Raw genomic sequence first — 144,179 nt, 5'->3', positions numbered from 1 at the left:
GGGACTGTGAGATTGAGTTCCAAAGGGTGCACAGAAATGGCTACACATTTTGATCAAGCACCAACATGTTCCAATATCATCATCAATAATAATCCATGCATTGAAACACTTCATGGGAATTGCTGTCAAGTTTAGTGACTGTGTGAATTGGGGCTCACTCAGTAGTCAACAACAACGTTCCAAAAACAGCCATGAAGCGAATTATCATATCTTGGACCGTTGTCCAAGAAACTCCTTTCTCTTTTCCAACAGCTTTGAGGGATCTTTAACGTCCAACTGAATAGGCAGATAGGACTTTGGTTCTCTTCCAACTCTGTAGTGCTCCACCAACACACAAACACACCAACAAACACACACACACACCAACATTGGGTGTTTGGTTGGAATAAATTGTGAGTTCAAGTCCTTATATGAAAGCTTGAACCTGTAACCATATAAGATCTTAGTGATCACAAACACTCTAATAAACTACTAAGCCGGGTCAAGGTTGGGGCGGTGGGGAGGAGGGAGTGAAAGAAGACAAAGGGGAAACAGATACAGCAACTTAATCGACACCGAAATAAATAAGAATTAAACAGCTGAAAATAATTCACGTCAGTAAAATGGAGAAGCCACAGAGTAACATTTTACTGGAATAGCTCCAGCTTCAGTTGGGTCAATTCCCTTTTATATTTCTATTGCACACCTCTTAGTGATGTTACAGCAGCGATGTGTGGCAGGATTCATCCAGTCAAAGCTGAAAGAAATGGCCATTTATCAAAAAGAAAAAAAATGACAATTTGGTCACTCAATCCACGACTGTTTGTGGGGAAGTTACTGTGCGCAATTGGCTGCCGCGTTTCGCCCACAAAATATATGCAGTCGATTCACTTGACAGCACATTCAGTCTAGCGCTTTGAGACGTCTCAACGACTGGATAAAGCGCTATATCAAATGCAAGGATTATTATTGTTGTTGTTATTCCCACACACACACACACTCCTGGAACCACCGAATATTGGACCAGATTCCCATTTGCTCTCCATCTCACCTCCCGAGAAACCACCCCATAACATCTCCCCCATCCTCTCCTGAGAACTCCTCACCCGCCCCCACCCCACACACGCACACGTACTGTACTTTAATCTTCCCAGGCTCCGCATTTATCATTATGCAGTGCGCATATCATTGCAGAAGCAAAATTGCAATGGAATATTTCTCCGCACAGCAAATCCCCAACAGAGTTCCCGTAAAAATGCATCATAAATAAGCTCCGATGATTAACGGTCTAAGTTGTTTTTTTTTTAAACATTCTGGCTTTTTTTTTATTTTAACAAAAAAATATATATAGAATTTTTTTTAAACACAAACACTGCGCTATTCCCCAGCTCCCCCCACTCCAAACCCCCCACCCCCCACTCCCCACCCTCCCACCAACTCCCGATCGTTGTCAAACGAGGCGAACGCCAAAGTGCGTTAACATCACGTTCGACGGGATCCAGTGGGGTGAGTTTTTTTTCCCCGAGCAATGAAACTGGAGAGAAATAACAGGGAGAACGTCACCTCTTCTCCTTCAGACTGCGAAGCGAAATCTGGGTGCGCGGGCCAATTAAACTAGAATCTTTCGGGAGAACATTTTCGTTCAAATATAAATCCATATCCCCTCCTCCTCCCCTCCTTATCCCCTCATAACCCCCTCCCACACCCACCCACACCCCCGCCTCACCTGCACCCACAACCACAGATAAGCAGATAAAGCTGAAAAGACTGGCATTTTGTACTGTTTGTACGTGTTATTTTTGTCTTATCGCTCGACTATTTTTGTTAAACACACATACACACAGCACAGTGTTTATCTGTCCATCACAAGCTGTAACTCAAAGGGTAGAACAAGGGAATGTTCTTGTTTCTTGGAATGCAACCAATTTCTGGACCAGTATCTGCATTTGTCTGAGCAGCAGATATAAAGTGCGATGCATTCTACATCCCATTTACAATTTTATTTGGAGAATAAGAAAGGCCGCATTAATCATATAGTAAAGAATAGCCCCCCCCCACCCCCCCAACCCACACACACACACTGATGCCCAACCAGTGAGGTCAAGCGCTTTGAGACATCCTAACCATTGAGAAAGGTGAACAGCGCAAACGCAAATTGAATTGTAATGTGATTTACGTTGCTTCGTCTCTCCTGCAATCAGACCAAAATACTACGCACATCCACGGACACAAACAAAAATACCCATCATTATTCGAAATACGACACACATGAGTGCAGAAAACCTGCCCCGAAAACAGCCCTCGCCACAATTATGGATCGTTGTAGTGTTTTCACATCTCTGATTTTTTTTAAATAGATGGTACCCNAAAAAAAATGATATGCTAAATAATCTACATGATGCACAGACACACAGCACCGCTGGAACACACTGCAGCTGGCAATCAGGCTGAGGACCCGGAGAACAGATCGAGACTTGTCTATTTAAATGGCAAAACTGGAACCACAGGATGAAAGCAAATTGGAATATTAACATTATTACTGTACGTGGAATCGTTGGAGTCCAAACAGGCGATATGCAAAAACAATAATAATAATAATAATAATAATAACAATACGTGCATTTCATACAGAGCCCCGAGACGCCTCAAAGCTCTTCGCAGAATAAATTGTAAAGTGACTTTAAATTGACTTGAGTATTTGTGGGTAAAAACTTGTGCTATGTCCCTGATCACCCAGTCACAGGATACTGGTTTTGGGGCAGTCACTTGGACAATAATAAAAAGTAACTCTCTCTTCCCTCCCCATCCCCCTCCCACCGCAATCTGAATTATTAACTGACAAAAAACATACTAATTAATCTGCGTCTGTCTGTGTCGGTCACTCTCTGTGTTTTGTGGTGTGTGTCTGTGTTTTGAGTGTGTGTGTCTGTGTCGTGTGTGTGTGTCTGTGTTTTGTGGTGTGTGTCTGTGTGTATGTATGTGTATATGTGTCTATGTTTTTGTGTGTGTGTCTCTGTTTTATGTGTGTGTCTGTGTGTCTCTGTTTTGTGTGCGGTCTGTGTGTATGACTGTATATCTGTGTATGTTGTCTGTGTTTTATGTGTGTGTATGTTTGCTTAGACCCTGAAATCATCCCCAACTCAATCCTTGACGCTTATATAACACGTGGAACCGGTACCATATGTGCGATGCTAAGCTGCACCTTTGTAATTTACACTGTGTAGGTGAGTGTGTGTTGTGTGTATAGCAACATCTCTGCAATAATAATAATAACAATAATACACGTTCTTGTTTAAAAAAAACAAAATACACATTTCACACGATTGCGCTGATCACTTTGCCCCTTTGAGTGGGGGTTTATTGTGGGGGAGGGAGGGAAAAAGGGGCTAATAGTTGTTTTAAAGGGAACAGGGGTGAGAATGAGAGGAAGGAGATAGCGACTGATACAAGGAAGATATAAACTGGAAACCCTTTTATCTGCCCTCCAGGGAGGGGGGAAAAGGGGGCAAAGCAGATGTGAGTCTTCAATCAGATACATCACTTTAGTAATTGGGATTGAGAAACGAAGGAAGCTGTTTTTTTGTCAGTATTTAGCTTCACCCCATCAATAAAAGATTAGGGTCTAATTGGATCTAAAATGCATTGTTCAGTGAAAGACATCACATCCACACACAAAACCGACCGGATTCTAATGCAAACCCTTTTGAGACGTAAAATAGTTCCCTTCTTTTCACTTATTTGGTTCCAGATAAGGAACTCTATCTCTCTATCTTCCAACCGACACACACATACACACAGAACAGACAGAGACACAGACACACACAGCACAGAGACACAGACAATACAGACAACAGACACACAGAGACACAGACAACACAGAGACACCGACAACACCGACAACACAGAGACACAGACAACACAGAGACACCGACAACACCGACAACACAGAGACACAGACAACACAGAGACACAGACAACACAGACACACAGAGACACCGACAACACAGAGACACCGACAACACAGACAACACACAGCTTTTCTGAAAGGAGATCTCTCTTTAATATGATTTTAATTTTCAGCGCACGTTGGATGCGATGCATAATTCAGATTAATTTTCAGATTGTGCAATCGGTTAACCCTTTCGGGCGCAGTTCCCAGTGAAGGGGGAGACAGAAAATACAGCATCCCAGGGTAGGGGCAGACACTGGGGGGGGGGGGGGGGGTGGGAGGTGTATGGGTTGTTCCTCATTCACAAGAGGGAAAGAGTTATTTTAAACAAGAACGAATAAAAAGTGTCAATACCTGGACAGGAGAAGACAAGACACACATTTAGTTATTTAAGGGTTAAATCAAATTGTTCTTGGACAGTTTCAGATCTGCTGCCAAACCTTTTCTCAACCTTTTTTTTGGGGGTTGAAAAGAATCAATCTGATTAACACCAGAGGATGGTTTAAAGGGATGAGATGTTACACACACAAAAAAAAATCATAGTTAAAAGCATAAAAACTTTGGGCAAAAAATGTTTTTTTTGGGGTTCGTTTATTTTATTGTATTGTTTTCTCTCTGAACAGCTGGAGTCTGATGATTTTTTTTTTTTTGGGGGGGGGGGGGGGGGGTCCCTGGCACTGGTATCCGGCTTTAGAGCACTATAGCCCGGGGAGCGAGTCTGACTTGGACCCGAGAGGCAAATACAACAGAGGCGACACCTGCAGAACAAACCATCAACACACACACACACTCCTCTTTCTCCCAATATCTAACACTCTCTCTCTCACACACTCACTCACTCACTCACACACACACACACACACACAATTAAATTAGGATTTGCTAATAACACAGAGGAAATTCCAATCAATCAATTACTACAAATCCCAACTTATCAATTTCACCTGAAATCTATTTGGGGTTTTCATATTCAATATCTCTTACAAATAATGCACAAATCATTTGGGTTTTTTTGGGGCAAACAAACACCACAATATTGCTGTGTGTGCGCATCTGTCCAGGAAGAAATAACACGATCTGCGATTGCAATGATTTCAAATGATTTCTCCTTATTTTTTCTCTCTAATTCTCTCTCTCTCGTTCTCTCTCTCTCTCTGGAAGTGAGATTTGTCTCATAATTCTCTCTCTCTCTCTCTTCAATCTGAAGAGTTGTTCTGCAATAATCTGTTCACTTCTGCAAAACCCACAATCACATTTACCAAATCCCCCAAAATGTGTTTGGGATTTTTGAAAATATAGGTTTATATATATATATATATTAAAAAGTGTATTTAAAAAAAATAAAATGGTTTATGTTCTAATAACTGTGCCCAGTTTAATTAGACTCTGAAAGGGTTAGAAAAAACAGCCTATAAAACTCTCCCCCTATTCCAAATTTCGATTCATTTTATAATTTTTTGCAGAATAATAATTCTCAGTGTGAAACATATTTCACACACACACAGCACACACTCCACACACACACACCCCCATCCCCTCAAAAACAAATCATGGTTTTAAAATACATATATTGCAATGAATTAACATGAATCTTAACCTCCCCCCCACCCCCCAAAAAAAAGAAAAATCATATGAGAATAAAAACTACGAGGTAATTAAATAGCACAGTGCAACATGATTAACTATGAATTATCATTGGAGCAAATTGCATAAAAATAACGTACCTTGGATTAAAGAATACAAGAGGATTACAGTATTCAGCCACATGCCATAAACAGCACTTATTTTCCCCCTCTGTGTGTGTTGTGTGTCTTTATCTCTCTCTCCCCCTCTCTTGTCTTTCTCTTTCTCTCTCTCTGTGGAAATTGCAGGAGGCTCTGATCTGTTTCTTTATCAGCTTGAAGTCTGGGAGGTGAAGGTAGAAGGAAGCTTGCACTGCTACCATTCCCTGGGACATGTCATCAGATAGGTGGGATGAGTTGTATGACACCTCAGTCCCGCCCAACTATACATACACACAACACAAGAGAGAGAGAGAGAGATAAGCCAACACAGGGCTTAACAACCATCTGACACCCATCATCACTCTAAATCAATACTTATTTTATTGGGGGTGGTGGCAGGTGGAAGGAGAGAGAGGGACAGAATTTGATGGCAAAATGCTCAATTATTACACCCCCTTTCTGCTCTCTCTCGCTCTCTCTCTCTCGCTCTCTCTCTCTCTCTCTCGCTCTCTATCTCGCTCTCGCTCTCTCGCCTTCAAAAATATAACTATTTATTTGGAATTTTTAATCATTCCAAATAAATACTGGGTTTTTTTCGGGGGGGTGGGGTGGGATGGGGAGAGAGGTCACACTCGTCCGATACACAAGTGGAGCGACTGTGTGTTTTGTGGGCGAAACGCAGCAGCCAATTGGGCTTTTTTCTAATTAACAACACATATATATATATATTGATTATATAAGGATATACTGGAAATAATTCACGTACAAGGTGGAAACTGTTTCGTCTGTGTGTGTGTGTGTCTGTGTTTGTGTGAAATGAACAGGTCAACAATGAGCAAAGTGGTGAAATTAGCTCTTTCAAACGCAGTGACTTACTGAATTAGTTCCTGCTAATTTCAGCCTCAGATTTCTATTTAAATTCCCACCCAGATCCTTTCAGAATTGCTCCAAATCCCATACCAGCTTATTTTTAAAGATTCCCCCCACCGCAAAATCCTCTGCATTTGGCAGGACGTCTTTTTTAGGGATGTGCCCTAGAATTCGGCGGACCGGCCTGGCTCAGGAACCGGATAGAGACAGGCACATAATCTCTTTAAATAACAACAACAACAACAATAATAATAATAATAATTTGGTTACTCAATCCATGACTGCTTGTGGGACGCTGTGTAGGCAACTGGCTGCCGCATGTCACCCACAAACACGCACAGGCAATTCACTTTAAAGTGTATTCCGAGAAGGGCTTCGAAACGTCTCGAAGACGTGATAAGGCGCGATATCAAATGCGAGATTATTATTATTATTTGTCCGTTTATAAAACACATAAATAAACCTCCTGAGAGAGAGAGAGAGAGAGAGAGAGAGAGGGGGGGGAGAGGGACAGCGAGTGGACATTCTCCCTCTCTGGTCACCGACTCTGAAGGGATGAGGTTTCTGATCCCGGAAGACCGTGTAGTCAGACGCCCTCTGCTGTTGGATCGGGGAAGCTTTCAGTTCTGTAGGGGTTAAAATGCCACAGCAAAAGAGTGGGGGTTCGGCTATTATCTTATATTAATAATTTCTTGCATCCGAATAAATAAACGGATCGATTTAACTTGAAGCCCCTCAGCTCAGTGGTTAGCACACCCCCCCCGAGCGCGAGAACCCGGGGCAGGGCGAAACCTTAGGCACGTTCCCTTACTCCACGGCTCTGTTCGTCTGGCAGTAAGCAGGAACCCGGTTGTTAGTCGACTGGCGGAGGTAATAATCCCTCCAAATAATAATTTGGTCACTCGATCCACGGCTGTTTGCGGGACGCTGCCGGGCGCAAATGGCTGGCGGGTTTCGCCCACAAAATACACAGTCAATTCACTTCACAGTGTATCCTGTGAAGCGCTTGGAGACGGCTCGACGATGCGATAAGGCGCTGTATCAAATGCAAGGATTGTTATTATAAATAACTTCTGTTGTGAAGTGGGTTGACTGTGTACCTTGTGCAAACACAGCAAGTGATATGAACCGGGGCAACAGAAGTGGGAGTGTGTGTAACTAAAACAAATGTTAACAGAGAGAGTGGGGAAGAGAGGGGAAAAAGACCATTTATTTGTAGATTTAACTTGGACCCCTTCCAAATTGCTTTCGCAATTGGCTGCTGCGTATCGCTGACATAATACAGTCGATCCACTGTGCAGTGTATCCTGCGGAGCGCTTTGAGACGTCTCAAAGATATGATACGGCGCTGTATCAAATGCCAGGATTATTATTATTATTATTATGGGCTGCGCCGGCCTACAAAATACACAGCATATCCTTGCGAAGCGCTTTGAGACACGATTCCAGACCGTGAAAGGCGTGAGGGGATTATGATAATTGTTTTGAGTCTGTGCACATAGCTCTTTCCCTCTTGTAATCTGCTTGCCGAAAAGTATTGAGGCTGTCCTTTCATTAATCAGTATCATACTTAATACTTTACTACACACAGCTGCCGGCCAGTAAGTCCACACAATCGATCCACGTTTACAGCTAAAAGACTCTTACCTGCAGCTCCAACAAAAAAAGGTCTGGTTGCATCGGTGACCTATTTAAAGAGACAGTCCAGTTTTACTGGTTCTATTCGCCTTTCTCTCTCTCTCTCTGTCTTTCCCTCTCTCTCTCTCTCTCCCTCCCCTCCCCACACTCACCTCTTTGACTGATAATATAATAATATATATATAACAATCCTTGAATTTGATACAGCGCCATATCACGTCTTCGAGACGTCTCAAAGCGCTTCACAGAATATACTGGAAAGCGAATTGACTGTGTATTTTCTGGGAGAAACACGGCAGCCAATTGCGCACAGCAATGTCGTGGATTGAGTGACCCAATTAATATTTGTTTAAATTTTATTTTCGATGGGTTTATTACCCCTGGAAAAGTGATCCACCAATTGACCAGGTTCCTACTTACCGTGAGGTAAACAGAGATGTGTGGAGTCAGGACATTTGTCTAAGGTTTCTCCTGCCCAGGAATCGAACCCAGACCCTCCTGCTTGCGAGGCAAGTGCTCTAACCACTGAGCGACAGGACTGCACCTGTCAATAATTAGATTCTTAACCCACAAATTTGACTTTTTTGCCACACAAACAGCCGGTTTACAAAAAAAAGCAGGTTTGGCAAAAAAAAATGTTTTCAACAAATATCTATTGAACACATTCCCTCTCACCCCAGTAAGGAATTATAGAGTTTTTTTTGTGGTCAGCCACGTGTCTGACACGTGCGGAAACCCATCACCGTTGCTTAAGAGTCTCCAAACCAAACTGAGGTATCCATCCATCCATCCCACCTACACGTGGAAATCCCCAAGTTAGTCATTGGAAAGGAATGCGCTCTCTCTCTCCCTAGAAGGACTCATCAATGCCTACCTAATTCCAGAGAGTAATAGGCACGGTTGGCACGTGCCAAGCCTTGGGGTGGACCCCAAGTGTGCGTTGGGGTAACTGCTGGAGGCAAACCAGCTAAAGCCACATAGCTTGCCATTGATAGCTCGGACCACCCTACCCGTTAGGGCTTTGGCTGCGGGGTTAACAGGAGCTGAGGGGGAGGATTCCCTGCCCCCAGTGACTGGTCGGCCCTTCCAGGTCCTGCCGATGAGCCGGGACGGGCTGTGCTGCCATCAGCAGTGAGTGCCCTGGAATACTACGGACCCGCCTGGCTCAGGAACCGGAGAGAGACCGGCTCAGCGGGTGGAATTGATTCCAACATTCGGTGGCCAAACGTTAAAGCAATTGTTTTGGTGGTTAAGCTTAGATTTGTTTTGAAAGGAAAACGGCAAACCAAACCATTACAGCTTTAAGGCCGTGAATCTGTTTAGGTTGTCAATGTTACGCGTTGTAAACAATATCCTACGTGTGAACTGGTTGTCAATGGCACATTTGGTCATTAAGTCAAGGCTCATAAATGACGATCACTGTGGATTCAAACAAATTTAAAAGCGGAGACATGGAGCCACGTTTGAAGACAGCCGGCCGTTTAAAAAGAAACGTTGGGGAAAGCCAGAGCTCCGACGCCAGTTTGTTTGATCAAGAAATGAGGCGCGAAATATGAGGTGACCTGCCTGCCCGGGCTTGTCCAGAGTACAGGAGGACAAGAGGACACATCACTCATTCAGCCACAGCCCTGTCCCGAGCCCTTTGTCCGGGTACATAGGAACAGGAGGAGGCCATTCAGCCCCTCAAGCCTGCTCTGCCATTCTATAAGATCATGGCTGATATGTACCTCAACTCCAATTACCTGCCTTTGCCATCTCTTGATACCCAGAGCTGAGAAACATCTCTCCACCTCAGTCTGGACAATGTGAATGGATCCACAGCCATAATCCACAGCCTTTTGGGGGGAAGGGAGAGAGTTCCAGAGAATTCCCACCGGCCTTTGCGTGAAAAACTGCCTCCTAATTTCACTCCTAAGTGGGCCCTGGGTCTAATTTTAAGATGATGCCGCCTTTGTTCTGGATTCCCCCCCCCACCCCGCCACCCACCAGAGGAAATACACCAGAGTCTGTGCCTGTTCAGGTGGACGTGAAACGTGGACATTGCCCCCACTCCAGGCGTTGATGGAAAAGAGGGGCGAGTTTATCCCTATGTCCTACTGCCAATCCCCCCCCCCCCCCCACCATATATACACACACACAGATAAAAATTGGTAGTTTACTTCTCGCCTGTTTGTGGAATTTTACAATGTGTGTGTATTGCGTGCGTGTGTTTGTACATAATTCGATCCCGTGTTTTACCCATAAAATACACAGTCACTTCCCTTCCCAGTCTATCCTGTGAAGCGCTTTGAGACGTCTCAAAGAAATGATAAGGCGCTGCATCAAATGGAAAGATTATTATTATGTTATTGCGTGTGTGCGAGAGGATATTCTTTCGGAAATACTTGGAATGGGAAGAGGTGGAGGTGGTGAGGAGGGGGGAAGGGGACGGGTTGAGGAACCGAGGGGAGGAGGGGGAGGAGGGGGAGGATGTACTCGATGCAGGGAAATTCCCTGTTGATGTCATCCGACTACATCCGCTCCACTTATACGATGAAACAGCAGTTTCCATGGTGACTTGCAATTAGGATGTTTTATATGTAAACATATATACGGTGTAGAGATATATATCTATATATACAGCTGCGGAGAGAGAGAGAGAGAGAGAGAGATAGAGATGATGTGAAAATCTCGCAGGTGATGACGTCTGACGAGGATCGAGCTTCCTGGCTCCTCAGACCCCGGGGCTGGATCAGAATCTTTCTCACCGACGTCAAAGGGCACAGAGATACGCAACCATTGACTGTATTTCTTGCCACTTTGCCCACTTGAGGGGTCAGCCACAACAACAACAACAACAACAACAACAAGATATTACATTTGCACAGCGCGTTTCACGTCGCCTCGCAAGCGAGAGGACCCGGGTTCGATTCCCGGGCAGGGCAAACATTAGACAAGTTTCCTTACTCCACATGGCTCTGTTTACTCAGCAGTAAGTAGGAACCTGGTTGTTAGTTGATCGGCTGATTGATTTCCAGGTACAATAATCCCTTCGAACCCAAAAAAAATTTGTTGCGTGTGTGTGTGTGTGTATATATGTGTGTGGATTAAGGAAACTTGCCTAAGGTTTCGCGCTGCCCGGGAATTGAATCCGGGTCCTCTCGCTTACGAGCCGAGGGCTTTCCCCAGAGCTACAGTCCCAGTGTGGTCCCAGTGCTCCCAGGCTTTGTGGTCACTTGTCCCGTTGGGATATTGGGAAGTGGGATGAGAAACGGTTAACTCCCAGATGGATATCAGGTAGGGTGCAGATGGCCAGAGCACAGGCCTGTTCCAATCAGCCTCTCTCTCTGCTCCACATCAGATGCAGCCAAGCAGATTTCCTTAATTATTCATCCGCGTGATTTTGATGCGTTAAGCTGATTTAAATATTCATCGCTGTGGAGTCATTGTCCCTCGGGGAGGAGGGAGGGGTGCGGGGGGGAGAGGGGGCGGGGGGGGAGGGAGAGAGGTATATATTCAGGTGAAGTGACATACACATTGACAGACGAGTAATACAGGAAAAAAAATCCTCTTAACTTAGGCTGCGTTATCTTGTTTGATTCCCCCTGCCCACCTTTCTTTTTCTCCTCCCCCTCCCCCCACCCCACCCATAACTCCGCCATTTAAACCTCCTTGCATTTGATATACAACAACAAGATTCCATTTATAGAGCGCCTTTCACGTCAGGAGGACGTCCCAAGGCGCTGAAAGGACGTCCCAAGGCGCTGATATAGCTCCTCCTCACAGCGTCGAGACGTCTCAAAGCGCTTCACAGGATATACTGTAAAGTGGAGTGACTGTGTGTATTTCTTTTGTGTGCGAAACGACGCGGCAGCCAATTTGCGCACAGCAGAGTCCCCGCAAACAGCCATGAAGCGAGCGACCAATTTCTTTACACATGAAGAATAAATCTGCCCAAAGCGTAAAGCAGTGGAATTAACAGCGTTCTTCCCCACTGGAACCACTCTCCTAACCCTCCCCCCACCCAATCCTTCCCTTCCCCCATTTATTGGCAATTTGTGCGGGTCAAAAAAGGCAGTTTGCAGACACAAAGAAGCAACGGTATTAAACAGCCGTAAAGTCGGACACGGTGACATTTTCATGTTGTACACTCTCATCATTTGTCAGACGGAAATGAAAAATACAAGCTGTGTGAGATATGGATGTGGAACCCAAGGCTCCCGATGGAGTATTAGCTCAGAGCTGTAGCGGAGTTAGGTACCAGAGATCATTGGCACAGCTATTAATCTGAACAATCACACAGACCTTCTACACACATCCGCTGGGATCTCACCTGCAACGTAATTGGTTCCAAACCATCTCGCCGACGGAACTGTTTTATAATCGTTTAATTAAATCAGAGGCAGGGTTGGCGGGAAAAAGGGGGCGCGAGCCAATTGGGTCATCGTGGGTCTGGAAGAAATCCGAACACGTTTGGGTCCCTTTCCCCTAAACGCCCCGACTCCCCCTCCCCTCTCTCCGGGCGAGTATCGCTTTCCCGATCTCTGACCGACTCTACAGCAAACCCCGTCCCCTCCTTCCCCCATCTTCACTGGGGAACTGCCTACGGCCCCCCCTTTCCCACCCCAGCCCGGTGACATGCTCCGCCACTGTCAAGCGCTCTGGGACGCTATCCAGTGTGGGGGGCACAGTGTAAATGCAAGTTGTTGTTGTTGTGGTACTCATATAAAATGTATTTTAAGTTAGGGGAATTTTTTTTTTGCTTAGTCGGGTGTCTGACACACGTGGAAACCCATCACCGTTGCTTAAGAGTCTCCAAACCGATCTGAGAAATCGGGGCCTCCCACCTACACACGGAAATCCCAGAGATAGGTTGTTGGAATGGAATGCGCTCTCTCTCTCTCTCTCTCTCTCTCCCTCTCTCTCCGTAGGGACGCATTCTGCTTACCTCATTCCGGAAAGTATTAGGCGCAGGACATTCGGAAACCATAGCTCCAAAATAAAACTGAAATCATTAGTGAAAAGGTTATGACGAGATTAGGATTTGGGGCATTTAAATATGACTTGAGAGCAGGAATTCTCTCTGTCTCTCTTCAGGCAGCGATAGGAGAGGAATCACGAAGGACTTGGCTACTTAGTCGGCTCTGACGTTTGTTTGTTCAACGCTCTGTCTCGCGCACGGCAGACGGATTCTTTGTGAAATCACTAATAATATTAACAGTAATTTTGGCATTTGATACAGCGCATTATCACGTCTTCGAGACCACTCAAAGCGCTTCGCAGAATATACTGTAAAGTGGAGTGACTGTGTATTTTGTGAGCAAAATGCGGAAGCCAATTGAGCACAGCAGCGTCCCACAAACAGCCGTGGATTGAATATACTTCGCCCGCAAAGCATACAGTCAATTCACTCTACAGTGTGTCCTGTGAAGCGCTTTGAGACGTCTCGAAGACGTGATAAGGCGCTGTGTCAAACGCAAGGATTATTATTAATATTTTTTATTCTAATAAGGAGGTTGTTCTGTCATTCCCATGGCTTGGCTGTGCTGATGTTATGATGAGGAGCTGTGCATTACTTTAGATTCTGTTGCTGAAAGTAGATTTAGAGATTAATAATGTTAGATTAAAAATGGAGGGAGAGAGTTGTGGGGTAGGGGGGAGGGGGGGGGGGATTAATATCCATAAGGTTAACTCCACTGTTCGAAATGAGATGGCGTAAGCGACTAAAACATTTTAAAAAAATAACCCATCTCGAGAGAATGACCCCAAAACGATTCAAAATGTACATTTCTTTTTAGAAAAAAAAAGACAGAAAGGTTGTGATTACGAATCATCGGTTTCCTTACATTACATTACCGGGGAATTGGCACATTCCACTCCACCTCGGAAGTGCAATTTTGTTGAGAGATAATAACAGATGATTTCTCTCGACGGCGTTTCGAGTCGAGAGATTGCAGGTTTAGGGCTGGATGTTGGATGTAATACATTGTCCTTGTGTGACGTTTCCTTTCCCTCTCCCCCCCTCCCCCCTCCCCAGAGACCCCAGGGGACTAACTGTGCACAGTCTGGCTGTATGTTTATACCGTATCTCGTCTACAGCGAGCACTGCGTAGTCGGGGACACCGCCTTTCGGATGAGACGTTAACAGGTCCCGTCTGTGCCCTGTGCGGTGGACGTTAAGGAGTTTCTCTCTCGCTGGTTCTTTCTCGGCTGTGTTTGTTGGGGACTTTGCTGCGGGCAAATTGGCTGCCGCGATCGCCTTCAAAATACGCAAGTCACTGAACTTTACCCTGCAAAGAGCTTTGAAATGTCAGGAGGCTGGCTCTGTATCGAAAGCCAGCGTGTCTAATCTGCAGCTCTGGGGCTAAACGGTGGTGATTTCACACCCCGAGGAAACGTGTAGCGTAAATCAACCTGTGGTCACCTCTCGCTGGTGTGAACATTACCTGCAGGACATGGTTTCAGGAGCGAATTTGACACACACTCTCTGACCAGCTCACACCCACTGCGGGTTCTGTCGAGAGCTGAACTGCCGAGGAACTGTCATAGAGGATCGACTTGTGACGTTAAGGGCAACTCCTGTTAAACCTGCAAGTCAACGTCCTAACGCGTAGGGTGGACAAGCGGTGGGAAAGCTTTCCAGACAGCGATACCAATGGCAAGCTGTGTTGGTTAGACTCCAGCAGTTACCCCAACGCACGCTCTGGGCTCCCCCCCAAGCCTTGGCTCTCGCCAACCTGCGCCTAATACTTTCCGGAATTAGGTAAACAGGATGTGTCCTTCCAGAAAGAGAGAGAGAGAGAGCGCATTCCATTCCAACAACCTATCTCTGGGATTTCCGTGTGTAGGTGGGAGGCGGGGAATTCTCAGTTTGGTTTGGAGACTCTTAAGCAACGGTGATGGGTTTCCGTGTGTGTCGGATACCCACCCGCCTGAGCAAAAAAGAACCATTAAGGGCATCGACAGCAACAAAGACTCAGAAACAGACAGACGCTCCCACACACATCCACACTCACACACACTCAGGCACACACACATTCACACACACACACACACACACACACCGTACAAAGAGTTAACAGCCGCGGAATTAATGAACCCTTCCTCTTGTGCATTTGGGTCATTTATTATCATTGCTGTTTGATCAGACAGCTGCAACGCACACACACTTCAAATCCCCGTTATCATTCCCGGCAGCAAAACTGGCACATCGCCCCCACCCCCACCTCTCCCCCGTTTTCTCTCTCACCCCCCCACCCCAAACCCCCACCCCCCCAACGTTATAGCACTAAACAATCTGAGTGTGTGTCAGTGTTCGAACCAAACAAACAACCACATCCCGAATGAGCTTCAATCCCTAAATATATAAATAATATATTTATACATAACAATAATAATCCTCGCATTTGATACAGCGCCTTATTACGTCTTCGAGACGTCCCAAAGTGCTTCACAGGATACGCTGTAAAGTGTAGTGACTGTGTGTTTTGCGAGCAAAACCCAGCGACCAATTGCTCACAGGAGTGTCCCACGAACAGTGGTGGATTGAGTGATGGCAATCTTATTATTTTGTGTGTTCGGGGTCAACTGCTGGAGCTTAACCAACTAAAGCCCCACAGCTTGGCTCTGTTGTAGTCATTTCGCAAAAGATATGTGGACTTGATATGTGATTGAATTTTTTCTTCCCAAATAACTAACCCGAAACAGAGTCCCGTTACAGCGTCAGGCAATCCCAGCGCGGATAGGAGGACCGACGAATAGACAGGGGTGTGTTAAAAAAAATAAGAGAGAGGGTCTTCCACCAGCAAATCACTGGGAGCGCAACGTGGGCAGATAATGAAAATAATCCTTTAAATTAATTTCACCGAATGCGAGAGACACCGCCCCACGTGGTTTCGCAGCAAGTCATGAATTTTAATATTGCGTATTGGGCGTAAATATTATGCAATAAAATAATACTGCGGGGAGAGAGGGGGGGGGGGGGGGGGGGTTTGGTTTAAACGCACGTTGAGAGACGTCTCTTTAAAGCACTCCCCACCCCCGCCACGAATGAGCCGCTATCCTTAGAAACAATGGTGATTTATTTCATGACAAAGCGAGAGATATTGCAACTCTCTGCAAGGGCACTCCTCTGTGGAGCAAAAAAAGGAGATATTTTACAGCATCATTTTTAATTTTAATACGTACATAAAATTCCATTTTTTTCTCTCTCTCTCTCTCTCTCTCTCTCGCTATCTCTCTCTCTCTCTCTCTCGAGCCAGCCAGCGGTGGGTGAAGCCAACAGATGAAATATACATTGAATTCATCATGCTGACTAGGCTGCAAAACATTACTTTGAATGTCGTTGACAATGCAGTTATCATTTATTTATTTATGCATAATTTGTATTGGGAAGCAAGTTCCCCGGTGATCTGTAAAAGGATGATTAATGTTATATGCTAAATTCCCCGGCATCGCAGTGATTTGGTTGAATGTAGATGCGTTGGGGGGGGTGGGGGGTGGGGGGTGAAATGTGGGGGGGAAATGGTCTTAGTTTGCAAACACAAGCTTCCAACTAAACCCTGTAAATTATGCTCAATCTCATCAACTATACAATGCTGGTGAGCAAAAGGGAATTTGAAATCACTATTTATGGCAGATGTGGTAAATTTTGCAATAAATGTAATATTCATTCCTTTTATTACGAATGTAGAGATATATATATATTTTTTTTTTCCGACACAATATTAAGCAATGTTCTGGCTTGGTCTGTGCTGGAGGTTGAGTTTGATTACTTGCAGAGGGTAATTAATGAGTGGAACAGGCTTTGTCCGGAAAGGTGGTTGAGGCCAGGAGACTTGTTCAACAAGCTGTTTGATGCTGTGTTGGGAGGGGGGTATCCTGGAGCAATGAGATCCTGAGATGTCCATCCTTTGGACGAGACATTAAACCGAGCTCCCCGTCTGCCTGTTCAGTTGGACGCTAAGGGTCCCATGGCGCCATCCTGGCCGACAATCCTCCAAATAAAATTGCTCACTCACCCCACGGCTGTTTTTGGGACCACTGCTGCGTGCAAACTGGTTGCCACGTTTCGCCTACAAAACACCCAGTCACTCCACTTCACAGTACATCCTGTACAGCGCTTTGAGACGTCTGAAAAACAGTGGAGTGACTGTGTATTTGTGGGCGAACCCGGCAGCCAGTTTTGCACACAGCATTGTCCCAGAAACAGCCACAAAGTGAGTGACCGGTTTTATTTTCGGGAATTGTTGGTCGGGAGAAACTGCCAAACTTCAATATCTATGCGTTTGATACAGAGCCGGTAACCCCGGCAAACACTTCAAAATATTTCTAATTGCTGCTAAAAGTCGTGACTGCATCACTTTTAGGCAAACGTGGCAACCAATTTGCACACATCAGGTTGAATGATCAGCTTATTTGGATGAGTGGCCAAGCCTTAGGGAACGAGAAACGTCCCTCTCTTTATGAATCACGTCATGGGATCCTTGGTACAGACTCTTGTTCTGGGGGTCAGGCGGGTGTCTAACACACACAGGGAGAGAGAGAGAGAGAGAGAGAGCGCGTTCCATTCCAACAATCTGTCTCTGGGATTTCCGTGTGTAGGTGGGAGGCGGGGAATTCTCAGGTTGGTTTGGAGACTCTTAAGCAACGGTGATGGGTTTCCGTGTGTGTCAGAAGCCCAGTTGACCAAAACAAAATCTAACCACCCCCGAAACCCATCTTTATAAGAGTATCCAAAACCAGGTAGAGTTGCAAATGTGTAAACCTCCACATGGAAATTTCCCTTTGCTTGGAAATGGGGTGTGCACTCCCTTCCCGGAGGGAAGCACCTGCTTTATTTATTTCCACAGACGTCAGGTTGTCACAGAAGATGGAGGAGATTCTGATATTCCACTGCCAGGTCACGTCTCGTCGCCTTGGAGCCAACTCAACACTTCCTCTCCCCCCCACCAACACCCACCCCCATCCCCACCTCTCCTCCTGAACCTCCCACCAAGGTGCCTCGTCGAGTCCTGTAGCGAGTTGGTCAGAGCGCTTGCCTCGCAAGCGAAAGTACCTCACTTACTGCGAGGTAAACAGAGGCGTGTGGAGTAAGGAAACTTGCCTAACGTTTTTTGCCCTGATTCCCGGGCAGGGCAAGTTTCCTTACTCCACACGCCTCTGTCTACCTCGCAGTAAGTAGGAACTTGGTTGGTGGTCCGTTTTCCGGGAGCGATAACCCCTTGGATAGAAAATAATTAAATGCTAATAAAAATTTGGTCACTCAACCCACGACTGTTTGTGGGACGTTGCTGTGCGCAATCGGCTGCTGCATTTCGCCCACAAAATACGCAGTCGATTAGTTTGCAGTATATTCCGTGAAGCGCTTTGAGACGCATCAACCACGTGATAAGGCGCTGTATCAAATGCGAGGATTATTATTATTAATGCCTTGTTTGACGGACAACACCTCTGACAACACCCTCTCGAGCGGTTCACTGGAGTGTCAGCCTGAGCTACTGTATGAGCTCAACTCTCAATCTTACGTGTTGGAACTCACAAGTTTCTGGCCGAGAGGCGAGAGTGCTGACACTTTATTTTGCTTCGAAAAGCGTTTTCGTAACAAGAAAAGGTGGGAGAGCGGAAATGAGAGAGAAAGATTCACCTTTTCAGCATTACATCACCTTACTTTGCATTTATTTGTTTACTGATGGGACTTGTATTCCCAGGCGAGGCAGATCAGGCAGCAACAGTGGCTGATAGTAATAATAAAATAATAATATTAATAATAAAAATAATAATAATAAATAAAAATAATCCTTGCATTTGATATAGTGCCTTATCACATCATTGAGACATCTCACAAAGCTTCTCAGAATATATTGTGAAGCGATTGAACTGTATATTTTGTGGGCGAAACGCGGCAGCCAATTGCGCACAGCAGCGTCCCACAAACAGCTGTGGATTGAGTGACCACATTATTACTATTATTATTTTTTTGAAGGGATTATTACCCCCGGAAACCGATCCGCCAATCGACTAACAAGCGGTTCCTACTGACTGCCGCTAAACAGAGGTGTGTGGAGTAAGGAAACCTGCCTAAGGTGTTGCCCTGCCCGGGAATCGAACCGGGGTCCTCTCGCTTGCGAGGCGAGCGCTCCAGCCACTGAGCTACAATACACTGTGATAACAATACAAAACAGGCACTGACCTAAAACGTGTAAGGACTGCGTGTGGTTGGGCAATGCTGACTGCAGCTTTAATACTGGGAATAATCACAGGCAGAATTACAGGTCAACTGTGGTGTACACTTGTGTTGCTGCCATGAGATAATTGCTTATGAAATATGGATCAACTGAGACTGCAGTGTACATTGGAAAGTCAGTGTATTTGCATAACATTACATTCTCACTGTCTTTTTGCATATATCCTCATCAAAGTGAGGAAGGATATACGGCTGCAAGGGTGGAAAATGTCTCCCCGACTTTCATCATCATAGAGTCCCCGTAGCTTGGTGGTTAGAGCAATCGCCTCACAAGCGAGAGGACTCGGGTTCCTTTCCCAGGCCGGGCAAAACCTTTGGCAAGTTTCCTTATTCCAGAGACCTCTGTTTACGTAGCGTTAAGTAGGAAACTGGACACTGGCAGCGTCAGCCTCCACGGCTGCACACTCACCCTCACTGAGCCAGTCAGGAACCTGGGGGTCTTGTTTGACCCTGAACTGTCCTTTCTCCCCCACGTCCGCGCCATGACCGGCACTGCCTACCACCACCTCCGCAACAGTGCCAGACTCCGCCACTGCCTCACCCCTCAGGCCCCCAAACCCTCACCCACGCATTTGTCACATCAAGTCTCGATTACAGGAACTCTCTCCTCATCGGCCTTCCCAACTCTTCCCTTCACAACCTGCAGATCATCCAAAACTCTGCAGCTCGTGTACTCTCACGCACCAGTGACCCCATCACTCCCACCCTCACCCGACTCCACCGGCTCCTCATCCCCGAGAGGATCGAATTCAAGATCTTTGTCCTCACCTTTAAGACCGTCCATGGCCTTGCCCCCTCCTACCTGCCCGCTCGCTCCCTCCGCTCCTCAGGCTCTGGCCAACTCCATGTCTCCCGCCCGACCTGCTCTACCATCGGTGGCCGGGCTTTCAGCCTTTCTGCCCCCACACTCTGCAACTCCATCCCACGGTCCTTTGGCCTCGCTTCCTCTCTTGCCTCCCTCAAGGCCAATCTCAAGACCCTTCTCTTCGATCGTGCCTTTGGTCTCCCTCCCCCCTACACCCCCCCCCCACACCACCCCTCCCCCATGCTCGGGCCTCGACATCTGACTGTTCAGCGCTTTGGGACGTCCTCCCGACGTGAAAGGCGCTCTACAAATGTAATTTTGTTGTTGTTAATCGATTGGCGGATCGCTTTCGGGGGGGGGGGGGCAGGGGGGGGGGTCGGATGGTAATAATTCCTCCTCCCAAAATCATAATAAATTGGTCACTCAATCCACGGCTGTTTGTGGGACATTGCTGTGAGCAATTGGCTGCCACATTTCGTCCACAAAATACAGTTGATCCACTTTACAATATAAACTGTGAATAATAATCCTCGCATTTGATACAGCGCTCTATCACGTTCTCTACACGTCTCAAAGCTCTTCACAGAATATACTGTAAAGTGTAGCGACTGCATGTTTTGCGGGCGAAACGTTTTGAGATGTCTCAAGGACGTGATAAGGTGCTTTCGATCTGCAGAGCTTTGCAGGATAGAATGCCGGTCGATGCCAAATTGGGGCGTAAAACTGAGGGAAGAACATCTGTCTGTCGTGAATTCTCCCTGTGTGTGCGTGCGTGTATGTGTGTGTGTGGAGTGTTGCTGATCAGAAGCTCCTCCGGTGTGTGTTTGGCTGTGGATGAGCACAGGGTGTGGTGTCCCTGTGGTGGAGACATGCTGTGGTGGGTGACACGCTGTGTGTGCTTACCTACCGGTCTCAAGCAATGGCGTTTGATTCACTTCGCCACACACCTCTTTGTGGCTCGTCGCCACGTGCACAGGCTGGTGGGCATCGAGTCTCGTTTGTCATCGTTATTTCCAGTCTGCAGGGCTCGCGCTCCCAACAGTTTGGCAAGGAGCTTTGAAGCCACGTAGCCCCTCCGGCTGAGTGCATCTGAGGCACTGGATTGTGCTCAATGGCCCGTTTCCATACCTCTCAACACTGCAATCTGGCAGACATTGGCCTATGGTGGGTCTGTCTGTTCCCAGGCAGGTTGCTAAGGCAGGGTTATCCCCAGACCCCGGGAGGAAATGGGACAATCTGTTCTGCCCTTCGGCAAGTTCAGCTTTCGTTGCCAGTAAGGAGAGAGAGAGCGCGAGAGAGAGCAAGAGAGAGAGAGAGAGACACTGATTGGGAGATCCTCGTGAATTTGTGTCCTACTTTTCTAGCTCTTTCTTCCCCACCGTCACCACCACATCAAACATGAGGCCAGGGAAAGAGGTGAAAAGGAAAAGTTTTATTAAACATATTGTGGATTTTCAAACTATACTATCTCGCATCTAGAACAACAACTTGCGTCTACACAGCGCCCTTCACGTGGGGTAGCATCCCGGAGTGCTTGACGGTGGTGGAGTCTGGTGGAGTCTGACCCCGAGCCATGGGGGAGAGGGAGGGGGGAGGTGACCGTAAGCACGATCAAAAGTGCAGTTCTATAGCTTTGTGCACAAAGCTCTGGTGGGAGCTTAAGACACTTTGAAAAGACAGTGACCGACCGCTGTTAAGGTTCACCAACTTCATTTAACAACAACTTGCATTTGCACAGCGTCCCCCCACTCACGCAGGGTAAGCATTCCACAGGGCTTGACAGTCGCCGAGTCGGGGATGGGGGGGGAGGGAAACGTGACCGTAGGCACGGTCGAAGAAGAAGGTCTTCGGGCTTGACCCGAAGGTGGAGAAGGAGGGCCAAGGCGGAGGAGGGAGTGTTCCAGAGTGTTCCAGAGTTTTGCGGCCCGGTAGTAGCTGACTTCATTTAAGTTCACTTAAGTCACAAAAAGGTGTGACTCCATATGTCCCAGTCAACAATCCCAGATAAATTGATTTTGTGCGTGTGTGCGTGCCTGTTGGACTGTGCTGTGTGACGATTTGCCTAAACACACAGTGACGACACTCGGTAGCGATCAACTGCGAAATGCCGCCAGGCGTGTTGTCACTATAGGAGATATGTACGTCAGCCTGGGTCAGCGGCAGTGCTCTCGCCTCTGGTCAGAAGGTGTGGGTTCAAGCCCCACACCGGGACTTGAACTCACATAGTCCAGGCTGACACTTCAATGCAGCGCTGGGGGGGGGGGGTGTTGCATTGTTAGAGGTGCCGTCCTATGGCTGAGACATTAAACCGAATTCCCGTCTGCCTGTTCAGGTGGACGTTAAAGATCCCGCGGCACTATTCAAGAAGAGAAGGGGTTTCTCTCTGCCGATGCCCAGGGCAAGAATCGCCCAAATAAATTCGGTCACTCACTACATGTTTAGGGGACACTGCTGTGTGCAAACTGACTGAGTCAATCCACTTCACAATAAATCCTGTGAAGCGCTTTAGGTCGTCCTCCTGACATGAAGGGAGTTATATCGAATGCAAGGATTATTACACAGAGCGGAGTCTCGCTCGCTTAACAGTGGCGGAGCCTGACACTGAGCTGGGGGGACTGTAAGCCCAGTCTAAGATCAGTCGTGATCTAAAAGCAGGGAAGGAGGGGGCAAGGCGGAGGATTGGGGAAAGAGTGTTCCAAACCTTCAGGGTGTAGGGGCTGAAAGCGCGGCTGACGACGATGGAGTGGAGGAGACGAGGGACAAACAGGAGGCAAACAAAGTTGTTCTTTGAACAACTCTTCCCCCTCTCCGTGCCTCCACCCTCCACCACTTTCCCAAACGGGGACATTGAGCTACAAGATGCTCAGGATTGCCCAGGATGGAAAAGGCAGGAGACCTTCTGGGAGGGAATAAAAGAAGCAACTCTGTAGTGGAGACACACAAAAGGGTATTCATCAATCTTGTACCCTAGCCTGTGAAACCAGGAAGAATTAATGTGTGCTCGGGGCTATCTAATGATTCAACAGTCTCGCTTCCAGACAGTAGTTAGTCAATTCAGTCATTAAGCAGTGGGAAAGCTGGAACATGGCTTGGTAGCTTTATGCCAGCACATCCTGCTGAACCACCTAAGTCATTTACATACAATCATTCAGTGTTGTCTCCAACAGGATTTGCCTGTATCCTGCAACGCTTTAAATTCAAGTTCACCGAATTGAGGATGTTTCACAAAATCGGATATTGTGTAGACAGACTATTAAAGGCCTCTTCCATGTTTGCCTTTCACTTGAAAGTGAAAGTTTGACCTCCGACTAATAATTCCTGCAACGCACAGAAAATGCGTTGATTTATTCCCTTCTTCCTCGAGGGTGGCTGGGGGAAGCAGACAGGTGGTTGGGATAAGTAGCCTGTGGGAGGGAAGGGCTGTTTGCACTGCGGTCGTTGCAGCTCAAAGACAAACCAGGTTCCTGACGTCAAAGGTGTGCAAAAAAAACTCACAGCCACAGAGAATCACAGAGACTTATAACAGTCTTCCTTTTCGTAGATATTATCTGCCATAGAGGCACGTAACAGACTGAAAAGAACAAGCGAGAGCTTTTCTGGGGGTAATAACCCCCTTTTTTAAAAAAATTATTTGGTCACTTCAATCCACGACTATTTGTGGGACGCTGCTGTGCTCAATTGGCTGCCACGTTTCGCCCATAAATATACAGTCAATTCACTTTACAGTATATACTGTGAAGCGTTTTGAGACGTCTCAATGACGTGATAAGGCGCTGTATCAAATGCAAGGTTTTTTTTTTAGTCATCAGCATCTAGCACTTTGGAAATAAGAGAGGTACAGCGTATTTAACAGAAAAATATTTTATTTGCTGGGGTGATACATTCAGAGTGCATCAAATCTTGATGTATTGTACAGTCAATATGCCACCGGGCAAACAATATTACCTCTGTTTAGAGAGTTGCCACCGACAAAAATAATGCGTACGCAATCGAAGGGAGTTCAAAACCTCCTCCCAGCGGGGGAACTGGCGTGAAAAAAATACAATCCAATTAGAAAAGAAAAAAAAGGAGCTACAAGATGGCACATAATGTTAACTCTTAAAGAAGCAGCTTATGGTGCGATCCACTGAAATCATTTCATACAATCTTACAGCAAAGAGGAAGCCATTCGATCCATCTTGCCTGTGCCGGCTCTTTGAAAGAGCTCTCCAACTCGTCCCACTACCTCCGCTCTTATCCCACAGCCCCTGAATTTCTTTCCTTTCAAGTACCTATCCAATTCTCTTTTTGAAAGCTCCTGTCGAATCTGCTTCCACCGCCCATTCAGGCAGTGTGTTCCGGACTGTAACAACTCTCTGGGTTCAAAAAAAAAAGTCTCCTCATCTCCCCTCTGGTTCTTTTGCCAATTATCTTTAATCTGTGTCCTCTGGTTACCAACCCCACCCGCCAGGGGAAACAGTTTCTCCAATTATTTCTACAACTCTTGTGACGAGACGAATTATAGAGCTGTCAAATTTCTCATTGACTCCAACTGCGTATGTAATCGTTCAGAGGAATCTATCCCAACAGGACTTTTCTTAAAAGTTTGGGTGAGTGATGGAATTTTTTAAACATATAAACTATATATCAACAATAAATATGAATTAGAAATTTGGTCTGACGGGAAAAATGTCTGCATTCACCGGACTCTATACCCAAGAGTGAGTAACACAGACTAAAGTGCACAGAACAGTTTGAAGTTTGCAGAGTTTTTACTAAAACAGGTATTTTGCGCACGTAAAAATATATATAATCGGAGCTTTATAAAACTAGGAGTTGGTGAATTCTGGATGCAGGAAAAAACACGAGCTGTCCAGAGGAACAGAAACACAGACGCCAGTGGAGTGGGAGAAATGGGGGGGAATTCAAGGCATTTGCCAGCTCAGCAGCTGACTCCCACTGAGCTCCTGTTAGCCCTGCAAGCTAAAGCCCCAACAGGTAGGGTGGTCCAGGGTGGACAAGCAGCGGGAAAGCTTTCCAGATACTGATATCAATACCAAGCTCTGTGGTTTTAGCGCACACTCTGGGCTTCCCCCCAAAACGTAGCTCTTGCCAACCTGCGCCTAATACTTTCTGGAATTAGGTAAACAGGATGTGTCCCTCCAGGGAGAGAGAGAGTGAGAGAGAGAGAGAGAGAGCGCATTCCATTCCAACAATCTATCTCTGGGATTTCCATGGATAGGTGGGATGCCTGGAATTCTCAGCTTGGTTTGTATTCTCTTAAGCAACGGTGATGGGTTTCCGCATGTGTCAGACACCAGTCTGACCAACAACAACAACAACAAGATTCCATTTATAGAGCGCCTTTCACGTCAGGAGGACGTCCCAAGGCGCTGCACAGTTGGGTCATGACCCGAGCAGGGGGGAAATGGTCAGGGTGAGGGGAGGGAAGGAGAGAGGAGGGGGGAAATGGTCAGGGTGAGGGGAGGGAAGGGAGGGAGCGAGGAGGAGGAAGAGAGTCGAGAGGGGAGCTGAAGCAGTTGAAGAGCAGTTGAAGACTTGTACGGATAGAAACATTCGTGGACTATTGCTGTGTTAGCTATTAACTCAAGGCGTAAAGAGTTCAAGAATTTGTCAAAATTGCCATGAAAATAGAGAGTAAATCAAGCCCCATGTAGAATGTTTCCCCATTGTTTTCTTCTCACAAATTGTACTTTGCCGAAAGTATTCGAAGGAAAATATAAAACTAAAACAAATTATTTGTTTTCCTGGTATACAGGGAGGTCACCCAAGGTCCTGAACTAAAGTTCACATTTTGTTAAAAAAAATCTTTTACAGAATGTACTGAGAATTAAAATACAAAATAGAATTAGTCCCGTCATCCACTCACTGCAAACATAAGCTTATTTAAATTAATTAAGTCTTTATCCTGGCTTGGTTGCCAGCAGCAATACTTTACAGACGGAATTAACAGATTTTTTTTAAAAAGCGCTAAGTGGAACATTTCTTAAAAGTTGATATTTTATTAAACAAAAAAAAACCAAGGGGAAATGGAGAATGGCTTTGCGTTTTTCAAGATTTGTTTTATTCTCACTATTGTCATGAAATATTTTTGCGTTCAGCCATGGCAAGATAAATAGCCGACTCATGTAATAAATTGGAAATGAAAGAGTAAAGTTAAGTAGCGTCTTATCACCACAGTTTATGCAAGTGTCAAAATAAGGCCTTGGAATTAATATGTATTTAACGTCCTCGCTGCTGATTTGCTGCTGCTGATAAATATATGGAATAAATCCCCCTAGAGCTCAATTTGTGGGCACTTCTTAATTATACCACCAGTGTTTAAAGCAGCAAAAAAACATGGCAACATACACCTCACCTCCCCAACCCCAGGAGAGGTTCACATGATGATAGAAAGCTGGCTAGCCCCGTAGAACACATCATCATTCCCACAGAGCAACAGTCAGTAACCAGCATTGTAGTCAGCACTAAAGGAGATATGTGCATCTATTGGTACAGCTTGCACCCTTGCAGTCAGGTTCCGCCACTGTTAAGCCCTCTGGGACACTACCCTGCGTGGAGGGCACTATATGAATGCAAGTTGTTGTTGTTGTTGTGCAGGTGGTGAGAAAGAAAGATGCAGTTCAATTTATTTTGCTGCTAAAACACACACTCATGGACCCACATTGACACACAATAATTGAAAACAAACAAAGTTGAAGGTGTTAAAGCTGATTCGAAATCGACAAACTGGTCCATGCATTTGGTCTTGATCTTACTTTTCAAAGGAAACCCTAAATATTTAGTAAAGCGGATAGTCGTCTGCAAAGTGCAACATTGGTAAAGGAGGGAAATCAGATACTGTAAACTTCCTCAAAATAAAGTCATTTCACAGAAGAAATAAAGCTAGCCAATGCAAGTTAACAAATGGTACAGCAACTAATAAACATGCAACATTTGATAGCCAACGCTCCAATTCAGCTATCAAATGTGATTCAGTTATTCATAAGAAGGTTCCTCCCACAACAACTTGTATTTATTTAGTGCCCCTCAAGCAGGGTAGTGTCCCAGAGCTATTAAAAGGTTCCTATTACTGAGTTGATCCCGAGATGAAATTCATGTGACGAGAGGGTGAATTATGAATTCAATTATAGACTGGGACAATGGGAAGAGTCTGACTGCCTGAACATTACTGTGGAAACCCACAATCAAATCAGATTTAGGGAGAAATATTCAATTGTTCTACATCAGAGCCATGGCTACAAAGTCAAGAAAGAGCAAGAGGAAATTATACAGAATCTAAAGGCAATGCTCTGACAAGAGGGTGCGTTTCAGAACTCATCTCTCTCTCTCCCTCCCCCACACTCTCTTCTCCCTCTCAATTTTTTCCCCTTCTAGTCACGCTTGACTACATTTCCCCAAGCACCACATTCAAATGGATCTTCTTCATATAGGTGGAGTGCCTGGTCAGTGAGTAGCAGCACATTATTTAACCTCATAATGTGCCGGCCTAATCCTGCCCTTGTCTGTCCTTCCGTCTCAATTAGTCCGTCACACTCGCACGCAAACACACACACACAGCAACACCCAAAGTAGGGGTCACTAGAACCCAATCCCCCCCATCACCACCCCTCCCAGTTTTGGCCAACAAAAGTTGAGAACAATAATATCATCAAGCATTTAGTCCCTGCTCTCAGCATAGGGTCCAACTAAGTAGACTGTGCCCACGGCAAGTCAATAACTCTATCCAAGGGATCCAGGCGGCATTTCCAACACTCTTGCATTTTTTCCCCGTTATCTGCAAACCCAAACACGTTTAGTGGATTGTAACCCCACCTGCTCATATTCTGTTATTATAAATAAATATCGCGGTTAATAATGCATGGTGTATTTTCAAGACTATTATGTTCTTATAGGAAATAGCATCTCGGGGATACAGTGTATAGTTTGGGACACGACATGTTATGCGACTACCAGGATGGTGGAAGGCGAACTGGATGGACCCCGGTCTTCTTTCGCAAGCAAATTCTTATGATCTTATGCTTGGAGCAAGTTGTGTGGTGGACAACAGTCGCTGATAAATAATAGCCAGTGTATCACACACACACACAGCACGAATGGACTTTAGTATGTGAATATTTCCAAAAGGAAGATTGACAGATTCATCTCCATTCACGTGGATGTCCATTAAAGCTTAATTAATGGCGCTTTACCATTCAACACCTTTCCTTCCAGCTCTAATCAGGCTTGTCACACTTTTGAAGCCGCAAGCACTTTCACTGGCATCATAATTAGGGTCAGAGTACTAAACGTGTTCCACACGGGGGCAGAGCTTAATGAAATATTCATAATGCCGGGCGTATTTTATGTCACGCATTTGCCTTGGGAAATGCTCAAATTAGTACTCTTTCTAATTCCAAGGCTTGCAATTGAATTAGAACACTTTGCAAAGCACTGCACCACCTGTCTATTTTTACACCCTTGAGCACTGCAGCAAAGTCCACTTCAAGGTAACGTAAAGCGCACAGAAGGCCAAGTTCGGTACATGTCAGTGAGGGAAGATTTGAGGCTTGACTCTTATAAAATCCACCCTGCAGTGGGCAAACACTCAATTGAAGAACCGTATCAATTCCTTTGTCACAAACAACGCCGGGAGCATTTAAACGATTACTCATATTGGGGGGCGGGGAGGGGAGGAAAGAGAGAGTAAAGTGGAGTACAGGCTGTTTTTCAATAAAAAGCAAAGGGATGTCCACGTGACTTTTCAGCAGTGCATACGCACTGCGATTGGTTAATGTTTCTTTAGACGCGGATTTACTTTAGTGCCAAGTAGGCCTTTGGGTCAATGACATTTACACAACGTCTTTCACGTCAGAAGGACGTCCCAAGGCGGTGGATAGTTAGGGACTTGGACTCAAACTGGGGGTTGGGATCAGGAGGGGTGGAGGGCAGGGAGGGTGGGGATAGGACCGCAGGCGGCGGTTGAACAGGAGGGTCTTGAGGCACGTCTTGAAGGAGGTAAGGGAGGGGGAAGGGGAAGCAACTGTGGGATGGAATTCCAAAGAATGGGGGGGCATTAGATTACATTACATTAGAATATACAGCACAGAAACAGGCCATTTGGCCCAACTGGTCTATGCCGGTGTTTATGCTCCACATGAGCCTCCTCCTGCCCTTCCTCAACTAAGCCTTCAAGCATCACCTTCTATTCCTTTCTCCCTCATGTACCTCTCCAGCTTTCCCTTAAATATATCTATGCTATTTGCCTCAACAACGCCTTGTGGTCGCATGTTTCACATTCCCACTACTCTTAACCGTTTATTTTAACCACAAGGTCCAACACAACTCAGGACTGACTGACAGCTGGCATGCTGGGCTCCATTCTGCCAGTTTTTCCGAAGCACGAGGTGGAAGCGCTTGAGTAACATCAGAGTGCTCCAGCTTGCAGTGTGGGGACTAAAACCACTCACCGAGGAACTGGACAGCAAGACAAATTCAAACCTGGGAGATTCTGGAACAAAAGAAGCCCTGCGGTACAGTACGACACCTATTATTTGGCCAAATTGCAAAGGTTTCCAAAAATAATTTGTTCTGCCTTTCAATTGTGCTTTCAGCTTTAGTATTGAAGGAAGACCAAAGTACACCACTGATTAAATGTACCTACGATGCAGAGAGCCAACTGGTCTGGCACCTGGAAGGCTGGGAAAACTGTTTAGTATGGAAATGCTAAGAGGATGTCTGGCATCTGATAATAACCTCTGCAAATTTACATTTAATCTGGCCATAGATTAGATTTGCAGATTAAAAACTGTATCAAGGTGGACCGGAGGAGGAATCCATTCGCAAATATCTGAGTTTTCATCTTGAGTGAAATCCAGATATTCCTGAACAATCAGCGGTAAAGTAAGACTTCTAAAAATGCTGAACAGAGCTTAAATACCACAACAAACATTCACACATGCGGGGGAGCGTCCAGTAGCCCTTAAATAAACGGTTAAGATATAGCGAATGGAAATGAAGAGAAGACTAGCGTCTTATTCTTTACAAAAAAGCATTTTATACACACCTCAACAATCGAAACCTTCAGTGGAAACACATCGGTGACCCCTCCACTGTCGGCCACACCCCCACCCCCCACCCACACACACACACAGTTTTTGGTGTTTTTTTTTAATTACAAAGCCTGTTAAAATAATCAGCTAAGTTGCTTAGAAAAATACTGGGTAGAAAATACTTTATTGCTAAACGCAACCGATTCAAATTAATTACCGTTATAGCTTTCGAATATTTTTTTGTCTGCAATGCAGCAGATACCATATTATTTCACCGCGCTCCCAACTAAATAGCCATGTAATATGACTATGGTGAATGGAATGGAAACTACCGGTTAAGATCCTTGGCTCTTCAATAATGGTAGACTTTGATCTGGTTGTTTTCGTCCAATCCGAGCTGAACCAAACCGTGCGAGGAAGGTACCTTGCTCGTTCTTGCGAAGAGAGGACTGAGAATGTCAGTGAAGGAAAAGCAGTAACACCGGGTAGGTTTATACGGACGCCCCCTCCACACCCCCACAAAAAAAATACTATCCTGTGTGGAGATGCAGACTCAAAACCCAACTAGCAATTCTTATTGTCCTTGCATTTGGTATAGCCCCTTAATATGTCGGAAGGACATCTCAAAGTGCTTCAACAACAATAAGTTGCATTTCCACAGAGCCTTTCACATCACAAAGCGACATTCCAATGCGCTGACAGTCAGGGGTTTGGACCCGAGCTGGGTGGGAGGGGTAGGAGGGCGACCCCAAAAGTGCGGTCGAAGAGGACGTTCTCAAGCCGGGCCTTGAAGGAGGCAAGGGAGGGAGCTTCACTGGATTTACTGTGAAATTGAGTGACTGTGTGTCTGCAGGCAAATGTTGAGGACTCGAGAGCACAATGATCACCAGCTTGTGGTGCTGAACCTCAAGGCCAGGTAACTGCCCCAACTCAGCCCCTGGGTAAATGGGCGATGGACAAATGCAAGTTGTTGGTATTCATCTCCTGCACAGCTCACAATTTCCAGCTGAAAGTAGCAATGAAAGGCTGGGAGAAGGGTAACTTTTTACTCACCCTGTTGTTAGTCAGTGTGGAGCTCAGGCAGACGAGGGAAGAGGGGGAAAAAAAATAACTTTAAAAAGAGGTTCGTTACTCCGTCTAAAAAAAACACACTTTGATCTGCCTGAGTTAAAGAAAAACTACTGATGGCGATATTCGCTCTTTAAACATCAGTGATCAAAACGCAACATATCAGAGAAGTAATATCTCTGTAACGATCAAAAGGCCAAAGTGTTGCCTTCAGAATAGAAATGGCGACAAAATGATTATTAGTTCCCAAAAGAAGTAATTATAAGGCAGGGGGTGAGGGGAAGGGGAATCGGATTCATTTCAAAATCTAAGAAAGTTCAACTTGTGAATGCTATTAAAGAATTTTACAAGGCAAAAAATGTGTTTGTTCATGAAAGAGATGAGAAGTGCTGTGTGAGGAGTTCTGCCCCATTGTTTCCACCTCTGTCTTAAATGTTTCTTTTCAATTTTCAGATTTGTAAAAAAATATATATAAAATAACACACAGCTGCTGTGTGCAATTGGCTGCCGCGTTTCGCCCACAAAATACACAGTCAATTCGCTTTACAGTACATTCTGCGAAGCGCTTGCACCTCGAATATGAAATAAGGCGTTTTATCAATTGCAAGGATTATTATTATTATTATTATTATCTTTTCCTGCACTTTCCATTCCCCAACCCTTCAATCCTCTGGACATGTTTACGCTGCTTTCGTGTCCTGTATTGAGGGTAGGGATTAGAACACTCGCCTCGCGAGCGAGAGAACCCACCTTACTAATAATAATAATAATTTGGTCACTCGATCCACGACAGTTGGTGGGATACTGCTTGTAAACAATTCCCTTTACAGTGTATTCTGTGAAGTGATTTGAGACGTCTCAACGTGGTGATAAGGCGCTGTATCAAATGCAAGGATTATTATTTTTACATTCCTCTGCGTCGTCCTGTTTTAGAAATCTCGGATTAGCTCAGGAACAAACACAGTCACATTGCTCTCTCCATATCGCGTGATACCAATAGCACTTATGGGTCTGCTACTGTGATAGATTTCACACCTCTTGCACTCAATTTCAAATGTGTCATGAATAAACAGGCAAAAAAAAAAACAACACAAACAAGACACTTTGTGTTCTTTTAAGTTTCCGAGAAAATTCGAGAAAAAAAATTATATCAATTTAAATTCTTAAAACAATCTGTGAAATGAACAGACTCAGAGATGGAAGCCTTACAAATGGCTCCTCCTTGGCAAACTGGCTTTTAGCTATCCCCCTCTCTCTTTCTTTCTCTCTCTCTCTCTATATATATATACATAACATACTAATATATCCAGCAGTTACCCCAACGTACACTCTGGGGTCCCCAAGCCTTGGCTCTTGCCAACCTGCACTTAAAACCTTCCGGAATTAAGTAAGCAGGATGTGTCCCTCCAGGGAGAGAGCGAGAGAGAGAGAGAGAGAGTGAGAGAGAGCGCATTTCATTCCAACAATCTATCGCTGGGATTTCCATCTGTAGGTGGGAAGCATGAAAATTTCAGTTTAGTTTGGATGGGTTTCTGCAGGTGTCAGACATCTGGTGTACCAAAATATAAAATCTATAAAGAAGAGGCTTTATGTGCTCCAGAGTTTGGAAAGGATACACTTTTGGGTCCTTCTTGAAATTTTCCAGCCACTTCTTATTAGCATCTATCATTCCCTGAACCGATCGGCTGTCTCCCTCTGTATGTCTGGAATGGGACTGGTGTAACAGCTTTATCTGGTCGCTGGAGGGGGGGGGAAGTATTAAAATGAAACAAAGTTCAACTGCAAAATACATAGTCAATTCACTTTACAGTATACTCCGTGAGGCACTTTGAGACATCTCAACGACGTGAAAAGGCCCTCTATCAAATGCAAGGAATATTAATAGCAGTAGTATTAAATAATCGCAAAGCAGTCCAGCAATAATTGCAATTTTTTATAATCTAAAAAAAATGTTGTTTGTTAAACAGAGATTTACTGTCAAATAGGTTTTTTTTGAATTGGAAGAAAAATCTGCTTCCCTTCAGTTAATGGGCAGAGAAAGGGTTACAAATATTAAGGTTAAGTCGGGTTTGCAAAGCAGACTGATCGTCAGAAGAGATTTCCCCCAAAATACAGTCAATTCACTTTACAGTTATATTACAATGAAGTGCTTTGAGACATCTCGAATCCGTGATGAGGCGCTATATAATTTGGTCACTCAATCCACACTGTTTGTTGGACACTGCTGTGCACAATTGGCTGTCACGCTTCGCCCACAAAATATACAATCGTTTCACCTCACAGTATATTCTGTGAAGCGCTTTGAGATGTCTCAATGACGTGATAAGGCGCTGTAAGGATTATTATCATTATATAACTATGTACAAAGACTGGGTAAAAAGTGAGGCGGATGCAGAGTGAAGCTTTACCTGCGCTGTCTTAACATTGAGGCCCTCACTCTCCCTGAGAACAGCAATCCTCCAATGTGACATTGCATTTATTTGTTAAAGGACTTTAAGACTTTGAGTGAGAGAGAATGCCAGTTGGTGCCAACTGTGGGCACTTTTGTCTGTTGGACCAACAGCCACAGGAAACCAGGTTGAGATTGCCCAAACCAGTTTCATTTTAGATTTACAGCCAACAGAGAAAGGAGAGCTTCATGTCTTCACCCACAAAACACACAATTCAAGTCTCTTTACACTATATTCTGTGAAGCGCTTTGGGAAGTCTCGAAGATGTGATAAGGCGCTATATCGAATGCAAGGATTATTATTATTCCTCAGAGCCATGTCTGACATATTTAGGTGACTGGGTGCTGCAGTGTGTTAAAAAACCTTATTATACTGTACTTGGGATTGGTATCGTGCTGATCCCTAGTGTTGAATCTGCAGAACTGGACTCACTGCCAAAATATTCTGATGATTCTGCATTCACTTGCAGTGCTTGGCTCTAAGTAGCCAAATTATGTTAGATCAGTGACGCTTATGTCAGAAACGTTGGGTATAGTCACCAACTTATCTTTTTCTTCCACGTTGTCTAATTGCATCATACGCCACACAAAGACAAACAACACAGCCTTGTGGACGTCTCATTTTTGACAACAGTGACGAACGAGACTGCTCTGATGGGGACTACTTCAAATTTAATGTCATATTTAAGTATTACACCCTCAAGTATTACAAGCAAACAATGCGTAATGAGAAGGTGATTTCTTTACTCCACACGCCTCGATGATGGCTACAGCAGAATACAGGCTGGCATCAATCAGGTTGGTTCCTTGTGTTCTATTTCTTTCGTGGCAAAAAAAACTCTGTGCCAACTGCGCTGTCACCGAATTGTCATCTCACTCGTATCAGAGAGGCAGAGAATGCGAGAAACACGAGGGAATTGCACAGGCAGTAAATGGCTTGGTGGTCCTTAAGCTCTCACCGAATTTATTTCTCTTTTTTAATTTAAAAAATGAGGCAGGTCTGATCTGATCCTACAAGCACTCTCAGACATTATAGAATCATAGAATCTTACAGTACATGAGGCCATTCGGCCTATCGTGCCTGTGCCAGCTCTTTGAAAGACATATCCAACTAGTCCCACTCCCCCGCTCTTACCCCATAGGCCTACACATTTTTCCTTTTCAATTATCTATCCAATTCCTTTTTGAAAGCTACAATCCAATCCGCTTCCACCACTTTTTGGGCAGTGCATTCCAGACCGTAACAACTCTCTGGGTGAAAACATTTCTCCTCATCTCCCCTCTGGTTCTTTGGCCATGTTATTTTAAATGCAGAGTACTTACATAAACGTGGGTTGTTGAATGGTTTTGCACAATTTACAAAGGGTCTCTGTTTTAGAAGAGAATGTAAAACTTTTCTTCAATTTGCATCGAGGCACAATGGAACAAGCTCAGATAGCGGAAACGCTTGCTTATAGCCTGGATTACATACATCTAAATTGCTTACGAGGGCAGCTGACTGAAAAAAAAAAGCGCGTCAGCCAGTTTGCGAGCACGGGAAATGAAAAACAATTTCGATTTGCATTCGTTTTGAAAATAGGCAAATCGGTCGGTGACAATGAGAGAATCCGTTCGGGTGTTTGCTGGAGCTGTGAGCCTATATAATATAGGAGGAGAAAGACCGCACGAGATGCCGCATATGCCATTGCACACTGCTCGCACTCCCAGCTCGTCCAAGGCTGCATATTATGGTGGGTCTGACAAATCTGCTGAACAGCAGCCTGCGAGCAGAAGAGCGTGTGTGCAAATTCTGTGATGTGCAAAATCCCTGTCCCCTAGAGGCAATCCTGCTCATCTGTGTTTCTATTAGCAACAGCGTCGGAAAACTGACATCCCCCCAGCCCACCCCCCCAACGACGACAAAACAAAAAAAGGCCTCATGTTTCAAAACCCAACTATGATTTCAGAGCAGTCTGTGATGTGGAGGTTTAGCAAGTAGGGACTCAGCGTAATTAACTCTGTGGATTAGCCGAAAGGCCACTTACTATTTTGATCGGTTATTGCCATCTATCGCTGCTGGCATAACACTGTGTGCCCGTCACCTCAGGTTTGAAGGGCTAAGGTATAATAATGCTCGCTCCAGACAAAGCAAGGAGGAGACCAATTTTTTTAATGTATTTTTTTTCTATTCAACGCTCTATTTTGTGAAGAGGATCATTACTGTGTAGGCTGGCCTCATTAGGTTTGTGGTACTGCAAGCACTTCTGTCCACAATCACAAGCCAAAGATGCAACGGTGGGGGGAGGAAACTGAAGACAATTATCCCCTTGACTCGTGAATAAAACAAGAGGAGCATCAGACACGAGGACTGAATGTAGCAGTCAAGTCCTCAGGTGCTTGGTGTGTGTATAGCGCCACATCTGCGTGTGCCTTTCCAGAAGTAACCGGGGCTTCCCCTGGGCTAAGCTGGCAAAGTCAGACTTGTCTGCAAAGACTGCACTGCATACAACTCATGGCTGACCAAATCTTTCTGGCTCATCAATAAGACTCGGAGGAGGAGGACAGCTCTTCAACCCTGAGAGCCAAAGCCCTAGTGGGTTAAGGTGGGCTAAGCCTGTCGTGTCCTGGGCTGTGATAGAGCATCCTCACGGCTCAGAGACTAAAATATTTTTAAAAGGTGAACAAAACCCCCCACCTTCCTCTCAATAAATTATCGCTTAGCTTTCTTTGAAGAAAATCCTCTAACCTAGTGCCTCTTTTTTTTCTTACAAAAAATTGTGACGGAAGCCATTTCAACAAGGATGGAATAAGATGAGAGTGTATGACAAGTGTTTGTTCGTAAGTCTCTGTCCAATATCTGGAGAAGTTTGCAGTATATAACCTTCTGGAGTGAAGCCGGGGGAAGTAGCAATGGCAAGCTGTGCGGTTTTAGCTGGTTAGACTCCAGGAGTTGCCTCAACACACACTCTGGGGACTCCCAAACCTTGGCTCTTGCCAACCTGCGCCTAATACTTTCTGGAAAAAGGTAAACAGGATGTGACCCTCCAGAGAGCGCATTCCATTCCAACAATCTATCTTTGGAATTTCATGTGTAGGTGGGAGACATGGAATTCTCAGTTTGGGAAGTCAGAGGTTTGCAGAGGAGGGAAATGAGAATGAGCTCCCAACGACACAAACATGCACCCTCACCTGGCAGAGATATATCCCAATCGGCTCTCCAGAGGTGCGGCATTTCCACTGAGTGACGGGATGCCTCCTGCATAAGTGAGGAAATAATCAGATTCAAATAAAAACCCAAATGAAACTACAGCATAAGTCCGATCTGTATAAATTGCACAATTGCCCAAGTTGCTCACCTGCCCCAACTACCCGTTGAAATTTCCTATTATTTATAAGTTTCACACAACTCATACTTTAAGTCATATTCAATGCATGGTCTCACTGATATGACTTATGTGAGGTTTACTGTATAACTAAAAGTTTGCTCTCAACTCTGAGGAGCAAACCTTCATCCCCTCCAGACCTCTCCAAATTATTTTATTTCTTCCTTCCAATCTCCAATACCACACACGTTGGACTCAAGTCACTCAGGCTTGCCACAGTAATTGCAACCCCACGGTATCAGAGATCTCCTTCTCAAAGTTAAGACCCCTACACTGCTTAGCTTCAAATATGGCAACCACAGAAAAATCATAGAATCCTGCAGCGCAGAAGGAGGCCATTTGGCCCATCGTGCCCGCGCTGGCTCTTTGAAAGAGCTACCAACCAGCCCCACTCCCCCATAGCCCTGCGAAAGGATATGTTTTCCTTTTCAAGTACCTATCCAATTCCCCTTTGAAAGCTACGATTGAATCTATCAATAAAATAAAATCCAGCAGCTCAAAGTCTCTTCTCTGACTCATGTCTGACAAAGAGGACTGCAGAAGCGTGGATCGAAAATGATATGAAAAATATGCATCACTGTCAGTCAGGGGGTTTGGGAGAGTTTGAGTGTATAATGCAACCTTAATTTTTTCCAAAGTAAAACAGTGTGAATCAAGGTTAAACTCTGACCTGGAAAGTACTTGTGCCACTTCTCGTTCAGTGCATCGTCCACACTCTGAGCTGCCGGGAGGGACAGCGAGGCGCTCGATCCCCTGCTGCTCCAGGCCCAGGGGGTGGGCAAGGGGGGGCCGCCGGGTGGGAGGAAGGGGCTCCTGCTCTGCACCCTCGCCAGGGAGGCGTACACGGACAAAGGCACCGAGTCTCTGGGAGGCGGGACGCTCTGAGCCTGAGCCTGCCCTGTGTCAAAGAGCAGCGAATGCTGTGTCCCTAGTGACCCCAGCATCCCCAGGACATTGTTGAGGTCGCTGGTGATCCTATGAAGCGACTCGCTGAGATACTGCACTTTAGCGTGTTGGTGAAGCGGCATTTCGGTCTTTTTCTCTGCTGCAAAAAAACATGACACACAAAGCGGTTCGTTCGGACTGAAATAACCCTCGCTGTTTTTAAATTAAAGAAAAAAAAACCCAGAAAGCAGAGTTCCTTTTTGAAAGGGATCTGAGAGAGAGAGAGAGAGAGAGAGAGAAAGAAAAAAGCCTCGACGCCAACAGAATTAGCTTGCTTTAAAGGTCAGGCAAGTTTCGAAATCATAACAAATTAAGACGGTGTAATTGGAAACAAAAAAGCTATTTTCACTTTCGTTGCATGATAATGGAGTTTCTTAATTGTCATTTGATCTGCAAATGGGACGACGTCAGCAATTTGTGTTCACCAGGAGCGAAATCCTGCCATAAACACTTCGCCTTTCCCACACACTTTAATATTAAGGAGTTAATCTGATGGGAACATAGGAACAGGAGTACGCCATTCAGCCCCTCGAGCCTGCTCCGTCATTCTTTTAGATCTGTACTTCAACTCCAATTACTAAACCAATTACCAACTACTTCAATGATACTAAACTAGTTGCTTTCTCTCCCTTCTCTTCTTCTGAAGGTGCTGATATTTCCACAGTCTGCCTTTCTCACCTTGCCACAAAGGCGCTCTGCTTGCTATAGCTGTGCTGGTTTGCCAAGTTATCCGAAACAAAGGACTTGCGTCATGATGTAGAGATAAGCACTATGTTTCGTGCCTCTGGTGGTTCCTCAACTAATGTGTTCAGGAGCTCTGTGCCTGCCAACCCCATCGAGATTCAAAGCTCAGTATCTGGGACTGTGGGTGCAAATCCTTCTCTTACCTACTCTGAGCTGCTGATTACAGCGACACCAACCAAACGTTGCCATTGCTAATCCTGGCCCCAATCCCCATTCAGTTTGAACACGGCATTATCAACTAGAATAGGCTCTTGGGCAAAATAGAAACATTAAAGGCCTTTCCTTACCGTCAACCTACTTTCTCACATAAGCACAGTGAAACGTGACACATAGGGATCAAAACTGGAAACACTGCAAGCCCAATAGTTGGCTCTACCAATGTCTATGCCTTAGGATGTGGCGGGTTGTCTAACTGTACCAATGATCACAGACTGGAGTTCCTAATCCTGGCTCAACTGGCAAGCATAAACTCTGTGCTCAATCTCTTCCCTTCTCCCGATATGTGGATCAATGCTGTTTGCTCAAGTACTTCCCAAAGACCAGAGGTACCAACAAACTTGACTCTCATTCTGTGCTGAGTTAGCTGATCCAGCGGGGTTTAGGCTCCAGGGTCTTTCCATGATCTTGGCTGAGATACTGGCAGGACTGCACCTCATTGAGGGTCAGCGTCTTCAGGAGAGAAAGGAGACAACTGGCAAAACAAGCCGAAAGAAAACATAACACCAAAACAAAGGGAAACGTATTGTGTATAAGCAGGGTGGTCCAACTGGTGGCCCGCTATGTTATGTTTCTGGAAGGGAAACATCAAATATATTGCTTTTGCAGCCTGCGGACATTTTTCGAATAGAGCAGCCAAAAGGCTGGACCACATATAGGCTGAGGAGTGTTAGCAAAGTACCAGATTTGTGATAAATTAGCGGAGCAAAGCATAGGAACACAATCGCAAGGATAGCTATCAATTCAAGGTGCCACATGGGCTCTTTTGTTTTTGAACACTCACTTTTCACCTGAGGTAGATCGATGCTGACGATGCTGCTGATGTCGTCAGAATCAGTAAGGTCAAACTTCACAGCTTTTTTGCCCCCTGAGCCCTTCAGTGTATCTTCATCTGAAAGCTAGAGGGTTAAAGGATTACAATCCCGGAGTCCTGTAGCATAAGTCTGTAGTGCCCTCGCCTCAACAATGAGAGGACCCGGATTCGAGTCCTGGCCAGAGCAAAACCTGAGGCAAGTTTATTTACTCCACACCCCTCTGTTTACCTAGCAGTAAGTAGGATCCAGTGGTTAGTTGACTGTTTGGATTATTACCGGGGGTAATAATTTCTTCAGAAAAAAACAATAATAAATTGGTCACTTCATTCCACTGCTGTTTGTCCTCTCAACGTACTCCCAACGTGAAAGGTGCTATACAAATGTAATCTTGTTGTTGTTGTTTGTGGGACGCTGCTGTGCGCAATTAATTGGCTGCCGCTTTTCACCCACAAAATGTACAGTCAATTCACTTTACAGTATATTCTGTGAAGTGCTTTAAGACGTCTCGAAGACGTGATGAGGCACTGTATCAAATGCAAGGATTATAATTATTATCAAACGAAAGGATTATTATATTACATTCAATCTTGCACACTTACACACACAACAATAACGGTCTCAAAGCTACTCACCATACAGCAAGCGACTTGCTGCGTACTGTACAATTTCAATCAGCAATGAGCCATTCACAGCACTCACCCCTTCAGCAAGCGAAGACTCCAGCTGGTTAAGCCTTTCCTCCTTCTTTCGGAGTAACACCTGTCCCTTCCTCATCGTCGACTTCATCTCATCCAGATGCTGGGTTTCCTGAAGGGAGGTCGGAAAGGATTATGAAAAGTGTTATAATAATAATAATGCCTGATCTATCTGGGAATTCCAATATTTACAGCAATACTATAATAATCCTTGTAACCTTATCACGTTGTTGCGACGTTTCAAAACAGTCCACAGGATAATACCGTAAAGTGGAACGACTGTTATTTTGTGGGAGAAACGTGGCAGCCAATTGGGTTCACAACAGCAATTAAACAACTGTTTAATCCCACAAACAGTCGGGGATTAAGTGAACCAAATTTTTTTTTGGAGGGATTATTCCCTCAGAAAGCGATCCGCCATTCAACTAACAACCAGGTTCCTATTTAGGGTAAAATAAGCAGAGGAGTGTGGAGTAAGGAAACTTGCTCAAGGTTTGCCTAAGGTAATGGGAAGTGAAGAAAGAGCCTCCTAATGTATATTGAAATACAATTTTCCTAGTATGGAAATTCACAAACAAATGCATATTACCCCCACCGGTCAACATTACATTTATTTAGCAGGACATTTCTACCATAATAATTGCTTTGGCAAACATCAGTTGACTTATTTTTTCAAACAGAATTTTTCTGGTATTTTCGCCCACAAAATACACAGTCACTACACTTTACACTGTATTCTGTGAAGCACTTTGAGATGCCTTAAGACCTGATAAGCACTATATCAAATGGCAGGATTATTATAATTTCTTTCCCCCAAAAGTATCTTCCTCTCGTGACCAGAGAGATAGACAGATAGAAAGAAAACACAGCTTTTTAAGGGTTATCTAGATTTTATAAAATATATAAAAAAACTCAAATCCCTTCACAGAAAATCCTCTCTAAGACAGAACCACTTCCAGCAGAGAAGCCTGGGGATTGCAAAGGAAATGAAACCGCTAAAAGGGATAACGCTCTTTCACCGGGATAGTTCCCGGCTGAATCCTGACCTGTTGTAGGTTTTCCCACACGTCCTGCAGGATCTGAGAGCTTTCTGGGTCCTGCACTTCTTGCTGTGCCTTCCTCATGTCATGTTTCCATTGCTGCTTGGCTGACTTGAGCGCCATCTGCCGTTTCCGAAGGGAACGGGTCTGCCGAGTGAGGAATTCCTTGGCTTTCTTGATGGACACCCCTTCGGCGGAGATATAATACCTGACACTTGGGAAGGAACGGAGGATTAAGCAGCGGACTTCGATTAACATAAAACACGGCACTCAGCACAGCACAGCTACATCACCAAGTAAATCATACAAAAACAAATCAACGTTCCGAAGTAAGCTGGAAAGTTATTAAAGGGATTTAAAGTAAAAACGCACATTATAAAATCTCCCCCAAGAAAGGGAACAGGTTGCACAGCGGGTAGAGCACGGTCAGACTGGGAAAGACGCCAGGTATACAATCCAGCCCAGACTGAAGACATGAAGCTCTCCTTTCTCTGTTGGCTGTAAATCTAAAATGAAACTGGTTTGGGCAATCTCAACCTGGTTTCCCGTGGCTGTTGGCCCAACAGACAAAAGTGCCCACAGTTGGCACCAACTGGCATTCTCTCTCACTCAAAGTCCTTTAACAATTAAATGCAATGTCACACTGGAGGATTGCTGTTCTCAGGGAGAGTGACGGCCTCAATGTTAAGACAGCGCAGGTAAAGCTTCACTCTGCATTCGCCTCACTTTTTCCCAGCCTTTGTACATAATTATAATAATGATAATAATCCTTACATTTGATACAGCGCCTTATCACGTCATTGAGACGTCTCAAAGCGCTTCACAGAATATACTGTGAAGTGAAACGACTGTATATTTTGTGGGCGAAACGTGACAGCCAATTGCGCACAGCAGCGTCCCACAAACAGCCGTGGATTGAGTGACCAAGTTATTTATTTATTTATTTTGAGGGGATTATTACCCCCTGAAAAGTGATTCGTCAATTGACTAACAACCGAGTTCCTACTTACTGTTGGATAAACAGAGGCATGTGTGTGTGAAGTAAGGAAACTTGTCTAAAGTTTTGCCCCGCCCGGGAATCGAACGCGGGTCCTCTCGCTTGTGAGGTGAGCGCTCTAACCACTGAGCTGCACAACTCCTTATGGACATTGTGCGCCAATAGTGGAAAACCTATTCCATTCTCCTCTAACACCAACTTCATTCACTATCCAATAAACTAAAGAGAAGACTGTTAAACATCAAGAGAGTGCAACGCTGGAACACATTACAAAGTAATACGACATTAAGCAGTTTGATTTGGTTCAAATATTCCATCAGCAGTTTATCATTTAAGTTATTCCCATGAAAGATGCTCCAACGTACAATGCCGTGTCAGGTTTCCACAATCACATTCAACAATACAATACAAAATTTAATTTGTATAGCGCCTTTCACGGTGGGAGGATGTCCCTAGGCCCTGGACAATTCATCCCATCAAGCCATCAAGTGGTTTATTTCCCCACATGAAATAGGCAAACAGTGCACCATGATAAGAGAAAAAGCATGTCTTGTATTCATTGTATATTCACCCACAAAATATATATTTTGTGAAGTGCTTTGAGACATCTCAATGACGTGATAAGGAGCTACATCAAATTATTCTTATTTTTATGTATTAAGCAGCACTTACTTGTCTATACTGATATCATCATCCTCAGCTCGGGGAACGGGGGAACTCAACAGTCTTGGGCTCTGGTGAGTTAAAAGCAAAGTGAATATGCACTTTTATAATGGTGGAGTCTGTAAATAACATGATCGAGAGAATCATGCCCCTCCGTGACCGGGTTCAAACCAAATTTAAAAATTATAGAATGTTTTACATGCAAGAAATAGCCACTTGCCCTGAACAAGATGGTGTACCAATATCCAATTATGTTTTTCCTCTCCTACTTTCCAGACAACATTAACAACTTGCATTTATATAGCACCCCTCACGCACGGTAGTGACCCAGAGCGCTTAAACCTTGTCCCTGAGGTGCTACAATTTCATGGCTATTCACCCTTTCATGTTAGCTTGCACAAAGCGTTGGGGGAAAGTGAAAGGAGCTTGATGGTCACTCAATCCTCTACTGTTTTGGGACGCTGCTGTGCGCAATTGGCTGCCGCATTTCGCCCATAAAATACATAGTCAATTCACTTTACAGTGTATGCTGTGAAGCACTTTGAGACGCCTCAATGAAATAAGGCTCTATATCAAATGCAAGGATAATTAATTACTTATATATATTTCAGCAAAACATTTAGGTCGGGCAACGCGTTTAACTTGCTTTGAACCTGGCTTACAGTTTTGGCGTCTGCTTTTAAATCTTCTATGTGAAGTTCATCCTCTTGCTCGGGGTCAGGATCGGAGGTGCCATTGATTGCGGACAGTCCACCCAGGCTCTCCTTCTTCTTCTTGATCGTCACTTCCAACTCTCTGCAATATAATTTTATTTGACAGAAATGTAAATCATTTCACTGCAGATTTATGCACTGGGAAATACTGTATACGGTTTAAGATAATCAGAACATTTGCATCATCTTATACTGATTCTTTGCAACAATACGTGGAACCTCCTTAGTATCCTAGAATCCTGCAGCACAGAAGGAAGCCCATCGTGCCAGTGGCGGCTCTTTGAAAGAGCCGACAACTAGTTGCACTCCCCTGCTCTTACCCCATAGCTGTGCAAATTATTTTCCTTTTGAAGCACCTATCTAATTCCCTTTTAAAATCTACTATTGAATCTGCTTCCACCCACCCTTTCAGGCAGTGCATTCCAGATCGTAACAACTCACTGGGGAAAAAAAATTCCCCTCTCCCCTCTGGTTCTTTTGACAATTACCTTAAATCTGTGTCCTCTGGTTACCAACCTACCCGGCAGAGGAAATAGTTTCTCCCTATCTACTCTATCAAAACCCCTCATAATTTTGAACACCTCTATTAAATCTCCCCTCAACCTTCTCTGCTCTAAGGAGAATAATCCCAGTCTTGGATCTTTGGATGACGATTGAAATTGAAATCACGATTCTTCTGAACTGAATGAAAGACTTCACTTTCTGAGCACAGTATGAATCATACAAAATACTACTTTTTAAAAAGGAACATTTTATTAATGGACAAAATATACGACAACAGAATAATCTGCTTGGGAGAAGTTAATATATTTTATGATGCTTTATAAACTGATTTGGAATGTCTGCTCTATAGGATCTCTGCTCCCAGTTTGCAATCCTTGAGTTAATTACTTGAGTTTAAAACTTTTGTTTAAAAATGTGGATTATTACCAAACACCTTGTGAATTTACAAGTCAATTATTGATATTGGAGAAGTGTTCATTCACTTCATAGTGTTGTTACTTCCAACAGATTCATGGGATTATTGTCGTATTGTTTCTAAATGCAGGTTGCTAAGGATGCATATATACATATGTACATTTACACATATCCTGGTCTGATTTGAATAGAACATATATCAAACATTACATTTTAACTCACCCACAAAACAGTCAATTCACTTTACAGTATATCCTGTGAAGTGCTTTGAGATGTTTCAACGTGAGAAGGCGCTATGTCTTATTATTATTTTAACTTTGGCTTTGGAACTCCATCCCCCAGTGCCTTCGCTGCTTCCTCCCTTTCCTCCTTCAAGGCTGGTCTCAACACCTTTCTCTTTGACCGAGCCTTCGGCTCCCCTCTCGACTCTCTACCCCCTCCTCGCTCTCTCCCTTCCCTCCTCTCACCCTGACCATTGCCCTGCTCGGTTCCTGACCCAACTGTACAGCGCCTTGGGACGTCCTCCTGACGTGAAAGGCGCTCTATGAATGGAATCTTGTTGTTGTTGTTGTTGTAACTCTACATTCACCCCCTTCCCCAGCTGAGATGGAGTTGTGGCAAAGTGGCAAAGTACCCGATTCTCTTTTGCAATCGCTGTCTTTCACTGTGTAGCAAGTCAACCTCAGTCTGCAGTTCCACCTGCTGTTCCTGCAGGTTCTCCAGGTTCCTTCGAGTCTGCCGGATTGAGTCTTGTAACGTGGAGTGTTCCCGCGTGGACTGCTCCACCTTCTGTTTGGTCAATTGTGAGACTAAGACTTCCTGCATCTGAGAACAAAACAATCTCGCCTGCTTAGAGTGCCGAAAATACATTGGGAAATGCCTGGCTTGGATGGGTAGCTAGTGTAATGGTCAATATACGACACATTTATGTGTTGTAAAGTTAGGTAAGTTTCCTTTCTCCACATGCCTCTGTTTACCTAGCAGTAAGTAGGAACCTGGTTGTTAGTCGATTGGTGGATCACTTTACAGGAGGTAATAAACCTTCCAAAAAGATAATAATTTGGTCACTCAATCCGCGACTGTGAGAGACACTGTTGTGCGCAATTGGCTGCTGCGTTTCACCCACAAAATACAGTCCATCCACCTTTACAGTACATTCTGTGAAGCGCTTTGAGACGTCTCACTGATGTGATAAGGCTCTATATTGAATGCAAGGATTATTACTATTATGATGAGTGTGAGGGATTCGTGTTTTGAAAAATATGCGAGGACTAAAAAAAATGAAACAAGTAATGCTTCCTCGGTATAAATGTTAGATCTGTACAAGAGCAGAATAACCTGGACACCAGATTTCATGGTAATGAGATGCAATCATGTGAGTGCTTACAGCTTTCTGTCGCTCCAGCTGTTCCTCCTCTTTATAGAACTGTTCAGCTCTCAGCTTTAACGATTCCTCCTGAAACAAAACGGGAACAACTGACAACGCTGGCGAATGGAAATAAAATACAAAACAACAAAACCCTGGAAACTGACAGCAGGTTATCCTCCTCCGTCCCATGTTTCGCCCACAAACTGCAGCCATTTCACTTTGCAGTATATTCTGTGAAGCGCTTTGAGACATCTCGATGACATAAGGTGCTGTATCAAATGCAAGGATTATTATTGTATGGAAGGGGGAGGAGGCGAGCTCTCTCATCCTAGTTTCAGTTCTGATCCAGGGTTATGTCTAAGCCTATTTTCCATGTACAGATGCCGATTGACGTGTTTTGTTTGGATTTCATATTCTTGAATTGCAGGAAAACAATTTTCAACTCAAAAGCCATTGTCACACTATCAACAACAACTTGCATTTATATAGCGTCCCCTCACACAGCGTAGGGTTCCAGAGCGCTTAATTATCAGTAAGACTCCGCTGTTCTGAGGTTATAACTTTATACTGCCTTACTCTTCATAACCTTTGCTAAAGAAGCTAAATTCGTCCTTCCAAATTTGCCATCGAGAACAGTAGAAACTGCTAATAATAATATAATTGTTTCCCGTTTAAGAACTTTCACAAATTATTTCAAGTATAGTGGCATCCTTTTTTGAAAGGCACACATTTATTTCAATCTTGAGCAAACTGGATGCGCACAGGGAGTTTCAAGGGGGTGACCAGCACTGTGGCACGCTACGCTGTGTGGGGCACTATATAAGTGCAAGTTGCTGGTGGTGGTTGTGGCTAGACATCAGGCCAGAGAAACACACAGAGGATTAACAATGCACACAACTCAAAGGTCAAAGCGAGTAAAGGTCTGTGACAGAACACTTCATAACTAATTTAAGGGGAAGCTAGATAAGTACCTGAGGGAGAAAGGAATAGAAGGTTACGCTGATAGGCTTAGTTGAGGAAGAGCAGAAGAAGCCTCATGTGGAGCATAGACCAGTTGGGCCAAATGGCCTGTTCCTGTCTGTATATTCTATGTAATTCTATGTAATCCTATCAGTCAATGGGATCCCTTGATGTTTCAAATGTAAATTTTGCCGCGATACATATTGAAAGATGACAAAGAACAAACACACAGATTTACAATTATATTCAGTAGCACTTTTCAATTCAGGATGGATAGATGTTCTCAGGCGCTGGACAGTTCAGGGTTTGCCTGACAAAGCAAAACAACAACACTGGGAAAGGAATTGGGTGAAAAATGGTACTTTAAATATATGGGCCCTATTTTTAACCGAAATGTTGTAGAAATCCAAGACATATGTTTAAGTGTTAAAACGCTGCCAAATGTAAAAAGCAGGGAGGATAGTCGAGTGCCTAAACCCTGCACAAAAATATATCGACCCAAGTTGCTAAGAACAAAAGTCTCAACTTTCTGAGTCCACTTGTGAGATGTATGAGGCTGTCACATTAATAATCACCTCCTCAAGGTGGAAATGGATTTTTTCTTTATTTTTTTTACATAAACCTACATGGAGCTGTGGCTCCATGAGTCAGAACCTGCCAAATTCGGATTGGTTTGGTTCTTGCACCCTGTAGATTTTCCTTCTCTTTTTCGCAGAAGCCCCCAACCCCCTTCCCCTCCTCCCTCTCTTCCCATGGTTCCGGGCTGCCTGCCTTACCTTGTTATCCAACAGATTGCTCTTTGCATTAAGCGCTTTGGTTCTCATCTCCAGCTGGTCATCGGACTCCTTGAGTGTCGTCTCCTGCGGATGTAGAAATAAAAGTGAGCAATGTTGGTGGCTTTGTGTAGAGAGAGAGAGAGAAAGAGAGGGAGCTGGAAATAGCCGATTTCAATTCAGTGTTACAGATTAAACGAGTATACGTTGGTGCTTACGTGCCTACCTTCTCACCGTACGCCTCTCGCATCTCCTCCAGCCGACGCTCGAGCGCTTGGCGAAGCTCCGTGATCTCGCGCTCGTGCAGACGTGTTAATCGTTCGTGCTCCTCTTGCAGCTGTTTCAGAAGCTTTCCTCTTTGTTGCCTTTCCTTAACAATGGGAATCAATGGTCAGTCCGCAGGGTTTTGAATTCAGATCATCTTTCTTAAAGGGCCACTTATTTAAGGTAGTCCACAAAGTCAATCCAACAACAACACAGCCCTTTTCACATCGGGTGGACGTCCCAGACAGTCAGGGATTTGGATCCGAGCTGGGGGTTGGGAATCAGGAGGGGTGGAGGGCAGGGAGGGTAGAGGTAGGAGGGTGAACAAAGGCAGGATCGAAGGAGGGTCTTGAGACGAGCCCTGAAGGAGGTAAGGAAAGGAGTGAGGTGAAGGGACTGTGGGATGGAGTTTCAGAGTGTGGGGGGCAGATAGGCTGAAGGGTCGACCGTTGATGGTGGGGTGGGCCGGGTGGGGGACATGGAGCATTCTGGAGATCACAATATATTCTGTGAAGCGCTTTGAAACGTCAACGACGTGACAAGGTGCTATATCAAATGCAAGGATTATTATTATCAATAACCTTTAAAAAGAAACAGAAGTAAAACCACTTTTGCTGAACCAGTGTTGCAAAAGGGCTTTCCTTCAGTGACTGAGCTTTGTGTAGCGAAGCACAGAACAGACTTAAACTAGACCAACGTTAATCGAAGAAAACTTAAAAAAAATACTGAAAAAGGAAAAATCTTTCATCTGGGTTTCTCACCTCCTCCTCGTACTCTTCTCTAATCCTAGACAAGACGTGTTGATGTTCTTCCCTCATCTTTTCCAGTTTCCGTTCGTGATCTTTCTCCACTTCCTCACGCTTTGCTTTCAGCAAGTCACTCAGCTACAACCATAAGTAAACGGTCAAACTGTACATTCAGTGAATGTAGATATCGCACAAGTGGACCTCAGCTCATAAGATAAGAGGACACAGATTTAAGATAATTGGCAAAAGAACCAGAGGGGAGATGAGGAGAAATTGATTTGCGCAGCGAGTTGTTATGGTCTGGAATGCACTGCCTGAAGCAGATCCAATAATAACTTTCAAAAGGGAATTGGATATTTACTTGGAAAGGAAAAAAATGGGTAAGAGCGGGGTAGTGGGGCGAGTTGGGTAGCTCTTTCAAAGAAAGAGCCAGCACAGGCATGTTGGGCAACTTGCCCTCCTTCTATGCTGTAAGATTCTATGATTCTATATATATGTGTGTGACACTCCAAAGCAGTACCTGGAGCAGCACTTGCTCAAGATGCTGCACTTCAGAGATATTAAGCCGAGGTCCCACTTGCCTCATTTAGTGGTTCAGGTGAGCGTTAAATACAACATGGTATCCATATATGTACACATAGGAGCATACATGAACATACATGTAGCTACTCAACATGTGCCTCTTGCAGTTCTATATCCTGGCAGTTATCGTGATATACTTAAGCGCTCTAGGAAGCTGCCCTGATTGAGAGGCGCTACATAAATGCCAGTTGTTGTTATACTTTTATATTAATGTTATACGTGTTATTTGTTCTAATTGCTTTTGTAGCTAGTGTTACAGTGAGTACCCAGAGCCCAGGTAAAGATGTGGTCAGCTACTTCATCCAGAGAATACATTGCATTTCTCACCTCTCGCTCATAGTCTACAACTTGTTGCATTTTCATCTGTGCTTTCTGCAGATCTGCCTGCAGTTCAGACTCTTTCTCATGTTGAGCGTCAGCAAGCTGCTTCTCCAGGCTGGAAAGTGCCTGCAGGGCGTGGAGGGAGAACAAGGAAATAAATCAGTTTGATCCAGCGAGTGCCCTTTTAAACCCCCTCGAGCAACGTCCATGAAGTTACATCTTCAAGTGAACTCCCGAGTTTTTCACTGATACATTTCTTCCTGCTAAACTATTCCCAAGAAACACACAAGAACACACAAATTGCTGGATGAAAGAAGACCAAGGTCCATCCAGTTCTACACATTTGCAACTTAACTATTAATTTAATCCCAGCATCAAACCAGGTTTGGATCCTCTCTCTCCAACTGAAGATTGGGAAGGAAGGCGGAGGGATAGAGGAAAAGTGTTCTAGAGTTGGAGAGAGAGAGATGATGGGATTAAATGAATAGTTAAAGTGGTAAATATATTGAACATGCCCCCTAGGGAGCAGAACAACAACAAAATCATCCTCAAAGAACTCTAAAAGATTTGTTAAAAATGACTTCCCTTTTGTAAATTTATTAGCTAGAGGTTATTAGCTGGAGTTAGATTAGAAGATCAGCCATGATTGAATGGCGTGGCAGGCTCGAAGGACCGAATGGCCTACTCCTGCTCCTACATGTTATGTTATAAAATGACATTTATAGAGCGCCGTTCACATCGGGAGGACGTCCCAAAGCACTGAACAATCAGATGTCGGGGCCCGAGCATGGGGGAGGGGTGGTATAGGGGTGAGGGAAGGCAGAGAGGTGGGAGGGAGACCAAAAGCACGATCGAAGAGAAGGGTCTTGAGACCGGCCTTGAAGGATGCGAGGGAGGAAGCGAGGTGAAGGGACCATGCGATGGAGTTCCAGAGTGTTGATTCTTTCAAAAGCAAATGAGATAGATTTCTTTTAGGAAATAATATCTGGGGATACAGTATATAATTTGGGGCATGACATGTCCATGTGCCATGATAGTGAAGACGAACTGGATGAACCTTGGTCTTCTTTTGTCTAGCAAATCTTATGTTAAGTGGATGCAGTATATCAAGCATTTGTTCCACAGAACATTAAGTCGACGGAGGCTTCATTCCACTGTTTGTGTTTGTTTCCATTATTAACTCACCTTCTGATGTTTTTCCTCAGCTGCAGTTTTCAATTCCTGAAGCTCAATTGAGTGTCTTTTCTGGAGCTGCTCAAGTGTCTGAAAGGATATAAAGCAAATGACCCGAAGAAGACTCCCACCCTTTATATCCATCTGTAACCAATGTCTTTGTTTAAGACACAATGCAATTTTTTTTCAAATAAGATGTACTGGTAATGAAAATACGCCAATATTGCAATTTAAACATGATAATAATAATAATCCTTGCATTTGATATAGTGCCTTATCACGTCATTAAGACGTCTCAAAGCGCTTCGCAGAATATACTGTGAAATGAACTGACTGTATATTTTGTTGGTGAATTGCAGCAGTTACTTGCACACAGCAGTGTCCCACAAACAGCGGATTGAGTGACCGATTTAGAATATTTTAGAAAATATTTTATAGCTTGAGGGATTGTTACCACCCAGAAAGCGATTCGCCAATCAACTATTTGGGTTCCTGCTTACTGCTAGGTAAACAGAGGTGTGTGCAGTAAGGAAACTTGCTGAACATTTCGTCCTGCCTGGGAACTGAACCCAGGTCCTCTCGCTTGTGAGTCAAGTACTCTAACCACTACGCTACAGTACTCCAGATTGTCTACCATTTTCTTGAGACACCGAGCAGAAGCAGCGAGTAATGGAATGGGAGAAGCAGGTCAGAAAGGGAGGGATGGAGGTGCCAGGGCTTCAAGGGATTTGCAGACAATGCACACTAAAAGTTACATTGTTCACATGAACGCTCAGGCCTAAAACTAAGGTGTCACATCAGGACAATCTCTTGATAGTCAGTTTCGCTATTTTCTAAACAATAACTTCAGGCAGGCAGTTAGTTCACTTCAGTACCAGAACTTTATAACAAGGCCTGAGATCTACCTCTTTGCTTTCTTTGTCTAGTGTTTCTCTCAGCTCACCGAGAGCTTTCTCCTTCTCCTCCAGCACAGCCTTCTTCTCCTTTAATGCCTTGTCCGTCTCCTTCTTCAACTTCTCCATGAAAGCATGATTTTTCTCCTCCAACCGTTTCTGTTCAGTAGCCTGTAGTGAGTCCAGCTCATCTCGCAGTTTCTGTAGTGTCGCCTCCTTTTCTTCCCTTGAAAAAAAAGTATCAAAGCAATATTCGCTGATATGCCAAACCGCATAAAAATCCATGCAGTTCAGATCCAAAACAGAGGGCCTTTCCCTGTTCATGTTTCCTTTGCAACTCCAGTTCCCTTCGCCTCATTCCCTCCTTTCCTTCTGCTAGATAAACAGGGGTGTAAGGAAATTTGCCTAAGGTTTCGCACTGCCTGGGAATCAAACCCAATGCTTGAGAGGCGAGTGCTCTAACCAATAAGCTACAGGACTCCACATGCTTGGACTCCACTATGGGAGGGACACTTTATGACTAGAAGCTAATGTCCTCTTGACATCCATAACTGTGGGGAGTTTGTCTGGCATTTTATACTCGGGGCCAGATGTGACGGGACTGTAGAAACTTGAATATTAACTAAAAAACAGCTACAAGTGGAACTCAGAAGAACCTCTGCATTTGATTATTCCTCACCTGATTTCCTTCTCTGTTGCTTCGGTTTCTCTCCGTACGCAAACCTTGAGTTTGAGCAGTCCGGTGCTGAATTCCTCTTTCAATCTCGCCTCCTCTGCCTCTCGCTCAGTCCTCAGCTTCTCTCTGAGTAACCTTTGAGATCAAGAATAACAGAAAATAGTATGAGTTTGGCCTTTACCCTAAAATTTACTTTAGAGTAAACCTCATGTACGTCGCATCAGTTGGGATCATACATTTAATATCATACATTTAATATGACTTATGCAAACTTATAAATGACAGGAAAATTCAATGGGACTTGGGCAGATGTACGATTTAAGCGATTATCTGATTTATATACAGATCTAACTTATGCAAGTTTTACTGTTTTTATAATCCTTGCATTTGATATAGCGCTGTATCATGTCGTTGAGAAGTCTCAAAGCGCTTCTCAGAATATATTGTAAAGTGGAGTGACTGTCTATTTTGCAGGCAAAATAAATAGATATGCAATCTCCAGAGATTTGGAGAAGATGAATTTTCTTCAATTCACTGAATTGAAGAAAAGGTCTTTTGTGTGACCATTATATAGGCCATTCACAGGCACCTGTACACTTCGAGCAGATACTCTTAGAAACACAATATCTCAGAACTCTGACGAAAGGTCATCGATGTGAAATGTTACCTCACTGTCCTCTTGCCATAGACCCGTCGAGAGTTCCCAGTGACTTCTGTTTTTATTTCAGATTTCCAGCAGCTGCAGTATAATTGCCTTTTGGTTGTAAGCCGGGTTTGCTATAAGCAGGGTTGGCTCTAGTGGGGTTCGTCTGTACCTGAGTTTGCTTTCTTTGTCCTGATAGAGTTGCTGAGCCTGCTCCTCTTCCTCCTGCCTCAGCTCATCTCGGAGTCCCCTCAGGCGCTCCGCCCTCTCCTGCAGTATCCGAGCCCGTTCCCGCTCCACCTCCCGGCTCACCTCACAGCCGAGCTCCTCTGCAAGTTTCTGGGATCTCGATTTCGGCTCCTCTCTCTCTTGCTCATCCTCCAGCTCCTGTTGAACGTGTCTGTTTATTTCAAGGTGAAGAGGGAAAATTAACCAGAATCAGAAGATTAGCAAACCCACTTTAACATGGAGTGGATTACTCGTGTCTCAAATCCTGCCCGTGTTTGTAGACAGAAACCTTGCAATTTCCGCTTTCCAATCCTAAATATTTCTCTTGATTCCGCACCATTGGGTAAAATAATCACATTTTTTCACCAATTAAAAATAATTGTTCTCCTTCTCCCACTTCTGGAGCAAAGATCTCTCAAAACTCGTGGACTCGTGGAGTCCTGTAGCTCAGTGGTTAGAGCACTCGCTTTGCAAGTGAGAGACCTGAGTTCAATTCCAGGCAGGTCAGGGCGAAACCTCGGGCAAGTTTCCTTACTCCACACAGAGCCTAATAATAATCCCTCCAAAACAAAAACAATAATAAATTGGTCATTTTCAATCTACGACTGTTTGTGGGACATTGCTGTGCGCAATTGGCTGCCGCGTTCGCCCACAAATATACAGTCAATTCACTTTACAGTCTATTCTGTGAAGCGCTTTGGGACGTCCTCCCGACGTGAAAAGCGCTATATCAAATGCAATTAAAAAAAAACATAAACATCTGCTCTCGCCCTACAGAATAATAACTCTACTGACTTCCTATTATTACCTTGAAGCAGTTTATTGTATGAGTCAGTCCATTGCCCTGGCCTCAACCACTCTGCCTACTAATCTGTTCTAACAATCGATTACCCGCTGTGTAACGAAATGCCACCTAGTGCCTGTTCTGAACTTGCTTTTGGTCCTTTAGAACAACCTTTGTGGCATATCTGGGTTTATTTTCTCTATTATACAACAATAATAATCCTTGCATTTGATATAGTACTTTATCACGTCATTGAGACGTCTCAAAGCGCTTCACAGGATATACTGTAAAGTGCCGTGACTGTGTATTTGTGGGCAAAAGGGGGCAGCCAATTGTGTACAGCAGCGTCCCACGAACAGTCGTGGTGGGAGTGACCAATTTTTTTATATACACGACCATAATAAATAATTAAAAATTGCTACTTTGTAAACGGATGTATAGAAAGGGTGGGTGCAATGCTCGCCTCTCCCCCCGTTATCTGTGCCATTTGGAAACAAACTGGTAGATTCACTACCAGCAGGACAATCGATGCCTGATTTATCTGCGAATTCCAATATTTACAGCAATACTAAATGAATGTCAGTGTCTTTAGCTTGAAAGCAATTTGATCTCACTTATAAATTCCTGGGAAATAGAGTTTTGTCGGGTTTTGCAAACCTCAGGACTTTACAACAAAATCCTTTCTTCTTACAATTTCCTAAATTGATCGGGAAGAGGTTATTCTCAGTAGAAGAGTATCAGCCTGCTAATAATACAACATTCTGGGAGCTGTTTGAATGTCATACAACACCTTAGGTTGAAATATCTCAAATCGATTCGAATGTACTTTTAAATTGTGGCAATTACTCTACAGGAAAACAAAGGACAAAGGATTTCCAACAGTGTCAGCCCAGAGTATGAGCTCCAATCCTTCATAAATAATTCTCAGTTAATTATAATAATAATCCTTGCATTTGATACAGCGTCTTATCACGCCGTTGAGACATCTCAAAAGCGCTGCACAGATTATACTTTAAAGTGGATCGACTGTGTATTTTGTGGGTGAAATGTGGCAGCCAATTACACACAGCAGTGTCCCACAAATAAGTTTGCTGACTGAGTGACAACATTATTTATGGTAGAATAAAAATAACATTCACACCCTATATCATAGCTGAGAAGCCAAATGGGTCGATTACAGAATACACAGTAACTACACTTTACATTGTGAAGTGCTTTGAGGCAATCTCTTATGGTGAAAGGCATGCCCTACATGAACTGCAATGATAAATATTATTATTATAAAGATCAAACGGATTGCATATATAGAACAAAAGTCATCAAAAAAGCTGTATGACCGAGGTGTAATTCCTTGACGCTGCCCCAGTGAAGGACTCTATATAAGTTGGTGGTGTTGTCGTTAACACCTCTATTGTTTATTACTTTAGTTTGGTATCGGTTTTAGCGAAAGCCCTCCCCCCCGACTGCTTATTTTCCATGTGATTACCTTTTAGCAGCTTTCAGCGTTTCTCTTCTTTCCTCCTCTTCTACATTCAGTTTTTCACCGTCTCTCTCTCCCTCAGGTCTGGAGACTTGCTTTAAAATCAAAAAGTCAGAATAAATCTCCATAAAGTCACCAAGTGAAACACAGCACAGCAAATGCTTGACCTGACAATGTCAGAGCAAGGAGGTGCTATGCAATTTGGGACACAGGACTAAACTCGCCTGCATCCCGCTGTAAAAGCTTAAATGGCTTTACAGTACATTTCACCCATAAAATATACAGTAAATTTACTTTACAGTATATACTGTGAAGCGCTTTGGGACGTCTCAATGATGGGATAAGGCGTTATATCAAATGCAAGGACTATTATTATTATAGCAATATATAGCAGTCTTGCCAAAACTCGATGAATCTCAAACTGGCCACATCTTAACGTAAGAGTAAATCTGGCTCAGTTTTACCATCAGATCAAGAAGTAGAAAAAGGATGTGAGGAGCTTTGGAAAGATTTCGAAGACAGATAATGGAGAGGGAAAAAGGATTGCATGGTAGGCCCAAGCCAAGAAAGACAGCAGAAAATGGAGACAATCTAGAAAAGTAGCACAAACAACTTTATAACTTTACATGGTTAAAACTAGCATTCAACCCCCTATATATACCCTTTATAGTATAAAATATATATTGGATAAATAATATAGAATTCCCCCACTGTTTGTGGGACACTGATGTGTGCAATTGGCTGCCACGTTTCGCCCACAAAATACCTAATCAACCCACTTTACCATATATTCTGTGAAGCATTTTGGGATGTCGCAACAACGTGATAAGGCTCTATATCAAAAGCAAGATTTTAACTATTATTATTAAACAGGCAACGTGGGAGCGTGTAAGAGTGGTGAGAGAGTAATCCAAAATGACGCTATTTAGAACAAGATGTTGGAACGATGTAATAAGATGCTATAACAAATGCATTTTTAAAAACAAATCAGTGACTGTGTGTCATAAGACTCTGGATGCAAGGCAGAGGAGCTGGTCCAAGGAGATTTAGAAATCTCTAAAATAGCCAGAGTCATGGGAATTTCTAACGACTAACACACGGAATCCAGAGTACATTACATTAAAATATGATTAAATTGGTTTGATAGATTGACTTCCCCTAAATAACTCTTCCAGAGATTTCTGCGTTCCTTATGATGGTATAAAAATCCTTGCATTTGATATACCATCTTATGCAAGGATTATTATTATTATTAATATTACCATCTTATCACGCCTTTGAGACATCTCAAAGCGCTCCGATCACACACTAGGTGGGGAAGGGTGTTGTTATAGACTGATCTAATGCTTATGTCGATATTACAGATGTGCATTGGATCATATACATTATCCACTCCCGAAACAACCAGTCAAAAAGGATATGAAAAAGGTCAGAAATATTCACCTCAGATATCGGTTGGAGGTCCAATACAGATGATAGTGTCTCCACATCCAGCAGTTTCTCTCTCATTCGGCTGAAGATCTCGCAATCCTTTTAGTAGAGAAATAAGGAGAATACATTAGTCCTCTGAACTGATCATTTATTTTATTAATAATAATCCAACCCCCAGTGCTGCATTGGAGTGCCAGCTTAAGACTACGTGATTCCAAGTTCCGACAACCCACAACCTTCTGACTCAGAGGCAAGCGTGTTACCACTGAGCCAGGCTGACGTGCATTAATGAAGACACCAGCAGCAGACACCAGTGAACTCTCCGCTCAACAAGATACATATATATATGTGCAACGTAACATAAGGCATAGGTCACTGGTATGCACTATGGCACAATTATGTTTCTTAAGAGGCCTTATCACTCTATTGGCTTCTCAGGTCACAGTTCAGCTCATGAATTAAGAGACAATGCCCTTAGTATATTGATGACCATGAACTAGTTACGCTTGCCTCATAGAAAGGCACCTACACGTGACTTGCTAGTCTCTCTCTTGGCCTTGCATCACTCAGAGACATTACCTATGTGGAGAGCGCTATATAAATGCAAGTTGCTGCTGTTGTTGAAAGCAAGAAGCAAAGTGCAACTCAACAACAACTTGTATTTACACAGCGCCCTTAATGAGGGGGGGGAGTGGGAGGGCAGTGTCTCAGGATGCTTAACAGTGGCGGAGCCTGACGCCGAGCCGGGGGGAAGGGAGGAGATGACCGTAAACCCCGTTGAAAAGGAAGGTCTTCAGTCGTGATCTAAAACTTGTCATATATGACAATGCAACTTGTGTCCGAGATTCCAGAGAGTTGCTGGTCCTATGATATTTATCTTATACAACAATAAGAAGTTGCATTTATATAGCGCCCTTCACACGGGGTAGCAACCCGGAACACTTGAAGAGAACGACAGTGCCATCAGGAGGAGGAGAAAAACTGGGGTGGGGGGAAATTAAACTAAAAATACCTTTCATGTAACTGATTTATGGCAGGCAGGCAGGTGGCATTTGTGACAACGTTAAGAAATCAGGGGCTCGAAAAGGTTATGCATTGCAGAGCTTCAATTGAAAGGGATAAAGGAATAACTACACAGCCATCTAGCAAGTCTGGCTGCAGTACAACACAAGGTGCATTGAAACAGTCTCACCGTGACCTGTTTTAGCAGTGAGTGACTACCTCCTGTTTGCTAACTGTGGTGAAGGAAAAATGTAATCTAAGCAAGCTGGGGCATGCTGTTTGGGAATTGCTTGTTAACGTAGCGTTCGGTGGTTTCTATAATAACGTGCGGTTACCAGTCTGAACAAGCCCTTCTCTAACAATGTGAAGTCGTTCTTCATAGATCAGTGCAATGTTTGAACAGGGAAAGAAAACAAAAATTCAAAAGGACTGGAAAGAGCCCTAAAACAGTTTACATTATATTAAGCTTTATTTGTTAAAAAATAACTGCCAATGGTGCTGAAAGACACACACACACACACTTGGCTCATTGAGTAAACACACCACTTGGTGCGAGATTGAGCCACACAGACTGGAGATGGAGCCAAACTCAATCCATATTCTTTGCTGATACCAGCCAACACAGCAATGGGGTATTTTAATTGGTCTCTGGGTTGGAAGGAAAAACTAGACTGAATGCAGTTTGGGGGTCACAGTCCTGATAATAATAAGAATAATCCTTGCATTTGATATAGCGCCTTATTGGGTTGTTCAGAAGTCTCAAAGTGCTTCACAGGATTTACTGTAAAGTGAATTGACTGTATTCACTTTACAGTATATGTAAATAAAACACAGCAGCCAATTGCATCCAGCAGTGACCAAATTATTATTATTATGGGATTATTATTTATCCCTTAAAAAGGATCTGCCAATCAACTAACAACCGAGTTCCTACTTACTGCTAGATATTGTTCAAGAGGCGCGTGAAGTAAAGAAACTTGCCTAAGTTTTCGCCCCGCGCGGGAATCGAACCTGGATCCTCTCACTCGCAAGGTGAGCACTTTAACCAAGATGCTACAGGACTCGAAAGGATCAAGATCACAGGATGTGGAGTGCAGACACTGAGTGAGGGCAGGGTCAGACACAGTTATGCAGCCCCAACACTTGAGGTACTGGCAAAGTACTGGCTCTTAAGATCCTACATTCAGTGTAAGGCAGTACTTTCGGGGAGGGTGAGTAACAGGAGAAAATTGGAAGGGGATATAAAATGAATGTGCTGGATGTGAATACATTTTGTGTGTCACTGAGATCATTAACACAACCCGAGTATATTTAAAAACTAGAATCTTCCCCTAAGGGTGTCTGTTCCGACTACAAATGAAACTGCGGAGCTGTAAATCATTTTTTAATCAGCGGTTAAGTGTGGACTGTAAATACAAGAACTTAATCTGAAAGAACTGCAAAGAAACAGTATCCGTCTGTTCCTCCCCTCCCTCCACCACTGCAGTATTTGAAAAGGGCAAAAATGTCAGTCGTTTCATTTTGATTTGGCTTCACAGAATCATGGAATTATACAGCACAGGAGGAGGCCATTTGGCCCATCGTGTCTGTGTTGGCTCTTTGAAAAGAGCTTCCAATTCAATCCCACTCCCCCGCTCTCTCCCAATAGCCCTGATCAATCCCACTCCCCCGCCCTCTCCCTATAGCCCTGCAAACTTGTCCTCCCAAAATAATTATTTGTCACTTAAAAGTTGTTTTCAAATGGGCTTCCACCGCTCTTTCAGGCTTCCCGTGCCTTCNAAAAAAAGATTGAACTTCTGTCATGTTGTTTGCAATTGAAGCTCTGGTCGTAGGATCCAAAAAACATACACAAACTGAGGAACAGACACGACTACGAAGTAGGAATGGTTGCAAGTTGCATGTGAATTTGATTTCAAGATCCTCACATCTGCCTTCAAAACCCTTCATGCCCTGAAACCTCCCTACCTCTCCGACCTGCTTACTCTAATCCCACTACCCGTTGCCACACCCTGGAACACTCTTCCTCTATCCCCCCACCTTGCCCCCTTTCTTCCTCATCTTCAGGTCAAGCTTGAAGACCTTCCTCTTTGACCATTCCAACAGTCACCTCCTCTCTCCATCCGGATTGGCAACGTGCTCAACCACTGTCAAGCCCTCTGGGACGCTACCCTGCGTGAGGGGCCCTATATAAAAGCAAGTTATTGTTGATGAATGTCCCCAGCACAATAACCGTTAAAACTTTATCAATCGCTTCAATCGAAAGTAGTTTTCTTCAGACTGGCTAATGATATTGTTCAACAGGGCGTATAAGATTTCAATTTTAATAGAAAAATACATAAACCACAAACGAAACTGCGAGTGATCCAATTTATGGGTGCAACCAGCACAGTACAGCACAAGTCCATTAACGGCAATGCCCTTTTGTAAAGCAAAACAGTTTCCAATTTTTCCTATTAAGTAAACAGTTTACGACTGTACAGAAGTGACAGACTCCTCGGCAAATGTTGAAATATGAACAATCGCAGCATTAGGATCCTCATTAACTTGCTTGTACTCTCTCCCCAATGTGATATTCTATTTATTCCACTGGTGTGGCTCAAGATGGAGATTAAATTGCTTTTTGTTGAACGGAAATGTTTAATTATGGTTTTAAAATTACCCTGCCATGAATCATCACATCAGCGATGGTGAAACAACCGTGCACTGCCTGAAAGGGCGGTGGAAGCAGATTCGATAGTAGCTTTCAAAGGAGAATTGGATAGGTACTTAAAAAGGAAAGATTTTCAGGGCTATGGGGTAAGAGTGGGGAAATGGGACTTGTTGGTAGTTCTTTCAAAGAGCCGGCATAAACATGATGGCAGCATGTGACTGCGGATTCTATGACTGTGGAACACAGCTCAGCATTTTCAGGCGCTCTAACACTCACCAAGGCAAGGAAGAGAGAGCTGGGGAAGCAGAAGAGATTTTTTTTTGCCTAACTTGTCTCGGGCTTTTGGTGCGCGGAAAAAACAATTTTAAAACCATGAAATCCTGCAAAGTTCCTGGTTTCAAATGTCTCCTTTCGAACCTTCATGAGGCCACTACATGTTGCACCAGGGCACATCAGCTGGTTCTGTGTAACTAATAATAGCTATCAACATGCTGACTTATACAGTCCTTTCATTTGATATAGCGCCTTAACGAGTCTTCGAGACGTCTCAAAGGGCTTCACAGAATATACTTAAAGTGATTTGACTGTATATTTTGTGGGCGAAACGTGGCAGCCAGTTGCACACAGTAGTGTTCCACAAACAGTGGTGGATTGAGTGACCAAATTGTTATTTTTTTAAGGGATTATTACCCCTGAAAAGTGATCCGCCAATCGACTAACAATCAGGTTCCGACTTACTGCTAGGTAAACAGAGGCGTGTGGAATAAGGAAACTTGCCTAAGGTTTCGTCCCGCCAGGGAATCAAACCTGGATTCTCTCGCTTGTTAGGCGAGCGCACTAATCAATAGGTTATAAGACTCGAGGCAAGATCTGTATTCTGGAACATTTGAGAGAGCAAATTTTAACTTCCCGATCTCCAAAACTGGAATACTTCACATTTGTGCAGCTAAACAGACATAAAAGTGAACCCTAAAAGGGAAGGAATCTGAGTTTTCCGATGTAACAATCAGGACCAGGTGCACAAAGCTACCACGAGAAGGGATACACCAGAATAAAGAAGAATCCATTTATTTCAAAACCAGTGATAGTATCAAGCACTTCAGGTGTCATGTGTCATGTAGATAAGCTTTACTTAGTCTGATACAGGGCATCTTTTTTCCCATGTTCTCCCCTCTTCCTGTCCCATCCCCAAAACAGAAACAAAGATCCACTTACATTAAATAAGCTTTTCCGTTTATGTGTTGCCAATTCTGGTACACATCAAGGCATCAAAAACTAGACACCGCTCAAACATATTGTGCTATAAATTACAGCAGCATTTTGTTAATCAATATATCTATCCTACCCATAATAATCACAACATATTGCATTTACGCAGCGCCTTTCACGTCAGGAGGATACCCCAAGACGCTACATGGTCAGGGATTTGGACCCGAGCTGGTGGTTGGGATCAGGAGGGGTAGAGGGCAGAGGGTAGGGGTAGGAGGGTGACCAAAGTTGCGGAAAAGTGGAGGGTCTTGAGTTGGGCCTTGAAGGAGGCAATAAATTTATAATTTTGCTAGATTTGTAGATAATTTCCCCTCCAAAGTGGATCAATCTTTACAATGCAGTTTTCCAACTGCATTATCAGTGAAATTCTTTATCCCGATTTAAGATGGGACCTGGTTCGTTGCTCTCCACTGCAGAAACTGCCTTTGTTTCCCTCGGCTACCCCACTTAAAGAAGTCACACACACCCAGGCAGATTTTATAACTGATCTAAGCCTCACTGGCCAGACGGATGGGAGAAAGACATCAGATTGAACTATAAACCTCCCAGAGTACTTTGAGCTTTGAATAAAAAGATCTAGTCAATCACAAGCTTAAAGTGCTATTATCAAACGGTTGCTGTGGCAGGTTATATCAAACAGAAAATGAGCGAACATTTACAAATAGTGCAGCAGACTCGATTGAAGGGTCTGCATCATTATATTTTATAACACACACAGCGAATGCTATTTCACTGAAAAACAAATGCTGTTAACGTACTCAGCACCACGAAAACATCTGGTTTAGTGCTTTTGCTGCACGCTAATATTCCAACAGTGCTCCATTAAGATTTCATTTTTAGCTGAAATACTGCAAAGTAAGCAAAACTGTACCATCAAATTCATTCCTTCATTTCTACTTTAGCACTTATAGTGTTCAATATTTATAATAATTATTGCATTTGTTGTAGCGCCTCTTCAAGACATCTCAAAATACACAGAATATATTGTGAAGTATAAACACAGAAGTCGCTGGGAATACACAGCATCCATGGAAAGAAATGAGTTCATGTTTCAGGTCAATGACCTTTCGTCAATGCCTGTATATTTTGTAGCCAAAACAAAAATTAATAAGATTGGCTTTGATTAACATTTGTATATTAGCATCAACAAGAACAAATTATATTTCATAGCGCCTTTCACGTCAGGAAGATGGCCCTAGTGGCTTAACAGTCAGGGAATTCGATCAAAATAACTTAGGACAGCAGTTGCTTCTAGCAGACAGCACAAGGAAAGCAATCTGTGATACCAAACATTGGTACCAAAATCGTAATACAGATTGCACTTTGATGCAGAAGTTGCTCAGTCACTGTGCGTTCGGTTGTACAATGTATTCTTTCGATTAGTTCCGTCCTTTAAACACGTCTTTTGAGAGCTGCTGTGTGACTGCGCATTGCAAGATAGCAGCACTCCCAGACCTGGTGTTGAGAGCTCGGATTTCCTGCTCCTCACTCCAAGCCTCAGCGGAGGAGTAAAATGACCGAATAGAGGGAGATCGACGGGCATTTTCAAGTTGTTTTGCTGATTGCACAATGGCAGATGGCCACCTATGGTACAAGCGTCTCGGAACTGCGGAAGCGGGGGCAACCCTCAGGATATCCAGCTGCTGCATTAGCTGTATTTACTGCTCTGACGCCAGAGTTAATAAGTTCAGCGGTTGCCAAAGCACACACGAGTTGAAGGAGAAATTTGCGACGTGACCTTTGGTACAATTTCTCAAACTCTACGCCTCCAGTAATAAACACATTTATGAGAAGGCCAGCCTTTGTCATAGGTTATCTGCAGCCGTTCACTGAGATGTCACCTAATGCGACAAAAATAAACCAATACGTGACCTGTGCCAGGCATTAAAAGGATTTGGTGCATCAAGTCAACAATATTTATGTCCTGCCACTCCAGTGAGGCTAACTACTGGGCTCAGTCTCTATGACAGTCACACTTCGCGTATTCTATTCTCTCTTTTGTTTCTTCCATCTAAGCACAGAGATCAGCCAGAAAAGGCTCTTTTCACAATCAAAATTTTCTTTCAAATATCATTAGTTCCCCCTCCCCAACCCACCCACCCACACACATAAAAATAGAATCTTTCCCAGTTATGTTTGTTAATGTCTTGGGTTCCTAATGTCTGTTCCCTTCTGAGCAATCATGGGCCTGTGATGCAAAGACCCCAACTACAACAACAAAGGCTTCTATTCCATTGGTGTGTTAGTGTTGCCAAAAATATGAATCACTCTGGCAACATGCACATGTCTACATGCTTTTGAATCCGCACATGAAGCAAGCAGGAAGTCTAAGTGGAAGTAGTTAGCTAATCATAATAATAAACACTGCATTTGATACAGCGCCTTATCACATCGTTGAGACGTTCTCAAATCACTTCACAGAATATACTGCAAAGTGAATTGACTATGCATTTTATGTGTGATAGTGAATGGCTGTGAGATAAGACACCAACTTATTCATACAGATCCAAACTAACTGATGGATGGAATGTGACTAAGCGTTTATTGTTTAATGGCAAAGATCTTCTGCTGGCATTCTTGAAATGTGCCTAATGTTGTCATTAACTAGTGTAGATGAGTATCTTCACTCAGTAAAATGTCATACACTGTACAAGCAGCATTCATTGCTGCATGAATTGCTCCCATGTTGGTATCAGTGAAGAGGGGAAATGAAGAATTGGATTTCATAGATAATATTCAGCAATACAATTTTTTTTCCAATCTCAAGCTTTTAGATAGTATTGATTAAGCACATCAATGTACTCTGTAAAATGCCAAATCAATTCTGCACTAGATAATTCAACAGGTTTAACTTTTTTTTTGGTAAGCTGGGTGCCTGACACATACGGAAACCCATCTCCGTGCTTAAAAATATCCAAACCAAGCTGAGATTTCCATGCATCCCACCTGCACACTCTCTCCCTTGAAGGAAACATTCTGCTTACCTAATTCCGGAAAGTATTAGGCACAGGTTGGCAAGAGCCAAAGCTTGGGAACCCCAGAGTGTACGTTGGGGTAACTGCTGGAGTCTAACCAGCTAAAATCACATAGCTTGCCATTGATAATGCTGTCCGTCCCACAAACCTCCCTCGCTGCTTGTCCAGCTAGGACCACCCTACCCGTTCGGGCGTTGGCTTGCGGGGTTAACAGGAGCTGAGTGGGCTGACTCCCTAGCTCCAGTGACTGGTCTGCCCTTCCAGGTCCTGCCGATGAGCCAGGCTGGGGTGTGCTGTCGTCAGCAGTGCTCTGGAATACTGTGGACCCGCCTGGCTCAGGAACCGGACTGGAAACCATCACAGAGGGCTGACTTGATTCCAACAATCCAATGCCAGGCACGGCACCTTGGAGCCAGTTCAGCTCCAAGGAGACCCTGCTTACACTTAGCATGAAATCAAAACGTCCAGTAAAATAAAATACCGAACTCCAGTAGTTTTTTACTCGTCAAAACGTGTTAAGAGGGCAGGGTTTGCCTGTGTTCCCTTCTCCCCGCTCACGAGCATCTCAAAATTTCTCTTCTACATTGTTCCTCCGATTTCTTGCACCATTGTCATAGAAACACAGCAACAGGAGTTGGCCATTCAGCCTCTCGTGCCTGTTCTGCCATTCTATTAGATCGTGGCTGATTTAGCTCTAATTACCTGCCTTTGCCCAATATCCCTTGATACCCTGACCTAATAAAAATATATCCACCTCAGTCTTGAAAATTTGAATGGATGCAGCCATAATCCACAGCCTTTTGGGGGAGAGAGTTCCAGATTTTTCCTGGGCAGAGGAGGTAGGACATGTGGATGTTGTCTTGACTATCAAGGTTGACGGGTAATCTCCAGATCCTTGCCAAGGTCTTTAGTGAGCTGGGAGGTAAAGCACACTGACTAGGGAAGGGGAGGGGCGGGTGTGAGGGAAGCAACACAGCACCTCCTCCTGGCTGCCTACCTGCAAATCAGGACTTGCTGAGTGAGCAATTATACACGTTAACCAAAATACTGCCAAAAGCTTCTGAGCGTACAAGTCTTCGGTTTTGCTTGAAGTCTCCCTGTAATAACATCGCTTGCATTCGGATTTAATGCTTGCCCTTGATACATCGGAGATACAGATACAGATATCGCGCCTTTGAGACGTCTCAAACGGCTTCATAGAACATACTGTAAAGTAAACTGACTATATGTTTTACCGCACAGGGTTCTTGTATTAAAAAGACACAGTGGCCCTTTGTTTACCAGAAAGAGCAAAAAAACGAGAGATCTTGCGTCTCCAAATAGTTTTCTCCTCACTTTCACCCCCCACCCCATAGTAGCAGTAAAAACAGTAAAACTACACCATTCTAAAAAAAATGGGGTCAGAGGGGGAAATGCTAAGGAAAAGGTTTCCCCAACTGACCTCACTGCTCCGTATGAAGCCTGACAGACTACTCATTAGTATTTACAAATATTTTTGATGCCTTCCCGACAACAGAGATGTGGTGAGCCACACTCCCTCTGGCAGGTGGCTGTGTCACTTCTTGCAGAGCTGAACAGATGTTAGAGCTTAACTCCTCTCCTCTGCTGTGTGTATGTGCCTACACCTTCTGCATTCTAAACAGACCTCATTACATCCCCAGCGCTTTATTTTTTGTGTGTGTGTGCGTGTGTGCCGCACAAAAGAGATGCCGAATATGAAAAGACTGCAGTGAAACGAGGCCAGGGTTTGATGGCAGCACTCGCCAGTTGATTGTAAGTTCACAAGTTGTTCAGTAGATTTCAAGCTGCAGTGGCCTCTTTAAGTGCTCCATTTTATAGAACGCCATCTGTAAAGTGGAGCGATTGACCATTTGAACCCCATGGGCGTCCATTTTAAAATATTAAGCCCATTTATATTTGCGGTGGTTTGGGAAAAATCAGCTCAATTTAAAATTTGGGCTTCAATTTTTTTTCTCCCTCTCCTCTAATTTCCACTTCCCCTGAGGATAGCAGAACCTTATCCTTCCCAGGTATATGTTTCTGTTGGCTGGGTGGCCACTTCCTCAAATCTCCTCTTCCTACCCCACAGTAGCAAGGCTGGTTTCACAACTCCCTTACACCTCCCGTTGGCTGAAACAAACTACCTCAGCACAGTCAGAGATTCAAGCCTTCTGCTCTGTACAGCTTAATGCTGCACTTTCAACCGTCTGTCTATTTCCGCCATGAAAGGCGCTTTCCAAAATGTTGCGGTCATTATTAAATTCATCACGTGAAAATTTATTGAAATTACCAAAATTTCTAAATATTTTTCCTTTATTTTGTAAAAATGAGAAAAATGAGGATTATTATTACAAGGAAACCTGGCATGGCAGCTACAACACAGCCAATATATGATTTAAAAATATGACTAAGTCGAGCTTTGCGCTCAATGAAGTCATCAGAACCCTGTGATTTGATTATTCCTTTGAATCTCACTGCCAGCAAACCATTACTCTTGTTTACGGACGTTCATAACCTATTCCTGAGTTACCCAGTCAGCCTTGTTTAAAGGAGACATTTATCCGATCACTCTGCTTGTCAAAATACATCCACTACATGTACACAAAGGTTTTGGTGCCAATTACAATCACATCAGTGATGCTGAAGAAAACAGTGAGCTTCAGGCTACTTGAGTTATTGATCGAGAGGCGGTGGGAGGGCGGAGGAAGAAGATAGTGTTGCCTTGCAGCTAATAACTATCTGATGCTTTTCCCCCCAAAAAATAGCTCTAGAAGCATTCATCATGGATCTACTTTGAATTCCTATCTCTTCTGAAAGATAGTTTTATCGGGAACAGTCCCCTACCAGCTCTGTATCTCAGGAGCTCAACGAACCATTGCTTAGGCATTAAGAATAAGAAGTTGCTTGCTCAGCCTGGCTTGGTTGGTAGCTCTCTTGCCACTGGATCAGAAAGTTGTAAGAAGAAAGCTGTGTGTACGGGACATTGCTGTGTGCAAAATGGCTGCCGTGCCCACCAACAACAAGAACAAGTGTTCTGTGCCCCGCATAAAGGGTGCAATATAAATATAATATATGTTGTTGTTGTAATCGCTTTACAGTATATCCTGTGAGGCTCTCTGAGATTCCTCAATACGAAAGGTACACTTATGGTCTTCAAGATTCTAAAGAGACTAGATAATGTAGATCATGATAAGCTGTTTCAGATTGTACTGAACAGTAGAACCAGAGGATATGGCCTGCGATTGATGTGGGGGTCAATTCAGAACAAATCTGCAGAATCGCTATTCCAGTGAACGAGTGGTAAATCTATGGAACATTCTCTAGGGAGACGGTGGAAGCAGAAAGTGTTGATTCTTTCAATTTAAGATAACAACAAATTAGGATACATTTCTGTTGAGAAATAATATCTCAGGATACAGTAAACAGTTTGGGACATGACTGCCAGGATGGTGGAAGGTGAACTGGATAGTTCTTGGTCTTGTTTTGCCAGCAATTCTCATGTTCTTTATGGCACTATATCAAGAAGGATATGGCCTCCACTAGGCAAATCCACTGAAGACCTGGCTAAGATTTTTTTGGGTCAGCCGGGTATCTGACATACGTGGAAACCCATCACCATGCTTTAGAAGATCCAAACCAAGCTGAGATTCTCATGATCCCACCCACCTACAAATCCCAGAAATAGATTGTTGGAATGGAATGCACACACTCTCTCTCTCCCTGGAAGGACACATCCTGCTTACCTAATTCCGGAAAGTATCAGGCGCAGGTTGGCTAGTGCCAAGGCTTGGGGACCCCAAAGTGTGCTATGGGGTAACTGCTAAAGTCTAACCAGCTAAAACCACACAGCTTGCCATTGGTATCGCTGTCTAGCAAGCTTTGGGCTGTGCTGACATCAACAGTGTCCTGGAATACTGCAGACCCACCTGGTCAGGAACCGGACTGGAGACCACCACAGAGGGATGGCTCGATTCCGACATTCCATTCTACAAACACATCACAGTAACGTGGCCACATTGCGTAGCAGATCAACACTTACTGAATTATCAACTTCATCCTCCAAGTCTTCCGATAACTGCAGCTCCTTAATAACTTCACTGGAATCAGATTCCTGAGGAAGACAGTTAATGAGATCTTTGTTAAAACTTGCAAGAAGAATAGCTGTTGCTTTGCATCAGTGTCGTCATATTCTATAAGATCGAACACATTTAACAAACTTGATATGGCTCCTGTGAAGTCAAAACATTTCACAAGGAATGCAGGTCAAGTGCAGTAACTATGTATTTGGAGACAAATGTGGCAACCAGGGTCTTATTGCCACAAACGGCAATGATTGTTGGCCAGGACACCAGGAGAAACGTCAGCCTCAGTTCAAATGGTGTCAGGTTGATCTTTAATGTTCACCCGAAAAGGCAGGAGGGACCTCAGTTTAACGTCTCCTATTAATCATAAAAGAGCTTCCTGAAACTACTGAGCTAGTATTTGCACAAAGTAATTATTTCCACGTTTGTTTTATTATCTCCTGTTAAGGACAGTCTTCCCTGGAGTTACTTTTAGTTGGAAAAGCAAATGAATGTGACATATATGGACCTCTAATTGCTTATCAGGTACATTTTTGGAAGCGCCGTTCTTCAGATGAGATGTTAAACTGAATCCCATTTGCCTGTTCTGGTGGATGTTAAAGATCCTACGGCGCTATTCGAAAAGAGAAGGGAGTTTCTCTCTGCCGTTGTCCTGGCCAACAAATAAAGTTGGTCAGCCGCTCACATAGTCACAACACTTTACAGCATATACACCAGCGAAGTGCTTTGGGACGTCCTCCCGATGTGAAAGGCGCTATGTCAAAGGTACGATGTATAAAATAATAATAATCCTTGCGTTTGATATCGCGCCGTATCATGCCTTCAAGACGTCTCAAAGCACATCACAGAATATACTGTAAATTGAATTGACTGCATATTTTGTGGGCGAAACATCGCTAACAATGCATAAAATTTAGTTGACCCAAGCAGAACACGCAAACCAATTCAGAACTTCTCTACCCGTACAAAGCATGCCATAGAATACATTTTAAAAGTGCTGGTCACATGTTGTATTAGTCACATAGAACAATCGTTCCTCAATCGAAAGATTATAACTCAGTCACAATAATATATTATTACTAGGACAGAGCTGTGTAATAATGCTGCATTGTACATATAACTGCAAAAGAACACAGACAGACCATTTCTCTAGAATAAGATTTCAATAAAATTTGATTTGTATTGTAGAATCGGACATCTCACGACAATAACAACAACAAATAACATTTATGCAGGGCCTTTCACGCTGGGAAGATGTCCCAAGGCCCTGGACAGTCAGGTATTTGGACTCGTGCAGGGCGTTGGGATCAGCAGGGGGTGGACGGCAGGGGTAGGAAGGTGATTGAAGGCACAGTTGAAGAGGAAGGTCCTGAGACTGGCCTTGAAGGAGGCAAAGGAGGGAGAGAGGGAGGGGGTGAGGCTAAGGGACTGCGGGATGGAGTTCCAAAGGGTGGGGTCAGCGAGGCTGAAGGCCCACAGTGTTGCTTGCCCTCAGTTCCAGCCACATTTTAGACTGTTATCTAAAGTCACTCAGGTATCAAAAGGCAACAGGAACGACTGTGGAACGACTGATTGAGGAAGTGAACATTACATGGCATAGTAAACCTACAAAGAATATTTAAGCATCTCAGCCAATATTTTAGCACTTGGTAATAAGCCATTAATGTTTTAATTCCCTGCCTTCCAAACCGTAATACTCCTCATTTGAATTATTATTTTTATTATGTATTATGTGTTTGGCCCACAAAATACACAGTCAATCCACTTTACAGTTTATCCTGTGAAGGTCTTGAGAGACCTTGAGGACATGATGAGGCGCTATATCAAATGCAATGTTTATTATTATTATTATTACGAACAAGCTTTGAAAGCACGGCTACAAATTTGTTTTTAATCATTCTGTCGAGGACTGAGCTATTCAACATCACAAATTAACTAAATATTTTTGTGAATATAACAGGTTGAACACATTGCGATGCTTTTGAAAGTTGCTAAAAGCGAAAAAACGGTTGCTTTTCTACTGTGTGCGTTTGCTCCGAACGAACATGTTCTGTTTCGGGTAAGTACAGGCAATAAGAATGAATGGCTCTTTGGAGAGCAAATATTAATCTTCTTTAAACTGCTTTTTTAAAGCAGTGAACTAATTAACTGACAGGAATGGTAACTGTAGACTAATTAAATCTGAATGCAATTGATTTCCAGAAACCTTATTTCAGGCGCGGTATTACAGCAAATCACAAGTTGCAAAACAAATATAATGATGACTGATGGTGTTGTCGGTGGTTAATTGTGATTGCTTGGCTGAAATTCTGAACAATTTAATTAGACGAAAACAATTAAAAGAATACAATTGAAATTCAAATTAAAATAACTGAGACCTCAATCCCCTCAAATCTGAGATGCTCTTTTCGGGAGATGTGAGGAAGGAAAAGTGCACATCAAAGATGATACAGGTTTCACAGTGTCGACGCAGGCTTTTGACTCCAATGACCAAACAGCCAACATATTACACAATGAACACTTACACTTAAGTGAAAGACGCTGTTTACACAATCAATGTATAAACTGAACTGAGGCATCTCGTGACTACAGGGTCACTCTGTACTTAGGAGTATGAAAAAGGCCGTTATACTTTTGTGTTGCAAGGCATAAAAACAATGCCCAAAAACTTTGCATATTCAAGCTAACATGTGTTAGCTTGGTAGCATATTTAATATACTGCACATTGTGCTCTGCATAATTCATTGAACAAGATGGAGAAATCTTTGTAAGCGAGCAAAACAAGCAAGCGTTTAAACCAGTATAATCACTACGAACGCATTTATAGCAGTGGTTCATGAAGTGAGGTTTGTGACTAAATACCAAGGAGCAAACTGGCTCCCATTACACTGTAATCTCCATTAACAAACTCACAGGATGTAAGCTAGCTCACACTACACTACTCCAGGTTTATTTTGGAATTTTAACACGGATGCATGGTATATTTAATCTAACATCGGAAACAAAAAGCACAACGTTATTTTTCACGGATTAAGATGTGCGCGGAGAGAATAGATGTGTGAGTACAGTGCTGTAATGATTCACAAAGGCACATTACAGTGACATTACATTACATCAGCCTTGACAACTGGCATCAGAACCAAGGTATTTTCACCTTCAAGCTCCTCATTATTGCCTAGGTCATTCTGTGCTCAATATAATAATAAAAAGCCTCGCATTTGATATAGTGCCTTATCACGTTGTTGAGACGTCTCAAAGCGCTTTACAGAATAAATTATAAAGTGTATATCAAGTGCTCTGGGAAGCTACCCTGCATGAGTAGAGCTATATAAATGCAAGTTGTTGTAGATTGTGGGTGAAACGCGATAGCCAATTGCACACAGCAGTTGCGCATTGAGTGACAATTCCTTTTTGAGGGATTATTACCCCCGGAAAGCGATCTGCCAATCAATATTCAGATACCAAATCGACAAGAAAGCAAGTGATTTGACTTTCTTCTTTCATGAACACATGTACATTGCAACTGAGAAGCCAGCAAGTTGAGGATGATGGTAAACCAAAGAGAAGGAGCATTTTGTCCTCAATGTGTCTGTCCTGTTATTTTTTCTGGTGAGCTGGAGAGAAAATAAGTTTTTGTCCAGTAGATTGCCATTTATTCTAAATTGAAAGTCTTCTCTCTCCCCCTCCTCTCCCCATTGAATTTCATCAGTGGATAAATCAATTATTTAAGAACTAAGCATAAAGAAACTGAAACATAGATGCCGCTAGCATGAAAGGAACCGTTCAGATAAATCTCAACACTTAACCGCACACTCAAACAGCACATGGGTGTTCAAGACTACAAGGGTGGTGGGGGCACTAAGTCTGCTAGCAATCCTACCTTTTCAGGTAGATTCCCCGAATCATCGGGATTAATGCAAGGAATAGCAGTGTCCGTTATGATCGGTTCGTTCAATTCATTGCCCTTCTCCTCTCCTGCTCCTACTACCCCCGCCTGGTCGGGGACGGTTTCCTCCTTGCCCACGGACTTCAAGTCAACACCGTGAGGAGCCTGAGGTGAAACTGGAGACCTGTCAGCTGAGCTGCCCCTGCTATCGCTGCTTCTGTTCTGTTCGCTTTCCTCGTCCTCCTCAATGGCCGCTGCGCGCCCTAGGCGGGCTGGTCGTGATGCTCTCATGAGGACCACCTCCACCTCCTCCTCCTCTCCGTCACTCTCATCCTGCGGGTCCACTTTTCCTTCAAGCCAGTCGCAGTTACCGATTAGTTCGTTGCCAAAGCTTAACTTATTTGGGCTTGAGGGCAACACGTGGAGGCTCTCAGAGTCAACTCCACTTGCAGGCTCACTTCTCCCTTGGCTTTGATAAAACGATACCTTTTTGCATTCGAAAGGTACAAGTTATCGGGAAGAAAAAGGTACAAGTCAGTCAGATCTATTTTGCAACTAACACTAACTAACCTATATATGTTCCTATGTCCGTGCGCTGGATTAGACATAAGGATAAAGTACACAGGAGCTAGCAAGGTTATGACACTAGCGTTGCATTCGTTGCTATAAAATAAATAAGAACAGAATTCTACGCATTACATTCGCATTTCGCCAGGAATGAACATCCACGTGTTTAGTCAGTTGGAACTGTAAGCATTATGTGCTTCATGTGTCTTCATGTGTCTTCTCAAGACTTCCCTCTTTGACCATGTCTTCGGTCATTCTCCCACCTCCACCACTCTTGCCCTCCCTCCACTCTCAACTCCAACCAACAGCTCACTTGCAAACCCTTCATTGTCCAGCAAACTTGTGACATCCACCCGATGTGAAAGGTGCAATACAAATGCAATTTATAGTTGCTGCTGCTGTTATTGGACATACCTCATACAACTTAAACTGAGGTGCAGAGGAGCAGATGTGGAGGTACTAATCCTCACCACTGCTATTTGCAGTAGAATCCTGAACAAATATGCACCAGAACAGACCAGGCAGAATCCAATTGGGAATGGTTCATCATGAGTAGTCTTAACATTTTTATTCGGTGCATTTCCTAAATCAGCGTGATCCAACCCTTTGGCTGCTGAGAGCTGGATGCACTATGTGAGAGACGTCCACAGCCCGGACAAGCAATATTTTTGCGTTTCCAGAAACATGACATAACGTTTATGGGTTATGGAGGGCACGGGTGTTCCAGGTGAAATGGAGAGGGGAAGGGGGATGACATTGACCAGTGGGATGCCAGTTGGACTATCCTGCCCTAAGCAAACTAAAAGACTCTTGCACGGTGAGTGAAGAAACAAGGAGTTCCAACTGTTTAAAACAAAGGTGCACCCAATACAGCCTCCAATACAACAATGGCTTGCTGTTGGAAAATACTTCAATTGGAAATTAAAAGCACAAATAGGAACTTCCCACTATCTGAAATGAATTTGCAAATGAGTTGCTCAGCCAAAGACTCGATCGAATAACTGATACAATGTTCCTGCCTTCAAAAAAAATTAATAGGCCGCTCTTGATTAAAAATGGAAAAAAAAATTGCTTACTGAATGCATCGTTGGTATCTCCCTCTATTTTGTTAAGTCAATGAAGAATAAACATTTCTGATCAGTTTCATTCATGAATAAAAAAAATTAACTGGAAACAGCGTTTTTACAATGGCTGCCTTCCTCACCATATCCATTGCAATAAAGTATAAAGTATTTGGTTGACTACCTAGGACCTCCGCACACCACTGGGATTAACGGCTATACGTTTCTTCCCCCGATGTGGCGAGCCCAGCGGGTGCGTTTGCCATGAATACTCTGTGCAGGTTCTGAATAAAGAAAGAAAAAAAATCTTTCCTTTGAGAAACGGCATAAACTCATTTGGACAGCAACTCTGGTTACTGACATCACATGGGTCATTGGATGTCGAAAGCGTTTATACAATGTATGTGGGGTCCTGTAGCTCAGTGCTAGAGCACTCGCCTTGCATGCAAGAGATCCGGGTTCGATTCCCGGGCAGGGCGAAACGTTGGGTAAGTTTCCTTACTCCAACTCCTGTTTACCTGGCAGTAAGTAGGAAACCGGTTGTTAGTCGATTGGCGGATCGCTTTTCCAGGGGGAATAATTCCTTCAAAAAATTAATGTGGTCACTCAATCCACGACTGTTTGTGGGACGCTACTGTGCGCAATTGGCTGCCGCATTTCGCCCACAAAATATATAGTCAATTCACTTTCCAGTATATTCTGTGAAGCGCTTTGAAACGTCACAAAGATATGTTAAGGCGCTATATCGAATGTAATATTATGTGTTATATATATGAACATTGAATGCTCATATATCCTAAAAAGCACAACTACCATTACAAAGCTGGAATTCTACCAGTGGAGACAGTGGAATAAGGAGGGGCGGGAGTGCTCCATCCAGGTTCAGTGACATGACGCATTCTGGTGATAAAGAGTACTAAAAAAAATCACCTCTTTATGACTTTCTGCTTCTTCATCGGACGCTGGGAGGTTTTGCAGCTCCGGTTCAGTCCCTTCATCCACAGGATCATGACCTTCATCCTCCACAATTTCTGCACTCTCCTGAAAGTCACGGACAAGTCAAAAAAGATGACTATTATCAGCTGCAATGCAACAGATAAATGCCTACAAATACATAGTCACACCACTTTACCGTAAATCCCGTGAAGCACTTTGAGATGTTTTGCTGACGAGATATCAAAGGCAAGTTTTCTGCGCGCAAATTGGCTGTTGCATTCGCCTATAAAATACAGTCACTACATTTTACAGTAAAATTCTTTGAAGCACTTTAAAATGTCCTCTCGATGTGGCAGGCGCTATATCAATGCAAGAATTATTATTCACTGCCTCACGATACTTATACAAATTTTCCAATTCGTTTAAAAGCTAGATAAAGAAAAATATTCATCCCATTCCTAAATATCTCGGCAAACACAGCACTGGCTAGCTTTACTCAAAGATAGAGAGATGGCATATATTACCTTAATGCTGGTATGAGTTTGAAGAATATAATCTGAGAGGACACACTCTGTACTTTGACAAATCGTACAGGGAGATTTAGTGTCACTGCAGCCGAAATTTTTAATGGGAGCACTTGTGGCGAAGGAGATTATTCAATTCCCCCAACCCTTTACTCCCGGCCTTTTTTGTGTTAATTCGATTCCTCCGAAAGGCACAGAATCTTCAAACGTAATCCTTTTGCACTCACAATATCCAGCAGAGAGACAGAGAGAGAGAAATAATACAACTCTTGCGAATGGCTCTACTTAAAACTGTGGGGATGGAAATCAAGGATGAAATACTTTTGAAAAATGCTGACAACAACAACTTGCACCCCTCACGCAGGGTAGCGTCCCGGAGTGTTTGACAGTGGCGGAGCACGAAGCCGAGCCGGATGGAGAGGGGTCGAAGAGGAAGGTCTTCAGGTGCGATTTGAAGATGAGGAATGAAGAGGAAAGGCGGAGGGATAGAGGAAGAGAGTTCCAGTGAGTTTCAGGGTATAGTAGCTGTAAGCGTGGCCACCGATGGTGGAGCGGAGTGATAATAGTGAAGGACGCCACTGCACGTCCCCTCTTTTCTCTCCTTTCTCAGACATTCACAACTCAGATAATTACTAAGCTGCTCAAGCAACCAGGAATTAATTTGGTGTTGCTTTTTTGCGAATCCCAGAGGGGAAAATCTAATTACTGTTACCCGATTCATTCTGCCAGCAGGGTTGGTGCTTCATCTACACCACAGCTAGAGAATATGCTGGAGTTCGAATCTTTAACTCTGTGAGGACTATTGTATTGATTCTTTTTTTTTGTCCTTCAAAAACAAATGAAAAGAACCACAACAAATCTAATATAGTGAATGAGCTTCCAATTGCAGATGCACAGAATGCTGGAAATTGAGATACAATAATAAAATAATCCTTGCATTTGATATAGCACCTTATCACGTCTTTGAGACGTCTCAAAGCGCTTCACCGATTATACTGCAAAGTGAATTGACTGTTTATTTTGTGAGCCAAATGCAGCAGCCAACTGCACACAGCAGCATCCCCACAAACAGTCGTGGACTGAGTGAACGAATTTTTATTATCTTTTTAAATAAAATTTTATTTCTGAAGGATTATTACCCCCTCCATTGTGGCTTCACACAATGCAAAGCTACCTCTACAGCCAACGCTACAGAAAATAATGTGCTTACTTGGGCGCAGGAAAATCTCTCTCCTGCAGCAAAACATTTGAGGGGGCATCATTGATTTCAGATACAGCGCACGGCTGGAAGCACTCTCTGAATTTGTGCTAATTTGCCCTTGTGTGCAATGATTCTTGGGTAAATGGGGGAAAAAAACTTTCTTTCTGACAAAGAGAACATCTCAGTGAAGCTGACGTGTGTGAAATATTCTGAGCGCATGTGGGTCGGCGTACATTATGCATGCACATACATGTGCCCAGGAAGCTAATTTTAGTTTGAAGCTATTTAGACGTCACTCTCATGGTTTCCAAGGTCACTTTGGTTCCATTTCCCACTGTATTCATTACTCACTATACAGCATACCTGGAGTGTATGATTTCATGATAATCAATTTGTTTAATCACCCTCCATAAACTCGAAACAAATAAATTACAATCATTAATCCTGTCCTGTGAGCTGCCATTGATATGGAGGCGGGCGGGGGGGAACAAATTCAAATTTGGATGAGAAAATTAAAAGAGCTTTCAAGAACTTAACGCTATTCGTTAAGTAAGAAAACGCACGCATCTCGGATTCAAAATTCAGTTTGAAAACCCCTCCAGCTTTGCTCTGATTAACGTTATCTGAACCCCTTGATTACATTTTGACCTCATAATCAGTGCCAAGCATCCATTATCATCCACTGAATACTGGAGTCGATGTAAAACAGCGTTCAATGAGTAGCGACATTGCAGCATTGCACAATACAACGTAGAACTCTTGCTGTCTTTTAGCAAACCAAGTGGAGAAACAAACAACGTCACGAGTTTAAGTGCTACAAACATATTAACAGCAGCGGGTTCAAAAACCTTGTTATTTTAAATTATAATTGAAAACCTTTTGAATATTAAAACATTTGTTTCCTTGCTTCATTTGCAATATTGAGGAGTGGTAATGAATTTGCAAATGTATAATGATTTCTCACGAGCTAATTTCTCTTCAGAGTCTCAAAGCCGAGAAGTTTAGAAAAGTAAACGCATTTGAACACAACACAACTATTGTGTCCAGTGGAGTGGAACACCATGCAACGTAGAGGCAGCGCCACCTCCTTTATCTTGTAGTAGTGCAGCCGACATCTGGATATTGCTGCGGGAAAGTATGCCGGACAGTGATATGAATGGTAAGCAATGTGGGTTTAGCTGGTTAGCTCTGGGATACTCTCCCCCTCAATCCCATCGCCTTGTCCCCTCTCTCCCCTTTTTCAACTTCCCGCCTGAAAACTTTCCTCGTCGATCGTGCTTACGGCCACCCCCACCCACCCACTGTCTCGGAGTTAGGCTCCGCCACTGTTAAGCGCTCTCAGAAGCTAACCTGCATGAAGGGCGCTATATAAGTGCAAGTTGTTGTTGTTGGGCGCCAGCAGTTGCCCCAATCACACTCTGGGGTCCCCAGGTCTTGGCTCTCTCCAACTTGCGCCTATTGCTTTACAGAATTAGGTAAGCGGGATGCACGGAGTGCGAACAACCATTCCAGCAATCTATCTCTGGGATTTCCATGTGTAGGTGGGATACATGGAATTCTGAGTTTGGTTTGGAGCCTCTTAAGCAACGGTGATCGGTTTCCGCGAGTGTCAGACAGCTGGCTCAAAAAAAAATCAGGACTACTGGCAGCAATAGTGCAAGTTAAGTCCAGCATTAAACAAGATTAAGCTGCATCCAGCAATGGATCGTTGGGACCATTGCTTACAAGGTTCTTACTCTCTGGGTTATGCTTAGTTAAACAGAGGAGTAAGGACAGGGAATAATAGGCACAAGGTGAATAAAAATAATAATCCTTGTATTTGATATCGAGTCTTATCGTGTGGTTGAGATATCTCAAAGCGCTTCACAGAATATGTTGTAAAGTGAATTGACTGTATGTTTTGTGGGCGAAATACAGCAGCCAATTGCGCACAGCAGCGTCCCACAAACAGTCATGAATTGAGTGATCAAATTCTTTTTTTGGATGGATTCTTACCCCCGAAAGCGATCTGCCAATCGACTAACAACAGGGTTCCTACTTACAGGAAGGTAAACAGAGTAGTGTAGAGTAAGGAAACTTGCTTAAAGTTTCGCACTGCACATGAATCGAACCCCAGGTCCTCTTGTTTGCGAGGTGAGCGTGCTAACCACTATGCTACAGGACTCAAGTTTCTGTTTAAAGGTTTAAACCTGCACATTGATTTGTTTTTATTGCTTTTCAATAGATATTATTCTTCAGACTATGTAATGGATGCAATTGTGGTTGACATATTTCTCAGTAATCAGATGCTGATGACATTTTAATTCAATAATGTTAAGTACCAAATAGCTTCAGTTTCTGGGTCATTATCATATTCATTAGCTTTTAAATTTCACCGTACCACTCACACCTGCTGTGTAACAATTAAGAGTCTTGTTTTTTTTAAAAAGAGAGAGATCAGTTCAGGTTATAAAACCTCACACGAATATTATAAAGAGGACAATTAGTCGATTGGTGGATCGCTTTCCGTGTGTAATCCCTCCAAAAGAAAAAAAACAATTTGGTTAGTCAATCCATGACTGTTTGTGGGACACTGCTGTGTGCAATTGACTGCCATGTTTCGCCCACAAAATGTACAGTCAATTCACTGTATACTCTGTGAAGCGCTTTGAGGCGTCTCAATGACATGATGAGGCGCTATATGAAATGCGAGGATTATTCTTATAGTTAAAAGATGCTTTCCCGTCTTTAGGGAATGATCCTGGATTGTTTTTTCGCTGACATTCACAAAGCACGAGCCATGTTCTTGCTACTTTGGACATCACCAGAAAAGCCCTCAAGGTAATTACTAACTTGTAAGACGCTTATCATGCACCGACTCCAACACTCATCAGGTTCCCCCTTACAGTTTGTTGTATGCCGTCTTTAAAAAAACTAAAAAATCTAACACACTGTAACACATTCTTGCCATGAATCAATAACGTACTTATTATACAAAGAACTCGATCAAGAATAGCAATGGAATTAACAGCAATGCGCCCAGTGGGTGGTGGAGTCTGGAAGAGGACACGGGAGACGAGAGTGAAGTTCTAAATCACATACTTAGACAAAGCGATCCCCGTTTTAATTAGAAGTAGTTATCATGCAGCATTTTTGAATAAATTTTATTTTCTGGTTCCGTGCCCAATTAAAACCTTCCTCGTCAAGTTGCTCTTCTTTCTCACAGAGTCTGTCACAGACTGTGAATTTGAAAGGAATACATCCTCAGGATGGATCGTTCGGGTTTAGTGATTCAAAACGTACATTTTAATTTATGGTGGAATTATACGAAGGAACACATGATATCGAATAGAACAGGGAATGTCAACCCAAAATGTTATTTTCAGACATCAAAGGCAATATTACAAGAAAATACACGTTCAGAGTTGTGAAGGCAAGTTAAGCACAGCCACCTGTAACTATGTATATTAATAATGATAATTAATAATCATAATAATTCCCTGAATTTGATAAGAGCACCTTTCATGTCGGGAGGTCGTCTCAAACACCTCAGACAGCTGCCAATTTGCACAAAGCAATGTCGTACAATAAAGTGAATGATCAATTATATTTGATGGATTGTTGGCCAAGACACTGGTTACCAGGGCAGGCATACCATAATATGGGGTGAAGCTGGTGTTGGTATTCGATTAGATTATACGTAATGATAATCCTGCATTTAATATTGCACATTATCATTTCTTCAAGACGTCTCAGGACTCCGCAAATGAGCCGAAGACCCATCTTCATGCGAGCTTTGTGTGATTTAATGCGTGATCAGCAGAACATTTATACTTTCAAATTCTTCTCGACTGACGTCGTACCTCATATTCAAAGCCATCACCGAGGATCCCTACGTCTATGTGCAGGTTTTTCATGAGCCGAGCAGTACCTTGAGGGCTCTGCGGAAATAAATATATTCGCTCTTTAATTTTCACACTCTGTTCTTCCCTTCCCCAGAACACTGCCATCACCTTCAGATAATTTCCCATTATATTCCACTTTAATGTGTATAATTTCCGTACACTTAAAAAAAACACACCTTGAAATGGCATTTTCGTATTCTCAAGCAGTGTGTCAAAAGACCTCAGCAATATTTAAAGGCAGTTCTTCATGCAAATCAACACCAGGGAATCTACTTTTGTTTAGAAATGTCATTTGAAGACATATCGAGCCAAGCCTGCATTAATAATGTATAGTGCGTCAATACTTAAATCCACGCAAAGAGTTATGTTTTCATAAGAAAACACCTGACCTAGACTTACTGTTGCCACAACGCTGAATGACAAGAGACGATGCAAGTTAATGACTTCAGCTAGCAAAGAACTGAGCTCAGGTGTTTTTTCTAACAATTTCTAAACACGACTGATGAGAATAGAGGCCATCTACCCCCATTTTCCTCCAACTAAAAGCAAACGCAATACGTTACATAAGCGTAGTGTACCTTCTCTTCACTGATTTCCTCCTCTTCACTGAAGTCTGGTAGGTTTAGGGAGATCTTCTCTTCTTGCTTTGACCCTAGAAGACTTTTTGTGAGGCCATCTGCTTTGGAGATCTTCAGCACCCATGGAAGTCAACAAAAAAAATGAATCACTAAACACAAACTGACATTATGAGTTTGAGTTCAACCTCCGCACAAAGAGATGGCTGATTGATGTTGTTTAGTTAAGATTTGACTGACGAGCCGATCCAACTTTTTGTTTGTATCTGTATTATGTCTAACAGAAGGATTATAAATAATAAATACTACCAGTAATAATTTGGTTACTGCTGTGCGCAATTAGCTCCGTGTTTTGCCCACAGAATATAGTCACTACACTTCACTGACTATTCTGCTGTGTGCAATTAGCTCCGCGTTTCGCCTAAAGAATATAGTCACTACACTTTACCGTTTATTCTGTGAAGCGCTTTGAGGCGTCTCGAAGACGTAATAAGGAGCTATATCAATATATATTATTTATTATTATATTATTATTCAGAAATATATAGAAATAAGCAATGATAATCTTTGTCATCTAGAACTGGAAAAAAGCACACCAGAAAACAACTTCTGTTTTCTTTCTGCTGACATTTATATCATTTGAACGGTCACAACAATAATAATTCTTGCATTTGATATAGCGCCCTATCACGTCGTTGAGATGTCTCACAGAATACAATGTAAAGTGGAGTGACTGCGTAATTTGTGGGCAAAACACGGCGGCAAATTGCGCACAGCAGCGTCCCACAAACAGTCGGAGATTGAATGACCAAATTATCATTATTATTTTTGGGGGGAGGGGGAGGAATTGTTATTACTGCTAGGTAAACAGGTGCGGTAGAGTAAGAAAACTTGCCTACGGTTTCGCCCCACGCGGGAATCAAACCCGTGTTCGTGAGACGAGAGCTACTACAATGCTAAAGGGCTGGAGTTTAGCAAGGGGGAAGTTTTTGATCTCCGAGGAGGAGAAAGAGATCTGGTTTGAATGAGATGGATAAATATTTCAGACAAATGCTCAATTATCTTAATTCAGGGGACCAGGATGATGTATGCAAAATCTTCCTTCAGATTTAGTGAGTGAGAGAGTCAACGATAGGGCAGATCGCAGAAGGAGACTGAAGAAGGAACAGGTATCATACAGAATAGGTATCATCAGCCTCTTTCCACTCTATGCTTCCTTATGATGTGATATGATAATGAAAAATAATAAATCACCCCATCTCAGATCCTGGGGCATATAACCGCAGTAATAAGGGTAGCATGTCTGGATTATTTTCATCTAATTTCATGACAAAGGGAAGACATTTGGCCTTCTGGATAATTTTTTCGTTACCCCGAATATCGTTGAGCTTCCGAAAGAATTTTTCAATGCTTCCAGCCCCCCAGTGAGACCAGGTGGGTTTCCCAGTGAACTGCGGAGGGTAGTTGCCGGGGTCTCCCCAAGGCCACGCAAGGGAGCAAGGCCCCCTTGAGATGTCGGGACAAGGGTCAATGGTGAATTCAACGCCTGAAAGAGAGAGAGAGAGAGAGAGAAATAGTCACGTCACATTGCAATCAGGTATAATATTGCAAACATGAGTTGAGGGTACAAATATAATCTGTATTGTATATATACAATCTGTACGTACCACTTAAATGTTCAAATATAGTTGTTAATATAATAAGTCTTGCATTTGATATAGCGACTTATTAAACATTGAGACGTCTCAAAGCGCTTCATAGAATTTGTTGTAAAGAGGATTGACAGTATGTTTTGTGGGCGATATAAAAAATATTTTATATGTTAAGGAGAAAATGTTAGCAAGCTGTACCCAATGGCTAACGCAATGAGCTAAGTCAATGTAGCCTGGAACATGCCAGGGTTTGATCCCCAGTTGTGTCGAATTATTACAACCCTAAATTATGTGGAAGGGAAAGGAGTGGGGGGGAGGGGAAGGGGTGGGATTTTTTTAAATATAAAAAAAGTTTTCCTCACTGTGTTCTGAAGCCCAATTTCACTTGAGATGAAGTAAAAAAAAAAAACAGGAAACTCACTAGCAAGGAGGGGTCATTTTTCCTTTAAAATTATATCAACAACAACTTGCAGGTATCACGCCCATCACACAGGGCAGCATCTCAGAATGGTGACAGTGGTGGAGTACAACGCTATAGATGCAAATATATTGTGTCTATGACGAGGTGCATTTGTTTTGAGCACAAATCTCATTGGCCCTCCACTCCCACTATTGTGCTTTGGGATGTTCTCTCGACATGAAAGGCGCTATACAAATGTAATTTATTGTTTTGTATGCTGTTCCAAGCGCTCTGGGACGCTAAATGGATTCAGGGGTGCTACGTAAATGCAAGATGTTGTTGTTGTTCCAGTGATCACGTTAAGATGGGCAGCTCTACTTTAACAAGCACAGACACTTTTTCAACTCAGTAAGTGACCTGAGCAAAGTACAGTTCTGGGTGAGTATCATCTACTTGCTATTGTCAGACTGGGTGGTTCCCGATCATCCAGTCTAACAATAACAATCCTCGCATTTGATATAGAGCCTTATCACGTCTTTGAGACGTCTCAAAGCGTTTCACAGGATATACTGTCAAATGAATTGACTATATTTTTTGAGCGAAACACGACAGCCAGTTTCACAAACAGTGATGGATTAAATGACCAAATTATTATTTTAGCCAATCGATTAACAATCAGGTCCCTAGGTAAACAAGAGTCATGTGGAGTAAGGAAACTTGCCTAACATCTTAAGATAAGCCTTGTAAGAGTAGCTTTAAAAGCAACTACTCTGGACACACAACTGCTCTCGTCCATCAGACTTCACCAGAACAGCTCAGTACAGCATCAAACCAGTCCCAAGAGGGTACTAAACGTGAAAATTCTCACTATAATTAGAATTTAATTTCCCAACAACCTCGTCTTTTATATGTCAGGCGATTATTTTTTTTTCTACTTCTTAGTCTTATCTTTCTCTTTAGTAATGTAGTTTTCCAGTCCATACACAGAAGGTATATTTTATGCAGCAGATTAATGGCCTCAATTTATAATCTTTGCACATGTTAATCTGCTAATTGATCATTTTAAATGGGTCAGTTTAACTCCTAATTATTCATTAATTGATCGCCTGGATAGTGAAAATTTCCAGATCTTAAAGTTTTTAAATGTTTCTTCAAATCTATACTTTTCTCATTTGCTTCTTGCTCATTTGTTTAAGGTGTGTCTCTCATCTTCTCCACACTTTTGCCGTGAGCAGGGAGAACTTACTCCCAGATTTCTTCCAATACAGTACCTGCCCCCGAGCCATGAACCAGATAATAATAACGTTATTAACAAATAATAAACCTTGCATTTGATATTGTGCTTTACCACATCATTGAGATGTCTCAAAGCTCTTCACGGAATGTACTGTAAAGTGAACTGACTCTGTATTTTGCGGACGAAACACTGCAGGCCCAATTGCACAACAGCAGTGTCCCACGAACAGACTTGGATTGAGTGACCAAATTATTATTTTTTTTGAGGGATTATTACCCCCTGGAAAGCAATCTGCTAACAACAACTTACTGTTAGGTAAACAGAGGCGTGTGGAGTAAGGAAACTTGCTTACGGTTTTGCCGCGCCTGGGATCTTCCCCTCCGCCATTCCCCTGTACCAACTTCCTACTATCTACAGTGCTGCACATTAGATCAATGACCTGTTTAACAAAAAAAAATCGCACTGGCTAAAATCAATACATTTTTGTACTAGAGTCCTTAACAAATGCTCCTCTTAAAAGTGCACAAAAGTGTGCAATCAAGGACAGAGTTGAAGGCTTGGCTATTAGTAATAAAATGGAGCAATCTATTACCCCAAGCCAAACATTCAATCAATCCATTCAAAGACTGGAGTGCAATATTTTTTGTGGCTTTTTTTAAAAAAAATATACATAATACAAAGAGCTGTGTCATTTCTCAGTAATCTGGTACGGATTAAGTCTCTGCAATCTTGCAGTGATAACATTACAAATATAATCCTTCAGTGAGGCTGTCAATATGCATTAGCTGAATAGAGATCATCGATAGCCCACATGAAAAGTAGGAGAAAACTACCAGAAAGGGGAAAAAATGTCATTTTATGATGTAAAGTAATTAGTACTTCATAAAAAGAGGACAGGAGGAAATTTACTAAAAAAAAAGGCACATTTCCGACTTCAGTTAATAAGAATGATAGAGAGAAGCTCTTTGTGAAAGAGTACAGGGATAAGGTGGGATTGAATTCCATGTTTCTAAGAATTCATTCCAGTTTTGCTCCTGCACCATTTGAACTCTTCAATTAGATCATTTTCTCTTTCCTAACAGATTATTACTTTTTCCTTATTTTTGCTGTCATACAGAATTGCTCTCTGGGCCGCAAGCCTATGAGAGGGCGCTAAATAAATGCAACTTGTTGTTGTTGCTCCATGTGCTTCGTGATCATACAGAAAAGTTCCAAACACGGGCACATAAACACACATTATATACAGCAGGCATCACAAGTCCACAGTAAGAAACCGCGTAGCACTGACTGACCCAGTAGTTTGTCTCTGTAATCTGCTTTTCCATTCATTCCGAATCCTATCATTGGGGCAAATATTCATTCCACATTATGTTGTATAATCAGGTCTGGTTAACAAGGACCCAGAACCTAAAAGCTTCATTAACATGAAGGCACAGATTTGCCAGTGTTGGAAGAATCTTTACATCAGTAGGTTGAAGCACAAGTTCAACAAGCTCCTTTTTTTATTAGCTAGGTTTGCTTTCATAAAATTTAGTACATAATATATAATCCTTGCATTTAATATAGAGCTTTATGCATCTTCTCGACTCCTCAATACAAAGTGTAAAGTGAATTGACTGCATATTTTGTAGGCGAAACGCGGCAGCCAATTGCGGACAGTTTTGTTATTTATACAGCTCCTTTCGTCAGGAGGATGCCCCGAAATATAAAATTCTAAAACCCTCTTTGGTTTGTTAAACTGCATTCATACCACTGGTGACAATTTCTGCTAACAGAACACTGTGGGCACCCTGGGTTAAGATTAATTACTAACCAGGTCAAGCATAGCATGGGCCAGATGCAAAATAAAGCTCCTTCCATCTCACAGAGGAGCTTTAACTCCAGCTCAGTGTCAATGTTCCTCACTTAACATGAGCTATCCCTGGGATCTGTCCAAGTCAAAAATCACCAATTGGGACATTTTTCCGCTGACGGGGCAGGAACTGAATTTGCATTACCCAAACTCATAGCACAGCGAATGCAGAGGGGAGAGGGAGGAAACTAATCCTCTCCTCCCTCCCCATCACAAAGACCTATTCAGTCCATCAGGGGGGTCACTAAATAACAATGAGAAACATAAATTCTGGTCGAATTTTTTTACTGTCCAACTCCAGGGACACCAAGTAGAACATAACATAACATGAACCTCGCTGAGATCAGCTATTTCAGCTTATTTCAGAGATTTTCTGATTCCTTAACTACACACAGGCAGCTCCTTTGCCAATTCAGCAACCAGGATGTCTTAAACTAGTCCATTATGGATCATTTTCTACCAAAGTATTTCCTATAAATAAATTTCCTGTTTTATTCTCACTCTACCTATAACTTTGTCGCTCTTTTGCCCGATCCCTCCACCTTGCCCCTTCTCTTTTAGATCAAGACTGTCAAACGTCCTCTGCGACCGTATTTACGGTCACTTTCTCCCACCCCCCCGCTCGACCACCGCTCGACATCAGGCTTCAAGCACTCTGAGACCTACCCTGCATGAAGGGCACTGTATAAACGCAAGTTGTTTTTTACTTATTATATTACTGTATCTATCTAGTATGGTTCAAAACATAAGAACTAAAAATAAACCCCCCCTCACCCCATCATACAATTAAGACAATATCGCTTTATGTTCTGGGTGTATGCGAGAGAGGATTTTAGAACATGGGTGACATTTAAACATCAATCATCTTGTCAGAGATCAGTATATTGGGTTAATCCCTAATTTAATTTTCAAACTCCAGGTTTGACAGGCAAGAGTTCTATGTATTGGCGGATTTAGTTCAGAGGAGAATTAAAAAGTAATCTACACACTTTATCATCTGATCGCATTTGTAAAGCATTCAGAGTCAGACAAATTGCTGCGCTATTCAGTATTGTTGGCGGAGAAGAAATAAACATGAACTGGATACAACTCCTTAATCTGTAATAATTTCCTGTAACATGCAATTGGTTGATGGAATTTTTTTTCTTTATTGCTCTATGGGGGCCTATACCAGAAGATTGTAACCAGCACAGTCACTGCCTCCACACTTGCAAGAGGACCAGATATTCTTATTCCATAATACTGTGCACTGGAGAATTTAAGATGCTCACAATGTACTTATGTTCCCCCTACGCTCATTAAAATCCAACATAAAACAGTCATAAAAATTCCTACGGTCCTCATTAAGTGCACTTTAAGATACCGTTCTTTGGCAGATAGTTATGCTGATCAAGGTTGGCTCCAAGGGGTGGAACACTTTCCTAGTTTTAGCACTCAATTCTAAGATCAATCGCTCCCAGGTTCAGCACAGTGGGGTAGATGCAAAGCAACTGGGGTCTAATACTGAAATTCAAGCCTAATTTCAGGGAAAAAAATCACTTGCAACTATACGAGGTGTGAACAGCTCCATTTCAGACAATGCTTTTTGCACTCAGTATGTAAGTATGGCAGGACCCACAAAGAAACTGCTTCAAGCAATATCCCAAGCCATTTCACATAGGACCTGACGCACTCAGCCAGGGGTGAATGTGAAACTAGGACTCTGAGAGAAGAGTTGAGTACTAAGGAGAAGAAATAGCGGTCGATATAGTATATATACTGTGCCGTGCAACACTCCTAGACATTATCCGAAGGGAAGGGAGCTATCTAAACACAAATTGTTGCCATAACCAGTTGTTAGTCGATTGGAAGATCACTTTCCGGGGGTTAATAATCCCTCACTCAAAATAAATACATAAAAAATCGTCACTCAATTCATGACTGTTTGTGGGACGCTGCTGTGCACAATTGGCTCCCGCGTTTCTCCCACAAAATCCACAGTCGCTACACTTTACAATGTATTCTGCGAAGTGCTTTGAAACATCTCGAAGACCTGATAAGGCACAACATCAAATAATAATAATAATAATCCTTGCATTTGATATAGTACCTTATCACGCCTTCAGAAGTCTCAAAGCGCTTCACAGAATATACTGTAAGTCAATTGACTGTATATTTGTGGGCGAAATGCAAGGATTATGATTAATATAACAAGGGAATAAGATGCATAAATAAATAGAATAATTCCCTGTGTTTTGAATTCAGCACAAAACACGCTGTTATATTCTCTGTTAATACTGTATAATGAAGCGCTTACTGCCATTAAATTAAACCATAAACATAAGAGAGGGAAAACAGCAAAGCGGGGAACTATTGGTAAACTGAGCGAACGCCTTCATAAAGAAACGTTTGTTAGCAAGCTTTGGCACAATACAATATAAAATTACATGTGTATAGCGCCTTTCATGTCGGGAGGACATCCTCAGTAAAGACCAGAAATGCCCATTTGCTCTAGCCACCATCACAGCATTGTAAAGTTGTCTTCCTCTGAGTTCACTGCGGAGTTTTAAAACGGATTTCACCAAGTGCTGTTCACACACACACACACACACGCGACAGAATTCCGCCGCTATACCCTGCTTAGTATTCTAAAGGCACATCGCATTTGCATGCTAATTTTGCTGAATCGCAGAAATGGTTGGAATACTAAACTCTGTGAACTTCAGCGGCTCTCAAGATAGTTAAGTTGCAGGCTGCCGCAGAGCCAGCTGAAACAGAAGCCACCCCGGGTACCATCCAAAGCCAACATCAATACAACTTATAACAATAATAATAATCCTTGCATTTGATATACCACCTTATCATGTCTTCGAGACGTCTCAAAGAGCTTCACAGGATATACTGTAAAGTGGAGTGACTGTGTACCTTGTGGGCGAAACGCGGCAGCCAATTGAGCACGGTAGTGTTCCACAAACCATCACAACAAAAATATAAAAATGGCATGGGGTGACTGAACCTACAGAAATGTGGACGTTATATTTCCCAAACCCAACATGGTGTCTGAATACTAAAGAGTAAAAATTATTGGAAGCCTTTCAAGAGAAATGCTAAAAGGATGACATATTTCTACATTTGGACTCCCAGGTTAAGTGCCAGTACTATGAAAAATGTAATGAACTGGCCCTCTGATTACATTATCATATGAATAGGACGTCGTGCCCATTCCCTTCTGATTACAACAATTAAGCCAATGAATAGGGTCATTAATGTCACCGGCTACACATAACTACTTTGACATTGACCTAGTCTTCCATTCCTCAGCCTATGATTCTCCTGTGCACGCAGTGAGATTTTCCTGTTGGGATGTGCCCAATCTAAGAAAGTGAATAGGTATCATTTAAAAGCTTCAAAGATTTGATAATTTTCAGTTTGCTTGGGGCCAAAAGGTACATTTTTGACAAAGGAGCAACTTCCTGCTACTTTGAGATTCTACGCACAAAGTTCATTTTCAATTTTTCCACTCCTTAAAAACGATTTCTTTGAGCTTATACGTTGCTCCTCATAGACAGTACTTTCTCCCTCAGCAACTTATCTTTGTATTAGCAATAAATCCCAGCTAGTTTGTGCGTCGAGATACCTTTTTCTTTGTTCTCTGGTTCCCAAAAATTGCTAATGTCTGATGCAACTATCATCTCTGAGGGTCATTTACCCTGAATTGCCGTAGTTATAAGACAGGATGGTTTAGTTTATCAAATAACTGATTAATATGCCAATAGCCTATTTTGTGGAAAGTCAAAGTGTAATTATTAATGTAATAATAATCCTTGCATTCATTATTGTGCCCTATCACGTCATTGAGATGTCTTAAGGCGCATCACAGGATATACTGTAAAATAATAATAATAATCAAATCCTTGCATTTGATACAGCGCCTTATCATGTCTCTTCGAGACGTCTCAATGGATGGACTCTACATATTGTGGATGAAACGCAATAATGGGATGGTGTTTAGGAAGGATAAAATGGAACAAAGGGTCCTTTATACAAACCGCTTGTGTGAGTTTGCAGCTTTTATCAAGACGACAGATGCTTTTTTTTATATACAAACGAGAAATTGTGGTTTACTGAGTCCCAAGAGCCATGTGGTTTTGCTGTAGTCTTGCCCGGTTCATATACGCTATGCATCATCGCTCAATGAAATCAAATGTATTTTGCTTTGGAGACAGGACCACTCGTGGATGAGAAGGGAAGGAAGAAGAGATTGATCCTATACTTCAAGACTCTTTTTTCATATTGATTCCTTCCAAATGCATTTGTGAAGAATGAGATTTTAATGATGAATAAATTACCGATCAGATTGTACAATTCAAAACATAAATCAAAACCCTTGTAAATAGCAGAGTAGAAGCAGCAAAACAAAACTATAATTTTCACCCAGAGGACTGGAGTGCGGCTTTCACTATTCTAATTAAAATGTCAGACAAAAATCCAGCAAGAGAAACAACATATCCATTTACATTTCGTCCAGAAAATACACAAGTCAATTCACTTTACAGTACATCCTGTTAAGCGCTTTGAGAAGTCTTGAAGGCGTGATAAGGCGTTATATAAATGCAAGAATTATTATCATTATCACCCTACTTTAAAACGACACCAATGCATTGGCAGCAGCACATTGCAAGGATCCATTTCCGCTATATTTTTTAAAGATGCTATCCAACATCTAAAAGGAGCTATCTTTAAATCAAAATCAACAAATTTCTTGTGGTAGCTGACGAGAATTGCAGTAAGCACTGAAGCAAGCTGACAAAATTGACAATCAGAACATCTTCTCTGGGTGTATTCTTGGCAATGAGAATTGCTGTCATAATCAGTCAGGGAAGATTTTGCTGTTCTGGCCTACACAGTACTTAGCAGATTTAAAACAGCCAAATGAGATATCACTGAGCAGTAGATTTAGAGAAGATTACTGGCGCTGAAAAACCTAGGGTAATTCAGAATCTTTAAAAGACACTAATGTTGAGTAATCTTTATTATACTGATCCTCGGTCAAATTACTGGGTTCAGTTTAATTTTCGCATGGCAATCCTATTCCACTTCATTTGAAGATCTTAAGTGTTAACCGTCTGTGTCGAATGGGGAACGGATAGTGAGGGAGAGTGAAGAAAATGCTCTTTAGTCATGGCTTTTCGAATAAAACAAAGGAAAAGAATTAGATTAATGGAAAAAGAAGGGGAAACGTTGACTCTTCCTTTAAAAAGCCCGCATGGACTATTTAATCATAGGGTAACTGCCAGGAGTCTCGCACTCACTGTATGCAGCCGGTATGACTGGAATAAAGCATCTGAACTTCTAGCTAGCCTTAGCAATTCAGGTAGGTTACTGACATTAGCCACTGGGCCCAAAGTAGTACTGATAAGAGATTAACAATTCCCAGGGATAAATATCTGAAGACCTTCAAATACAGTCTACCCACCAGGTGCTAGTTGGCTATTTGTCAATACAAGCTTTCTAGACAGTGTCGAATGATTGCAGGATTGGTTTACAGCTCTTCACTTTCCATTTGGTTTGTGTCATTTTAATTTATGTAACAAGCAACCAATATATAGTGCTGGAAAATTTAATCTAATCATTTCAGTTTAAGTCTCGGCAGGATGGATCCTGCCTGGCATGTAGTTTACACCCCACCATCACCATCACGTCCTTAAGTCAGGACTAAAGACATTCCCCTTCGAACATGCTTATGGTCATCTCTTCCCTCCCCCCAGCTTAGTGTCAGGCTCCGCTGTTAAGCGCTCCGAGACGTTGCCCTGGGTGAAAGGCACTATATGAATGTTGTTGTTTTAGTGGACGCTACATGGATATGGAGACTCCTGATATTACTTCTACCAGTCATCATTATACTGTTGTTTTCTAACGTGCTGCCAGCTATCATACTTACAGTTTCATCCACCTTTTCGATATTCTGCTTGTGATTTTGCTCAGTTTTAAAGGGGCCCTGATGAAGATTATTAAGCGCCTCTTCCTCAAAATTCCTACTGCAATCTTCTTGTGGAGTTGCTAATGTAGTTATCGGAGTTTCTCCAGCACAGTCACCAGCCTGAAGATAAAACGGGTGATTCAAAGATGCCACTTCTTTGCACTCCGAATAATCCACTGGCTCGGGCTGTCCATCCACAGACACCAACATCCCGTGATCAATTCTAATAATCTTCTCCTCTGTAATCGAGCTCGGAGTAAGATTCTGATGCAATCCAAAAGCCACATCGGAATTATCAAATTCTGAATAAAGCTCATTCTTGCTCCCTTCCTCTTGCAGATCGGGCACTTCCCCACCTTCTCCCGTGTGCCCCATGTTTGCCGAAACATCCACACGCATTCCTCGGCTTTCCTTGATATTTTTGAGCACTTCCCGATAAAACCTCTGATCCTCTGAGTACTCGTTTTCACTCCCCTTCACCCCGAAGGCTGAAATTTGCAGGGAATGCTCACAAGCGACGGCTAGGCTCCGTTTATTCAACAACAAACAGTCAGAACAAGAGAATGTGTCGGTTTCTTTTTCTGAATGATCAATGGAAGAGGAACCAGAATCAGAGAGGTTTGCGACGCAAGCATCAGAGTCAGGTAGCTCTACGTTTCTCTTTGGTTCCAAGTCTGTGCAGCCTTCAAGAACATCAAGCGTGTGCCCGGGCCTTTGTGTCTGTAGCCTGTGACCATTCAGGGTATTCAGGGAAACATTCTGTCCAGAAAGAGACTTTACATCAAGTATTCCTGCATATTCCTGTCTTCTGTTACCTAATTTCCTTTGGTTTCCTTCAGGAATTGCCCCAGTAACACATTCTCCTGCACCGCTTTCTGGCCTCATTATCTTACCTTCTTCATCAAGCGTTTGTCCTACTCTTAGGCCTTTGTGTAAGCGGCCAAATGATTTAAGTCGGGTATTTATTGCTCCTGCACTTGCAGACGGTTTTGCTTTCGGTTCGCTTGCCGTTGTTTTCCCGTCTACAATCCAGGGCTCGCTCTTCACTGAACCTTGAGCACTCTGTGATCTTGTCAACGTTTCCTCGACCACTTTAAAAATTGATTGCTCCAAGATTCTGATTTGAGGCACAATGGTTTGACTACCACTACTGCAAGAATAATTTCCAGCGTTACAAATCGATAAACCTATAAACCCTTCAACACCTTCCTCTGGCAAGTTTTCATTAACCCGGTCTTCTTCTATGTTGCTTTGTGCTATCTTAACAAAGGATTGTATATTCTGAAATGAACAGGCATCTCCCTGTAGAGTTTCGACCAGATTTTTCTGATTTTCTGACTCAGTGAATACAATTACCTGTTCCTCGAGAGCAAATGAAACTTTTCTGCCATCAGCCTGCTCTTGCAGAATCTCGGCTTGACTTCTTATCGAGTTCTTTGCTTTATTAATTGTCTCCTTACTTAATAAATTTTCTAAACTCATTCTATTCAGATTGGAATCAGAGGAGTCCCAGCACGCACCAGCCTCAAGTTCCATCCTGCCTTCTTCTGGTCTATCCTGATCAATGCAACCACCTAGACTCCTTTGGCCCTCAGAAACAGGTCCTAGAATTGTCTCAATATCTGAGGACATGCGAGTTGCTTGGTTAATGGTGTCGATTTTAAGAGGCTGAAGGTTACCTGGCAACCCACTAGTTAAGGATTTATGGTATTGAATTGGCTTCAAAGATCGTGACAAGCTATTGTTCTCTTCCTTGTATGCATCTGCTGTCGAATTCTGACTACCATGTAAATACTCAGGGCTTGCCAACCCAGTAAACTCATGGAGAGGATTATGAGAAGAACAAGCTAGGCTGCAATAACACGGAGACGGAAGCACGCCTGCTTCTAATGTTTTTTCCTAGACAAAGAGTAAAGAAGACAATCTGAAAATTCCAGTTAGGAGCTATCTTGTCTGCCAACGTTATACTCCTGTCCATGCTAATACTACAATTTCCAAGTCATGACTCGATACATCATTAGGTGATCAAGTAAAAGTATCTAATCAGAGATTAAGGGCCATTTCCTTGTCCATACCAAGCAATAAGCAACAACAACAGATTACATTTGTATAGCACCTTTCACATCGGGAGGATGTCCCATGGCGCTGGATAGTCAGGCATTTGGAACCGAGCCAGGATTTGGGATCAGGAGGGGTGGAGGGTAGGGAACCTTCCTGTTCCCAATCTGAAGGTCACCAAAGGTGTGTCGAAGAGGAAGGTCATTCGGGAAGGCTATGAGATGGGCCTTTCAGGAGGCAAAGGGAGGGGGGCGAGGTGAAGGTACTTTTTATTTTATTCTATTCAATAGTAATAATAAAATAATTCAATAGTAATAAAAGGACAATGCACGCAACACATGTGGTACAAATACTCAACTAATAGTAATAATAATGGCCGCCATGTCCAGTGTGAGGCAAGAAGAAACAAAACAAACAGGATACTGGATCACATTGCCAGAATAGTGTTGTTCAGATCCCCAGAAGTTGCAGTAAAGCTGCTTAATTCTCTGGTCAAGCCACAACTACAATAAGGAACCACTGGATAAGTTAGGGCTTTTCAGCCAAAAATAAACCTCCTCTTAGAGGACATCTTATAGAAGGATATAATATGATAGTCAAAGAATATATGCAGAATAGTGAAAGCAATCTTTGGTTATTTGTATACTTTCTGATATGCTAAGTAGGACAAGAGGGCAATTTAATAATAATAATCCTTGCATTTGATATAATGCCTTCAGCCTCTCAGCCCCGAGGCTCTGGAACTCTATCCCCCAGTGCCTTCGCCTTGCTTCCTCCCTCTCCTCCTTCAAGGCCGGTCTCAAAACCTTTCTCTTTGACCGAGCCTTCAGCTCCCCTCTCGACTCTCTTCCCCCTCCTTGCTCCCTCCCTTCCCTCCCCTCACCCTGACCATTTCCCCCCTCCTCGCTCCCTCCCTTCCCTCCCCTCACCCTGACCATTTCCCCCCTGCTCGGGTCATGACCCAACTGTGAAGCGCCTTGGGACGTCCTCCTGACGTGAAAGGCACTTTATAAATGGAATCTTGTTGTTGTTGTTGTTGCCTTATCACGTCTTCGAGATGTCACAAAGCGCTTCACAGAATATATTGTAAAGTGAATTTATCTGTATGCTTTGTGGACGACACTGCCAAAATAGTTTGTGAAGGGCAATGTTAGGGCAGATATTAGGAAGCATTTCTTTACACAGAACTGGAATGGATTACCAGTATGGATGATTGCAGGCGAGATAGTACGCTCATTTAAGAAACAGCCTGATGCTGAAATGAGAATCAATTGGGCTACGGAATTCTCTAATGGCTTCTCCTGTGATTTTGTGTGGAATTGGGACTTAAACAACAAGCTTTTGTGTGCCAGACCTATTATTCAGGGAATCAGAAATCTTGAGTGCAAGACAGGGATGGTACTTACACACTGACGATGCATGCATTTTTTGTGGAAATGAAGGTTTAATTTATTTATTAATACTAATTAAATATGTGCTGTGCATTTTAATTAGAGAAGTGGATTTTCAGGGCAACAAAGAAGCTGAAGGCTGAAGAGGATTTCTGAATCCGCGGAAAATGATTTTGATATTAATCAAAATGCATAATTTGTCTCGTGACAAACGAAACTTCAATCCCCCGTTCCTTGTCACGTTAAAAACAAAAGGGAAGCAATGTATCTGGCACAATTAAAATGGTATTTCGAATCTGAAAACACTCACTGTGGTGGATTTGAGTGGTTCCTTTTCCCTCTTCTCCTTTCTGTCTTTCTTCTTCTTTTTCTCTTTCTTCTTGTCTCCACCCTGTGCCTGGAGTTTCTCTCGGTCCAGAAGCACCAGGTTGCGGTAGTGTTCATCACACGGGTGGTCCCAGATGGACTGGCCCGATGCAAAGTTGAAGTAGTACACATCGCCAGTCACATCCTGGCTACCTCGGACAAGAAAAAGCAAATCATAATAATAATCCTTGCATTTGATACCACACCTTATCACGTCTTCGAGACATCTCAAAGCGCTTCATACTGTAAAGTGAACTGACTGGACATGTTGTAGGTGAAATGCAGCAGCCAATTGTGCACAGCAGCGTCCCACAAACAGTCGTGGGTTGAGTGACCAATTTATTATTATTATTTTTTGGAAGGAATTATTACCCCCGAAAAAGCGATCCTCCAATCGATTAACAACAGGGTTCCTACTTACTGCTGGGTAAACAGAGGCATGTGGAGTAAGGAAACTTGCCCAGGGTTTCACCCCGCTGGGAATCGAACCCAGGCCCTCTCACTTGCAAGGCAAGTGCTCTAACAAATACACTACAGGACTCCAGAACAGTTTTAATCCAACTGTTTAAAGTTATAAATGTTATAAACTTTCATAAAACAATCTGGTTTAGGGGCCGTAGCATGCTGTAGACTATTTGGTGATTTGGCCGTTTCCTAGTTAGCTTCAAAATGAAGGAGAAGATATGTAGAGGAAGGAAGAAGAAGGGGAATATATATCTTGAATCACAATGCATTAAAAATTTAGTTTAATTTCAAAGATTTAAGTTGAACTTAATTTTAGATTAAGTTTTAGATCGCAATTCTAATGGGCTGCCATTTCAGATCCATTTATCACAATATAAATGACCGTGATTTAGATTAAATGGTTTTTAAGTGGGATTTGACCTTTCCAATCTGATTTTAAGCAGTCTTTGCTGAACTTTAAAATGCTGCGTTTCTTGCTAAACAAACATTGCCGATTCCATCCCGCATCCCATAATTAAGCAATAAATGATGGTAACCTTGAATGTACAAAGCAATAAATGGCTCTGTGCACTTCTCAGAATTTAATCAGTAAGGCAGCAGCTGGTTTTATATTTTTGCCAAGCATATTCCTGCGTTGACAGCATTTACTGTAATGTTTTTATTTTATTTTATTTTTTAAATTTTAGACAGAATTTCAGGGGGTAGTGCTTCACCCTGCTCACGCCAGCCTGTGTCTAATAACTGGCCTGGCCAACAATTCCCCCAAATAACATTGGTCACTCATTTCATAGCTGTTTGTGGGACATTGCTGCGTGCAATTGTGCTGCCGCGTTTGCCTGTAAATATAGTCGCTGCATTTCACAATAAATGGTGTAAAGTGTTTAGAGACGTCATTCCAAGTGATGAGTCGCTATACCAAATGCAAGGATTATTATCTTTATACTTCGTCCTGGGATCCAGTCGGTTCTACTGTCTGGTATATAAACACACACACATGTGGATCTCGTCTTGAAACACTCAGACCTTAGAAATCTGCCATGGTTACGATTCTTTTTTGTCTCAATAACTCTGGACAGATTGTTTATGTGACACTGCCATACAGAAATGATGTCCGTGTAAACTATCCGATAAGACAAAATAAATACCAAATACTTGTAACACAGCAGCAAGTTTGTATTGCAGGATGCTGTTTCCAGGTTGCGGCTGCAATGCATATCAACACAAGCTTCTGCCTGCTTCAAAGTTAAAACGACATTGAGTCGTCTCAAAGTGCTTCTCAGAATATACTGTAAAGTGGATTGACTATAGATTTTGTGGGCGAAACGTGTAAACCAATTGCTCACAGCAGTCCCACAAACAGTCATGGACTGAGTGATCAAATTATTATAATTCTTTTTTTAAAGTGATTAATAACCTCCGGAAAGCGATCCGCCAATTGTCAAATAACCAGGTTCTTACTTACTGCTAGGTAAATGGAGGTGTGTGTGTGTGGAGTAAGGAAACTTGCCTAAGGTTTCACCCTGCCCAGGCAATCAAGCCCAGGTCCTCTCGCTTGTTAGGTGAATGCTCTAACCAATACACTACAGGTCTCCACAAGTCATTATTGTAGCAAACAAATTAAAAAACCAAAGCAATCCTGGTTATTTTGGAACCTATTCAATTAAACACTCTCCCTTCTCTTCCTCAGCATCCCCCACCACCCCTTTCTACATTCCCAGGTAAGACTCTACTCACATTATAAAACAACAACTTTACATTTAAATAGCGCCTTTCATGGCAGGAGAACAATCGACAATCCATCAACAAGAATGGGGGAGAACAACAACAACAACAACAACAAGATTCCATTTATAGAGCGCCTTTCACGTCAGGAGGACGTCCCAAGGCGCTGCACAGTTGGGTCATGACCCGAGCAGGGGGGAAATGGTCAGGGTGAGGGGAGGGAAGGGAGGGAGAGAGGAGGGGGGAAATGGTCAGGGTGAGGGGAGGGAAGGGAGGGAGCGAGGAGGAGGAAGAGAGTCGAGAGGGGAGCTGAAGGCACGGTCAAAGAGAAAGGTTTTGAGACCGGCCTTGAAGGAGGAAAGGGAGGAAGCAAGGCGAAGGCACTGGGGGATGGAGTTCCAGAGCCTCGGGGCTGAGAGGCTGAAGGCCCGACCACCGATAGTAGGGCGGTTGGGGCGGGGGACGTGGAGCAGACCGGAGCCAGAGGAACGGAGGGTACGGGCAGGTAGGTAGGGGGATAGTAGGTTGGAGAGGTAGGAGGGAGCAAGGCCGTGAATGGCCTTGTAGGTGAGGATGAGGATCTTGAAATCAATCCTCTGGGGGATGGGGAGCCAGTGGAGGCGAGCGAGGGTAGGAGTGATGTGGTCCCGAAGCCTGGTGCGGGACAGTACACGAGCTGCAGAGTTCTGAATGACCTGCAGCTTGTGGAGGGAGGTGCCGGGAAGGCCGGCGAGGAGAGAGTTCCCATAGTCCAGCCTTGAGGTGACAAAGGCGTGAACCAGGGTTTCAGCAGCGTGAGGGGTGAGGTAGTGCCGTAATCTGGCGATATTCCGGAGGTGATGGAAGGCGGTGCCAGTTGTGGTGCGGATGTGAGGGAGAAAGGACAGCTCAGGGTCGAACAAAACGCCGAGGTTCCTGACTGGCTTTGAGAGGTGGAGAGTGCAGCCTTGGATGCTGATGGTGTCAGCGCCTGAGGTGCGGAGGCGCTGACGTGAGCCAATCAGGAGGGCCTCGGTTTTTCGCACGTTGAGCTGAAGAAAGTTGTCTCTCGTCCAGGACTCGATGTCGGACAGGCAGGCTGTCAGGACATCGGTGGTCGTGGAGTTGAGAGTAGAGGAGGAAAGGTAGAGTTGGGTGTCATCCGCATACATGTGGAAGTTAACCCCATGTTTGCGGATGATGTCACCAAGGGGGAGCATATAGAGGGTGAAGAGGAGGGGACCGAGGACAGAGCCCTGAGGGACACCACATGAGACAGTACGGGGGGTGGAGGAGAAGCCATTCGTTGAGACGAAGTGAAGACGGTGGGAAAGGTAAGAGCTAAACCATTCAAGGACAGTGCCTTGAAGGTTGAGGTGGGAGGACAAGCGGTGGAGTAGGATAGCGTGGTCGACCGTATCGAATGCTGCCGATAGGTCGAGGAGGACGAGGAGACAGAGGGAGCCCTGGTCACAGATAGTCAGGATATCATTGGTGACCTTGACCAGGGCAGTTTCTGTGCTATGAGCAGCACGGAAACCTGACTGAAGGGGTTCAAAAAGAGAATGGGTGGAGAGGAAAGAGCGCAGTTGGGAGGCGACAACTCTTTCCAAGACCTTGGAGAGAAAGGGGAGGTTGGAGATGGGCCGGTAGCTTGATAGCTGCGACGCATCAAGGGAGGGTTTTTTCAGGGTGGGCGTGATGATGGCAGTTTTTAATGGAATGGGGACAGAGCCAGAGGAGAGGGACAGGTTTATGATGTCAGTGATGTGTGGGGCAAGAAAATGGAGCTGGGAGATAAGGAGTGGAGTGGGGATGGGGTCAAGGGAGCAGGTGGTTGGTTTTAGGGATAGGATGAGTTCAGTGACAGAGGGTGGGGAAACGGGTACGAAGGTGTGTAGGGGAGGATGGGTAGGAGTCGGAGTGTGGGAGGGAAGGGGTGGGTGGTGGGTGGAAGTTGGAGGGGAAGTGACCGCGGAGCGGATTCCCTTGATCTTGGATTCAAGGAAATCCAGCATCTCCTCGCAGTGAAGGTTGGAGGAGCTGGAGCACATTGCCCAGTATAGCAGCATAGCCAAGCATCAAGTCCTGATAAACTAGGATTTGCAATTCTGTTGTTAAGTCGACAAATCCTTGTAAAAAGGGATTTAGTATCCAGAACGTAAATGCTCGAATCCCTGAACAGGGATTAATGGGTGAGAGGCAATAACCATTCTTATAAAACAGCTGGCTCCGTGTATTTGAAATGTGTAAAATGTTTTTCTTCTGAAAGCAGGAGTACATAGAAGCTACTGAATCCTGTAATACACAAAAAGTTACGATGGGCAAAAGTAAAAGCCAGACTCACATAAGGCAGGCCTGACTGTACCGTTACTGGCGACATCACAAGCCATTTTTGGAGTTACAAGCCATTTGCACTGATTGGGAGATAATAATAATAATAACAATCCTTGCATTTGATACAGCGCTTTATCACGTCTTCGAGATGTCACAAAGTGCTTCACAGAATATACCGTAAAGTGAATTGACTGTATATTTTGTGGGTGAAACGTAGCAGCCAATTATGCACATCAGGGTCCCACAAACAGGTGAGGATTGAGCAACCAAATTATTATTTTTCTAAAATTTTTTAAAAGCGATCTGTCAAGCGACAAACAACCAGGCTGCTACTTACTGCTTGGTAAACACAGGTGTGTGGAATAAGAAAAATGGCCTAACGTTTCGTCCTGTCTGGGAATCGAACCCAAGTTCTCTTGCTTGCGAGGCGAGTGCTGCAACCACTGAGCTACAGGAGATTGCTGAGAAAATGCTTGTATCAAGTCAGAAAATTACGCGCGTGTAGGAGATTAAACTTCCACAAACGCTGAGCTGTCACCTTACCAAGGTTTCCACTCTTGAGGTAAAGGAGCCACAATGCCCTCTCTGGCCAACCACATCAGCTCTGGCTCGTTTTCAGGGTCAATTCCTATCTCGCGGGCATATTCCTGAATTTCTAAGGAATAAAAGGAAAAAATGACAACCTTGCCACATGCAAGCAGAGATTCAACCCCCATCACGTCCCCATCCCCATTCCCCCACCCTTGCTTTTCCAGGCACAAAGTTAATACAGATCAAACAATACTTTGCACACCGCAAGTCAAAGGAAGATAGTCTTTATAGTCTGAAGAGAGGCAGGTCAGATCACACACATCTCACCGATGGCAGTCACTGAAACTGACAGCAAATTTTATCCAAAGCCTCAGTACATTCAGCACTTTGTCAACCTCAAGGATTCTTTATACCATTGTCAGCTGGTAACTAGTTAGATTATTCTTATCCAGGAAACAAAACACAGCCTGTCTTAACTTCTAACTTTATTATAAAAATTTAAGTAACATAGAACACAGAAACAGGAATCGGCCATTCACCCCCTCGAGCCTGTTCCACCGTTCTGTAAGATCATCGCTGATCTGTACTTCAAGTCCCTTAATACCCTGACCTAACAAATAGAACAGATAAGTAGAGCAGATAGGAATATTAATCTTAGAATATGTGAGATAAAAGCACTGTACAAAACCTTTCACAAAGCAACCTAATCATTTCCACCTAATGGATCTTCAGGAACATGGAACAGGAGGAGGCCATTCAGCCCCTCGAGCCTGTTCCGCCATTCTATTAGATCATGGCTGGCTGATCTGCACGTCAACTCCAAATACCCATCTTTGCCCCATATTTGTGTAAGATGACCTTACACAATTATTTACTGACACAAAAATATATTATAATTGTCCCCAGTACAATGATATTGTTGTCTTTGCATAGAGATTTAAAAAATTACAGCAATTAAAAACACGTCTTTTTTTTGCCAAAGTTGAATTATCTAGTCAGCACTGCCCTCTGCTGTACTAAACCTTTACTTCACAAAGTGCCACAAAGATGGTTAGAAAAATGAGTTAATAGTGCAAATACATGAGTCAGCATTCAAATCAGAACCTAGTATCATTAATTAAAGTTACAGCCCAACAGGAAAAATATGGACAGAGGTCAAAGTATAAGTTGGATCGCTTGAGGTAAATACCTATTTTATTCAGAGGTGAGGGTTAGTCCAGGTAAAAATTCACAAAACTGTTTGAAGCGTGCGGGAAGAAGGGACAAGAATTTCTTGAAATGTATTCAAAAAGCAATTATTTATAAGGCAAAGATGGCATTAACTTTTCAGCATAATGAGATTAAAATAAATACACCAAGTTCTTTTGTTGGCTAATTTTCTCAGTTCCAAGGTTTCATCCTAAACTGTTCTGATCTTAAGTCAGTGTGACAGTAAAAACATGTATTAATATAGCATACCTCACATGGGTAGTGCCCCAGAGCAAGTAAAAGTACAATTGGCTTGAACATCCATGGGTTATAGAAGGGTAGAGGGAATCTGGAACTCTCTCTACCAAAAGGCTGGATCCATTTAAATTTTCAAGACTGAGGTGGATAGATTTTTGTCAGGTCAGGGTATAAAGGGATATGGGGCAAAGTAATTGGGAGTTGAGGTACAGATGAGCCATGATCTGATAAAATGGCAAAACAGGCTCAAGGGGCTGAATGCCCTCCTCCTGTTCCTGTGTTCATGTGAATAAATCGGTTAAAGTTCCTGTTCCTGGTTACAATCCCAATGATTCCATTCTCACACATTGACACTCCAACAAAACCTGCTACAGGGCCACTGGAGTAAGTCAGTGCTTTAATAATGAGGGAACATTTGAAGGGAGTTGTATTGAAAAACATCACACCATCATGACTTTAAATTGCCTTTTCAGATTACAACCGAAAAGGACAGGAAATAAATGGAAAACTTTGTTTCTGCGGGTTCAGAAGAAGCTGAAACCGGAGGCGGTTAAGCACAGCAAGAGGTTTCAGGCTTCCAGTTGACTAAAAAGGAGGAAAAAAAAATCAGTATCTTGGCAGCAAATTTTACCCAAAGCCTCGGTACATTCAGCATTTTGTCTCCTTGTACTTTCTGGTCATTACTTTTGGTTCAAGTCTGAATGGTTTCGCTAATGATAAAGAGGGTTGCTAATGTCAGTTAGAGCCGCCAGCAACGATGTGTCACCTCAGAAAATTAAATTTTAGCCACGGTTAATGAAAGATAGATTGCACCAAAGCTTATACAGTAATAAGGTTCCACTAAAATCATGCTGTGCATCTATGATCATTTAAATACCGTATTACTATAAACGTAGAAAGTTGGTCCCTGAATAGTTAATATGCTACAGGACTCCACAATAATCGCGCTCCCCAAAAAACCGTGGTCACTCAATCCATGACTGTTTGTGGGACGTTGACTTGCGCAATTGGCTGATGCCCACAAAATACAGTCATTACACTTCATCGTATATTCTGTGGCTAGCTTTGAGATGTCTCAACGACATGAATAAGATACGATATCAAATGCAAGGATTGTTATTATTATTAGAGCACATAATGCATTTTGTAATTTAATTTTAAAAACATTGTGAAATAATCTGGTGATCAGAAAAAGAATAAGAACCTTAAAAAAACCATCCCTCTCCATTCTTATCCCCCCAGGTCTCTACACTACATGTCTCTCTAACAGCTTGACAAATTAGCACATTGTTTTCCTATGTTCTCGTCTGTGGTCCTTCAGGCAGTAAGCACGGAACAATGTTTATTGTACATATACAATGAGGACTGTTATATCACTGCAATATTCAGTGAACACAGGGTTCCTGACGCACTATTAATACTGTGCTTTTCGCATCAATTCAATGCAAAAAATGTGGCCAAATACAATTCACATCTAATTAGAAGTTAGCAACGTTCATCACACAGGAGCCCACCCTCTGAAGCACTGTTGGTGATCTTGGCCAGAAAGTGAAATTAAAATTAAACGGCTATGATGCAAAATACAGACTCACAGTGAAGTATAACCTAGCTATTAAACTGTACCGCACACTTCAACACGTCTTCACGTCACCCAGGGCACATGACAATTTTGTATGTAGTATTTATTCTGTTGCCAAGGACACCAATTTGTAGTGAGAAGCAAATCAGCTACCCGAGAATCAATGTCCTGCAGCTGCACTTCAGTTGTTACAGAAATTCCTGGAAGAGTTGAGGCAAGCCAATTTTACACAGCGTATTTTCATTTGTTCTGGACAAAGCAGGAAATAAAAAGTGCCCATTAATTTGGCAATTTCAGAGTGTGTGCTGCCTCAGTCTTGCTTCTGTGTTCCCATCATTTATTTCCTGACAATCTCCAGATCGCGCGCGATTCCCCATATCAGACCGCATCCGGCCCGTGTGCTAAATTCTGCCCTACCTCCATTTCACCGGGACCACCCGCTCCCTGTGTAACCCGTAGAAATTCCGGTGCGAGGGAATCACAAAAATATTGCTTGTGCAGCCCGCAGACATTTCTCAAATAAGGCATCCAGCCCCCAGCAGCCAAAAGCATATACCGCCCTGCCTTACTGTAGGTAGTTTAAGGAACAACCTTAGCAGTCGTGACCCCAACAGCACATGATCGACACGCTGGAACAAGGCATCCCGAGTTTGCAGGAGCAAATGCACTTGGCTCAGAAGCAAGGAAGAGCAGTGTGAAAGAGCAGTGTGCAAATGAACCTTACTCTGTAGGTTCAAGCCGCACGTCAGGATTTTTGATCTTACGGTCTAAGCTGATGTTGCAGTGCAGTGTTGGGAGGAGCATTGCATTGTCAGAGGTGTCGTCCTTTGGATAAGACATTAACCCGAGGTGCAAGCACTCAGAAACAAAGCAACAAGCCACCTTACAGATAGCATTGGATTTACTCCATTTCACTTGCTCCTTTGATCTTTTGTAGTCTGAGCTCTTCCCTTATTTAGACCCAACTAATTTATCAGACACACGGACTGAAAAGGTGCAATTTTTTCTTTTCAGTGTGGTTAAACATTTCATCACCAACTGATCAGAGAGATCTCTACTTTATCTATACTCGGGTTATGCTCCTCAGAAGACTTGAAAGTGTTGCAGAATGAAAATGGAAAAATTGAACGCAGGAAAAAAGTTAAAGAAAATTGCTATACATTTCCAAGCATTATGTGGAATATTTTATTACAGAGATATTCTGAAGCAGAAGGATATCTTGAGATTGAGAGGGCTGAGATGCATTTTTATTGCCAAACCTGAGTAAAATGCAGTGGAAGCAGAAAGCGTTGATTCTTTCAAGAACAAAATATATTCTGTGAGTGAAACGCAGCAGCCAATTGCACGCAGCAGTGTGTGGGACCATAGTCGTGGATTGAGGGACCAAATTATTATTTGTTTTTTGAAGGGATTATTACCCCCGGAAAACGATCCGCCATCCGACTATCAACCGGGTTCCTACTCACTGCAAGGTAAACAGACCTGTGGAGTGAATTGGCCTAAGATTTGACCCTGCCCATGAATTGAATCCAGGTCCTCTCACTTATGAGACAAGTGCTCAAATCAATACGCTACAGGGGTGATCAAATACAGTGTTGTTTGCCTCAAAGGCAGTTGATAGACCTATTTCTGTGGTGAGGTTATTCAAGAAGGAATAAAGGCAACCAAACTTTCAGCCTTATATAATTCAGAATTTATTCTTTAGATCCCAGCGGAGTAGTAAGAAGGGGAATTGGCTCTGGAGTTCTGCCAAACAGATGACTCCCAGGTGAAGTTTTACAACTTATTAGTAGAACAGCTAATAATAAGTTACCTGCCTTTTAAAAAGCAATCTACAGCTGCAATCTTTCAGATAGATTGTTGTGTAAACACATAAAGCAAGTAGATTTCAATTTTATGTGAGCAGTTCCTCTGCAGCCAAAAATGGCAGTTCACATCTACGAAAGAATTGGAAGAACGAACACTCAAAGCAGGGTAATTGCTGGCCAGTAAAAATGGGATGTCGCTGCTGTGGGTTATTAAATATCTACAGTTTGCAGATATGAGCTAACATTTAAAAACATATTTAGAACATATATGTATAATAATAATAATCCTTGCATATGGTGCCTTATCACATTGTGAGACCTCAAACCGCTTCACAGAATATACTGTAAAGCAAATTGACCATATTTTGTGGGAGAAAAGCAGCAGCCAATTGCGCACAGCAGTGTCCCACAAAAACTCATGGACCGAGTAACCAATTTATTATTATTATTTTTGAAGGAATTATTATCCCCAAGAATTCTATAAAGATATGAGCTATCATTTCTAAGCATATGCCAAATTCGCTCACAAAATACACAGCCAATCCACAATACAATATATTCTTTTGAGACATCTCAACGACGTGCTAAGGCACTAATAAATTGTAAGGATTATCATTATTATATTCATTCCTAAAAATGCAAAAAACTCATGCTAGAGATTTATATATCCTTCTCCTTAGCAGATTACAGTATTTGGCTTAAAATCAATTAGCCAACACAGATACGTAAGCAAGGCTGTGCTCAATCACCTTGTTCACTCGGAATGTAGGTCTCGTCATAATCCTCTTCCAGGATCAACTGGTCGCCTATCCTCAGTGCAGCAGCATTCATCGTGGCTTAAGGCAGGGACTGTGCCTATCTGTAGGACAAGGGAGCACACATTTACACCAAGCACAATATGGGTAGTAGCAAAAACACTAAATAAAATAAGTAAGACAATTCATTTTTCGTCTAAGTGCTAACTTCACTTCCCCCAGAACTAATAAAAATAATCCTAGGATTTGATGAGAGCTCCTTATCACGTCTTCACGTCTCAAAGCACTTCACAGAATATACTGTACATTTTGCGAAATGCAATTTCACACAGCAGTGTCCCACAATGTCATGGATTGGGTGACTAAATTATTATTTTAAAAATTTTTTAAGGGATTATTACCTCCGGAAATGTGATCTGCCATTCAACTAACAACCGGGTTCCTACTTATTGCTAGGTGTGTGGAGTAAGGAAACTTGCCTAAGGTTTCACCTCACCCGGGAATCGAACCCAGGTCCTCTCGCTTACGAGGTGAGTGCTCTAACCAATACTCTGGACACCAGAGGCACATTAAAAAATAATTATGGTCAACAGCAGTAACTGACATCTCAGTTGATGAAAGAAGTGCTTAGTGGAACTTAATATTCCTGAAAGTGAAACCATTATAATTCACTTCAATATCATCTTTTGTGGTTCAATCTTCACGACAGCATTAATGCTTGGCTAAAGATGGAAAATTCTGGGAAGGGGGAAGTTAAATCTACTATTGGTTTAATCTGGCCGTTTCAGTTTCAGTTCCTCATACTGTTGAGTTCCATAGTCAGTTCCTCCATTGATCTCAACGACTCACCTTTTAATCAAAATCATTATCAACCTACACCCACCCCAACAAAAACAAACACATTGCAAGAGATGGAAAATAAATTAATCTCAGAAGATTTTTATCCTTGTTTAGGCTTCCATTCAAAATCAACGGCCAAGATGGGAGGTAACCCAATATAATTATCATAACAATCCTTGCATTTGATACAGCGCCTGATCAGGTCTCATTTTACGGGAAATTCTCCTTGGCTCTGAGCTACCGCATCTATTGATTTTTTTGGTTTTAGTTTTGCCCTGGAATACCACCAACAGGAACAAACTGAGCTAGGAACTGTCCTTTAGCAGCTGCATTTAGACTGAGTTGTAATTTGCTTTTGAAATTTGTTGAAACTCACTGTGACTATCAAATATCCTTACGTTATTGGAGCTTTCCAATAAGATAAATTCACAAATTCCTTTGCTGAAAGAGGAAGGATATGCAAAGAGCAATTTTTTTTTGTCAGCTGGGCATCTGAAAGACTATCCGAACCAAAGGGAAAAAAAACCTGTTGTGACAGACAGCATCACTGCCAATACTGTATAGTTAAAAAACAAAGTGCATTCAAACATTGGAATTGAGCAAGACTAGTTGGATTGCACAGATTATGTACCAAAATCTTTCATGCACCAATTTAACATATCTCAGTGCTTGACCATATTGTAGCTCAGTGGTTAGAGCACTCGCCTCGCAAGCGAGAGGACCTGGGTTAGTTTCACAGTAGGGCGAAATGCTGGACAAGTTTCCTTACTCCACGCACCTCTAATGTACCCAGCAGTAAGTAGGAACCCGGTTGTTAGCCAATTGGCGGATCGTTTTCCCTGGAGTAATACTTGTGGAGTCCTGTGGCTCAGTGCATAGAGCACTCACCTTGCAAGCGAGACACCTGGGTTCAATTCCAGGTAGAGGGCGAAACCTCGGGCAAGTTTCCTTACTCCACACAGAGCCTAATAATAATCCCTCCAAAACCAAAAAACAATAATAAATTGGTCATTTTCAATCCACGACTGTTTGTGGGACATTGCTGTGCGCAATTGGCTGCCGTGTTCGCCCACAAATATACAGTCAATTCACTTTACAGCATATTTTGTGAAGCGCTTTGAGACGTCGAGAAGACGTGAAAAGCGCTAAATCAAATGCAAGGATTATTATTATTATTTATTATAATAATCCCTTCAAAATAATAATAAATTGGTCATTTCAACCCACGACTGTTTGTGGAACACTTCTGTGCCCAATAGGCTGTTGTGTTTTGCCCACAAAATATAGTCAATTCACTTTAAAGTATATTCCGTGAAGTGCTTTGAGACGCCTCGAAGACGTGATAAGGCACGATATCAAGGATTATTATATTCAAGATCACGAAGACGTAGGATTCCCTCAGTTAAACAGGCAGAAAAATATAGATTAGAATACATTCTTGGCATTCCTTACACGTCTACAAATTATATAAAACCTCTCTAAGTTAGTACCAGCTTCAGGGCTACCCCGGGATGACCACTGACAGGAAGATAGTGCTGCAAGCCTTATCCTTGAGAAGTTGAATTTCATCTACACGCTTCATTCCTGGGTCCAAAAGACATCACAAACAATGCTGGAAAATGTTTTGTCCCTTATATGTGCGAAAATGTTGAATTAAATCAAGCTGAAGGTGCAACCCAAAGAAAACAATTGCAGGAAAGTAAATACTAAACACAAAAGGTGTTCCCTTGGTAGCCACACCGCCAATAACGAACATTCCTAGACTGGGCCCACAACAACCAATACAAATGCTCTGTGTAATCTCATAACCATGACAATATCTGTTTAAGTAACAGAGCTACTGGCTGGCAAAACTGCTCCTTCATCTCTGGGCTAAAACATTCTTTATTACATTCATGCTGAATGGATCTTAACACAAAATAATTTAGCTAGGACAATAATAATATAATGAATCTTGCATTTGACATAGCACCTCATCCAAACATCTCAAAGCGCTTCACAGAATAGACTGTGTATTTTGAGGATGAAATGCGGCAGCCAATTGCGCACAGCAATGTCCCCCCCAAAGAGTCGTGGATTGAAGTGATCAATTTATTATTGTTTTTTTCTTGAGTGATTATTATCGGGCATGTGAAGCAAAGAAACTTGCATCCAATGAGGATTGACCTTGAGTGATTGATTGATTTTGGGACGTCCTCCCGACGTGAAAGGCGCTATACAAATGTAATCTTGTACCCTCCAGCACCAAAATCAATCACCTTGATGAGCAACAACAACAACAATAACATTACATTTATAGAGCTCCTTTCACATCGGGAGGATGTCCCAAAGCGCTGAACAGTCAGGTCGGGACCCGAGCATGGGGGAGGGTTGGTGTAGGGGGGAGGGAAGGCAGAGAGGTGGGAGGGAGACCAAAGGCACGGTCGAAGAGAAGGGTCTTGAGATCGGTCTTGAAGGAGGCAAGAGAGGAAGCGAGGTCAAGGGACCGTGGGATGGAGTTCCAGAGCGTGTGGGCAGAGAGGCTGAAAGCCCGGCCACCGATGGTAGGACGGGTCGGGTGGGAGACATGGAGCAGGCAGAGCCCGCTGAATGGAGGGAGAGGGCAGGTTGGTAGGGAGTCAGCAGGTCAGAGAGGTAGGAGAGGGGCAACGCCATGGATGGCCTTGAAAGTGAGGACGAGGATCTTGAACTCAATCCTCTGGGAGATGGGGAGCCGGTGGAGTCGGGCGACGGTGGGAGTGATGGGGTCGTAAAACAAACAAGTTATAAAATATCCAAAGGGTTTATTTTTCAGGAATATTCCAACATCCCGAATGATCGTATTAAATCACTCCACATAATTTCATGGACGTTTGAAGCACGTCTGCATTCAGTTTTGTTCAATGTTTTTAAACTCAACCCAACAATAATCAGTTTATACAGGGTGACCAAAAAGTCGTGACACCATTACAACGTCCAATAAAGAAATGATTTTTTTTAAAAAGCAAAATTAGATAATAGGGTAGCTTTACGACTTTTTGGCCACCCTGTACTTATAGTGAGATACAGGAAACACACATCTAACTTGGTAAACTGCAATTAAAGAGTGATTTTTTTCCTGCTCTGAAAAATTTCAGGTTTTTAAAAAAAAAATACTGAAATGTTAATTGTTAAAATATAGTACCAGACACCTGAGGAATTCCTGCAGTTTCCCAAATTTGAATCTTTTTATTGTTTCTGCTCTGAGTTTCCCGCAGCTGTGCACATTTTGTTGACCACAAGGTGGCACAAGCTGACACTGTATTGGCTCATATTACGCAAAGCTCTGTATCAGTGTGACATTTCCTAAATGAACAATTTATTTGGCTTCTGAATGTGATTCACTATTTGGTGTTAAAGGAAGGATAAGATCAGTACAGCTCTAGCCCTCTGCTGGTTCAAGCTCAGCAAAAAAAACACACACATTTTCTCACACGTATACACACACACCACCATTCTCAGATAAATATATACATATAGCAATCCAATTACACTCAACCGCAATACAATAAAAACCTGTAGTCTCGTAGCATAGTGGTCAGCACGATCGTCTCACAAGCGAGAGGACCTGGATTCAATTGCTGGGGGGAGCAAAACCTTAGGCAAGTTTCCTTACTCCACACACAAGCCTCTGTTTACCGAGCAGTAAGGACCCCAGTTGTTAAGTTGACTGGCAGATCGCTTTCCTGACGTAATAACCCCTTCCAAAAATATATATACTGTATATGTAATTTGGTCACTCAATCCGAACTGTTTGTGGGACTCTGCTGTGCGCAATTGGCTGCCACAGTTTGCCCGCAAAATTCACTTTACAATATATTCTGCAAAGCGCTTTGAGACGCTATATCAAATACAAGGATTATTGTTATTTATTATAATCCTTGCATTTGATGTGCAATCTCAATCTTCTGCTAATTCAGCTTTAGTGTTCCACTTCAGCATCACAACACCAGATCGCTGACACAAATATACAGTCAACTCACTTTACAGTATATTCTGAGGTTAGATCAGCCTCACAGTTATATCAGATGCCATCTTTGCAACTTCCCATGACTCTGAGCAGATTCTGATCCAGCTCAGTCATAACTATTCTGGTGAACAATAGTGGCAAGTGCACTGAACATAATTGCTGACGATGTTCACAATGAAGCATTAGCAAGGATCACACAACAAACATGCAGTGACTATTACTCGCCCATCAACGTTGGCTGTGACGTAAGTTATGTTATACAACACATGTGACAGCTTTGGAATGACTTAAATGATAAGCTTTCAATGGGTGAGGGGGGGGATCAAGTTCAATGAAACACTGAGGCACACACTTTACTCTTGCTGTACGCAACAGCACCTGAAACTATGAATGGGATTTTTTTTAATGAATAAATAATAATCTTTGCATTCGGTGTAACACCTTGTCACGTCGTTGAGACCTCTCAAAACGCTTCGCAGAATAATTTTCAATGGATTGACTGCGTATTTTGTGAGAGAAGCTCGGTAGCCAATTGCACGCAGCAGTGTCCCGCAGACCGTCATGGATTGAATGACCAGATTTGTTTTCTGAGGGATTATTACCCCGGAGAGTGATCTACTAATCGACTAAGAACCAGGTTCCTACTTAGTGCTAAGTAAAGAGAAATCACAACAAAAAGTAATTTTTGTTGGAATCATACCAAGTTCACTCTTCTCGAATATAGCACTACAAATCAAACATACCTGCTAGGTCTCTGGAGTGGCGAACAGTGATGTTGTTTGGCTGCCTTTATGATGTAGACAGGAATGCATGTGACAGGAAGAGTGGATTTAGACAATGGCAGCATGTTATAATAATAATGCATGCTTACAGTAAGCCACCTGAGATGAATAAATCAATTTATTAATATTAAAAAAATCACATTCGCATTTAATATAACGTCTTATCACACCATTGATGTCTTAAAGCTCTTCACAGAGTATATTGTAAAGTGAATTGACTGTATACTTTGTGGGCGAAAAGGGGCAGCCAATTGCACACAGCAGTGTCCCACAAACCAGTCATGGATTTAATGACCCTTTTTTTTTGGAAGGGATTATTACCCCCAGAAAGCGATCCGCCAATCAACTAACGATCAGGTTCCTAGTAACTAATGAATAAACAGGGGCGTGTAGAGTAAGAAAACTTGCACAAGTTTCGCCCCACTCAGGAATCGAACACGGATCCTCTCGCTTAAGAAATCTAGCTCGTTTGCCAGGGATGTAAAGTGCACATCTTACCAAAGGTTTCACAGAAAAAACAAATCAAAATACAACATATATTTACATAAGGCCTCTCACATTGGGGGCACTTTGCACTGCTAGCCGGGCACTAGAGCTGAGAAATGGGAGCTGAAGAGTTTAAGAGGGGGAAATACAGTAGCTATCTTTCCACTGATACAACACAAGTGGCATTAAAAAGCATTTTGAATTGATCTTCTTGGGCTAAAAATGATATAGTAAAACTATTTTTTTCAGATCAAAATGTACAAGTATTTTTTACATCGAGCGTACCTGACAGTGTGTTACGATAAATGTGTCTCCTCAGGAAGCAATGCAGGACAGGTCACTTTGTCAACTGCAAGCTATTGGGACCAGCCTCATTTAGACACCAAATGTGAGACACGCTTGGTGCCACAGACCATCTGCAGTGAAATGTCAAGCATGCTCTTTAGAAATGGGTTACTTTCTTTCAATCTTTCACGACTAGAGTTTGGTTAAAGTGCACTCCCTCAATTAGCCAGAGTCCTGTAGCATATTGGTTTGAGCACTCGCCTCGCAAGCGAGAGGATCCGAGTTCGATTCCCGGGCAGAAACACGCCTCGGTTCACCTAGCAGTAAGTAGGAACCCAGTTGTTAGTCGATTGGCAGATCACTTTCCGGGGGTAATAATCCCTTCAGAAATAAAAATAAAATAATAATTTGGTCACTCAATCAATGACGGTTTGTGGGTACTGTGCGTAATTGACTGCCATATTTCGCATTATTATTAGATAGGACATACAGGAGTCCTGTAGCTCAGTGGTTAGAGCACTCACTTTGCAAGCGAGAGACCTGAGTTCAATTCCCAGCAGAGGGTGAAACCTTGGGCAAGTTTCCTTACTCCACACAGAGCCCAATTAAAAAAAAAAAAAACAAAAACAATAATAAATTGGTCATTTTCAATCCACGACTGTTTGTGGGACATTGCTGTGCGCAATTGGCTGCCGCGTTCGCCCACAAATATACAGTCAATTCACTTTACAGTATATTCTGTGAAGCGCTTTGGGACGACATGAAAAGCGCTATATCAAATGCAAGGATTATTATTATTACTATTATTACCATTAATTGGGGCGGTGGACATTTCTACTTCACTTTGGATTATTATTCTGTGAGGCCTATAACAGAAATATTCTCAATTAATTCTATGGTTATTTTGTGGAAATGTTTAATGGTCCATTCATACCATCATTTTAGCGTTGAGTTTGTGCAATTTGTTTTCACCGGATCATATCAATGCCATATCATTCTGCTTTTAGGATGTGGATCCGCTGTGTTACCATGGGAACAAATGCTTGAATTTAAAATACAATTTCAAATGTGAATTTTATGGGGCAGGGAGAGAATAAAATTATTTTTATGCCTCACGTACAAAAGTTGTGCAATTAGTTGTTCGTGGAGTCCTGTAGCTTAGTGGTAAGAGCACTCGCCTCGCAAGCAAGAGCTCCTGGGTTCAGTTCCAAGGCAGGACGAAACCTTCGGCAAATTTCCTTACCCCGCACACCTCTTTACTTAGCAGTAAGTAGAAACCCGGTTGTTAGTCGATTGGCAGATCGCTTTCCGGGGATAATAATCCTTTAAAAAAATAATACTACTAAATTGGTCACTTCAATCCACGGCTGTTTGTGGGACGCTGCTGTGGGCAATCGGCTGCCGTATTTCGCCCACAAAACATACAGCCAATTCACTTTACAATGTAGCCTGTGAAGCGCGAAGTTGCAAAGAGATGATAAGACGCTATATCAAATGAAACGATTGTTATTATTAGTAATTAATTACTCAATGGGAGTTTTCAACTGCAAACTGTTCCTGCACTGGATAGAAAAAACACCGCCAGACACAGTAAATTCAGATTAAACAACAAAGCTTCATCTCCGTCCACACGTCACAGAATGTTATTAAGTCAAAATGTCCCAATTATACAAAATAAATATATATGTGTGTGTACATAAAGTGAGTGGTTCCTCCAGTGTAGTCGGTGGACCAGTCACCCACCCAGTTTCCCCAGAAAGTATCTACATGTATATCAGATATGGGTAAGGGGGAGTGAAGGGGCAAAAGGGGGAAATGGGGGGGCAAAGGGAGAAGAGAACAAGGGGAGGCAAGGGGGGGGCGGGGGGCAAGGGGAGGACAACTGCAACAACATGATTGCATTTATAGAGCGCCTTTCACGTTGGGAGGATGTCCCAAGGCGCTGGAGGACAAGGGGAGGACAAGGGGAGAAGGGGGGGCAAGGGGAGGAGAAGGGGGGGGCAAGGGGAGGAGAAGGGGGCAAGGGGAGGAGAGGGGGGGGCAAGGGGAGGAGAGGGGCAAGGGGAGGAGGGGGGGCAAGGGGAGAGGGGGGCAAGGGGAGGGGGGGCAAGGGGAGGGGGGGGCAAGGGGAGGAGAGGGGGGCAAGGGGAGGAGGGGGGGGGCAAGGGGAGGAGAGGGGGGGGCAAGGGGAGGAGAGGGGGGGCAAGGGGAGGAGAGGGGGCAAGGGGAGGAGGGGGGGCAAGGGGAGGAGAGGGGGGCAAGGGGAGGAGAGGGGGCAAGGGGAGGAGGGGGGGCAAGGGGAGGAGGGGAGGACAAGGGGAGGAGAGGGGGGCAAGGGGAGGAGAGGGGGGCAAGGGGAGGAGAGGGGGCAAGGGGAGGAGGGGGGGCAAGGGGAGGAGGGGGGGCAAGGGGAGGAGGGGGGGGCAAGGGGAGGAGGGGGGGGCAAGGGGAGGAGGGGGGGCAAGGGGAGGAGAGGGTGGGACAAGGGAGGAGGGGGGGCAAGGGGAGAGGGGGGCAAGGGGAGAGGGGGGGCAAGGGGAGGGGGGGGGCAAGGGGAGGAGAAGGGGGGCAAGGGGAGGAGGGGGGGCAAGGGGAGGAGAGGGGGGGGGCAAGGGGAGGAGAAGGGGGGCAATGGGAGGAGAGGGGGCAAGGGGAGAAGGGGGGCAAGGGGAGGAGAAGGGGGGGGGCAAGGGGAGGAGGGGGGGCAAGGGAGGGGGGGGGCAAGGGGAGGAGAGGGGGGGTAAGGGAAGGAGAGGGTGGGCAAGGGGAGGAGAGGGGAGGGCAAGAGGAGAAGGCGGGAGGACAAGGGGGGAGGACAAGGTGGGGGGTCAAGGGGCGTTTCCAGAACTTTCGAATACGAGCTGCTCAGCACTCACCCTGACGGCGGCCCCGAACCCCCCCTCAGCGCCGTCCGCCTCAGGGGAACCGCCCCCACAAGCCCCCGCGCCGCCCCCCTCACCCACCAGCTCACTCCGCGGCCCAACCGCCATCCACCGCGTCCTGATTGGCTGCTCCCCCCGCGCGCGCGGCCTTTCCCAGGCCCTGATTGGCTGCTCCCCCGCCCCGCCCCCCCGTCTGCGCGCGCGGCCTTCCCAGGCCCTGATTGGCTGCTCCCCGCATCCACTTCCCGCGCCCTGATTGGCTGCTCTGCGGCGTTCTCACGCTCTGATTGGTCGGGTCGGGCCGCTGCGCGATTGGCTGCACACCTCGCTCCCCACGCCCACCCCCGCCGCTGGGAGTCGACGGCGCACGCGCGGGGCCGCCGCGGCGCGGGGCATGCTGGGGGATGTAGTTCTTTTTTTAAAATAAAATAACTGGGTCCTGAGCTGCAGAGAGAGAAAATAATAATGGGAAGAGAAGAGAGAAAGGGAGTGGGGGGAAGGATAGAGAGAGAGAGAGAGGGATAGAGAGAGAGAGAGAGAGAGAAAGGAAGAAAATAATAACAATAATCCTGGCATTTGATACAGCGCCTTATCCTGTCTTTGAGACGTCTCAAAGCGCTTCACAGGATACACCGTGAAGTGCAGTGACTCTGTGTTCTGTGGGTGAAACACGTCACCGATTCATAGAACCATAGTATTATACAGCACAGGAGGAGGCCATTCGATCCAATCGTGTCCGTGCAAAAAAGAGCTTCCAATTCAATCCCACCCCCCCCCCGCCCCCCCACCCCCCCCGCGCGCTCTCCCCATAGCCCTGCAAACTTGTCCTCTCCAAATAATTATCAATTTTTCTGTTAATAGAACCATAGCGCACAGCAGTGTCCCAAATAATTATACATATCAATCCCCGCATTTGATACAGTGCCTTAGACGTCTCAAAGCTCTTCATAATCCGTAGTGGAGGGAAAATATCTCCCCACCTCACCCATTGGTGGCCAATCTGTACTGCGGCTATAATAATAATAATCTTTGCATTTGATAATCTTTGCGTTTGCTTTGAACCGTCTCAAAGGGCTTCACAGGATGTACTGTAAAGCAAAGTGGCTGTGCAATTGCCTGCAGCTAATTGCATCATTGTGTCCCACAAACAGTCGTGGATTGAGTGACCAAATTATTATTGTTATTATTTTAGAAGGGATTATTACCCCCACAAAGTGATCCACAAATCGACTGGGTTCTTACTTACTAAGATCAGTTGTGCTTGAAATATATATATCCTTGGTATTTGATTCACCGCCTATTACATTGAATCATCTCAAACTGCTCCAAATTGCTGTGACATGCAGTGACTGTGAATTTTGTGGCCGATTTTCGCACAGCAAAGTCCCTCAAACAGCCACAGAATGCAGTAAAATTTTTATCCACTGTGGGGTTTTGTGGGCCAGCACTCTGGGAGAAATTCCTTTGTCTTATCCACCCAAACAGACACAGCAATTCAATCTTGTATAAAAGATGCAATACAATACAAAGAGGATAAAAGAGGAGGAGGGGTGGGGGGGGAGGGGGTTGTATGGCGCCTTTCACGTCGGGAGAACCGTGAGGTTGGGTGGGTGTTACATGGGATGGGTGGGAGGGAGTGCATTTAGACTGAACATATCTCAATTTTCGTATCCTGTGGCTGAGGATGTCTGCCTGGTTTGGTTTGGTTGCATTCTCCTCTCTGAGCCTGAAGGTTGTAGGTTCAAACCCCACTTCGACATGTTGTGCTCGCTGTTAAAGTGCTGGGGGAGGTGGGGGGGGGGGTGTGGGTGGGGTGGGGTGGGGAGGGGTCATTGAGATGTTAAAAAACAAGATCTCGTCTATCCCTGTGACATAATAATAATAATCCTTCTTCAGGTGAACACTAAAGATTTCATGGTGGTATTTGAAAAGAAAAGGGAGTTTTTCTCCTGGTGTCCTGTCTGACAATAATAAAAATAATCCTGGCGTTTGATTTAGCGCCTTATCAAGTCATAGAAATATCTCAAATTGCTTCACAGAATATATTAAGTGGATTGACGGTGTATTTTCTGGGATTATTACCCCCTTGGACAGCAATCCGCCAATCGACTAATAACCAGGTTCCTGCTTACTGCTCGGTAAACAGAGTGTGTGGAGTGAGGTTTCGCCCTAACTGGGAATCGAACCCAGGTCCTCTTGCTTGCGAGGCGAGCGCTCTAACCACGACACTGCGGGACTCAACAATATCTAAAATTGGTCACTTGCTGTGGGCAAAGTGGATGGCAGCGTTTGCCCACAAATTACACAGCCAGCACACCTTGCAGTAAAAGCCTATGAGGCGCTTTGAGACGTCTCAGCTATGTGATAAGGAGCTATATTGAACGCAGTGATTGGAGTCCTGTAGCTCAGTGGTTAGAGCACTCGCTTCGCAAGCGAGAGACCTGAGTTCAATTCCAGGCAGAGGGCGAAACCTCGGGCAAGTTTCCTTACTCCACACAGAGCCTAATAATAATCCCTCCAAAACCAAAACCAATAATAAATTGGTGATTTTCAATCTACGACTGTTTGTGGGACATTGCTGTGCGCAATTGGCTGCCGCGTTCGCCCACAAATATACAGTCAATTCACTTTACAGTGTGTTCTGTGAAGCGCTTTGGGACGTCCTCCCGACGTGAAAAGCGCTATATCAAATGCGAGGATTATTATCATTATTATTATGATTATTATACCATGTACAGGCACGTTTGTTGGAAGACACAAGGAGGCACTAAGACTTCAATAAAAGCTTAGAATATCTTCCCTACAGCAGCAGGAGGAGACTACAAGCCCCAGAAAACCCTGTCTATCCTGATTTTTTTTCTCTCTCTCTGTCTATCCTTCTTTTCTGAACGTCATTCCTGTATTTTATTGTATCCACAATAGTTCTTCCGCTGGAGTGTGTAGCAGAAAAGGGGACAGAGGGAGAAGGGGAGAGCCTTGCACAGATCCTGGCACAGATCCTGGAGGAAAAAAATACAGAGGAGAGGGGGGAAAAAATCATGGCATTTAAACCAGTGGAAATCCGAGGCTTTTCGAGATGATTTTGCAAATAAAAAGGTGGTTTGTTTGCATTTAAATGCCCTTTTTTTTCTCCTCCCAACCATCAACGAAGCAAAACACATCCCAAGACTTCGATGCCTTCCACTGGCCTCCAAACGCCTGGATGGAGATCAAAAGGAGAGGTTGAATGAATAAATAGCAAACAGAGAGAGAGAGAGACAGACAGACAGAGAGAGGGAGAGGGAGAGGAGAGAGACAGAGAGAGAGAGAGGGAGACAGACAGACAGACAGAGAGAGGGAGAGGAGAGAGAGACAGACAGAGAGAGAGAGAGAGGGAGAGGAGAGAGACAGACAGAGAGAGAGAGAGAGGGAGAGAGAGACAGACAGAGAGAGAGAGAGGGAGAGGAGAGAGAGAGACAGACAGATAGAGAGAGAGGGAGAGGAGAGAGACAGACAGAGAGAGAGAGAGGGAGAGGAGAGAGAGACAGACAGACAGAGAGAGAGAGAGGGAGAGGAGAGAGAGACAGACAGAGAGAGAGAGGGGGGGGGAGAGGAGAGAGAGACAGACAGAGAGAGGGGGGGGGGGTAGAGGAGAGAGAGACAGACAGAGAGAGAGAGAGAGGGGGAGAGGAGAGAGAGACAGACAGACAGAGAGAGAGGGGGAGAGGAGAGAGAGACAGAGAGAGAGAGAGGCAGACAGACAGAGAGAGAGAGACAGACAGACAGAGAGAGGGGGAGAGGAGAGAGAGATAGAGAGAGACAGACAGACAGAGAGAGGAGAGAGAGAGAGAGAACACATCCCTTTGCTGTGATCCCATAAGAAAATTGGTTTAAACAGTAAACAGGGAGAGAAGAGAGAGAGAGAGAGAGAAAGAGAGAGAGAAAGAGAAGGGACCAGAGAAGAGGAGAGGAAAAAGGCAAAGGACAAAAAAGAAAAGAAAGAAGAGGAAGAGAGCAAACTGTGGTCGAGATGCTGCTTTGCCCCTCTGACCGTCTGATGCTGTGGGTTTGGGCTCTGACCCAAGGACTGATGTGTGATGGACATCTCTCAGGGATTCGGGTACCACTGAGAAACGACATGGAAGCGTATGATCACAAGCGCAGGACATCGCGCTCTGCAGCTGCTGCTGATGGTCCTGATCACAGACACGGTATCAATTTTATGGAGATGATCGATAACCTCAGAGGGAAGTCTGGCCAAGGGTATTATGTAGAGATGACCATCGGGACACCTCCTCAGAAGGTAAGAGTTCTGGGAGGTATTCAGTTATTTTGGTTCTCTCTCTTTCTCTCTTCTCTCTGTGTGTGTGTGTGTGAGTGAGTGTGTGTGAAATTGGTCAATCATTCAATAATCGATCAATAATCGATCACCCAACCCCACCCCCACACACACCTAGAAAAACATTAACATTTCCCCACTGTGGAGTCCCCGCTAGAAAAGGTACAGTCACTAATTACGCCCGGCGGTAAAATCCCTGTGAAGCGCTTTGAGACGTCTCTGTGCGTACGTAAGAACAGTAATCCTTGGATTTGATGCAACACCTGATCACGTCTCAAAGCGCTTCACAGGATACACTGTAAAGCGTAGTGACTGGATGTTTTGTGGACGAAATGGATGTAGTTATGTCATGTATGTATGTCAGCGCCTTGGGACGTCCTCCCGACGTGAAAGGCGCTATACAAATGTAATCTTGTTGTTGTTGTTGTAGTATGTGCTCTGGGACATTACCCCGTGTTGTTGTTGTTGTACGTAACGTCCTGTGTGAGAGTAAATCACAAATATTTTGGTGGACTGAATCGATCTGCTTTTTGCAAAAAAAATGCACAGTTACTACACCTTAAGGGCACAACAATAATAAAATCTCCGCAAAGCATTTTCAGCGTATATAATAATACTCCTTGCATTTGACACGGCGCCTTATCACGTCGTTGAGACGTCTCAAAGCGCTTCACAGGATACACTACACTGTGAAGTGATTTGACTGTGTATTTTTTTTGTGTGACGCGAAACAAATGATAATATTAAATCAGCAGTGATTATAGTTGCTGTGGCGCGATGATTGCTGTTTGGGTGTAAACTTATTATTTGTTTCCACTTCTTTCTTTCCAATTGCTTTGTTATGTAGTCGCTATCTTGATGTCGGAAATAAAATGGAGTGATTTCATGATAAAGTCTTTGGCAAACCTTTCACACACACACACACTCGCACACGAGCACGGACGCACACACACACACACACACACCCTTTTCCAGTCTGGAATTCACACCACAACGGTGACACAAATCATCATGTCAAATTGGCAGCTTCGAATCAGTTGCAGACGACTGAAAAAATTCACAGGAAAATGTCCACACACATGTCTTCTGCCGCACCCCCACCCCCCAACCCAACCCACCAACAGAAAATATAAATGATCCCTGACAAGTAAATCATCATAATGATAATCTGTGATTTGATATCGCGGGTCAAAGTGCTTCACAGAACATACTGTAAAGTGGATTGATCGTGTACTTTGTGGGAGAAACGTGGCAGCCAATGATGCACAGCAGTGTCCACAAACACGCGTTAAACAGTCGTGGATTGAGTGACCAAAATCTTCTTATTATTTTTTTTTGAAGTGGTTATTACTCCCGGTAAAGCGGTCTGCCAATTGACTTAACAATCGGGTTTCTACTTACTGCTAAGTAAACGGAGGTGTGAGGACTGAATAAACTTGCCTAAGGTTTCGCCCCGCCCAAGGAATTGAACCCGGGTCCTCTTGCTTGCGAGGCGAGTGCTTTAACTGGTCCACTGAAGGACTCCTTTAATGGACCGAATGGCCTATTTCTGTGCCGTTAACATACCATGATCCCTCTTTTTCACCTCACTAATTCCCTCTTAAAAGAATTAATGGAGCCTGCTTGTACACGCTGAGCTTCTGCGTCAGGTATTGACTGTTCAGTCCATTTTCCTGGTGCTCGCTTACTCTGCCAGCATTTTTCTTCTTGCCTTTGAGATGTGAAAATCATTCAAAAAGGGCACCGGAGGCACCTGTTCAAGAAAAATACAAGGTCCAGCAGTTCTTTGAAAGGATTTAGTTCTGAGAGTTGACTTCCTGGTTCTGCAGCTTCACGTTTTAAGTTTGAGTTTGATTCACTTGTTCAACAAGAGTATAATGGTGTACAGTCCGTAGCGTCGCGTTAGAGCGCTCGCCTCGCAAGCGAGAGGACCCGGGTTCGATTCTCGGGTGGGGTGAAACCTTAGGCAAGTTTCCTTACTCCAAACGCCACTGGTTACCTCGCAGTAAGTAGGAACCCAGTTGTTGGTCCATTGGTGGATCTCTTTCCGGGGGTAATAATCTCTCCCAAATGAAAAATAATAATAATAAATTGGTCACTCGATCCACAATTGTTTGTGGGACACTGCTGTGTGCAATTTGCCACTGTGTTTTGGCCACAAAGTACACGGTCAATCTGCTTCACAGTATATCCAGTGAAGCGCTTTGAAACGTCTCAACGATGTGGTAAGGCGCTATATCACATGCAAAGATTATTATTGTCAGATGAACGTCTTGTGGGGACAGAGAAAGTTTGAACCTTTGCTCCTGAACCAATGATGTTCTATTGCAGCCGAGCGCAGGGCTAGAAGGGGTTTCAGATTCAGACATGAAGTACAGGCAAGGTGCCAAACGTAGAGTTCAATCAGCAAGATTAAATCGGCTCAAATTGAAGGCAAACCAAGGTTACCTCCCTCCCTCGCCCCTCCCTCACTGCAATGTTGCTAAGTGTTGACCCACAAGTTAATGTTCAACATAGCTGCCAATGGACGAGTGAGAAAAGGAATCCCATCTTCAAAGGGCAGAGCTGAGTTATTCGGAAGGTGTCCCTTAGCCTCTAGAGTCTGGCTTTGCAGGTTAAACTCCTGCGATTACCCCCAAGGAACTTTGGGGTTGTAACCCCTGCTCTCCTCGGCTCTCGCTAACTTGCACCTAGTACTCGCCGGAATTAGGTATTCAGGTTATGTCTCCCTGGGAGGGGTGGGGGTTGGGGTGGGGGGGAATAGAGAGAGAGGATAGAGCGTGCAATTTCATTCCAGACAATGGGAAGCGTTCCCACTCGGAGGTGTTGTGTACATGTGTGGAACTCTGGTTTGGATACTCTTAAGCACAGCGATGGGTTTCTACGTGAGTCAAACACCCGGCCGATCCCCCAAAAGAGTGTGGGCTGGTCGGTTGGAATGGAGGTCGCATCCCTCTGCTGCCATGCACAGTAGGGAGGGGGTCGGTCGGCGGGAGGGGCATTCATTGTCTACTGACCACCCTCCCCGCAGAATTCCTCATCATTTGGAAGGTTGATCTCAACGCAGATGTGAGGAGAAGTCCCCACTCCCGCCCCGAATCCCCCCCACACAGCCGCACGCGCATACATCAAATGCAAGGATTATTATAATAATTATATTAATAATCCTTGCATTCGATACAGGCCTTATCGCGTCTTTGAGACGTCTCAAAGTGCTTCACGGAATATAGTGTAAAGTGAATCGATTGTATAGTAAGTGCTCCGGGACGCTGCCCCACGTGAATGGCACTACATAAGCCCAAGTTGTTGTTGTTGTATCTACTGTTGGGCGAAACACGGCAGCCAATTGCGCACAGCAGCGTCCCACAAACAATCGTGGATTGAGTGACCACAATTTTACATTTTAGTTATTTATTTTCAAGGGATTATGATTATTATATCGTTGGCCAGGACAGAGGGAGAAAGTTCCTTCCCTTTCGGAATACCGTCTCGGGATCTTTTGACACCCATCAGATCAGGCACAGATGGGATAAACGTTAAAAACTGTGGAATGGAATGAGTTCCCAAGACTCCATAGGCAATCATATCAAAGTACAGCGTATCAATCTAATTTTAACCTAATTTAACTTTCAAAATCTAACCCTCTGATTTCCACCGGGGACCCATCCATTTATCAGCGCTTCACTGAATCACTAAGTCTCGTAACACTGGCCATCCTGAGCAATTTAAGAGCCGAGCTGAAGGTTACCCTGAACATACATGTCCAGATCTTTTAGAGGTTAATGGCCACTGGCAAATTTACTGTGGTGGCGTGTGGTGATGTGTGGGTATGAGAGTGAATGAACAGCGTGAATGAACTTTGTGCAATCACCTTTGGGGATTGGGATGTCGTCTGGTAGAACGTTCTCCCCGGAGATGGAAGGCTTTAACACGGAATTTAGTAACAGTAATAATAGTCCTTGCAATTGATGTAGTCGTTGAGACGTCTCCAAGCGCTTCACAGAATATACTGTAAAGTCTAGTGACTGTATTTTGTGGGGAAACGCAGCAGCCATTTGCACACAGCAGTTGTGGATTGAGCAACCACAATTTTCTTGGAGGGATTATTGCCCCTGGAAAAGTGATCTGCCAATTGACTGACGACTGAGTTCCTACTTACTGCTGGGTAAACAGAGGCGTGTGGAGTAAGGAACAGGCTCGATGAAAGAAATTAACCTCCCTCGCTCCTTAATAGGCTAGACTGACTCTTATTATTTCATAAGAATAATAAACTTTCCAGTTGATATTACCTTGGAGTGACGCCTACCAAAGTGGTCCAACCTTTTGGCTGCCGAGGGCCAGAAGCCCTATTTAGTAGCTCAGTGGTTGTAGCACTCACCTCGCAAGGGAGAGACCTAGGTTTGATTCCCAGTAAGGCGAAATGTTAGGCAAGTTTCCTTACTCTACACGCCCGGCTCGGGGCCAAATCCCTGACTGTACAGCACCTTGGGATGTCCTCCCGACATGAAAGGCACTATGTAAATGTAATTTAATGTTGTATTTTCTATTGAGCGGGTTTTGAAGTTCAGGAGAGATGCCTTGCCTCATGTCGGGGGTGAGGGTGGGGGAACGGGGACCTGGTCTTGCACAGGTTAAAGTGACCTCTTTCTCTTTCTGGACCAGCTGAACATTCTGGTGGACACTGGAAGCAGTAACTTTGCTGTTGGCGCAGCGACACACGCATTCCTGAAGAGATATTATCACCGGGACCTGTGAGTATAAATGACCCATTTGTAGCAAACCTTACAGCTGTCAGCATGGGGCTTGGAGGAGGTTTCACTGAGTGCATGGCCTTCGTTATCCAAACCTCTTATGAAGGATTAGATGGAGTTTCTGCGCTGGGAATTCCTTCTCATGTTTGACACAAGAGCGATGCTGGTAGCTTCTAGTTTGGCTCCTGCTTCAAAGACATATTATTACAATAATGATGATAATAAAATAATAATAGTGAATTGACTGTGTATTTTCTGGGTGAAACTTTGCAGCCATTTGCACACAGCAGCGCTAACCAATACGCTAAAGGACTCCACTTAATCCATGCCATACTGGGACAAGTGAGGCCCTTCGGCCTTTCGAAGCTCTCCCACTTTCTAGCCAGAACATTCTAGAAAGCGCGAGATAGCCAGCTAACAGATAACCTGTCACAAACACACAAAACAAATAAAAAGGCCACCGGTTTAGTACCCGAAAAAAAAAGTGTCCAATTCGGGGCCAGAAAAAAAGAGGAGAGAATGTAAAACTGAACACCATTTACCTTGACAAGCCATCGTTTAGGCCCAGTCGATATGCACGGTTATTAACTTTAATCTCCGAGAAAAAAACAGAGTTTATTTGCTTCAAACGGAGCGAGAAACCACAAAGCAGGTAGATCCGTATGAGCCGGTGACGAGCAGGGCTTGTTCCCTGCTAATGAAACCTCGAGTGAAGCGAACAATTAATAGCGCACGATGTGAGGGAAAATTAGATTTGGGGTAATTAAAGCAGCGGGGCTATTAATCCCAAGGAGCTCAGCTACAGTTCCACACTTTCTTTCATTTCGGAATGAATTAGCAGGAAAACTGCGCGAGAAATAAAATTACGAGGAGAAATAAAATAATGGGGAAAAAAAAGAGCAGCGTGGAATGACTGGAGGATGGTAGAAAGAAACTTCCCTTCAAAGGAGGGTTCTTACCAGCAAGGAATGCTCACCACTGATTGCTTTAACCTCATCAAGAGGCAATGCCTCGGGGCAGAATCTAATTAGAATGCAAATAAGTAGGTTCCTGACGATGATCAGAGTCTTAGCTCAATTCTGGAGCTGCGTAGACCATTCCTAATATTGGGTCTTGGTAGAGCCCTTACCTCTGAGTCACAAACGTATCGTAGTGTAGTGGTTAGCACCCTCGCCTCTAAAGAGAGAGGGCCTGGATTTGATTCCCATGGGGTGAAACCTTGGGAAGTTTCTTTACTCCACACGCCTGTTTACCTAGCAGTAAGTAGGAACCAAGGTAATAATCCTCCCCCCAAAATAATAATTTGGTCGCTCAATCCCTTATATTTTGTGGGACGCTGCTGTATGCAATTGGCTGCTGCGTTTCGCCCACAAAATATACAGTCACTACACTTTGCAGTATATTCTGTGAAGCGCTTTGAGACGTCTCATCGATGTGATAAGGCCCTACATCAAATGCAAGGATTATAGTTATTATATAATACACCAAAGAAATGGTTTTTTTTTAGATAAGATACTAATTTTATCAACTTTGAGACGTTGGAGTGAATCTGCCAGAATTTGAACTTATACATAACTCCAATCTTATGCCCCACTATGGGGAAGTGTGAAGCTATTCACCTGGGTATTAAAAATAGAAAAGCGGATTATCTTCTAGAGGGGGAGAGACTAGGTAGTGATAATGTTTAGAGGGATTTGGGTGTCCTTGTACACCAGTCACAAAAAGTTAGTATGCAGGTACAGCGAGCAACTAGGAAGGCTAATGCCATGTTGGCGTTCGTTGCAAAAGGGTTAGAGTACAAAAATAGTTTTGGTCTCCTTATTTAAGAAAGGACATACTCGCCTTAGAGGGGGTGCAGCGTAGATTCACTGGGTTGGTTCCTGGGAAGAGGCGGTTGAGTAAACTAGGTCTATATTCTCTAGAATATAGAAGAATTAGAGATGATCTTATAGAAACCTATGAGATTCTTAAGGGTCTTGACAGGGTAGATGCCGTGAGACTGTTTCCCCCGGTTGGAGAATCTAAAACTAGGGGTCATAGTCTCAAGATTAAGGGTCATCCTTTTCAAACTGAATTGAGGGCTGAAAGCAGCGGGAGTCTCGAGTCAGTGAGCACAGTTCGCTAGTGAGCTCCCAGCAGGGGAAGTCGGTAACATTTGATGTGTTATTTTTACTTTGCGGCTGCTTTGGTCTCAGTTGGATGGTAAATCGACCGGTCTATCCTTTTCACCTCTGACATGTTCCCAGTTCCCACAGGAGTGAGCCTCAGAAGGTCTAGGAACAGGAGTAGGCCAATTCAGATGAGGGAACATATTCAAGACTGAGGTTGATAGATTTCTAAAGGATAGGGGGATTAAGGGATATGGGGATAGGGCGGGCAGATGGAGTTAGGTTAGAAGATCAGCCATGATCTTATTAAATGGCAGGGCAGGCTCGAGGGGCCGAATGGCCTATTCCTGCTCCTAAGTCTTATGGTCTTATGGAATCCAATGCTCAACTGACTTGAGTTTGTAGGATGGAGAATATGGAGTTAGAGGGTTGATTTGGTAGGTTGCTTAATACGTGTATTGTATAAGATTCAATGCTCTTCTCCTTCGCAACCCCCCCGCCCCTCCCTCCTCTTCCCATCGCCCTGGTGGCTAGATGTTTGTTTGGTCAGGGCATCAAGGGATATGGGGAAAATGTGGGTAAGTAGAGTTGAGGTACCGATCAGCCATGATCTTAATGCGCTATATCAAATGCAAGGATTATTATTATTATATTATTATTATCGAATGGTGGAACAGGCTCGAGGGGCTGAATTGGCCTACTCCTGTTCCTAGGCCTTCTGAGACTCACTCCTGCTGAACATGTCAGAGGTGAGAAAGATACACCAGTCGATTCACCATCCAGCTGAGAGAAAAGCAGACGCAAAGTAAAAATAACGCATCAAATGTTACCGACGTCCCCTGCTGGGAGCTCACGGCTACCACTGTGCTCACTGACTCGAAACTCCTGCTGCTTTCAACCCTAAAGGCACTGAGAGAGACAGAGAGAGACTTAGTGAGAGAGCGAGAGTGAGTAGGGAGTGAGTGAGTGAGCAAAAACAGTTTCCCTCTTTCCCTCCATCTTTCTGTCTCTCTCTCTCATTCTCTCTTCCTATTTCTGTCTTTCTCTTTCTCCCTTTCCCTTCTTTCTTTTTCTCTCTCTCTCTCTCTCTCTCTCTTTGCTCTGTGTTGTGCGTGTGCGGGCTTCAAATGAGGATATAAAACCTACTGGGGAAGATATATGAGTAAGCAGAATGCTTTGCCACCAGCTTCATTCACCAGCTCACTATTGACTTGGCTGTGTTCGACACAATGAAATGCTCTGCAGCTCACTATCTGTGTCCATGGCTCTCTGTGGGAACCAAACTACAACAACAACACATTACATTTACCCAGTGCCTTTCATGACCAGAGGACATCCCAAGGTCCTGGACTGTTAGGGATTTGACAGCCGGGGGTTAGAATCAGGAGGGATGGAGGGTAGGGGTTAGGAGGGTGACAAATGACATGGTCCAAGAGGAAGGTCTTGAGATGGGCCTTCAAGGAGGCAAGGGAAGGAGCGAGGCGAAGGGACTGTGAGATGGAGTTCCAGAGGGTTGGGGGCAGAAAGGCTGAAGGCCCGACCGCCACTGGAGGGCCAGGCAGGGCGGGGGAAATGGAGCAGGCCGGAGCCTGTCGAGCGGAGTGGGCAAAGTAAATCGACACTAACTTTTACACCTCTCAATCCATTTCTTCATCAATTCGCTATCCAACTCCTCTTGACCCCCAAATGCAGCGATGCGGGGAAGCACTGTATTGTCAGAGGTCCTTCGGATGGGTCATTAAACTTTAACCTGTTCAGGTGGACGTTAGAGAGCAATTTGTTTAATGGGGGAAGGGAATGTTGGCCAGACATTAATGGATGGGGGAAAGCAACTCCCTTTCCCCACCCCCCGCCCCGAATATTGGCACATCCTCAGAACACACAGATAGACAAGAGTTTGGTTTAGTGTTCCATCTCAAAGATGACTCCCCTCTGATAATGCAGAGCTCCCCCTCCCCAAAACCCCCAGCACAAGACTGGTAATAAGAGGGGAAGGTAAGTGAGGATTCCCGGAGGTTGCGCTGATGAGAGGAAGCTGGAAAAAATACCAGAAAGGCCCACATTGATCCAAGCCTCCGTTAATGATTGACAAGCTTGCTTCACTCACCAAGGGAGCTTCGGGGGAGCAAACATGTCCTTCGCCCCCTTTTAAGGTAAATCCGTCACGGAAACAGACTGTGAACCTTGAGGCCTCAAACTCGTTAATGCATCAGAGACACAAAACGGGAGAAATGTCAACAAACTAAAAGCAAATCGATTTGGTGGCATAGCTCAGAGCGTCCTTTATAATGCGGTGTTTTACGGGATCTTTACAATCTGATCCCGTGTTATATTGGGTTTGGGGGGGGGGGGCAATGGGGGGGGGGTTGTTAAAATGGCTGCCATGGATGTCACTTCCAGCACACCCCACCTGCCTGCAGGAAGCTGGCAACACTCTCGCCAGCCTTCCCGGCAGTTTCCATGGATACTTTCAGATGCTGGGAAGCCCTTATGTGTTAGTGCGAAGCGACTAATCACCAGAAACTGGAATTATAATACACTCCCACAGTGTAACTGCGCTGTAAACAGATCCCAGGCTATGCCGAGCGACACAACTACTTGCATTTATAATAATAATAATAATAATCCTTGCATTTGATACAGCGCCTTATCACATCTTCGAGACGTCTCAAAGCGTTTCACAGAATATACTGTAAAGTGAATTGACTGGATTTGGTGGGTGAAACCGCCAAGTGTAGTGACTGTGTATTTGCAGGTGCCATAGAAACCCAATTTGGAGTGAGGGAACTTGCCGAAGGTTTGGGAATTGAACCCGGGACCTGTTACTTGCGAGGCAAGCGCGCTGATCACTAAACTACAGGAGTCCTTGTGTGTATGTGTATATATAGCTCAGGGAGATTACGAGGCTGCCGGGGAGCAGCTGGATTTGCCTGTGACATCATGTAATCGAACAGTTAATTTAAAGTGTAAAACTGTTTCCGTTTCAGCTCCAGCACTTACCGGGACCTGAGGAAGAGTGTGTACGTGCCCTACACCCAAGGCAAGTGGGAGGGGGAGCTGGGGACAGACATAGTCAGCGTTCCTCACGGCCCCAACGTCTCCGTCAGAGCCAACATCGCCGCCATCACCCAGTCCGACAAATTCTTCATCAACGGCTCCAACTGGGAAGGGATCCTGGGTTTGGCCTACGCTGAGATCGCCAGGGTAAGTCCTTGGTCCGTCCAGGACACCGGGAGAGAGAAACTCCCTTTTCTTTTCGAATAGGGCCTCGGCATCTTTAACGCCCTCCTGAAGAGTCAGATGGAGTCCTGTAGCGTAGAGCACTCACCTCACAAGCGAGAGGACCTGGGTTCAATCCCTGGCAGGCTGAAAGGTTGGACAAGCTTCCTTACTCCACACGCACACCTCTGTTTACCTCGCAGTAAGTAGGATCCCGGTTGTTAGTCGATTGGCAGATCACTTTTGCAGGGGTATTAATCACTTTAAAAAAATTAACAATAATAAATAATAATAATTTGCTCACTCAATCCACCAGCTTTGAGGGACACACTTGTGCGCAATTGACTTCCGCGGTTCTCCCACAAAATACACAGTCACTCTACTTTACAGTATACTCTTTGAAGCGCTCGTTGACATGATAAGGCGCTGTATAAAATGCAAGGATTATTATTATTATTAATTTGGGCAAGGCAACGGCCCGCAAACAACATCGATTGTTGGCCGGGATACCGGGGGGTGAGAGAAAAAGAGAGAGGGAGAGAGAAACTCCCTTTTCTTTTCGACTCACACCGCGGGATCATTAGCGTCCACCTGAACAGGTACAGACGGGGACTTTAACCTTTCTACGTCCTTTGGATGAAGTGGATAAACCGAGTCCTCGTCAGCCTGGACAAAATGAGTACCAAGTCCCCGAGGTCGGGCTTGAACCCACAACCTTCTGACCCAAGAAGCGAGGGTACTGTTGACTGAGCTGTTAACCATACAGTTTCACAGGTGTTGCGATGCTTTGAAACACTCAGTGGAATTCCAATGCTTGCAGGTGTTGTATTTTCGTTTCGTGCCCTCGTTTCCTGCCTTCAGGCAGTGCCGACACTTTTTATCGTTAGAATGACGAGGATCTCAGCCCAACGCATAACTATGCAAACGGATCGCGGATATTTTTTGTGGCTCTTTAAAAAATAATAGTAATAATAACGCGGTCACTCAATCCACTGCTCTTTGTGTGGGACGCTGACATGCGCCGCGTTTCGGCCATAAAATACACAGTCAATTCACCTTACGTTTTGTCCTGTGAAGCGCTTTGAGACGTCTCGATGACCTGATAAGGCGCTGTGTCAAGTGCAAGGATTATTAAAGAAAAACGAACTCTACGTTTCTACCGCAATGACCCCCGGGAGAGGAGAAGTTAGTTACTGGAAACCAGGCTTGTCCTTGAGTAGTTCTCATCCGAGCTGGGATTGTGCGTATGGTCTGGCATGGTGCCTGGGTTGTTTGCTGGTGTCATGGTTATTTCTGGAGCACTGGTGCCATTGACTGGGGAGCGAGAGCGAGAGCGAGAGCGAGAGAGAGAGAGAGAGAGTGAGAGCGCGAGGGGAAGGAAGTGTAGAGTTCAGTGTGTTCAGCAGTGCTATTCTCCTGCTGGATTCTGGTTACAGAGAGCTGGCACCTCGAGCAAAGGATTCACGGAGATGTCGACGGATTCAGTTTCCTGAGCTGATTGGCGCCTTCCTTTCCCCCCCCCCCCCCGCCTCCACCCCACCGCCTCCCTCCCACCCTTGTCCTGACAGGAAGCACGCGAGCGAGGCTTAAGGGATGAATGACGGCAGTCAGTTCCTGGAAAGCTTCATTAAATATTCACAGAGAACGCACACCCACATTGCGAAAGGCGGGGCAACGCTGTACATGGTGTCCTGTGTTTATTAAGACACGCGTCCACTTCAGATTCACCCACAAAATACACAGTCCTGACTGGGAATGTATTTTGTGGATCATCTATATATTTTATGTGTTATTTTCGCCCACAAAATATTACAGTCAAATCCCTCGTATCCTGTGAAGCGCTTTGAGACGTCTCGAAGACGTGATAAGGCGCTGTATCAAATGCAAGGATTATTATTATTATGATTGACTCCATATGCAGTGTGGAGTCCTGTAGTGTAGTGGTTAGCGCTCTCACCTCGCAAGCGGGAGGACCCAGGTTCGATTTGATTCCCGGGTGGTCCAAAAGTATCCTTACTCCGCCTGCCTGTGTTTACCGAGCAGTAAGTAGGAACCATATAATATTTGTTAAGTCAGGGTATCAGGGGATATGGGCAAGAGCAGGTAATTGGAGTTGAGGTACATTTCAACCATCATCTATTAGAATGGCGGAACAGGCTCGAGGGGCTGAATGGCCTCCTCCTGATTCTATGTTTCCAACAATAATAATTTGGTCCATCAATAAAAATAAAACTCGAGACATTTTGCAAGGAGCTAGGACTACGCAGATTCTTTCAGTCTTTCAGATCTCCTCCAGTGGGGAGAAGCCGTGTCTGTGGATCTCCTCTCCCTCCGGCAGTTTGACTCAATCGCACAGCTCAGCGGGACAGTGACATCCAATACATTCCGGTGCCATGCACCAGCATACTTACTGCCTGTGGCAACTGTAGATTTAATGAGGAAGGAATTCCACATGGGATAAGGCGCGTTGGCAAATGCAAGGATTATTATTGTAAATATCGTAAGAGTTTGCTGGCGAAAGAAGACCAAGTCGATGATTATTATTATTATTATTATCACATCTTATTTCTATCCCATTTTCTCTCCACCCCCTCCCCCACTTGCTGCAAAATGCCTCGTCTGAATTTTAGGCGCTGGGAGTGGAAACTGTGTCATCCGAAGGACGGTGGCTCGGCAATGCAGCGGAGGGAGGGAGGGAGGGAGGGATGGAGGGAGGGAAGGAAGGAAGGAAGGAAGGAAGGAAGGAAGGAAGGAAAGGAAGGAAGGAAGGAAGGAAGGAAGGAAGGAAGAGCGAGCGAGCGAGCGAGCGAGTGAGTGAGCGTTATTACAACGTCTTTATCATTGCCACGATGTCCCGAAGCCCTTCACAGTCAATTACTCACACATTTAGTGACTGCCTTTGACTGGAGCGCACGGCATCTATATTCACATTTGTTTCTCTCTCAGCCACCCGGGGATTAGGTGGCAGCTCAAATGTTAATCACCAGAGATTTGTCTTTTGACATCACCAACTCTGAGGGGGAATTAATTTGTATAATTTCATCTGTTACAGTCATAGGATCAGACCTAGAGCCCGTATCGGTGATTCTGACAGGGTGTTGACACACACTGCCTTTTAAAAATATTTTTTCGCACTTATCAAGGCGAGCTTTGCTGGTGTTATCATCGCATGTCAAGAGTGGTTTCAGCTTGTGACATCCTTCAGCACTCCCAGGCCAGGTGTTAGCACAGTGGGTAGCGCTCTCTCTCTCTCTCTCCTCTGAGTCTGAAGGTTGTGGGTTCAAGCCTTCACGCTGGGACTTGGAATCACACAGTCTAAGCTGACGCTCCCAACGCAGCACTGGGGGTGGTGGGGTGTTGCATTGTCAGAGGTGCCGTCCTTCGTTGGAGACGTTAAAACAAGGTCCCGTCTGCCTCTTCAGGTGTCCCTTAAAGACCCCCCGTCACGATTCGAAAAGAGAAGGGAGTTTCTCTCCCTCGGTGTCCTGTCTAACAATCCCCCAAATAAAATTGGTCGCTCCCTCCGCAGCTGTTTGCGGGACACAGCTGTGCGCAAACTGGCTGCCACGTTTTGCCCATAAAACACAGTCGGCCCACTTTGCAGCGTATCCTGTGAAGCGCTTTGAGATGTCTTGACGACATGATAAAGCGCTGTGTCAAAATGCAAGGATTATTATTGTGACTGTGAAGTGTAGTGACTGCGTATTCACAGGCATTTGATACAGCGAGCACTGACAGGAGAGGCAGTGTCACTTGTCTCAACGGGTCGGTGCGATCTGAAAGACGCATTGGCAGGGACACTGCATTGAGCCACACCACACCAACTCTGCCATCTGCCAACCACAGGTTGTGGAGGCTGTGGAGATACCTACAGCTGCCCACCGCAGTCTCCCAGCAAGCCCCAAGCTGTACATGGGGGGGGAGAAAAAACATGTTAGGATCAGAGAGAAGGAACAGCATCTAAATTGGTCATAGTTCCATAGTGTGGTGGATAGAGTCTTAGCCTGGCAAGCGAAAGGACCGGGGTTCAATTCCCGGGCAAGTTCCCTTCATCACAAGTCTCTGTTCACCCAGCAGTAAGTGGGAACCCAGTCATTAGTCAATTGACTAGGAGTAGGAGATCCAGGAGTAATAATCTCTCCCAAATAAATGTGGTCACTCAATCCACGACTGTTTGTGGGACACTGCTGTGCACATTTCGCGCACAAAATATATTCAGTTTACCATATATACTGTGAAGCGCTTTGCGAGGTCTCAAGGACGTGATAAGGCGCTATTTCAAATGCAAAGATTATTATTATTATTATTGGGAATGGGATTCCTGTTAAATATCCAACACAAATTTGCTATTTCAGACTGAATAGCCTGCGTCACCTAATTTAATTTAATCGAATCTAATTGCCCTTTCATGTTTGCTCCTAAAAAAAACATTAATATTCCTCTTGCTTCAAGCATTTTCCAGTTGCCTTTTAGCCCAACCGAGGTACTTTGCCGTGACATCTGGTGGCAAATGTTCTGTGAAGATAAAAAAAGATTTTCAAGCTATAAATCAATTCTCGGGATCTTGTTGGTTGGTTCCCAAAATTTGACTGCAAAACCTCCTTTCCTCCCCCACCACAAAATATAAAATTTGTAGGCGTTACCCTGAGTTAGTTTCCCCCCCACCTTCGATCAGGTGAGCATTTAAACATTGAGAAGAGAAGGAAGTTTCTCTCTCCCGGTGTCCTGGCCAACAATCCCCCGAGCTAAAGATTGATCGTTCAATTCGTGGCTGTTTGTGGGGCGTCGCTGTGCACAAATAATAATAATATTTGCATTCGACACAGCAGCTTATCACGTCGTTGAGACGTCTCAAAGCGCTTCACGGATCGAACCCGAACCCTCTCACTTGTGAGGCGAGCACGCTAACCGCTACGCTGCAAGACTCCACAAATTGGCTGCTGCGCTCGCCTCCAAAATCCACAGTCGCTACACAATAGTATCCCTCGAAGCGCTTCCGAGGCAAGCGTGTCACCCTGACGTGAAAGTCGCGCCGTGTTATTCCGAGCGGTACTTTTGTTACTGCCGAGAAAGCGCCGACAAGAGTTTTCCTGTTTTGCCCTGACGTTTTCTGGGGAAGCATCTGAGGCAGAGATGGTCGGCTGGTTAATCAGACATAATATGCTCATTGATTCCCCAGCAAAAAAAAAATGCAATCACATTTCTTTGCAACATATTCTGCTGTATCCTGAAGACAGCTGTCTACTGCACAGGCCGTCTACCTCCTGTTAACTCCGGTAGTTATGGAGACAGCTGTCTGCGGTGAAGTCTAGGAGCTGACAGTGATTCACAGTCAAGTGCAGAATAATTGAAAGGATCGCAGATGAAAACCTGCCACGTTAAGGCTGTAAATTGAGAGGTGCAGAGCATTTAACATCCCGATTCCCGAGTTTTTGCTTTAAAGACTTCTAAACCTCACTTACCTCCAAGGCGTTTAATAAAGCTTAAATATAATTTACATTTATGTAGCGCTTTCCACCTTTAAACAATGGCTTTCCCATCTCCATTGACTGTATATTTGTGGGCGAAACGCGGCAGCCAATTACGCACAGCAGTGACCAAATTATTATTATTGATTTTTTTTTGGGAGGAATTATTACCCCTAGAAAGCGAACTGCCAATCGACTAACAACTGAGTTCCTACTTACTGCTAGATAAAACAGAGGTATGTGGAGTCAGCAAAACCTGCCAAACTTTGCCCTGCCCAGGAATCAAACCTGGGTCCTCTCGTTTGCGAGACAAGTGCTCTAACCTCAACCCTACAGGACTGGCAAAATAATAATAATAGGAATCCTTGCAATTGATATAGTGCCTTAACATATCATCGCGACTTCTCAAAAGCGCTTCATGGGATACACTGTGACGGATCGCTTTTCCGGGGGTCGTTAGTCAATTGGCGGATCTGGGGGTAATAACCGCTCCAAAATAAATGCGGCCACTCAATCCACGGCTGTTTGTGGGACACCGCTGTGCGCAATTGGCTGCCGCGTCGCCCACAAAATATGCAGTGAATTCACTTTACAGTGTATCCTGTGAAGCGCTTTGAGATGTCTCGAAGACGTGACGAGGCGCTGTGTCAAAGTGCAAAGATTATTATTGTTATTAATATTGAGTAAATCTGAATCATACTCTCACGGTAAAAACATGTCGATGCTCTGATGTGGAGTCGCAATAATAATTGTTGGGTTTGACGTCGGGAGGACGTCTCGAAGCGTCGCTGTGACTCTTGTGTACGTCTCTCCGCAGCCCGACGACAGTTTGGAGCCGTTCTTCGACTCGCTGGTCAGACAGACCCAGGTCCCCAACATCTTCTCCCTCCAGCTGTGCGGAGCAGGCTTCTCCCTGAATGACACTGAATCAGCCTCTTCGGTCGGAGGGAGCATGGTGAGTGACGAACAAGGGCAACAGCAAACAAAAGTGACATTTACACAGCACCTTTCACGGCAGGAGGATGTCCCAAAGCACTGGACAGAACGAGGGGTTGGGATCGGGAAGGGTTTTTCAGGCTCAGGCCTGGTTGCCGGGTGTCAGTCTGGCTCGGCCAGTAGCACACGCACCTCTGAGTCGGACGTTAATTGTGGGTTCAAGCCCTCACGCCAGGACTTTGAGCTCACACCGTCCAGGTTGACGCTCCTCTCCCCCCCCTCTCCCCTCCCTCATCCTCGTTGACCCTCATTTTTCTTGCAGATCATCGGTGGAATAGATTCATCCCTGTATCTCGGCAGCATCTGGTTCACCCCCATCAGGAAGGAGTGGTATTATGAGGTGATTATAGTGAAGATCGAGATCAATGGGCAGGACTTGAAGATGGACTGTAAAGAGGTGAGATTTCCCTTCGCAGTGGCGGAGAAGCAAGAAGGTTCGCTCTCAGTCTGATCGACTGTAGTTTGGAGACATAACAATAATAATACTTGCATTTGATATGGCGTCTTATGTCTTCGAGACGTCTCAAATCGCTTCACAGAATATACTGTGCATATACAATATGTTGGGCAAGTTTCCTTACCCCACAAGCCTGGTAATAATCCTTCAAAAAAAAATCCATGGCTGTTTGTGGGACGCTGCTGTGCGCAATTGTTTTTCGCTCCTAAATACACAGTCAATTCACTTTAATAATAAAATAATAATCCTTGCATTTGATATCACACTTTTCAAGCCTTTGCGACGGCTCAAAGATCGTCACAGAATTTTAAATCCATTGACTGTGTATTTGTGGGCGAAACCTGGCAGCCAATTGCACGCAGCAGAGGATTGAGTATCTAATTGATTATTATTTTTTGTTCGGAGATTTTTTTTTAAGGGATCATTACCCCCGAAAAAGCGATTCACCAATCAACAAACAACCGGGTTCCTACTTACTGCTGGTAAACAGAGGCGTGTGTGTGGAGTAAGGAAACTTGCCTAAGGTTTTGCCCTGACCCGGGTATCAAACCCAGGTCCTCTCGTTTGCGAGACGAGCGCAGTAACGACAAGTCACTCACTGAGTCTCAGAGCTGGGGTGGGAGCTTAGATATAAGGCAATGTGTGCAGACTGCAATCACTGACCTCAATACCCCGCAGTAATCAATTGGATATCCTCGCTGAATAAATAAGCCGTGGTTACATTTCAAGGCTTCTTTTTTTTTTTTACCTTTTGTGTCCTTTTTCTCCAGTACAATTATGACAAGAGCATTGTGGACAGTGGGACCACCAACCTCCGTCTGCCCAAGAAAGTCTTTGAAGCTGCGGTGAAATCCATCAAGGCTGCGTCTTCTGTTAAGTATTGTTTCTTCAGAGTTAAACGTTATTATCACATCAAAGGTTTTACCGTCAAATAGACCTTGTTCAACAATCAATCACATTAAGAATAATAATAATCCTTGTGTTTGATACAGCGCCTTATCACGTCGTTGAGACGTCTCAAAGCGCTTCACACTGCAAAGTGGATTGACTGCATATTTTGTGGAGCGAAACGCAGCAGCCAATTGCGCACAGCAGCCCCACAAATAGTCATGGATGGACTTGCGGGAGATCCATCCTCAACCATCCTCTAATTTTTGTTTTATTTGACAGACGGAGAAGTTCCCAGATGGGTTCTGGTTGGGCGAGCAGCTCGTGTGTTGGCAGGTTGGCACTACCCCCTGGCATATTTTCCCAACCATATCGCTCTACCTCATGGGGGAGGTCACCAACCAATCTTTTCAGATCACCATCCTACCACAGGTAAGGCGTTCAGCTCTGTATTCTCCATCATTTCAAAGTCATCTCCCTCCCCACACACTGACACACAGTCAATGCATTATTATATTATATCATTACATGTTATATGTAAAAAATACATATATAATAATCCTTGCATTTAATATAGCGCCTTGTAATATCGTTGAGACGTCTCAAAGCACTTCACAAAATATACTGTCAAGTGTAGTGACTGTATATTTTGTGGGCGAAAATAACACACATAAGATAGATATGATCCACAAAATACATTCACAGTCAGGATTTCACAATCAGCGGACTGGCCTTCAGCTTTTCTGTCTCCCACCCTCTGGGACTTCATTCTTGAATCCCCCCTCCACCTGGGCCCTCCCTCGCCTCCTTCATGCCCCGTCTCGAGACCCTCCTCTTGACTGGGCCTTTGGCCACACTCCCACTCCCCCCCCCACTCCCCTTACCCTCCAACCCTTTCGATTCCAACCCCCAGCTTGGGTGCAAACCCTTGTCTGTCCAACTCCTTGGGACGTCCTCCTGACGCGAAAAGCGCTGTGTAAATGTAATTTGTTGTTATTGTTGTAACGTAGTGACTGCATTTTGTAGGCAGCCAACTCGTGGACAGCCACGAACCACAAACAACTGAGAGGTGAATGAGCGATTTTGAGGTCCTGCGGGCCAGAACTAGGCGGAATTTTGTGCCTCCATCTAATGACTCTTCAAATATGCTCTTGGGAGTAAGGGCGTAATCACTGAGGATTGTAGAACGGGGAAGAGATTATGTAACACATTGCAGTACCCTGGCAGAACTGAACCCTGCGCATTAAGTGTGCTCTACTTAGTGCTGCATGATACACAATAGGGGAACGTTGAGGCAGCGCTGTATTGGCAGCTCGCCTGTTGGAAGTCAGTGCGTCGAATCGGGCAGAAAATAGAATCCTTTGTCGTGGTTTCTGATAAGAATCTGCTTCCTAATGCGATCGCTCTCCCCCCGCTGATGGCTCAACCCCATCTCTGCAGCTACTGATCTTTTCGTTCATCGCATTCCCTGGTCCACCCTCCCTCCAGCCCATCCCAAACTCTGCAGGCTTTATTATAATAATAATAATAATAATAATAATAATAATATAATCCTCGCATTTGATATAGCGCTTTACCATGTGGTTGAGGCGTCTCAAAGCGCTCCACAGAATAAACTGTAAAGTGGAGTGACTGTGTATTTCGTGCGCGAAACGCAGCAGCCAATTGTGCGCAGAAGTGTCCCCACAAACAGTTGTGGATCGAGTGACCAAATTTACCCCAAGAAAGCGATCCGCCAATCGACTAACAACCTGGTTCCTACTTGCTGCTGGGTAAACAGAGGCGTGGGGAGTAGGGAAACTTGCCCAAGGTTTTCCCCTGCCCGGGAATTGAACCCGGGTTCTCTCGCTTGCGAGGCGAGTGAATAACCACTGAATTACAGGATTCCACAGGCCAAGTTATTGTTATTAACAGCTCCGGATACGGAATAAGCTGGTGTTTGCAGAGGGGAGTGAGTGGGAGGGAAGAAAGGGGGGCGGCAAGCTGGGGGGTACCTTTAACCCTCCACCCCCACCCACCCTTGCATCGGCTGTCGAGTTGCTGACTCTTTTCTTTTTCCCCGGCAGCAATACCTGCGTCCGGTGGAGGATGTGGCCACATCCCAGGACGATTGCTACAAGTTCGCCGTCTCCCAGTCCACCACGGGGACGGTGATGGGGGCAGTCATCATGGAAGGCTTTTACGTGGTCTTCGATCGAGCTCAGAATCGCATCGGATTTGCGGTCAGCACCTGTCACGGTGAGCGCCGGCCTGGCCCCCGGACCCCTCTTTTACGCGAGTCAATGTTTCGGCAACGGCATAGCCACAGGGTGTCCGCAAAGTCCTGTTCATCCCATCCACCCACAGCCCCGTGTTTCCCCACCCCCCCCCCACCGGCCCCATGTTTCCGCCCCCACTCCCACTACAGCGCACTGACCAACAGGCGAAATATGTACGAGAATCGTGATCATTGCTTCTAGAAGTCCTCAATCGTATTCAGTACAAGTGTGTAATTGTATTAGATCCCCAGATGTGTGAGTGTGAGTGTGTGTGTGTTTGTGTGTGAGTGTGTGAGTGAGTGAGTGAGTGTGTGTGTGAGTGAGTGTGTGTGTGTGAGTGAGTGTGAGTGAGTGTGAGTTTGTGAGTGAGTGTTTGAATGTGTGTAAGTGAGTGTGTGAGTGTGTGTGTGAGTATGTGAGTGTGTGAGTGAGTGTGTGTGTGTGAGTGAGTGTGTGTGTGTGAGTGAGTGTGAGTGTGTGTGAGTTTGTGAGTGAGTGTGTGAGTGAGTGAGTGTGTTTGAATGTGTGTGAGTGAGTGTGAGTTTGTGTGAGTGAGTGTGAGTGGGTAACAGGACTTTTGTGAACACCCTGTACAATGGTGGACACTCCTATACACTCCTATACGGCCTAACTCTAATGTTAAGACAACCCTCCCTCCCCCACCCCCTTGTTCTGGATTCCCCCCACCCACCCACCCACATAGTTTGTCTGTGTCCAACTTCTTAATGCGCTTCACAGAATATATTGTAAAGTGACTGTGATTTTTGTGGGTGAAACGCAGCAGCCAATTGCACACAGCAGCGTCCCAGAAACAGTCGTGGATTGATTGAGTGACCACATTTTTTTTGGAGGGATTATTACCCCCGGCAAAATGATCCGCCAATCGTCTAACAACCGGGTTCCTACTCACTGCTGGGTAGCCAGAGGCGTGTGGAGTAAGGAAACTTCCTAAAGTTTTGCCCCACCCGGGAATCGAACCGAGGCGAGCGCTCTAACCACTGAGCTACAGGTCTCCGCATCTGCCCCTTTGACGCGTTTCTCTGCTCTATTTTCTTTTGCTCTCAGTTCACGATGAGTTCCGCTCGGCCGTGGTGGACGGGCCTTTCTTCGCCACGGACATGGAGGACTGCGGCTACAACATCCCGCAGACAGACGAGTCCACCCTGATGACCATCGCCTACGTCATGGCCGCCATCTGCGCTCTCTTCATGCTCCCGCTCTGCCTCATGGTCTTTCAGTGGCGGTGCTTCCAGTGCCTGAGGCGAGAGCGCGACGACTTTGCAGACGATATCTCGCTGCTGAAGTGAGTCGAGTGCGGAGGAGGAGGAAGGTGGCGGGCGGGGGTGGGGGGTTGTTTAGGGGGGTGGGGAGGAAAGGAATTGGTGGGGAGAGGGGCGGGGGGGGTTCAGGCACAAAAAAAACTATTCCTCCTGAAAAACAAAATGTCGCTCTCCCTTCCCACCCCTTTCTCTCATTTTAGTAAGCGACGCCTCACAAAAGGCCTCTCTCGCACCAGATTAATTTTCAGGTCAGCGGCCCCCCCTCCCCAAGCCACACTTTCAGCACCTACTGGAGCGGGGAACAGGCGTGTGTGGGGGGGGGGGGGTGGGTGGGTTTTCTCTCTCTCTTTCCCTCCCTCTCTCTCTCTCCCCCCCCTGGTCAGGGTTGAATAGTTAATAACAAACCTCGGGGAAATTTGTAGGTACCTATGACGTAATAATGATAATGGGGGAGGGAGAGAGAGAAAGGGGGGGTGTGGAGTGGGGAGGGGGAAAAGGAAGGGGTTAGACGAGAGGAGAGGGGCGGGTGGAAGGACAACTGTATATATAAGCCATGAGGAAATAGTTTTGTTTTAAATTTTCCTAACGTTTTGCCTTGAGATGCAGTTGTTGAGTTAAATATTGAATGTGGGGGAAATATATGCCAACCCCCTAAATGTTCAGCCCAACTCCACAGGCCTAGCTCAGCCTGTCAGACCACTTTGCCTTCGAATCGAAGGAGATGTAGAAGTGGGGAAACCTCTTTTAAGTCAAGGTTGATTCTCCGGTACAGCCTCCAACCGGGGGAGGGAGAGAGACAACAACAAATTGTATTTACGCAACGCCTTTCACGTTGGGAGAACGTCCCAAGGCACTGGACAGTCAGGGATTTGGATCTGAGTTGGGGGTGGGGATCAGGAGGCATGGAGGACAGAGGGGGTGGGTGTAGGAGGGTGACCAAAGGCGCTGTCGAAGTGGAAGGTCTTGAGAAGGAACTTGAAGGAGGCGAGGCGAGGCGAGGGAGCGAGACGGAAGGGCTGTGGGATGGATTTCCAGAGGGTGGGGGCAGACAGGCTGAAGGCAAGTCAGAGCCTGCTGAGCGGAGGGAACGGACAGAGAGTTATGGACACGCAGAACAACAACACGTTACCTTTGGGTAACGCCTTTCACGTTGGGAGGACATCCCGAGGTGCTGACGGCTTTTCCAGGATATCGGGCAAAGGCACTTGGAGACGTCGAGGGCGTGAAAGGCGCGATATCGGATACAAGGGTGAGGGTTGGGTTGCGTTGTGCGGTGTCGTGAGGCCAAACAGGCTGATGGGCTGACTCCAGTTGGGATTTCAGGTCCACGGATCGGAAACGAGTGCAATATCAGTTCTATGCATCAGTTGTTTCGCGACGGAGACGTTCTTTTTTTTCCTCTTCACCCATCTCTGCCGCGAGGACTCCCGGCCGGCGGTGCTTTACGTTTATGCTTTGCCTTTCGCGTTTAAAGGAAATTTCTGGAAGCGATTGGAAACCAAACGATGGTTGTTAAGCAGCAAACACTGTAACAGGGCCTCACAGTCGAGGCGGAGACTGGGGTGGGGGGGTGGGGGCAGTAATTATTTTGGGAGGTGGATTTGGATGAAGATGCAGGAGGGCAATGGGAGTAAGAAGCAGTGGGGGTTCTGGAGGGGGGGAGTACATTAACGCCGTACAGTACATTTCCAACACTGAAGCCAGGTGTCTGATCTCTGCGCTCAAGAGCATCCAAACCACCTACACATACAAATCCCAGAGATAGATTGTTGGAATGGAATGCGCTCTCTCTCTCTCTCTCTCTCTCCCTGGAGACACGCATCCTGCTCACCTAATTCCGGAAAGTATTAGGCACA

The 144,179-nt window shown here is 44.2% G+C and overlaps 2 protein-coding genes across 4 annotated transcripts; one reads left to right on the top strand and one right to left on the bottom strand.

The window, feature by feature from the left end:
• Positions 1–30,205: 30,205 nt before the first annotated feature.
• LOC103188710 (centrosomal protein of 164 kDa) lies at positions 30,206–116,636 on the bottom strand. 3 transcript variants are annotated; one of them, XM_042343891.1, is made up of 33 exons: positions 116,575–116,636; positions 112,889–112,932; positions 107,312–107,421; positions 101,742–101,853; positions 96,640–96,844; positions 85,422–85,508; positions 83,153–83,326; positions 81,784–81,894; positions 81,164–81,241; positions 75,591–75,701; positions 73,027–73,518; positions 69,104–69,175; positions 57,181–57,267; positions 55,744–55,832; positions 53,418–53,645; positions 52,606–52,737; positions 51,939–52,152; positions 51,046–51,123; positions 49,867–49,986; positions 48,973–49,095; positions 48,174–48,317; positions 47,951–48,034; positions 46,233–46,301; positions 45,480–45,670; positions 43,877–44,009; positions 43,224–43,285; positions 41,561–41,768; positions 40,519–40,626; positions 39,789–39,903; positions 37,770–38,144; positions 36,906–36,972; positions 32,905–33,027; positions 30,206–30,669 (listed from the first exon to the last, which is right to left on the bottom strand). In XM_042343891.1, exons 3-33 carry the CDS (start codon positions 107,391–107,393, stop codon positions 30,573–30,575), a joined length of 4,371 nt encoding a protein of 1,456 aa, XP_042199825.1. In that variant the 5' UTR covers positions 107,394–107,421; positions 112,889–112,932; positions 116,575–116,636; the 3' UTR covers positions 30,206–30,572. The 3 variants fall into 3 exon arrangements, with proteins under 3 accessions (XP_042199825.1, XP_042199827.1, XP_042199826.1); XM_042343893.1 differs by lacking the exon at positions 85,422–85,508; XM_042343892.1 differs by lacking the exon at positions 112,889–112,932.
• Positions 116,637–120,520: 3,884 nt separating this feature from the next.
• Positions 120,521–142,360, top strand: LOC103188711 (beta-secretase 1). Its single transcript, XM_007908784.2, has 9 exons — positions 120,521–120,862; positions 125,561–125,649; positions 130,745–130,961; positions 137,262–137,399; positions 137,703–137,837; positions 138,668–138,769; positions 139,068–139,217; positions 140,852–141,023; positions 142,109–142,360. The coding sequence occupies exons 1-9, from the start codon at positions 120,590–120,592 to the stop codon at positions 142,348–142,350; spliced, it is 1,518 nt and encodes a 505-aa protein (XP_007906975.2). The 5' UTR covers positions 120,521–120,589; the 3' UTR covers positions 142,351–142,360.
• The last annotated feature ends 1,819 nt before the right edge of the window (positions 142,361–144,179 follow it).

The sequence above is a fragment of the Callorhinchus milii genome, unplaced genomic scaffold (assembly GCF_018977255.1).
Source record: "Callorhinchus milii isolate IMCB2004 unplaced genomic scaffold, IMCB_Cmil_1.0 Scaffold25, whole genome shotgun sequence".
NCBI classification, from domain to species: Eukaryota; Metazoa; Chordata; class Chondrichthyes; order Chimaeriformes; family Callorhinchidae; genus Callorhinchus; species Callorhinchus milii.
This window is presented reverse-complemented; position numbering and strand designations above follow the sequence as displayed.

Excerpts from the sequence above, each read along its gene's own strand:
- LOC103188710 (XM_042343891.1), bottom strand. The coding sequence starts at position 107,393 with ATGAATGCTGCTGCACTGAGGATAGGCGACCAGTTGATCCTGGAAGAG. Across the intron at positions 73,519-75,590 it reads AAGCAGAAAGTCATAAAGAG|GTATCGTTTTATCAAAGCCA; the intron begins GTGATTTTTTTT and ends GAATGCAAAAAG. Across the intron at positions 43,286-43,876 it reads TAAAAGCAGACGCCAAAACT|AGCCCAAGACTGTTGAGTTC; the intron begins GTAAGCCAGGTT and ends TTAACTCACCAG.
- LOC103188711 (XM_007908784.2), top strand. The coding sequence starts at position 120,590 with ATGCTGCTTTGCCCCTCTGACCGTCTGATGCTGTGGGTTTGGGCTCTG. Across the intron at positions 137,838-138,667 it reads TGAAGATGGACTGTAAAGAG|TACAATTATGACAAGAGCAT; the intron begins GTGAGATTTCCC and ends CTTTTTCTCCAG. Across the intron at positions 139,218-140,851 it reads AGATCACCATCCTACCACAG|CAATACCTGCGTCCGGTGGA; the intron begins GTAAGGCGTTCA and ends TTTCCCCGGCAG.